This window comes from Lepidochelys olivacea (assembly GCF_965140295.1).
Source record: "Lepidochelys olivacea isolate rLepOli2 genome assembly, chromosome: 11".
Lineage (NCBI taxonomy): Eukaryota > Metazoa > Chordata > Testudines > Cheloniidae > Lepidochelys > Lepidochelys olivacea.
In genome coordinates, this window is record NC_140421.1 from 2,368,362 (window position 1) to 2,473,915 (window position 105,554).

A 105,554-nucleotide genomic window follows, 5' to 3' on the forward strand; every position below is an offset into this window, starting at 1 on the left:
GCCTAGCGCCAGCCAAGCAAGCATGGGGAGAGTGTACGGAGCTGTGTGGGTGCAGCTCCATACCCTACCCCAGTTTTGAGCACCATGGGGAATCTGTACAAATGGGACCTGGGGGCTTCCCCAGCTGCTGGATGCTGGTGCAATTCCCTGCCGGCCAGGCCCTGCCCCACTGCTTCCCAAGAGAGGTTGTGCAAAACAGGTGCGTTCAGTGCGCCTCTCTCCCACCCCCTCTGAAAAAGGAGAGAGACCAGCTCTTCCTGGAGCACCTGCCAAAGGGCCTTGCAGCTGGGCTGAGAGCCCCAGCAAGGGCTGAGCCAGACACCAGCTTCTCCCAGTGCAGCTTCCGGGGCCTGTGAGAACCGGAGTCTCCTGGCTCCGGCTGGCGGGCGGTGCTCATTGGTTACGGTGTCCAGGGGGCACCTCTGTGCTTTCTCTGGGGCTGCCCATGATGCTGGGGAGGAGCTTCCTGTAGACAGCCCCCACCCCCCTCCTTCAGCCCCCCACCCCACACAGCACTGGAAAGGCCAGGTTGTTTCCACATGGCTCTTGTCATTTATTCCCCTTGGAAGCTCTTTGGGGCAGAGGCGTAGTTGTGGGTCCAGGCAGTGCCCAGGGGCCCAGCTCCCTGAGGGTGCTACTGCAAGCCAAAGAACAAGGCGAGGCCTCCCGCGGCAGGAGGCGCCGCTGTCTAACCCAGCGAGGGGAAGCAGAGCTGGCCCGATTCTAGCCCCGCAGCTGGGGCTCAGCCCCCTCGCGTGCAGTGAATAAACCTGGGTGCTGCTGGCCGGGACATGCAAACCGCCACCCCCCTCCCGAAGCACCCCGCCTGGCACCCCGGCCTCGATCACGCCTGCAGCCCCAGTGCAGAGTGGGCGGGAGATGCCGGGTTGGAGCCACATGACGAGGGGCAGTCACCTGCCTCCCAGCCCAGCTGAGTTTTGGGCAAACCAGCGGGAACAAAATAGCAGCAACCCAAACGGCTACAGGCAGATTAAAAATAAACAAGGGTCGTGCAAAGCCGCCTCGGGCAGGGGAGGCCCGGGCGGCGTCTCTCCAGCAGCTGTCGGGACAGGGCTGTTAACGGCTGGTACAGGGGGCTGGTGTGACCCACTCGGCTGCTACTCGGGGTAGGGAAGCTCCGTGATTTGGATGTGAACGAAAAGCGAGGAGGGTGGGATGGCCGTGCCGTCCTTGGACAGGAGGTGGACGTGACGATAACCTGCAGGGAGACACCAGCGAGCTGGGTTGGACCTGGCAGGCCACAGTGGAGAAGAGTTGTGGGCTCCCGGTCCCGGGTGGGAGATCCTCCCCTGGGGTCTATTCCAGGTGGCTGCCTCCAGTCTGATTTCAACTGCCCCCAGTGCTGGGTCTCCTGCCCCCTCCAGCATCTGTACCTGCCCTTCTCCAGCACGGTGCCCAACGTCCTTCTTGGTTCCTAGTTAGCCCCTAACAAGTCCCACGCTTCCTTGGGCAGGGACCTTGCCTCCCCACATCCCAAACTAACTGGAGGTCACCCTGTCCTCTGCTCCCTCAATCCCTCCGAGCCCGCCCACTCCGTGCTGTTCTCCGAACGCCCCCCTCTCTCCGTGGGGCACTGTCAGAGACACAGAGCCCCGGCCGAGCCCCCAGGGGAGGGTGGAGCAAGCCGTGGACCATGCAGAAGCAGCGGGGCCTGGCGCTCACCTGATTTGATGCTAGCGAAGGGCAGGGTGAACTGGCCCACGAAGTCGTTCCTGGACGTCTTGTCATAATCCTCCACCACGAAGCGCACGAGGGCCAGTTCAGGGACGTGCACCTTGAACTGCAGCGTCTCGCCCCAGCTGGGGTTAAAGCCTGGAGGGGGGAGGCGGAGATGGGGTCAGGGCCTGGGGACCTCAGCCCCCCGAGCACGCTTGGAGCTGCAGGCTGCTAGCGGGGCTGCCCCTAGCGGGAGCCAGGCTCACCTGCCCGGGGCCGGACTCACCGTTGTTATCGACGTACTGGGTCTCCTGCCTGCCCTGGTCGGCGGGGACACCGTGGATCTCCACGCGCACAAGGGGGTCGACGATGGCGCTCGCCTTGCTGCTGGCCACCTTGGGGAGCTGCTGCCCGCTGATGACCTGTGGCGACACCGTGCAGTGGTGCGAGGGCCCATGAGCTCGGGGAACTGGCAGCCGCACAGGCCCCGGGAGCTCTGCCCGCGCCAGCAGCTGGGTCCTCTGCAGGTACGGGGCAGGCTGCATCCAGGACCGGCCTCGGCCCCAGCTCTGGATCTCGGGGCCTGTCTCTAGCATACCTTGGCACACGATGAAACCTCCCCGTCCCCCTGCTCCCCACACCCAGCTGAGCCCTATAGCACCAGGCACCCCCTGCCCCCTCTCCTCTCCTGCCAGTGGAGAGAGGCCCCCGGGCAGTGCCCCTGCGGGACGCTGGCGTACCTGAATCGCCAGGCTCCACGGGCCGCCCCCAGCCCTGCTCCGGGGATTGTCGGGGTCGAAGGCAGTTTCCGCGTCCCTCAGGAAAGCCGGCTTCAGCACGTAGCCGCAGCGGGCGTTCTGCTGGAAGAGCCCGTCGCACAGATCCATCTCCGCCCCGGCCGTCTGCACGTTCAGGGCCACTGTGGGGAGGGAGGCGGATGGGCCTTGTGGGGCTGCAGCAGCGGGACCCGGACGCCCCTTCCCGCCGGGGCTCCCCACGGGCTCTCGGAACATGTGCTCGTGAACCGCCCCCCGAATTAGCACACCGCAGTTTAGGACAGGAAGTGAAGGGCGCTGCTGTATCCAGGGCAGGGCCTGTTTAAGAAACAGGGGACACTGAGCCAGGACCCTGACACCACTAGCCCAGCCCATGGGGCTGGTTACACTCCTGGGTCGGGGGGCTCAGCGTTACCTCTCAGCTAGGGGGCCCCTGGCAGCACGGCGCCCCCCACTGCCGCTGCCTCGCACCCAGCTGAGCCAGGCCCTGGTCGGCTCTCCCTCGGGATGCCCAGAGCCCCGTGGCCCCAGCCATGGTCCCTGGGATGCTCACTTGGGATTCGCGTCCCCCCTCGGACCCCAGCCGGGCCCTACCGAGTTGGCAGCCCACGTTCCACATCTCCTGCGGGTCGTAGTTGGAGGAGTCAGTCCTCAGCCCACTGGGGTAGATCCGCGTCAGCTGCCAGGCGTTGTGACGGACAAACTCGTTCCCTGGGGGCAGAAGGAGACGGTGACCCCCCCAGCCTCACCGGCCCCTCCCCCACAGGGCCCCTGATCTGCCTGCAGGCACCAATCAGCCTGCGGCCACCCCCAGACACCCACCCACAGCCTGACTGACCCCCTCCCCCTCAGAGACCCCCTCACCTACCCACAGCCTCACCAACCCCCCACAGGGCCCCCATCTCCCCACAGGCACCCCTCACCCACCCTCCACCCACAGACCCCCCCGCCTGTGCAGAAAACTGATGGACCAGGGCTGCCCCAGCACGAGAGCCCAGCAGATGAGGGGCTTTAAGCTGGGTGTGGGGCTGGGACTGGGGCTCCCGCTGGCTGCAGCTGCCCCATGGCACCAGGACCTGCCGGGCGCTAGGAAGCCAGAGCCGCCCCAGAGCAGTGCAGGCTATGCAGGGCCAGGGCTGCTGCACCCTGGGCTCAGTGAGCCCCAGAGGGGCTGGGGGCTCCGGCTGCCAAGGCTGCCAGGCTCTGGCCAACGGCACTGCCCTGCCCTGGCTGGGGGGTGCGGCAGAGCGTGGTCTCTGCGACCCAGACCTCTGGGGCCTCACTACTGAGGCTGCCCATCCATGGACCCAGAAACTGACGGCCATCTGGGCTGAGCCCGTCTGACGCAGGCCTGGGGCCCTCCCTCCGGGATGGGATGTGGCTAAAGCAGCTTCCCGCGAAGCCCTGCGGAGGGTCTGGGCATCACTGACACTCAAGCATGTTCCCCCGCCTGGAGCGCAAAGCAGGGTCAGTGTCATCGGCCCCATTGGGTGGCAGAGGAAACTGAGCCATGGGGGTGGGGGAAGCTCCAAGAAGGAGGCAGTGGCAGAGCCAGGGTTAGAACCCAGGAGTCCTGGCTCCCAGATCCCCCAGCCCTAACCCCAGAACTGCGCTCCCAGAACTGGGGAGAGAACCCAGGAGTCCTGGCTCCCAGCCCCCAGCTCTCACCCACTATCTTCCTAGAGCTGGGATAGAACCCAGGAGTCCTGCCCCCAGCCCGATGCCGTATCCACTGGATCTCAGTGACCTGGCTGGTCGGGAACAGGACCCAATGGCACATTACTCGGTTTGGATGGCTGGGGGGTCCTGCCAGCCGGGAGGCCGAGCTGGGTGTTTAAATGCTATGTCTGTCCCATGCCCCCTGCCAGAGCTCTGGGGGTCCCAGCTTAGGAGCGCTTGGATGCTCCTCTCAGCAGCTGGGATTTCACCCCTTCGCTGCCCCCCTCCGGCCCCCTGCAGCTGGGGCACCCCCCTCTTACCCGCCTCTTTGATCAGCTTCCTGGCCTTGGCCTCGGGCAGGGAGGCCATTTCGTAGGGCCGGCGGTGGGCGAGCGCCTGCTGGAAGCTGCGGAAGGGGACGCTATGGCAGTAGATGATGCAGTCAGACAGCTCCTTGGCCTGGGACTTCTGCGAAGGGCCGAGCGGGTCAGAGCCTGCGGGGCAGGGCCGATGGCCGGAGGCACCAGCACCTGGAGCACCAGCTGCCGGGCAGGCTGGACGGGCCCTGGGCACCGAGTTTCTCCTGCCCCCGGAGGTGGGCCAGCGTCCAGGGGAAGCCGCGCCTGCCGCGGGCGTGCACACCGGCCGTTGGGCTCCGGGGCTGGCACCGGCAAGGAGATGCCCATCGCTGCTGGACGGCTGGGCCATGCAGTCGTGGGCAGAGCCAGGAGGCCTGGATAACTCCTGGCAGAAGCTCAAACCAATAGAGTATGCCAAGGCCCGGGCGCCCTGGCTGAGTTATGGTGGCTCGGAGCCAGGGCAGATGTTTCCCCCAGCACCCAGGGGCGATCTGGGGTGGGGGTGGTGAGCCCTGGGAAGCCTCAGTGTGGGGTGCAGGAGGGTGTCGGCCCACTGCACGGAGTTGTCCCCAGGGTACCCTGCCGCCAGCTGGCCAGCACCCACCAGGAGCCATCCACAGACCCCCCGCCCTGGTGCAGTGCTCCCGGCTGGGGGAGGTCGTCTCTGTACCTTGGCCTTCCCCTTGGCCTCCTGGCTCAGGCTGTCTTCCTCCGCCTCTGGCTCATCATCATCTTCGGATGCCTCCCCCTCCGGGGCCTTGTCCGGCTGCCCACTCGGTGAGTGCGCCAGGCTCTCTGCCCGCTTCCCCTTCAGAATGATCCTTCCTCTCAGCTCCTGCGAGACACCCGGGAGAGGGGATGGGTGGAGGTGAGGGATGCAGAGGGAGGGGATGGAGGGATGGAGGGGGAGGGGATGGAGGGATGCGGAGGGAAGGAGGGATGGAGGGGGAGTGGATGGAGAGATGCAGGGGGAGGGGATGGAGGGAGGGCTGGAGGGCTGGGGGGGAAGGGATCAGTGGAGGGAGGGATGCAGGGGGAGGGGATGGAGGGAGGGATGGAGGGCTGGGAGGAAGGGATCAGTGGAGGGAGGGATGCAGGGGGAGGGGATGGAGGGAGGGATGGAGGGCTGGGGGGAAGGGATCAGTGGAGGGAGGGATGCAGGGGGAGGGGATGGAGGGGAGGGATGGAGGGCTGGGGGGAAGGAATCAGTGGAGGGAGGGATGCAGGGGGAGGGGATCGAGGGAGGGCTGTAGGGCTGGGGTGAAGGGATCAGTGGAGGGAGGGATGCAGGGGGAGGGGATGGAGGGAGGGATGGAGGGCTGGGGGAAGGGATCAGTGGAGGGAGGGATGCAGGGGGAGGGGATGGAGGGAGGGATGGAGGGCTGGGGGAAGGATCAGTGGAGGGAGGGATGCAGGGGGAGGGGATGGAGGGAGGGATGGAGGGCTGGGGGGGAAGGGATCAGTGGAGGGAGGGATGCAGGGGGAGGGGATGGAGGGAGGGATGGAGGGCTGGGGGGAAGGGATCAGTGGAGGGAGGGATGCAGGGGGAGGGGATGGAGGGGAGGGATGGAGGGCTGGGGGGAAGGGATCAGTGGAGGGAGGGATGCAGGGGGAGGGGATCGAGGGAGGGCTGTAGGGCTGGGGTGAAGGGATCAGTGGAGGGAGGGATGCAGGGGGAGGGGATGGAGGGAGGGATGGAGGGCTGGGGGAAGGGATCAGTGGAGGGAGGGATGCAGGGGGAGGGGATGGAGGGAGGGATGGAGGGCTGGGGGGAAGGGATCAGTGGAGGGAGGGATGCAGGGGGAGGGGATGGAGGGAGGGATGGAGGGCTGGGGGGAAGGGATCAGTGGAGGGAGGGATGCAGGGGGAGGGGATGGAGGGAGGGATGGAGGGCTGGGGGGAAGGGATCAGTGGAGGGAGGGATGCAGGGGGAGGGGATGGAGGGAGGGATGGAGGGCTGGGGGAAGGATCAGTGGAGGGAGGGATGCAGGGGGAGGGGAGGGATGGAGGGCTGGGGGGGAAGGGATCAGTGGAGGGAGGGATGCAGGGGGAGGGGAGGGATGGAGGGCTGGGGGGGAAGGGATCAGTGGAGGGAGGGACAGGGGGCGTGGCAGGCTGGACGGACACATTGTGGGTGGGGGTGGCGGTGCAGAGGGATGCAGGGGAGCGCCCCCACCGGAGGCAGGGGAAAGTGCAAGGCCCCCGCCCCCCAGGGCAGCCCCAGCCTGAGCGGGTGCCCCACCCCAGGGCCCTGCGGGAACGGCTCTTGCTGTGCCCCGGGCAGTTTGCTAAGGGGGCAGGCACCACCGGAGGGGCGGGATGGCCGAGACGGGAGCGCAGAGCCATCGGGCGGCCCCCCAGCGACAGCCCCCCAGCCCGTCCCCTACCTGCGGCGAAGGCAGCTGCGTCGGGCCGTGGCCATCGAGGGGGGCCATGAGCAGCCGCTCTCCCAGGATGCCCTTCAGGTGCTGGGCCAGGAGGTCCTGCTGCTCCGGGCCGCAGTGATTCTCCAGCGACAGGATGACGGGGTAGTCGGACGCCTGCCAAGCAAAGAGCCCGCGGCTGCTGGTCCCTGGGGCAGGCCCCGAGACCAGGCCAGAGCCTCCGGGTCCCCTCGGCCACCAGGGCCTCCCGCGGGGACCGAGTGGGGCTGGGGCCGGCCGGGCAAGAACCCACCCGTCTCCAGAGGGAAGGCCAGGCCGAAAAGTGCCAGCAGGACCCAGCACTGAGTGCCCCCAGCCGAGCCCCCCACCCCCTCTCCCTGCCGAGCCCCTTGCCCCCTGCAAAGCCCCCGGTCCCCCTCCCGTAGCCCCGTGGCCCCCGGCTGAGACCCCTCCCCCTCCTTGCAGCCCTGCACCCCCTGCCGAGCCCCCCGCCCCCTCCCCCTGCAAGCCCCTTGTCCCCCCCCTATAGCCCCATGCCTCCTGCCGAGCCCCCCACCCCCTCCCTGCAGCCCAGCACCCCCTGCCAAGCCCCCCACCCCCTGTCAAGCCCCCTGCCCCCCCCGCAGCCCAACGCCCCCTGCCAAGCCCTCCACCCCTGCCGAGCCCCCCGCCCCCTCCCTGCTGCCCTGCACCTCCTGCCAAGCCCTCCACCCCCTGTCAAGCCCCCTGCCTCCCCGAAGCCCCGCACCCCCTGCCAAGCCCCCCGCCCCCTCCCTGCTGCCCGGCGCCCCCTAGTTACACCCACCCCGCTCCCTGCAGCATGACACCACCTAGCGCTGCAGCAGAACCTGGGACACGAGGCTGCAGCGGTGACCACCCCCCGCCCCGTCCCAAAGGGGGGAAGCTGAAGGAACCTGGGGCCTGGATCATGCTTGCAGCACTTCAGCCAGCGCCGGGGTTTTGGCAAGTGACCCAACCTGGTGTCTCCTACCTGTCCCCAAAGCCAACGGTGTGAATGCCCATATAGTGCCTTTCCTCCGGCAGGACGGCCTCGCCTGCCACAGTGATGCAGCCACCTCTGAGCAGAACAGGGCAGCTGCTCAACAGTCAACTCCCCTGGGGCGAGTGGCTCCCAGTGCCGAGCCCGTGGAGGGGACTGTCACCACAAGGGGGCGCTGCAAACATGCCACAGGGCAGGGCCAGCCTTGGCCTTTCCCAAAGTGGGATCCCCTGACCCTCTTAGCCAGTGGAGAAGGGTAGGGTGCTCACGACTCCCTGACCCCCGTCGTGACCCACTTAGGGGTTGGGACACCCCACTGAGAGCCTGCCCCATGTAGCCACCTAACACGCCCTACTGGCGGGGGGCTGCCCTACCTGGAAGGCGTACTGCCCCAGGGTGGTGACCACGTCCTTGAAGGGGATCTTGGAGGTGAACGTGTGGCCGTGGTAGACGACGGGCTCCCCGCTGGGTCCGTCCCAGCAGTCCGCCTCCAGGCAGCGGCAGCCCCGCTTCAGAGCCCTGCCAAGGAGACGCCCCGCAGGCTGCTCAGCGCCCTCCACCGGTACCACCGCCCTGCTCCTTGGGGAGCGCGAGGCCGGCTCGCCACGGCCTAACCCGGTCACCAACCCACCCTGGGCTGACGGTTACGCCCCAGGGCTGCCAGGCTGGCAGGACTGGCCTGGCCTGGGGAAAGCTGGGGCAGCTCCCAGCTCTGCCACAGCCAGCGGGCCAGTGGCTGCGTTTCCCTGGGCCTCGGTTCTCCATCTGGAATACCGACTTTCCGGTCTGTTGCGCCCAGGCTGGCTGCCAGCTCTTAGTACAGGGACCGTCCCCTCTGTGTGCATGCAGCGGCTGGGGATACACGGAGTGAGCGGGGCCAGGTGTAATGCCGCCAGCGATGGGCTCCCTCTGTCCCCTACTCACGGGGTCTAATGATTCGACCGCAGTGTTCCCTGCTTTGGCAGGTGACCCAGCCCGGCGCCTCCTACTTGGCCCCAAAGCAAACAATGCTAATCCCTCTGCAGGGACGGCCTTGCCTACCACAGGGATGCAGCCACCTCTGAGTGGAACATGGTAGCTGCTCAACAGCAATGCTCCACGAGACAGGCAGCGACAGGGAATATCCCATCCAGGCAGGGGCTTAGGGTGGGAGAATGACGTTTCCCATATTGAACTTGGCCAGGGACAGTGGGGCTAATCCTACAGCTCTGCTGAAACGGGGCAGGGGGACCTAATGACCCTACGTGGTCAGGCATTGGGTTTACATCTCGTTGGAAAGGCAGCACCTCCAGCAAATCCACAGCTCCCCTCCCGCTGCGCCAGGACACTGAGGCAGGATGAACCCAGAGGCCCCCCGCAGCCCTTTGTACCCAACACTGCCCCCCCCGGCAGCCCCTTCATACCCGACACTGCCCCCCATGGAGACCAGGTGATACCCTTTGGGAGCAGCTGCCTTCTCCTCACGTACCTGATGTAGCCCTCGACGCTGCTCTGGCCCCGGAGCTGGTCCTCCAGCAGGTAGGTGTTGTGCGAGGAGGAGATGAAATAGTGGCAGAGGGGTTGGGTCATGTCCTGACAAAGCGTCCCATGAGCGGGGTTGAAGATGGCCCCTTCCGGCGAGAGCAGGTACAGGAGGAAGCCGTTGACACTCAGCATGTGCCGTGCCCTGGCTGGAGAGGAAGGAGCCAAGACAGTGCAGCGTCAAGAGACCAGGGAGCTCGGTCCAGCTGTCCCACCCAGTGAGGGACCCGTCTCCTGTGGGGCCCTGAGCCCAGGGCAAGAGGAGAGAGCTCCTAGCTATTTGGAGGAAAGCAAGCATGGTGCCAATCTTCCCAAAAGGGGAGAAGGGAGATCCTGGCAATGACCAGAGCTAATAAAATGCCAGAGGCCATAGTAAGAGGGAGGGGAAAATCACTAAATATCTAGAGGGTGAGAGAAATGCGGGCAACAGGCAGCATTGGGCGGAGACTAGAATAAATCCTGCTGGGCAAATTGTGCTCCGTTGCGGCTGCCGGGGTCACAGCCCCAAACACAGCAGGCCAGGCTCGATAATGCCGCGTGCAGTCGTAGTCTTATCGCGCATTCAAATTGCCCCGAATCTGACTCTCCCCTGGGGCCCGAGGCCGGCTGCCATCAGAGGCGCAGTGCGGAGTTGGGAGCGGGGTCCTGCCAGCTCCCAGCGGGGTGCGCGCTAGGGTCCATCTGGTTCTTGAGCGGCGTTTCGCAGTCAGTGGGACGTGAAAGGCAATTGGGGAACCTGAGACACTGAACATTTTATTACAATTTAATACCAAGACAATCCCCCGCCCCACATAGTGCCCTGACCCTGCAGGGGTCCCGGTCGCACCCCGGAGACACACCCATGTGGCAGACACACTGGCACGGCACGTTGGCATCCATGCACTTTTCACTCTTACTGTGACAGCGGCTGTAAGGAGATCACACAAACTGAGCTTCGAATAAGGGGGCACCATCCTGGGAAGGGTGAGCCCCATTGCTCCCAGTCTGGGAGAGGAATTTGGCTGGGAACCTCCCCCAAGGAAAGGCTGAGAGCCCCGTCACTATGCATGTGTAACAGACCAAGCAAAGAGCTAGCTGGCCCTGTAGGGAAGGGGCTGCCTTGGCCCCCGGGGCTGGTCCCTTCCCTTGCCCTGTTCCATGAACCTCACCGGTCTCAGACGGCTCGTATCTGGCAATCAGCTCCATGGCGAACTCCTGCGTGTTTTCCCCCTCCAGCTGCTCCTGCTGCAGGAAATCCACAAACTCCAGCAGGGTCAGTTTCTTCCCGTCCTGGGAGAACACCTGGAAGACGTCCAGCACGTCGTCTCGCTGCGTCAGCGCCTTGTAGAACAGCACAAACTCCTCGCCCTCCAGCGTCCCCGACTCCGACCTGTCAGCCATCTGCAGCGAGAGCAGGGCCTGAGGGAGGCCGCAGGACTGACCATGCCAGTGCATGTCCCCCCTCCCCGCCCACCCCGGCACTGACTGCCCCGTAGCACTGACCACCCCATGCGTCAGGAGTGGGGCTGCTGCCAAAATCACCTCCACCTGCCACAGTGAGATCTGGCCTTTATTCACCTTCCTTAGATATGCCATAGTGGGCACTATAAACAGCTCTGTGGGTTATGGATGGTAAGAGATGGCAGGATGGATGATGAGTACAGGTGGACGGGTGGATGGATGGATGATGAGTACAGGTGGACGGGTGGATGGATGGATGATGGGTACAGAAGAATGGGTGGATGGATGGATGATAGGTACAGGGGGATGGATGGATGGATGATGGGTGGACGATTGGGTGGATGGATGGATGGATGATGGGTACAGGTGGATGGATGGATGATGGGTACAGAAGGATGGATGGATGATGGGTGGACGATTGGGTGGATGGATGGATGATGGGTACAGGGGAATGGATGGATGATGGGTGGACGATTGGGTGGATGGATGGATGATGGGTACAGGGGGATGGATGGATGATGGGTGGACGATTGGGTGGATGGATGGATGATGGGTACAGGTGGATGGATGGATGATGGGTGGACGATTGGGTGGATGGATGGATGATGGGTACAGGTGGATGGATGGATGATGGGTACAGAAGGATGGATGGACAATGGGTACAGATGGACGGGTGGATGGATGGATGGATGGATGATGGGTACAGAAGAATGGACGGGTGGATGGATGGATGGAGGATGGGTACAGAAGGATGGATGGATGGATGATGTGGATGGATGGATGATAGGTACAGGTGGATGGATGGATGGATGATGGGTGGAAGATTGGGTGGATGGATGGATGATGGGTACAGATGGACAGGTGGATGATGGGTACAGGTGGATGGATGGATGGATGATGGGTACAGGTGGATGGATGATGGGTACAGGTGGATGGATGGATGGATGGATGGATGGATGGATGATTGGGTGATTGGGTGGATGGATGGATGATGGGTACAGAAGGACAGGTGGATGATGGGACGGTGGATGGATGATGGGTACAGGTGGATGGATGGATGGATGGATGGATGGATGGATGTGAATCGGTGGATGGGTGGGTGATTGGGTGGATGGATGGATGATGGGTACAGGTGGATGGACGGATGGATGGGGGGTACAGGTGGACAGGTGGAGGGATAGGGAATAGCCAGGCTTGGTAAAATCTCTTTCCCTCTATTTTTCTAAAGCTAAACTTCGGGTCCCAGGGGACTCTGGGGTGTGTCCTCTGCAGCTGGCTGCCAGGCGGGGGCGATGCCGGGCCATGGGGGAGGGAGGGAGAAGAGCAAGGCCATCGCTGGTTGGACCCATGTGGCTCCAGCAGAGACACAAGGACCCCCCCACCCCACCCCACAGGGATAGCCCTACTGGCAGCCCTTCCATCAGCCCCTTGTGACCTGCTCCGTTCGAGGGCTTCCTTCTGAAAACAGCCTTTGGGTGGGGGTGACACCAGCCTGCTCCAGCTTGGCCCTCCCCCAGGCCAAGTTCCCCTCACCTGGAAGAGCCGGAGCGCATGGTCCTCGTTCATGTCCATGTTCATCATCTTGAGGAGCTGCCGCACCTCCTTGAAGCTCATGCGTCCGTCCTTGTTCTTATCGGCCTTCTGGAACCAGTCGCAGATCCACCTGCCGGGGGGGCTAAGGAAAGTGAAAGGGGGGGCGCTGAGAGTACCCTGAGCTCAGTGTGCGCTGCAGGGGCCCGGGCCTGAGGTGGGGCAGGGGAACAGGTGGGTGCTGTCCATAGTCTGTGGGCACCGGTGGTATCCCCCCACACTGACCCAGCTAAATGCCCACCAGTTCCCAATGCCCCCCAGACATGAGCACATGGCACATCCCTGCCCCAGGGGCCCTTCCCCATCCACTGAGGAGGAGACACCCAGGGGACATCAAGGCAGCCAGGCCTGTCCCCCAGGCTGACGGGGGTGTCTCCCAGCCATGACCCCTGGCTTTGCTCCTCTGCGTGGGTGAAAGGGCACCGAGGAGGCAGGGGAGGCCGGGGCTTGGGGCCAGGCTGGCGGAAGGATATTGATCCATCTTCTCCTGCTGGTCCATCTTGGTGACGATCTCCACCAGGCGACGCAGGCCCCGGACCCAGCACTGTGCCTCCTCGGGGGAGCCGGCGATCAGGTCCAGGTTCCCGCGCCGCCCATGGAAGACGACAGTGAAGCAGTGCTCGGGTGGGAACTCCTCGGCCAGGCTCTGCAGCACCTCGGACTGGTGCCCCTCCCGCACCGTCTCCACGTCGCTGATGGAGACTGGATGGATGGGAGGGGTGGGTCAGGCTCCAGAGTGGGGCAGGGCCTGCACCAGATGTCACCGCCCCCAGATCTATCCGTCCGTCTCTGGGGTCTGTCCCTTGGTATCTAAACACTGGGAGACCCTATGAAATAGGGCCCTGTGCTGGAGACCCTGGGAGAATCAGTTGGCGATCGCTTCCCCAACCCATACAGTGCCCATGGTCTCCCACAGGATGGCAGGAAGGGGGCTGTGATGGGGGATGGAGAAGGGAAGGTCTGACAATCAGGCTCAGACACCCCAGGGTGAAAATATAAGAACGGCCAGACTGGGTCAGACCAAAGGTCCATCTAGCCCAGTTTCCTGTCTTCCAACAGTGTCCAGGGCCAGGTGCCCCAGAGGGAATGAACGGGACAGGGAATGATCACGTGATCCATCCCCTGTTGCCCATTCCCAGCATCTGGTCATCAGAGATTTAAAGATCATGGGGTTGCATCCCTGCCCATCTTGGCTAATAGCCACTGATGGACCTGTCCTCCAGGAACTTCTCTCGTTCTTTTTTGAGCCTCTTTTGGCCTTCACAGGGGATCTGAACCCCAAAAAACAAGAAACTGAATCAACTGTCTACAATGTCAATGCACACTGGAAGTTCATCAACACAGGGCTGTTATGCCAGCGGATGTGTGTCCGGAGCTGTGACTGTGTGCTGGGAACATGTTCCTGAAATACTGTTTGGAGCACACTTGACACACAAGTCTGTCCTAGAAAGCAGAATGATTTCTGCCTGTTTGCCGGGGTCTCCAAGGTAAACTCAGCCGGGTGATGCCAGAGACAATGGATGTTACATTCACTTCCAATTCGACAGGGGAGGGGAAGTCACAAGGGAGAGACAAACAGCAGGGGGGAAACTTGCTCTGGGGAGATGCTTCTGAAGAATACATTGCAAAGGTTGACTGGACTAGAAAAGGAAGGGGAGAAAACCCCTTAGGTATCCACCACCCACAGGGGAAAGAGCCAGCGCTCGTGGGATCTGTGAAAGGTGGATCCTTCAGGCCTGTGGGCTGGAGATGCTGAGAACTGACCGTAAACGAGCCATTGCCAGAGACCTGGCTTGTAACCCGATAAGTGCTAGGCACGAGAAAGCCTGTTTTCACGTTTGTTTGATTCATAACCAGACTCGCTCTTTCTCTTGCAGGACGTCCCTTCAATCTCTGCTCTGTCTTCACAGCTGTTCTCCGTTTGCCTGTAAACCCTGTGAGCGCTGAGAAGCTGGCGAAGTGTGCACTGGCTTGGAGGCAGAGGCTTTACTCATTTCGGTGAGTGTTCTGTGAGAGGGACCAGATGCTGCAGAGAGACGCCGCTGGGGAGCTCAGAAACTGGGGGTCGCTGCATGGCACCTCCGTGGCCAGGTTAAGACTGGCAGAGTCTCGGGACTTTGCTGGTGTGGTGGACAGGCTGGTGTAGCAGGCAGCTGCTCCAGCAGACCCCGAGCAGAGCATCACAACAAAGCAGGGGCCATCTGAAAGGAATCTCAGGGCTCCAACCAGGAGGGACATGGGGGATCCCTTCCTGCATGGACACGCATGCACACACATACACAATCACACACACACACACACACGTGCATCTAACCACCCATATATACAACCACACGCCTACCATGCACATAGAATCATAGACTCATAGACTTTAAGGTCAGAAGGGACCATCATGATCGTCTAGTCTGACCTCCTGCACAATGCAGGCCACGGAATCTCACCCACCAACTCCTGTAACAAACCCCTACCTTATATCTGAGCTATTGAAGTCCTCAAATCATGGTTTAAAGACTTCAAGGTGCAGAGAATCCTCCACATACCCATGTCTGTACACCCACCATACACACACCTTGGTTTGCACACACACATCGATGTGGGTTTGCATGCACAGCCACACACCGTTCACTCTGAACCCTACTGAGCACCCAGTGAGCTGGCACACAGCAGTAGCTGTACTCACACGTATACTTGGTGTAGCCAGTCTTCTTGGACTTGTACCAGACGGTCATGCAGTCGTCCTGCAGCCTGAAGTATCTCTGCTTCTTCCAGCTCTTGGACTTCACCTTCCGCATCAGAGTCCCCTGCTGCATCTGCTCCAGGGTCTCATCCAGCTGGAGGCCTGCGGGTGCGGGGGGAGGGGGGAGAGAGCAGGCGCTCAGCGAGGGAAGACCGCTGGGAGTGGCCTGCCATGGGAGTGGATGCCTGCCGCCGGCCTTGGCCAGCACCCACACAAGGTGCACAGTGCTGGTCGGCTGACACCTGCCCCCGAGACCCAGGCAGCTTCCCAGTGATCTGAGGTCTTCTTAGGGGACAATTGGGGCTCATTGGCCTCCCCTGAAAGGGGCATGAGAAATGGTGCCCGAGTAAGGCACTTGCCCCATCATGCAACCAGCATCACTGGAACAAACCTACTACACCATTAACCCTTTGGTGACTGTGATAGACCTACATGCTCTTGTACCCACGGGACAATGGCCGCATCACCCCGAAAGGTGGGGTGGGGGGGTTCGGACCATAGTTACAATGGAGTGACTCTGGAGTGGAGTCACTCCAGATTTACACTAGGGTGCCTGAGATCAGAGTCCGCACTCTCCCGTTACACCTCACATGGGGCCAACTCCTCAGCTGGTGCAAACAGGCAGAATCAGCAGTTTTACACCAGAGGATCTGGCCCCAGAGACTTCTCCTCTTCTGCATTGTGGACAACCCCGCTGCTGAGCAGCCCTGTGTGAATCCGACTCGCCCCAAAGATGTCAGCCCTTGAGCTTCCCTGGGGTTCTGGGGGGCATTTGGGGCACCTTCTTGGAACAGACTGACCCGGACTGGAATTCCAGTCCCTTGCTGCCAGGGTGCCTCCTGGGAGTTGTAGTCCCATGTCCGGGGTGCCTCTGTTCTCCCGTATGGGCCCTGCTCCCCGGCTGGCCTCTGTCTCCCATCGGGACGTGATCAGCTCACCCGTGGAGAGCTAGTGGCTATGGGGGAAGTGCTCTAGCTTGCCCAGCTTCCATGGCATTGCACCAGGAGTGACTGCAGAGAGCCCCAGATGCTGGCTGGCCCAGCCCTGCCCCACCTGTCTGAGCTCTCCCAGCTCCCCCCAGCGTGCGCTGCTCTAGCCCCTGGTTCAGGTTTGCTGTTCGCTCGAGCTCCACAGACTTTGGGGCAGACCCAGGGATCAGGACGAGGCAGGGGCCCAGACACCACAGGGGGCAGGCCCCCCTCCACCCCCTGGCCAGTGCTGGCAGGATTGTGAATGGGTCTGACCCTGCCCCGTGATTCGCCCAAACCCATGTCATTCTCTCCTGCCCCGCTCACACATCATTCGGCCTGGGGGAAGCTCCAGAGACACTCACGGGGGCCGTACAGGTGCAACGCCATCACGCTGTTGTCAGGGGCTTGGCCCGACAGGCGTCTAGCAAGAGAAAACACCAGAGTCATTAAATACAGTCACATCTGCCTGTCTTATCCAGACAGCTCCTGTCCCATGGCATCAGGGCACTCTGCCGCAAGGCGGGGGGTGTCGGCACAGCTGGGAGGCTGTGGGGGCAGCTCAGGGCTGGAATAGCTGGTGTTGCATACACCAGGCTCGGCATGATAACATGGGAGGACTCCAGACGTGTGAAACAAAATTAGCTCTTTATTAAGGGCACCAGGGACAGCGGTGCTGCGACCGCAGTCGGCATTCCAGCCATGTGCACACAGACTGACTGCCCGGCGCCCCCTCCAAACGCTTCTGTGACGATGTGACACAGCAGGGAGGGGGGAGTGTTGACCTGGGAATGTGCCCTGGGGATGGGAGACCTGAGAGCCTGTCACCTGAGCCGGGAGGGGGAGGGGGAGGTGACACCTCTGCCCACGAATGTGAAGACAGGCTGCAGGAGAGAGCCTGTGGGGGGGGCTTTAGTTTCAGTTTGGGGCTGGGTGGAGGAACGCAGGGAACCCCAGGGCTGGGGTCTAAGCTCCCTGCTCCCCCAGAAGGACTTGACTGAGGGGTCCTGGTTGTACCCACAAGCTCTGTTTTTGGACTGTGTTCCTGTTGTCCAATAAACCTTCCGTTTTACTGGCTGGCTGAGAGTCTCAGTGGATCCCAGGAAGAGGGGTGCAGGGCCTGGATTCCCCCACACTCCGTGACAACTGGTGTGAGCAGTGGGATGTACTGCACCCCGTGAACGGCGCTTCCTGCAGTAAGTGACTGGGGAGCAGTAAAACGAAGGGGGATTGACAGGGACGAGGCGTGCTGAAGATTCAGAGAGAGACGGTTTCAGGGGGTGGTTAACCCCTGGGAGTGTGTGACCAGAGAGAAGGACTTTTGCAGTAACAGGGTCCCCCGGGGGATTGCAGCGAGCGGTCCCAGGGGCGGAGGAGTCTGCAGCTCGACCCTGGCAAAGAGTCAGTGACCTCAAGAAGGACTGGCACACTAGGGGTTTTTCCTGGAAACCGTGGGAAGCTGCCCGGCCTGCGAGTGGCCAGCAGGGAGATGTACGCTAAACGCCTTAAGAGCGACCTGGTGGAGCTGTGCAGGCAGAGGGGGCTGCACATCGGGAGGTCCACCAAGGAACAGCTGATTGCCCAGCTGGAGGAGAGGGATCGCTTGGATGACCCGATCCCTGTCCCTGAGGGAAGCCGCCCGGTGGACGCAGCGTGGGCCCTGGGGCCTGACCAGGCCGGGAGGGGTCAGACTGCTGCTGAGGACATCCCGAGACCCTTCCTACCTATGTCTGGGGGAGGGGTTGGGGGAAGCCCAGCGAATACCGAGGGCACCCTGACCCCGGCACCCAGCAGGGGATCCTCCCGGCGGAGCTCCCCATCCCTGGAGCGGAGGCGGCTGGAATGGGAGAGGGAGATGAAAATGAGGGAGCTGGAGGATCATGAAAAACAACGTCAACATGAGGAGAAACAACGTCAACGTCAACATGAGCAGGAGGAGAAGGAGAGGGAGCGTCAGGAGAAGGAGAGGGAGCGTCAGGAGAAGGAGAAACAAAGACAGCATGAACTGGAGCTGGCCAGGCTGAGGAGCAGTGGGGCCCTGGCTGCGGTGAGTGCGGGGGGACCCAAGACTGCAAGGAGCTTTGATAAGTGCTTCCTGGCCCAGCGGAAGGAGCGGGAGGACATAGATAGCTTCCTGACGGCCTTTGAGAATGCCTGCGAGCTGCACAGGGTTGACCCTGCAGACAGGCTCCAGTTCCTCACCCCCTTACTGGACCCCAAAGCCCTGGAGGGGTACAGCCGAATGACAGGGGCGGAGGCAGGGGACTATGAACTGTTCAAACAGGCCCTGCTCCGTGAGTTTGGGCTGACCCCCGAGATGTACCGGAGAAGGTTCCGGAGTCAGCGTAAAACGCCTGAGGTCACCTACCTACAACTGGCCAACCGGATGCAGGGGTATGCCCGCAAGTGGGCAGCTGGGGCCCGAGCTAAAGAGGACCTGCTTGACCTAATCGAACTGGAGCAGCTGTATGATCAGTGCCCGTCCGACCTGAGGCTGTGGTTGGTGGACCAAAAGCTCGAGAACCCCCAGCACGCAGGGCAGCTGGCCAACGAGTTTGTGAACAGTCAGTCAGGGGGTAGCCGGGAGGAGCCCCAAAAGAACAGGCCCGAGAGTCACCATGGGGCCTCCCAGCGGGGAAATAGGGAGAACTCCCTCCGAAGGGGAACACCTGGCGTCAGGCCCGTCCGACCCGCTCGAGGGGACCAACGTGACCTGAGCTGCTATCACTGTGGCCAGAGAGGCCACGTACGGTCCCAGTGCCCCGGGCTCAGGGACAGACTGAGCAGACCCAACCTACCCAGGGTTAACTGGGTAGGGACTCAGCTGGACGAGGGGCAGACGACCCAGTCAAGGGGGGCTACCAGTTTATCACCTGCCCCGGAGGGAAGAGTACCCCAGGCCAGCTCCGCCAGAGGGCTGGAGGCTCTGGACTCAGGGTGCTCAGTTTACAGGGTGGGCGCGGGGCTGTCCCTCCGGAGAGAGTGCCTTGTTCCCCTGGAGGTGGATGGGAGGAAGGTCAATGGATACTGGGATACGGGCGCGGAGGTGACGCTGGCCCGGCCCGAGGTGGTGGCCCCAGATCGGGTGGTGCCCAACACCTACCTGACCCTGACAGGGGTGGGCGGGACCCCATTTAAGGTGCCCGTGGCAAGGGTACACCTGAAATGGGGGGCCAAGGAGGGCCCCAAGGATGTGGGGGTACACCACCATTTGCCCACTGAGGTTTTGATGGGGGGAGACCTAGAGGACAGGCCAAGCAAGCCCCAGACCGCCCTGGTTGTGACCCGTAGCCAGAACCGGCGAGGGGCACTGCGCCCTGACCTTGGGGAGGGTATCACACCGGAGGCGCAGGACCCTACCCTGGTGGGGAGGGAGCGCCGAGGGGCACGGCTCAGAGAGGTGGAGGCCTCAGACCTGGCCACTGTGGGGGAACCGGTCCCCATCCCTTCCCCAGCCGCTGAGTTCCAGGCCGAGTTGAGGAAAGATCCCTCCTTGCGCAAGCTCAGGGACCTGGCCGACCTCAGTGTGGTACGGACCATGAGGAGAGGCTGCCAGGAGAGGTTCCTGTGGGAGAAGGGGTTCCTGTACTGAGAATGGGCTCCCACAAGGGAAGTGGAGTCCTGTGGGATCAGGAGGCAGCTGGTGGTCCCCCAGAAGTATCGCCGCAGGCTCCTGTCCCTGGCCCATGACATCCCCCTCGCAGGGCACCAGGGAATCCGGCGCACCCAGCAGAGGTTGCTACAGAACTTTTACTGGCCCGGGGTCTTTACCACGGTCCGGCAGTATTGCCGATCCTGTGACCCCTGTCAGAGGGTGGGGAAGGCCCGGGACAAGGGGAAAGCGGCTTTGAGACCTTTGCCCATCATAGAGGAGCCTTTCCAGAAGGCGGCCATGGACATCGTGGGGCCTCTCAGCAAGACGACCCGGTCGGGGAAGAAATACATTCTGGTGGTGGTAGATTTTGCCACCCGCTACCCCGAGGCAGTGCCCTTAGCTTCCATTGAAGCAGACACCGTGGCCGATGCGCTCCTGACCATTTTCAGCCGAGTGGGGTTCCCCAAGGAAGTCTTGACAGACCAAGGCTCCAACTTCATGTCGGCCCCGCTCCGGTGCTTGTGGGAGAAATGTGGGGTCCGGCACGACTGGGCCTCAGCTTATCACCCCCAGTCCAACGGGCTGGTGGAGAGGTTTAACGGGACGCTAAAGATGATGCTGAAAACCTTTATGAACCAGCACCCGCAGGATTGGGACAAGTACTTACCTCACCTGCTGTTCGCGTACAGGGAGGTGCCCCAGGAGTCTACCGGATTTTTGCCTTTCGAACTGTTATATGGCAGGAGGGTGAGGGGCCCCCTGGACCTGATGAGAGACGAGTGGGAGTGGAAGGCCACTCCCGATGGAGAGTCAGTGGTGGAGTATGTCCTGATCTTCCGAGAGAGACTGGCTGAACTCATGGGCCTGGCCAGGGAGAATCTGGCCATGGCCCAGGGGAGGGGGAAGGTCTGGTATGACCGCACGGCGCGGACCCGTGCCTACGCCACCGGGGATCCGGTGATGGTTCTCATCCCTGTGAGAAAGAACAAACTACAGGCCGCCTGGGAGGGCCCTTTCAAGGTTGTCAAGCAGCTCAATGAGGTAAACTATGTGGTGGAGCTGTCGAACCAGGCACACCACCGCCAGGGGTACCATGTGAATATGATGAAGCCATATTATGCCGGGGGAATGTGGTGTTGGCCGTGTGTGGACAGTGGGAGGAGCAGGGAGATGACCCTTTAGTAGATCTATTCCCTGGGACCAGAGCTGGTTCCCCGCTGGAAACAATTCCCCTCTCGGATCAGCTAACCCCTGCCCACCAAGCTGAGGTCAGGGGGGTGCTGCATCCGTACCGACAGCTGTTTTCCAACCAGCCTGGACGCCCTAATCTGACTGTCCACCAGGTGCAGACAGGGTCGCACCTGCCGATAAGATGCTCCCCCTTCCGAGTCACAGGGAAAACTGCTCAGGACCTGGAAAGAGAGGTCCAGGACATGCTGGCTTTGGGGGTGATCCAGCCATCGGCCAGCCCTTGGGCCTCGCCGGTGGTGCTGGTCCCCAAAAGGGACCGGTCGGTCCGGTTCTGTGTGGACTATCGGAAGCTCAGTGCCATCACTGTATCTGATGCCTACCCCATGCCCAGGCTGGACGAGCTCCTAGACAAGCTGGGAGGAGCTCGGTACCTCACCACCATGGACCTTACAAAGGGCTACTGGCAAGTGCCGCTGGATGCAGATGCCCGGCTGAAATCGGCCTTTATCACCCCTCTGGGGCTCTATGAGTTCCTGACCCTGCCTTTCGGCCTCAAGGGAGCGCCGGCCACCTTCCAGCGCCTGGTGGACCAGCTCCTGAGGGGGATGGAGAGTTTTGCTGTGGCGTATATTGATGACATCTGTGTCTTTAGCCAGACCTGGGAGGACCACGTGTCCCAGGTTAGACAAGTGCTGGACCGACTCCAGGGGGCTGGGCTGACTGTAAAAGCGGAGAAGTGCAAGGTGGGGATGGCGGAAGTATCTTACCTGGGTCATTGGGTGGGGAGCGGCCGCCTAAAGCCGGAACCAGCCAAGGTGGAGGTGATCAGAGACTGGCCCGCTCCCCACACCAAAAAGCAGGTCCAAGCCTTTATTGGGATGGCAGGAAACTACCGAAGATTTGTGCCCCACTTTAGCGCCATCGCCACCCCCATCACGGAGCTGTGCAAGAAGGGGAAGCCAGACAAGGTGGTCTGGACCGAGCAGTGCCAGGAGGCTTTCCGGGCGCTGAAGGAGGCTCTGGTCAGTGGCCCAGTCCTGGCAAACCCAGACTTTGACAAGCCCTTTGTGGTGTTCACCGACGCCTCAGACACGAGACTGGGGGCGGTGTTAATGCAGGAGGATGAAAAGGGGGAGAGACACCCCATCGTGTACCTGAGCAAGAAGTTGCTACCCCGGGAGCAACACTACGCGGCCATCGAGAAGGAGTGCCTGGCCATGGTGTGGGCCCTCCAGAAACTAGAGCCCTATCTCTTCGGGCGACACTTCACCGTCTACACCGACCACTCTCCCCTGACCTAGCTGCACCAGATGAAAGGAGCCAACGCCAAGCTCCTGAGATGGAGCCTGCTCCTGCAGGATTACGACATGGACGTGGTCCACGTGAAGGGAAGTGCCAACCTGATAGCGGATGCGCTGTCCCGGAGAGGGGGCCCCGAACTTCCCCAGGTCACTGGTCAGCGTGACCCCGCTCAGTTCAGTCTCGAAGGGGGGAGAGATGTGAGGATGTGAGGCAGCAGGGAGGGGGGAGTGTTGACCTGGGAATGTGCCCTGGGGATGGGAGACCTGAGAGCCTGTCACCTGAGCCAGGAGGGGGAGAGGGAGGTAACACCTCTGCCCAGGCATGTGAAGACAGGCTGCAGCAGGGAACCTGCTGGGTGGGTTTAGTTTCAGTTTGGGGCTGGGTGGTGGAACACAGGGAACCCCAGGGCTGGGGTCTAAGCTCCCTGCTCCCCCAGAAGGACGTGATTGAGGGGTCCTGGGGGTACCCACAAGCTCCGTTGTGGACTGTGTTCCTGTTGTCCGATAAACCCTCTGTTTTACTGGCTGGCTGAGAGTCTCAGTGAATCCCAGGAAGAGGGGTGCAGGGCCTGGACTCCCGCACACTCTGTGACAACTACGCTTCCCTCCTGCAACCAGGCCACCCCTGCTCCAAGTCCCACGCCGGCTGCTCCATCTTTCCTTCAACAGGCTTTGCCGTTGTTGTAGCTTCTGGGCCAGCGGCTGCAGCCTTGCTGGGCCAGGTGACTTGTACAGAGCCCACCCGCGGGAGGTGGCTTCACCGTCAGGCCACTGCAGCCTGCTCGATCTCACAGGCCCTGCAAACCTGTCTACACTGCTCCTTTGTGTCGCTGCTGGTGGGGGACTGGCACTCGCCCAGCTGCGGTCGTCAGTCTGTTAACGGGGTCCTGTTTGTTCGCTGGGTAGCTCACACACCTTGTTTCTTCTGACTCTCCTCGGTCGGGCCAGTTGATACCGTGGCCTTGGCCCCGCCTGCCCGGGGGCGCTGAATGACTGCCGCTACTCAGCGTTTCTCTTCGGTTTCATCTCAGCCACTGTCCTGAGGCTGTAGCTACCTCAAGGTTGCTACGGCCATGGGGGAGCTGCACATTGGGATGGGGGGCACTGGTAGAGCTGGGGGGCGGGGAGCCCAGGGCTGGGCTAGCAGGGGTTGTGGGTCAGGATTGAGGGGCACCGGCAGAGCTGGGGGAGCCCCAGGGCCAGGATAGCAGGGCGGGGGAGTTTAAAAACAGGACTGGGTGCCCCCGCAGAGCAGCATGGGGGGATTGTCAGGGCCTGCCTGCACTCAGCCGTCTCCAGTCACCTCTTTCAGCCCTTCAGTTGCGAATCTGGCCCTGGCGCATGGTCCGGATTCGGGAAAGGCCTGAGGGTGATTCACCAGGCCCAAGTGACAAGTCCCCGTGAAGACAGCCTCTCTCCTGGCTCGGTCCCCAAGTGGCAGAGAGGGGAGGGCCCGCAGAGACAGAGACGTACATGGGAGAGATGGGGGCGAGGGGCTCAAGCTCCATAGCCGTGTCCCCCTGGACAATGGGGGTTGGGGGGGGGGTTAGCTCCAAGGGGAACGAGCAAAGGTGCATGGGCAGCCTGCCCTCCATTCACAGGGACCGGGCTGCACCCGTGTGCAGCTGGGCAGGGCCTGCTGAGCCCCCTGCCGCTGCCCGCACTGGATGGACTGTCAGGCCCAGCGTGTCCGGGAACCCTGGCACTGCCCCGGGCCGGGGCCAAGCAGGGAGTTGGAGGTGGGGGGCAGGGGGCTGGGGTCTATCCCCGCTGCCCCTGCAGATCCCAGAGTGACAATCCCCAGAGCTTCCCTTGGGGCTGAGACCCAGCCCGCAAGGGAAATTATGCAGATAATTGCAAATGCCTGAGAGGCGGGCTGGGCGGGAAATTCCCCGGGGGGGGTAACAGCACCCCCCGGAATGAAATCAGGGTCCGACAGCCACACTCCCACGCCAGGGGAGGGGAGCTGCAAGGAGAGGGCGCGGGGAGGCGCTGTCTCACCCGCCCGCACTGAGGCCCTGAGATGGGCAGGGATGGGGCAGGCAAGCAGCCCAGCTCAGACCTTCCGGAGCCACTAAACGGAGCCCAGGCTGGCAGCTGGTGGCCAGGGAGAACCCCAGGGCCGGGCTGCGTCCAGCGGCCCCAGCACAGAACCTGGCTCCAGCCAAGTCCGGTCTGCCCTGCAGCTGCATCCGGCCGGAGAAAAGCCCCCAGGGAAGCACAGGAGGCCGGGGCCGCGCTGGGTCTCTGGAGCGGGCTGCAGCAGCCTGGCAGGGGTGCTGAGGAAGCAGCCAAAGGGCTGGTGGTTTCTCAGCGTCTGTCTCACATCCTGGAGGCTGGGCCAGATCCCCGCGCAGGCTGCGGCCGCTAAGGATCCTGCCGGCACAGATGCTGGCGGAGCCCAGGGCGGGGGTTGGGCTGGGCGAGAGGGGTAGGAGCAGCCTGGGTCTCCTTTGCGCCTTCTAGTCTGGAGGGGCCCCTGGCCAGCCGATACCTGGCTGCCCTCCAGCCCAGGGGAGTGGCCCAGCCGTCAGAGTAGCCAGAGCCCCGTGTGCCAAGCTCCTGGCCCGCCCAGCCCTCTGGGGAGAGGAGCGGCCCCAGGCCGGCGGAACTGCGCTCGCTGGATCGCCCAGCCCCACAAGCAGAGGGGAGCGGGCACTCCCAGGACAGGGCAGTGCCAGCCAGGGACAATGCCGACCCCTGCGGATACCGACCCGCTGGGCCAGGCGCTGCCCCCACACAGGGGAAGGGCAGCCCCTGCCTGGACGGCTCACCGGCTTTAAACCATGCCAGGCTGGGGGGGGGCTGGGGCGACAGGAACACCAGCCAGCTTCTTCCGAGTGTGCCCCGTCTGGCGGCACAGAGAGCCAGGGGCAGCAGCCTCTGCTTGCCCACTGCCCAACGGGTATTCGCTGGGGCCGCTCCGTGGCCGTCGGGCTGCAAGGGGGTCTCGCGGAGACCCAGGGCATGGGCCAGTTTGTCTCACCGAGCTGGGAAACGCCCCCCCCGCCCCGAATTGAACCCCCGTCCTGCCCAGAGGGTGAGGCTGTTTCACAAGCGGGAGAGGGCGTCCATCCCCAGCGGGTGCAACTCACCCTGATCTACCCCGGTGTCCTGATCTACAGCAGCCGAGCAGCTGCCCCTTCCCCGCCCGGCTCCCTGGCCCGCTCGGTCTCCTCCTGGCGGAGACGCCCCGCTTGGACACGCCCTTCGGAGCTGCTCCTTCCAGCCCACCGTACTGGAGTGCAGGCACTGCTGAATTTGTGCCAGGGCTGAGCCCCGGGACCTCAGGGCCTGGCACCTCACAGCCCCCGGCGCCCTGGGCCTGGCACCTCACAGCCCCCGGCGCCTCTGGGCCCGGCACCTCACAGTCCCCGGCGCCTCTGGCCTGGCACCTAATAGCCCCCGGCGCCCTGGGCCTGGCACCTCACAGCCCCCGGCACCTCTGGGCCTGGCACCTCACAGCCCCCGGCACCTCTGGGCCTGGCACCTCACAGCCCCTGGCGCCCTGGGCCTGGCACCTCACAGCCCCCGGCACCTCTGGGCCTGGCACCTCACAGCCCCCGGCGCCCTGGGCCTGGCACCTCACAGCCCCCGGCCCTCTGGGCCTGGCACCTCACAGCCCCCGGCACCTCTGGGCCTGGCACCTCACAGCCCCCGGCCCTCTGGGCCTGGCACCTCACAGCCCTCGGCGCCTCTGGGCCTGGCACCTCACAGCCCCCGGCCCTCTGGGCCTGGCACCTCACAGCCCCCGGCACCTCTGGGCCTGGCACCTCACAGCCCCCGGCCCTCTGGGCCTGGCACCTCACAGCCCTCGGCGCCTCTGGCCTTGCTGCATCAGTTATGAAAGTAGAACGGTTGCTTGAGCCCTGGCACCTCGGTCGTTGCAAATTAAGCCCTGAGTGCGGGTGAAACGAGGCCTGGCGACCAACGGCCCGGGAGCCGCAGTCGGGCTTTTTGCAGACAGGCCAAGCCGCGTGTGGCAGACGCTGCGTTCGAACCAGGGCTGCGGATTCCCGGAATCGGCCTGGCGCCCTGCCCGCGTCTTCGAGAAGCACCCTCAGCCCCTCCGCAGGGAGCTGCCCCGGCAGCAGGCTTGACCCCTCACTCACGAGCCCAGAGCGTTCCCGCCGGTGTGCGCCAAGGGGCGATTTGAGCCGGCCCAGAACCGGAAAGGGCGGCTCTGAAGCAGCCGTCTGGCCCCAGGCTCCCAGCGGGCACGGGCAGGCTGGAGAGAAGCTGACCCCAGCGGCGCAGCTTTGATCGGACCCACACACTGAGTTTCTGGGAAGGGGAGGGGGCCCTGGGACAGCACCGGCTGCTGGGCGGACCAGGACCAGCTCTTTGCCACTCGGAGCTCGGGTCCTTCCCAGCCACTGGCAAAGGGGCTGCAAAAGAAAGGTGCCCTAGCAGTGTTCACTGCAACCCCCCCTGCCCATGTCCATGCCACCCTCTCTGGGACCGGGCCTCCCCCCGTCCTCTTCCCCACAACCCCCCAGAGCCCACCCAGCCTGGTATCCTGCCTGCACCCTGGCTTCATGCTCCCCCCACCACAGGACGTCAGAGCGGCCAGACTGGGTCAGACCGAAGGTCCCTCTAGCCAAGGATCCTGTCTTGTGACAATGGCCAGGGCCAGGTGCCCCGGAGGGAATGACCAGAACAGGCCATCGGGGAGTGATCCGTCCTGTCGAGAAGTCCTTGCTCATTCACCAAGTCCAGCTGGTCTGGGTGGCGGCTGGGCTGGAGAGCCCCCGGGGGCTGGCTGGCGCCATGGTGAGATGGGGCAAGTGACCCAGGACTTCCCATTTGTCACTGGCTTGGTGCAATCTCATTGCTGATCACACCCCCTCCGTGGGCGTCTGCCCGGAGGTCAGCACTCACAGGTGGGAGCTGCTCCAGCCAGCCTGAGAGGGGATTGAACCAGGGAAGGGGGGGGGGGCAGTCGCCAGCTATCGCTGTCTCCCAGCCCAGCCTGGCTGCCTCTGGGGAAGATGCTTTAGCTAAACACAAGGGCTCAGCCCAGGGGGAACTGGACGAATGTCTCGGATCTGTGCTCTGCTCCTGGGCCTTTCTGGCGTTCACCTCTTTGCAGGCCCTCCTCTGGGGCTGGGGACACATGGCCCCTCTCCTTGCTTGACTCTATGGGGTGGGGGGACCCTGGGGCGAAGCTAGCAGGAGGAGAGACACATCCTGCTTCCCCCACCTGGCTGCACTCTGGCCCCCTCAGCGGAGCTCCCAAAGCTGGGGTGCTCCCAAGGCCCCCAGCCTCCCCCCCCCGCGCCCGACGGGGCACGCTAAGTTCGAGTCCACATGACCAGTCGCCCAGCCTTCACCCGCCCCACCCAAGGGGTCACAGCTCGGAGTGTCTCCCTCCAAGGGGTCCCAGGCAAGAACCGCTGGCCCATTCGCGCAGGGAATGGGCTTGGTTTGGGGGACCGTGGAGAACAGGGGAGGAGCGTGCCCTAGTGACTGGTGGGGGCAAGGCCCCTCAGCTGGTGGGAACCCACCCAGCCCCATGGACTTCACTTTGCTGCCCCAGCAGAGCCAGGGGGATTTCCAGCCCCTGCAGGGTCTGGAGGGGGGGAGGACGGGGCAGAGCGAAGGGTCCCAGTTTGATCACGGTCTGCTGGCCGTGGGATGGAGCTATGGGATGGAGCTATGGGATGGAGCTGCGGGGTGGGGGTGGGGGGGCGAGGACATGGCTGTGCTGGCAGGTCCGGCAGGGAGGGGGCTGGGTAAGTCTCTCCCACCAGGGTGCAGAGGAATGGGAGATGCTGCCAAGCAGCTGTCCCTGGGAGCAGGGGGTGCCTCTGGGTGGGGGGGGCGGGGGGATGCGTGATGCGGGACTGCTGAAGTGGGGACACCTGGGCCCTCTGCAGCTCGGGGCCCCCGGCTGCTGACTGCAAAACCCCACAGAGCACCAGGGAGAAGCCGCTGCCCCAGCCAGCACACAGCACCAGGTCCCCCGGGAAGGCTGGGGCCACGCTGCCCTAGGACACGGGAACGCTGCCAACTGCCTGGCCGACAGGAAGGAGCGAAAGGCCCTGGGGGGATTTGAACCCGCAGCTCCGGGGAGCGTGAGCGTCCCGCAGAGGCTGCTGTGAGCACCGCTTGAGGCACTGTGCCAGGAGTCAGGCTGCCTGGGTTCCATTCCAGGCTACCACAGACTCATGCTGGGACCTTGGCAAGTCTCTTCCTCGCCCCGTGCCTCAGTTTCCCCCGCTTGTGGCAGGCTGCAGGAAACAGAGCGCGTCAATGTACTTTGGGATCCCTAGGTGGAAGTGGCTGGAGGGGGGCAATCATCTGCCCCCAGGGATCTGGAATGACCCCTGCTGTCCCCCCCAGACGGTGGCACCATCCCTGCCACCCTGTGGAGCATGCCAGCTATCTGTAAAAGGCCCGTCACCATGGCGTTTAGGCAGCAGCTGAACACAGGGAAATCAAGGCTCCCAGGGGCAGCAGCTCCTGCCTGAGAAGCTGGGAAGGGTGGCAGGAGACCCAGGGCCCGATCCCCCACGGTGCTGAGCGCCTGCTGCGCCATGGGTGGTGGGTGCTGAGCCCCTCTGAGAGAGATCAGTCCTGGAGCCGAAAGGGGGCGGGAAGTGGGAGAGCCCTGGGAGCTGCCAGTGCCCAGACGGCCATGGGGGGGCTGCAGCTCAGAGTGCCTGTGTGACGAAGTGGGACTGTTCTTAATGTTTCCTCTGAATAGTGTGGGGGTGCCTCAGTTTCCCCTATGCAGTTCTTAAGTATCTAGGGGGTGGGGTTAGGGTGTATGATCATTGCAGAGCCCTAGAGGGCAGGTGTGTGCAGGAGTCTGGACACAGAGAATGGCCGACACCCTGTTTCCTGGCCACTGATGGCCTGGACCCTTCCCCCCTGCAAGGTGAGAGCTAAAGGGTTGGAGAACAAAGGAATCCGGTGACCTCCTGGCCCGGGAAAGGGACAAAGCCCAGAGGAGGAGGGGCTGGAGGGAGTTTCAGTTGGGGGCTGGCTGGGACATGGAGTGAAGGGCAGACGTGGTTGTCTGGCTCACTGCCCCCCAAAATGGACCCAGCTGAGGGGTCTTGTTCTCTGCACCTACAAGCTCTGTGTTAGACCATGTTCCTGTCGTCTAATAAACCTCTTTTTTACTGGTTGGCTGAGAGTCACGTCTGACTGTGAAGTTGGGGGGCAGGACCCTCTGGCTTCCCCAGGACCCCGCCTGGGTGGACTCGCAGGGGGAAGCGCACGGAGGGGCAGAGGATGCTGAATGCTCCGAGGTCTGACCCAGGAAGGGGGAAGCCGGGTGAGCTGTGTGTCCTGCAGACAGGCTGCTCCCAGAGAGGAGATGTCCCCAGAGTCCTGACTGGCTTCATGGGGAGCAGGTCCAGAGCATCGCCCGGGGACTCCGTGACAGCCTGGCACTGCCCGGCCTGGGTGCGTTACAGAGCCCGAGAGGTTAACTCAGGCCACAGGAGACCAGCTGGGAAACTGTCCCAATCCGCTCAGCACCGACCTTGTGAGAGCAATAAACCCAGCAGGAGCCAGCCCCGTCCAGCCAGGCATGTCCCCCACATACACCCCAGCTCCCTGCAGGCGCCTCTCGGCTCTGCCTGGACGGTGCCCAGCGCTGCGTCTGCAGCAGCAGGGCAGCTGCCCAGCAAGGCCCCAATGCCCCCAAATCCACGGGAAGTGGAGTTGCTACCGAAGCGGCTCCCTTACCAGTGGCCGGTGCCTCCCGCAGCAGCTGGCTCCCCTCCTCCGGTCCCCCTCTCTTCCCGGGGCTCCGTCCCAGGCTGCGGGCGCTCAGGGCAGCTCCTGACCCAGCAGCTGAGCTTGCCAGGAGCAATGATCTCCCAGTGGCTCAGCCCTGCCCAGCTCCCGCTCTCTCCTTAAAGGCACAGAGCCAGGAGCTCCCTGGTCACCCTGCCACTTGGCAGGCTGCTCAGCTGCCTGGAGGGATGGCGCAGGGAGCTGCTCCCTGGATGCCCGGCTGTGCATGGAGAGGAGACCCCCCCTCTCCACAGGCCTCGCCCCCAGCCAGGGACTCGCCTTCCCTACAACAGATGAACTCACCTGGGCCTGGATCCCTTGTAAGAATCCCCTGGCCTTGTTTTCACTTAATGCTCTGCCAGCCAGGACACCGGGGTTCCGTCCTCCATCCTGGTCTCTTGTACCGGTGCAGGCGGCAGCCGCCGGGGACGGAGACCACAGCTGGCGGGATACACCGCAGTCTTGGGGCCACCAGCAGACCAACCCGAGGGACGAGCCTTTGTGGCTAGTACCCCTTTGTCCCCCAACAGCATGGATGGAAGGGGAAGTCTGAGCGTGCCCTGGGCCAATGGCAGAGCCGGGTCGGGGACTGGGCCGCTGTCTGCTCTGGGGTCTACCAGGGTAGCTGTGGTCTGGGGGTCGCTCCCCCGCCCACCCCACGCTGCGGAGCGGCCAGGGCTTCCAGCCAGGTACAAGCTGGGTCCCGTTTAACCGAGCCGTAACGCTGCCGTTCGAGCTGGGCCAGGAACAGGCCGGGATTGAGGTTCCAGCCCTTTAGCAGGGGCGAGCGTCAGCTCAGAGGGCACCCGGAGGCTGGAGCCAGCTCTGAGCTTAGGTTTCATTAGCAAATGTAATCGCCGGCCTTGTACCAGCACCTTCACTGCAGGGTTTGATCATCCCCTGGGCTGGCTGCAGTTTAGACAGAAGGGGGTGTTGTGGGTTATGGAAATGAGCAGAAATAAATAAAGGAATGAAGAGGGGGGGAATAGATCCAGTGAAACGAATGAGAACGGAGCGATTGGAAATGTACGAAGAACTTCCTTTCACAAGGAACTGACCATGGCTGGGTGGCCGGCATGTTTGGTGTGCCCTCCTGCAATTCACCGCCGGCGCTGCAAAGCGGGGACCCACAATCACTGCAAACCCCGGCGGGTTCGACCTCCCTGCCAGGAGCTGGCACCTGGCTACCCCCACGTAGGGCAGGACGCAGGACTGGCAGCGGGACGCTGAAGTCTCATTCACAGTCCAGGGTTGTTTTTCTCCCAGGGAAAACAACAGGCCCAAGGGAGTTCTACGCAGAGCAGGCTGGGGGGGGGCTCACGGCTTTAGTGCTGGAGTAGCGAAGGATGCTGCTCCGCGTAGGAATGTGCTACCGGGCGCACTTATCGATCAACATAGATTGTAAGAAACTGCTATTCTATTGAAGTGTTACCCGCCCTAGCAGATGGCTCTAGAGAGCCGTTTCTTGCACTGTCGCGTATGTGAAATGGCTACGGGGAAATGGGCTCTCTGCAGCCCTCAGCGATACGTACAGAGTGTAAGAAGCAGCTTTTCTAAAAAGATGCTACGTTAATTGTACATGCTTGAAAACTCTTATCGCATTTCAATCTTCCCTCATAGGTCATGTTTTCTCGACCTGACATTTTCACAAACTTTACAGGTGTTCTCTCCAGGGCGTTCTCTAGGTCGTGTTTTCTAGACCTGACATTTATCAGTGTTCTCTCTATGCCATTATCTCAATCATTAAGATTTTGAATAGAAACGTGTCCAGAACTGATCCCTGGAGAACCCCGCTCGTTATGCCCGTCGTATCTATCGTTATGTCCATCTCGCTTTCATTTCCGTCGTTTGTTTATGAGAAGGTCGCGGGAGACAGTATCGAAAGCCCCACTAAAGGCAAGCTAGACCACGTCTCCCGCTTGCAGGCTTGTCACGCTGGTAAGGAAAGCGATCCGGCTGGTTTGACACGGAGACTGCTTGAAACACCCTTTTCGAGCAAAGTTGGACCCGTCGCCGCTGCAGACTGTCGGGACGTGCTGCTGTCCGTGACACGGCGAGGGGAGAAGCTAATTCCTGCAGGCAGCATTTTCTCACACCGTGGGTGGGTCAGACGGCTACCTGCAGGAATCGGCGACATCCGCTGGCCTCAGCGAATTCTCACCACTCGCAGTTCCCGAGAGCTGCGAAGGGCCGTACCTGTTAGCCCGGTGCTGTTCTGAACAACATCAGCTCTTATGCTAACGGAAAGCGAGGGGGGTTGGGGCCGCGCTAAAGAGATGACAGTCTTCACTCCTCTGCTGACAAAACGTGACCACAACCTTTTCCTGCGCACGTTTCTGGATGGTACACAGCTGTGGCCAGCTCAGTTAGGGCCCAGCTGGCCCGGCTACGGGGGCTGTGGGCCAGAAGCTGGAGAAGTCTCACTCTAGCCCTGGAGCGAGTGGGAAGGGGAGTAAGGTCCCTGACGAGGAGCAGTGCTGGGGAAGGGCAAGGGGAGCTGGGGCGCTCCAGCCTGGTAAACCCCCAGGCTGCAGGCCTTGATGAAGGCCTTTGAAAAGGTACAGGGGGGCTGCAGAGGGGCAGCCCGGGGATAGGCAAAGGCAGCAGGTCCTAACCCCTTGCCAATGGTGAGTGGCCATTACACTGCAGTCTGCCCCAGTGAGCGGGGGCGAGATGATGACTGGCAGTAGCCACTGAGGCAAGGTGGGTTTAGAGGGTTGGGGGTTCCCCTGGGAGGGGAAACCCAGAATAAGGGGTTACTGCGGGGGCAGCACCCCAAGGTAAAGGGTACCGGGGTCCGGCAGGGACACGGGTGCCAGCGGCAGGTGAGACACTGGCCAGTAGGAGGCGCTCTGTACACTGGAGAGCTAATTCCCTAAACGACCATCAGGAGGCGCTGCGCTGGTGAGTCTCGACCTCGCTCCAGTGCCATTGGATTAGAGGAGCTTTTGTGGCAAGAACCACCAGCAGAGCAAGGTGTGTGTAATATCACTATGTTACAGACTCCCACCTTAACCTGCGACTTCCCAGCTCATGAGGATAAACGAACTAACACCCTGGGTACCAGTAATATTCTAAACTTGACCTTGTCTTTGTGGGTCAATTGGACAAGTCTGTACAAGCTAATGAAGAAAAACAACCAAATTATCCAGCTGACGGAAATTTTTGGCTATTTTACATCAGGGACCTGAAATATAAAGAGTATCTGCACAAGCAGAGCAAATTATAACACACCATTGGTATGATATTCTTACAGGATGGGCCCCCTCTTGGCCTTCAACTTTAAAAATTGTTACACCCAATTATTCTGTTCTTTATTCCGATAAGTTTAATGTTAATTGTAATGTGTGGTAAGTTCTGCTGGATGCTGAAACCGCCAGCTCAGATTGTTTCAAAAACATGATACAGCCTTGAGACAATTACATCAAGTGTGACCCATTCAATCCCTGTGGACTGAAAGGCCATCTGCGGGTCAGCGTGGGGCTGAAGTTAGGAAATTGTTTCTTTTCTTTAATTACTATTATTAATATGACTTTATTTAGTGTCCAATGAACAAACCAAACTTCACCATTCTAACACTGTAACTCCCAACCTTCGAAATCGTTCGTCACACGTGTTTTAATAAGATTCCATATTGTAAGTAAAGCCCCATTTTAAAATGCTGGCTCCATTTTGCAAACCCGGCTGTGACCTCTTCAAGGGGGTTCAGGTGTGTGAATGGGGGACGCGTGGATAATGGGGGCCGCCTCCAGCCGCGGCCTGGCCTGACAAAGTCGAGTGCAAACGCCAGGGGCTGAAGAGCAGACCACAGCCCTGAGTAAGGGAGAAGAGTCCACCCCAAAAGAAAAGAATGAAGGGACAAAGGATGCACGATCAAAGCCAGGCCCAGTTGGCGGGCGATCCGTCACACCGAACCCAGGGGCTGCGTGACACAGCGAGACCTACAGACTCCTGTGCCGCCCCTGGGCTGGGTTTGGCCCTCTGCCACCCTCTGCCAGTGCCTCCCTCCAGGGCTTAACTCCACCTCCCCCCCATTCCTGATTTCCCTTTCGCCCCTCTCCTGCCGCTGGCTCCAGCTGCTTGATTCCCCGACCAGTCAATTTCCACCCCCTGCTCAGACCCTGGCCAAGCCCCATCCTCCGATTCGCCCCCTTTGCCACGTTTTGACCCCTGTCTAAAGCAGTCCGCAGAATCCTACGGGCATGTAACGAGGCTGGTTCTGGCGGGACCCAACGGAGAGTGCCAAGTCAGGACAAACTGCTTCAAGCAGGGCAGTCACAGCCCAGGGCTGGGGTTTCTGTGCCCACCAAGGCAAACCAAACCAGCCAGACACAGAAGACTTTGCTTTTACCCCCCTGGCTAACCACAAGTCACACAAGCAATTCCCTTAGACACCCCAGTTTCCCAGTATCCCCACCAGTGCCACTGGTAGGGGGACAGATGGTTATGAAAACCAATACCCCAGTAAAAGAACAAAGCTTCTCTCGATCCCAAAGGACCAAGCCCCAGACCCAGGTCAATGTACAAGTCAGATCTTACCCACAAATCACGCTGTTGCCAATCCTTTAGCATCTAAAATCTAAAGGCTTATTCATAAAAGGAAAAGATACAGACGAGAGCTAGAATTGGTGAAATGGAATCAGTGACATCCAGTGATGGCCAAGTTCTTGGTTCAGGCTTGCAGCAGTGGTGGAATAAACGGCAGGTTCAAATCAAGTCCCTGGAGAACATCCCCAGCTGGGATGGGTCCTTCACTCCTTGGTTCAAAGCGTCAGGGTAGCCAAGTCCCTCCAGAGGTCAGAAGCAGGACTGAAGACAAGATGGAGGATCTGCAGCAGCTTTGTATAGTCTCTTGCCGTGTGGTCTCTTTCTGTGTCCCAAGGACAAGCTGCCCATCCCATGGCCTGGAAACACCTCAGAGTCCTGTCCCTAGGCAGGTCCCTGCAGACCTGGCTGAGTCCCCAGGCGTGTCTGCCTTCTCTCAATGGGTCAGTTGTGTCGCTGATGGTCCCTAATGGGCCATCCAGCCGGCTAGGCAGAGCTGACCCCAGCTTGTCTGGGGTGTCCCCCAGAAGCAGAGCATAAGTTTGAACTACAGACAGTACAGAGCCAATATTCCTAACTTCAACTACAAAAATGATACACACAGATAGACAGCATCACCCTAACCAGCAAACCATAACCTCCTCTTAGACACCTCATTTGACTCCCTTTATACAAGATTTGGTGCCACTACAGGACCTTGGTTGCAACAATGTTCTATACGGTCCCAGTTCAAGTCAATAATGTCACAGGGTAGAAGGGCGGGGGGAAGGGCAGTGGCTTCAGCAGATGCTCAGTGCACCGTCAGTGGCCCGTTCCTACGCAGAGCGGTATCCTACATGACACGTGGAACAGCTCAGGGCGTCCTGCGTCGGCAGCCCCTGGGTACCCTGCGACACCGTGCGGGGCTGGAGCGGAGCTTCCCCCAAAGCTCTGGGGGGTGTCGATCCAGGGCGCTGCCCCCTGAAGCGGGGCTGGGGGCACAGTGGGAAGGGGCAGGCGTTTGAATGGCTTCAGAGGCTGCCAGAGACTCACGCGGCCAATGCCAGAGCCAGCCCAGGGTGGGGGATCCCCGGAAAACCCAGGTGCTGCAGAAAGGGGAGGGGGCTCTCTCACCTCTGAACCGGTGTCAATCCCAGAACCCCTCAGTGCTCCTACAGCTCTGCTGGTGCCCCCACAGGTCTGCGATGCCAACCCTGGCTCCCCCCAATAGCCCTGCCGGTGCCCCTCACTCCCGACCCGCAGCCCCCCGTTACCCCAGCCCTGCCGGTGCCCCTCACTCCTGACCCGCAGCCCCCCGTTACCCCAGCCCTGCCGGTGCCCCTCACTCTGACCCGCAGCCCCCCGTTACCCCAGCCCTGCCGGTGCCCCTCACTCCCGACCCGCAGCCCCCCGTTACCCCAGCCCTGCCGGTGCCCCTCACTCCTGACCCGCAGCCCCCTGCCAGCCCAGCCCTGCCCTCCTGCCCCAGCCCTGTCGGTGCCCCTCACTCCTGACCCACAGCCCCCTGCCAGCCCAGCCCTGGGCTCTTCCCCCTGCCCATACGGTGCCCCCTGCTCCTCCCCGGAGCTGTCGCTCTGACTCGGTGGGGAGGGAGCCAGGGCCACTTCCTGCTTTCACTTTGCAGGTGGCGAGTGGCAGCCTGGGGAGGAGGTCCGGGGAGCCCCCCCGCCCCGTCCCATGCCCTCTCCCCCCCGGGCAGGGTCCCCCCCAGAGGCTGGCACAGGTAGGAGGCATTTGGCTGCCCCAGGGCCGGCGGGGGGGTGGGGGTCAGAGACAGGAACCCGGCTGCAGTCGCTCGGCTGGTGCCTGGCCCCGGGCATGGGGCACGATCATGTCTCCAAACCTGGGGAAGGCGGGTCACACTGGCACCTGACTCAGGCTGAACCAGCACCTGCAGCCGGCACTGTCAGTCCCAGGGATTTGGGGAGCCCTGCCCATCCCCCGCCCAGCACCCCCACGCCCTGGGGCCGGGTGCGGCGGGGGCTGAGAGTAGGGTGACCAGGTGTCCGGTTTTAGACCAGAACACCAGGTCGAAAAGGGATCCTGGCAGCTCTGGTCAGCACCACTGACTGGGCCGTTGACTGTCCGGTTGGCGGCGCCGTGCAGCGGGGTTGGCAGGCTCCCTGTTCGCCTCCATGCCACGCAGTTCCCAGGAAGCAGCGGCATGTCCCCCCTCCGGCTCCTCCGCGTGGGGCAGCCAGGTGGGGCTCCGCACGCTGCCCCTGCCCCAAGCGCCAGCTCTGCAGCTCCCCTGGGCCAGGGACCGCGGCCAAGGGGAGCTGCGGGGGGGTGGCGCCTGCGGACGGGGCAGCACGCGGAGCTGCCTGGCTGCGCCTCCGCGTAGGAGCCGGAGGGGGGACATGGAGTGAGCGGGGGACAGGGCCTTGGAGAAGGGGCGGGGGTGGGGCAAGGGTGTTCAGTTGTGTGCAAGTAGAAAGTTGGCAACCTTACAGCTGAGAATTGCCCTGGGCAGCTGGGCAGGGCTGCGGCCTGCAAATAGAGCTGCTTGCCCAGGTTCTGGGAATCCCCTGGTCCAGCCCTGTGGGTGGCTGTGAGTGACGGGTGGGGCTGGACGCCCACTGGGGGGCTGCTGGCTCCTGCTGGGAGCTATTGCTGCAGTGCCAAGCTTGGGGCATCCGCTTACCCACCTGGCAGCGCCCCCTCCCCTCAGCCAACAGCTGGGAGCTTTGGCGAGGGCCCTGCCAGGCCAGACTTGGGGCTCAGGGGCTCTCCTGAGGCTGCCCCCGCGGGCAGTAGAATTAGGGCCCGCTGCGATGGGAGGTTTAAACCTGCCCTGCCAGGAGCATGGCAGCCCCTGTGTGCCAAGGGACCATCCCAGGCAGGGGACACCCCATGCAGACACCAGTGCTTAACCCCCGAGCCTGGAACAGGGCAGGGCTCTGCAGGCTCCGTGCACCCACGTCTGCCTCGCTGGGAGGACTAGGCTGGTGGCTGGCCATAGCCCCAGCGGTGACACCACTAGGGTGCAGGGAGAAGGACCATCCACCCACAGGCTTCAGGGCTGCGCGCCAGCTGGGGTCAGGAAGGACTCAACCCCAGGGCACGGGGCTGGCTGGCCTTGTTGAAGTATCCAGCACTGGTCTCACTTGGTGATGGGAAACCGGAGCAGCCAGGCTTTTGGGTCCTGGATCACAGAGCTTCTTGGGGCTCTCGCTGGCCAGCCCCTGCCACAGCAGCCTGGGGGGCGGTGGAGCAAAGAGGGTTCTCTGAGAGCTCCCCTGGGCGAGGCCTCGCATCCCGCGGTGCCATCTGGCCCGAGCTGCCTCAGGCAGGGCTGGGCGTGGGCTATGGCTAAGAGGGGCCCATACGGACATACCCGGCTCCCCCCCAGATCTGGTGCCCCCTGGACATCGGTCAAGCTGGGCTCGGGCCATGCAGTGTCCTTGTGAGCCAGCATCAATGACCCCCACTAGCTCCCCCTTTCTCCAGCCCCCTGGTCCGGAGCTCACCCAGATCCAGTGCTTTCTCACCTCCCCCCAGCTCCCGCTTTGTGTCTGTTTCGTTTCCCCCAGGGCAGATATTTCAGACACGGCCGCTCGGCTCCTCCTGGAATGGGGGTGCTGGGGTTCCTGTTTGCCGCACAGAGCTCACGCCCTGCACTTCCTCCTTGGGAAGCAGCGACTCCCACGTGAAAGGAGAAGCAGCCTGCGAGCAGCGGGGAGAGCCACGCCAGGCCCAGCTGCCAGGAGAGGGACGCTAGCAGATGTGCTCAGCCTCGAGCCACCCGGCCTTCCCCCGAGAGATCCCCACGCAGGTGAGCCTCACCCCCGCGTTTGACAGAGCCGGAGACGTAGACGGGACTGGCCCAGGGCCACCCAGTGGCAGAACCAGGAATGGAACCCAGGAGTCCTGCGTCCCTGTCCCCTGCTTTAACCACTAGCCATGCTGCCCTCCCCATAGAAACCCCTGAGCCTGGCGGGCAGCCCTCCGTGGGTCTGCTTTGGAAGCAGAAACCGACCCAATGTTCCTCTGCCATGGGAGAGGGCTGAGCTCAGAGTGGGATTCTTGGCAGGGCTTGGGGGGGCAGTATTTAATGTCCCACTTGGATGATTATTAAGATTCTCCTTGTGGGACAGCCTGGAAGCCTCCCCTCTCCCCGGGTACAGAGAACTGCGCCCCCGACTAGCTCCAGCAAGCGCCGGGGGGAGCGGGGACATCACTAGCTTCGGGTCGTATCCGCCTGGGTCCCCAGGGTCACACCAGCCCCCGCTGGGGATCACTAGGGACTGCAAGATGTGCGGGTGAGAAATAGCGGAGGACGAACATTTCTACCCACCTGGGGGACGTGCCCCTCTCTGGAAAGACCCCGGCTGGCCTTTGTCCTGCTCTCCTGCGCTCTCCCAGCCATGCCCACGGCGCTCCATGCCCGTTGGTTCTGGGCTTTGCCAGTAAGTCCTGCCATTCCTCCCGGCACCGTGGGGACGGGCAGACAAGCTGCTGGGGTGGGCCCCAGCCTGGCAACACGTGGGGGCTGCGGCCACGTTCACTGACACCCCGTGGCCTCCAGCGATTGCGAGCCACAGCTGCGAGGTGCCGCCCCTGGCAGCGTGGCCCAGGGCGTGGGGCACTTTGCCCGACCCATGCGTTACACACAGCTCCTGCCAGAGAGGGGGAGCTTCCTCTGTGGGCCTGATCCGGCACCCAGGAGAGCCTTTACCTGGATGTCGGTGGGCTCGGGCACAGGCCCTGGGTGCCGGCAGGACGCCAGGAGTCACGCCAGGCTTCCCGAGAGCAGAATCTGCCCCTGGGCTGGTTCAAATCCCCTCGGGGGCCTTGCAGCCCTTCACCTCCGCACCCCCCCTTCTCCAGGCTAGCTCAGCTCCAAAGCACTTCCCTGCGTGCGGGTCGCTATTAGTCAGCTTTGCTGGGTGTGTGCGGAGCCGGGGAACTTGGGGCTTTCCAGGCAGGTGGGAGGCAGGGAGAGGAGTCGGATGGGGCTGCAGCTGGCAGCATCGCAGTGACTTGGGGTGCAGCCTGGTCTGTTGGGGGGGTCCGGGGGGGTCCAGGCCTCTCGGGTGCAGGGTCTGCTGGAGCTCGGGAATGTGCTGGTGGCCACAGCATCGGGCCTGGGCTTCTGTAACCTCCCCCGCCCCCCCGAACGGTGTGACAACCCCCAACCAGTGGCTGGTTCAGGATAAGGACCTACTACTGCTCCCAGCTAATGGAACTGCTCTCTCAGCTCTGTCCCTCGGCCCAGCCCAGCTGCTGAGCTACGGGGCGGGGTTGGTGCTCTTTGCATGGCACGGCCTGCTGAGGTGCTGGGTGGGTGGGGGTGGTGGGTCACGCCAGCTCCTAGGGCCCCTCTCAGTCCACAGCGTGGCTGGGAGATGCCAGGTTCTTGGTGCCCTCTGGGGCAGGCCTGGGAGGGAATCTCCCACGCCCAGGTGCATCGTGGGTGTTGGCCACGGCTGGGCGGCGTGGGCCAGGGGGCCAATGGGGTGATTGCGTCTCACCCCCTTCTATCACCCAGGGAGTGCAGCGTGGGCCCCTCTGCACCCAGGACCTCAGAGGGCTGGACGGCCACTCAGAGCCCGCCTGGCTGGAGCAAGGGGTGGGAAGAGGGGGAGTCCGGGGGGAGGGGAGGGAGGCAAGGAGGGGGATGGGAGGGGCTCCTGCCTCTTTTCCTGCCGCCCAAACCACCCCCGGGCTTGAGGCAGGACCCTGCCCAGCCACGTGACACCGTCGCGGCCCTGCAGCGTGGCATGATGCCATTGCAGCAGGGTGGGAGATGCCAGCGTAACAGCCCAGGGCGGTTATCACCCCACCCCATGCCACGCCACTCGGGCCCCCCAGTGCTCCCGGACGATGGTCACGTTTCACAGAGGTGTCAGCTGCCAGGGCAGCATCTCCCCCTGGGGCAGAGAGAGACCCACAGCGCTGGGTGCTCAGCACCGCCTCGCCCCCCCTCTAACCCCACCCTGTCCCGTTGCAGGCACCATGGCAGGAGCCGGAGAACTCCTCCGCATGATTCAGGACTTAAGGAGTAAGTGCGACAGCGACCCCCCGCCCTGCCTGTGTGGGGGGGGGGACACCCCGCCGGGCGCAGCCCTGGTACCAGTGCCGGGAGGGGAGGCGGCTGCCAGCTCCCCACGTCAGGGGCACAGGCTGGCTCAGCCGGAGAGCTGCCCTGCAGTGCAGAATCGCTGGGGTGTGGAATCACCTGGCCCCAGAGCGGCCCCCCGCCGGGGTGGGGAGCTAGGAGGGGGCCTCTGGGAACAAGCAACTGGGAGGTGGGTCAGGCCAGCGTGCCTGGGGGGTGGAGTGGGGTGGGAAGTGTACAGATTGGAACTAGCAGGGGTTGGGGTGCCCGGGGTAGGGTCACTGGCCAGGTAGGGAGCTATTTTTGGGGGGGGGTGGCTGGGTCGGTTGCAAGGGGGGTGCCTGGCAGACAGACGATCAGTGTAGCTTCGTACAGGCCACGGCTTAAAGCATTAACACCCACGGGGGGGGGGTGCTTTCCTACCGAGGAGTGACTCAGACGGGAAAGGAGTTACTCAGCGTGGCCTGGCCCGAGGGGATCCCCCAGTCTGGGCCGGAGCCGGTCCCTGAGCTCGTCCCCGTCATGCAGAGCAGGCCAGGGGAACAGCCAGGCCTGAGTTCAGAATTTCCACCGCTGGCGAGGCCAGCCCCACCCTGGGCACCTTGTGCCCCTGGCTAATGCCTCTCCCCTAACAGCCTCGCCCTGTCTCCACTCCGGGGGGCGGGGGGGGGCGCTTCGTCTTCCAGCCACTGGGCTGTGTGAGACCTTTCTCTGCCGGACGGAGGAGCCCGTTCTCAAGCCGTGGCTCCCCGTGTTGGCACTTAGCCTGGGATCTGGTCGCCTTCCTTAAGCCACATCAACGGAGCTCCGTGACTCTCTCTAACCCTTTCATCCTTCTCCTGGCTCTTCTCCGACCCCTCTCCAAGCCATCCCCATCCTTCCTGAACTGGCGACCCAGGATTGCACGAGCGGTTCTTATGCTCTGAAGTCCAGCTGCCCTAGCCCAGGGGCTCTCAACTTTCCAGATGAGTGGCCCCCTTGCTGGAGGCTGATTTGTCTTGCATTTCACCTCACTAAAAAAACACTTTTGCTTACAAAATTAGCCATAAAAAGACAAAAGTGTCACCACACAGGAGTACTGACCAAGGGCGGCCTTGCTCATTTTACCCTATCACGATCCGGTAAATCCATTGGAATCGAAATCTTGTACGTACAGTTCCGTGTGTAGTATACAGAGCAGCGTAAACCCCTCAGTGTCTGGAGGAAAGTTTAGTTTCTCCTGGCTTCGCTCGTGCTTTTTATGCAGCCTGTTGTAAACTAGGCAAATCTCTGGATGAGCTGATGCACCCCTGGAAGACCCCTGCGTACCCCCAAGGGTACGTGTGCCCCGCGATGAGAACCACTGCCCTTGATTACTTCTGATTTCCTTTTGTGTCCCAATCCCTTTTCTACACGCTCCAGCTTCTAATTTACTTTCGTTGCTATCAACTTTCCCTCCCCCTTTGTTCAGATGGCTGCTTTCCCTTTCTCTCCAAGCCAGGCTGCCGGCTTGGTACCTGTCTCTTTTCACCTGGGCTTCCTCCACGGCACCTGGACCCAGAGGGTCTCAGCGGCTGGGGGGTGCTCCCGCAGAGCGGCAGGCCCGGGGTTCAGTCCCCCCAGCTCCGTGGTGTCTGTCACGTCGCCCAGGTGGGTGGGCTGGGAATCGCCGGCTCACGGCTCCCCTTGTCCCTTCCAGATACCATCGGGGAGCTCAAGCAGAACTACAAGGAGCGGAGGCTGCCGGTCACCGACGGCAGCCAGGAGCTGCACGGGCTCTGTGCCCAGCTGGAGTTCCTGCTCCAGGTAGGGAGCCGGGGAACCTGCCGCTCCTGCCGCCCCAGTCAGGGAAACTGGTCCCCCCCGACTGCTCGTGGGCCCAGCCCCTCCCCACCTGCGTGGCCTCGGCTCCCCCATGAGCAGGCTCCCAGAGGTGACAGGCAAGTGAGGTCCGTGGCTATTGATGCCGGGGCGGCCGAGAACTGGCTGAATGCAGTCCCCCACACACCCCCTTCCCCGCTAGGGCTGGGATTTTCCATGCAGGAGGGAGGCTACCAGCTGTGTTTCAGAACTGGCCCCCAGCACTGCTGGGTTTTGGGAAGAACCTCCCCTCACCTCCCCATAATGGCACACAGCACTTGGCTTTGATTGCCAGACATAGGCAGGCCAGTTTCATGATTCCCATGACAGACAGGGAAACTGAGGCACAGAGAGGGCAAGGGACTTACCAGGGATCACTCAATAATTTCCCTGTTCTGTTCACTCCCTGTGGGGCACCTGGCCCTGGCTACTGTCGGCAGACAGGACACTGGGCTAGATGGACCTTTAGTCTGACCCAGTCTGGCCGCTCTTATGTTCCCATGATGGCCTCCGTGGGGGGTAGGAACATGGCCAGCCAGGGGCATGGGCAGCAGTGGCCCTGTACTGGTAGGGGGAGCCTTGGGTGAACCCCAGTTCCCCACCCCCCTTGTCCCAGCAGCCAGGAACCACAGGCCTAAGCAACAGCCCCCTTCCTGCTACTAACCCCTCCGGCCGGCGGGCAGCCGCTGCAGCGGGCAGGCTGGGGGATCCCGCGCTCTGCTGGGCTCACAGCTGCCGTCTGTGTTTGCCCGGCTCAGTTTGACCTGAAAGAGAAGAGGAGTTTCTTCGGGCAGCGGCGGGACTACTGGGACTTCCTGTGCCAAGGCCTAGCGAGGCAGCGCCAGGGGCACGAGGGCGTGCGATTTGTCAGCTCCCTGGAGAAGGTGTGTGCAGGGCGGGGAATCTCCACGGGCTGCTGGTGGGGACGTCGCTGGGTCCTGGGGCTCTGGCTTGCTTTGTAGGACGTTTTGTTGCTGCCAACACGCCCAGCCTCTCTGCCGCCCCGGCCAGGGGGATCAGCCGGTGCCCCTCGAACCATTTTGTAGGGTATTTTCCCATCCCGCTTCTAGTTCTCTGCCGGCGCCCCTCACTCCAGACCCGCAGCCCCCTGCCAGCCCAGCTCTGGGTCCTCCCCCCGTCCCCCCCACAGCTCTGCTGGTGCCCCTCACTCCCGACCCTGGGATTTCTCCACCACCGCACCCCCAGCTCCGTCAGGGCGCCCTGCAAGGCTGCCCTAGAAGAACATCGACTCTGGCAGGGCTGGGTGCAGGAGGCCGGGCTAGACCTTCGAGGAACCGTCTCGCCCTGTTTCCGTGAGCAGATGTCACCGCCCAGGCTGGGGAAAGCAGGCGGCTCCAGCCGCTGAGGACTGGGCTGGACAGACAGGCGGGAGGTGGGTGGCAGAGCAGGGGGCCGGCAGGATCTTCCTCTAACGCCTCTGATCCTCCCCCCTCCGTGTGCCCACAGCTCAGGACCCCTGTGGGGAAAGGACGAGCCTTCATTCGCTACTGCCTGGTGCACCGGCAGCTGGCAGAGTCGCTGCAGCTCTGCTTCCTGGACCCCCAGATGACCAGGTGAGGAGCCCGGCAGTGGGGCAGGAGCGGGGGGAATAGACAAACCCTGAGATGCCGCAGGGGGAAGCCCCAGGCTCGGGAGCAAGAGGGGCATCAGATCAAAGGGGAGAGGGGAGCCGAGGGAGATGGGCAGGGAGGGAGGGGGAAAAATGACCCCCGGGCAGTGAGAGACGCTGCAGCAGGGACCGGCCCTAGGGACAAATGCTGCAGGAGGCAAATCCAAGCAGGCTGCTCCCTGGGACCTCCTTCCACCCCGAGGCGCCTTAGCAGAGGTCTGCACTGCGCCTTGGAGCGAGCCTCCTGGCCCGGCCCCGGCTGCAGGATCAGGGCTGGCGGGAGCACGGGGAACATCCCTGTCGCTGCAGCTCTGAAGCCGGGGACGGGGGGAGCTGGAAAGCCAGAGCCGCGCTGTCAAAGCGACGTCGAGGCAGCTCGTTTGCGTGCGCTGGCCCGGGCCCGGCTCCCGCAGCTCCCTGTGGACGCAGGTGGCGTATTCGTGGCTTGGCCTGCCAGCGAGGAGCACTGTTTCCTCGGAGGGCGAAGCGCAAATCCTGGGGTGGCAGGAGCCAGGTGGGTCACCGTGCGAGCACACAAGCGTGCCATCGTGCGGCTCCCGTGGACACCACGTGCGCTCAGGCACTTGGCTGGAGATCTCCCCGCCTGAGCCACGTAACGTTAAGCCCCCAGGACAAAATGATGCCCTCCCCCCGCGCCCTTTGCGGCTTTGACCTTGGGCTCGCGGATGGGTTTGTTGTGAAAGCTCAGGCCAAGGGGGGTCAGGACTCGTGGCTCTGCTACGGACACCCCGTGTGAATGGTCGCCCTCCTCTGTGCCTCAGTTTCCCCGTGGGAAGTGATCTGGGAGGAAATAATGGGAAGGGAAGGAGACCGAGGGGGAAGAGTCGGAGGCAGCATGTAAAGGGGGTGGGATTTGTCAGTAGACCAGAACTACCCTCCCCCGGTGCGTTTCCTGTAAGACGGCAGATTGTGAGCCCCCTGTCCCCCCGGACCAGGGGGTGCCATGAAGCGCAGAGGGCACCGCACTCTCTCTCCGCCCAGGCGTCACCGCCTCCCAGCAGCTGGCTAGTGAGCCAGGAGCCCAGGGCACCCCCGGTCAGCCTGCCCGGAGCCGGCTGGGGCAGGGGCTGGCTGGGATCTCAGGGGCCCCTCTGGCTTGTTGGCTGCAGTGACTGGTACTACGCCCGGAGCCCCTTCCTGCACCCGCAGCTGCGAGCCGACGTCATGGGCTGCCTCTACGAGCTGGACGGCGTCACCTTCCACCTGGCCCTCAAGAGAGCCGACCTGGACACGGCCTGGCCCATGTTCTCCGAGTGAGTGTCGGGGCGCCAGGGGGCGGGGGCACCAACAAACGCAGCTGGCTGCAGCATGGACGGGTGCTAGAGAAACTTCCCACACGCAGCTGTACGCATGCCCCTCACTCCCGACCCGCAGCCCCCTGCTAGCCCGGCCCTGGGCTCCCCCCAGCCTTGCTAGCGCCCCTCACTCCCGACCCGCAGCCCCCTGCTAGCCCGGCCCTGGGCTCCCCCCAGCTCTGCCGGTGCCCCTCACTCCCGACCCGTAGCCCCCTGCTAGCCCAGCCCTGGGCTCCCCCCAGCCTTGCTAGCGCCCCTCACTCCCGACCCGCAGCCCCCTGCTAGCCCGGCCCTGGGCTCCCCCCAGCCTTGCTAGCGCCCCTCACTCCCGACCCGCAGCCCCCTGCTAGCCCGGCCCTGGGCTCCCCCCAGCTCTGCCGGTGCCCCTCACTCCCAACCCGCAGCCCCCTGCTAGCCCGGCCCTGGGCTCCCCCCAGCCTTGCTAGCGCCCCTCACTCCCGACCCGCAGCCCCCTGCTAGCCCAGCCCTGCTGCAGTCCCCCGAGTCTCTCCTGAGTGCTCATGGCCTGCGGGCTGGGAGCGAGGCACGTGGCACATGCAGCCTTCAGGCCTCGTGCATCAGGTGCGGCTCATATTCTAACCCCCCACCCCCCCGCCCCGCCCAGCGTGCGCCAGCCACCAAGCACATCCCTCCCCACTTAGCCCGGGGCTGCAAACACCTGCATTCCCGAGAGGGGAGGCCGCCAGCTCCATTTTTTGCCTCTGTCTTCACGAACAAGGTCAGCTCCCAGACTGCTGCGCTGGGCATCACAAAATGGGGAAGAGATGGCCAGCCCTCTGTGGAGATAGAGGCGGTTAGGGACTATTTAGAAAAGCTGGACGTGCACAAGTCCATGGGGCCGGACGAGTTGCATCCGAGAGTGCTGAAGGAATTGGCGGCTGTGATTGCAGAGCCACTGGCCATTATCTTTGAAAACTCGTGGCGAACGGGGGAAGTCCCGGATGACTGGAAAAAGGCTAATGTAGTGCCCATCTTTAAAAAAGGGAAGGAGGAGGATCCTGGGAACTACAGGCCAGTCAGCCTCACCTCAGTCCCTGGAAAAATCATGGAGCAGGTCCTCAAAGAATCAATCCTGATGCACTTGCATGAGAGGAAAGTGATCAGGAACAGTCAGCATGGATTCACCAAGGGAAGGTCATCCCTGACTAATCTAATCGCCTTCTATGATGAGATTACTGGTTCTGTGGATGAAGGGAAAGCAGTGGATGTATTGTTTCTTGACTTTAGCAAAGCTTTTGACATGGTCTCCCACAGTATTCTTGTCAGCAAGTTAAGGAAGTATGGGCTGGATGAATGCACTATAAGGTGGGTAGAAAGTTGGCTAGATTGTTGGGCTCAACGGGTAGTGATCAATGGCTCCATGTCTAGTTGGCAGCCGGTATCAAGTGGAGTGCCCCAAGGGTCGGTCCTGGGGCCGGTTTTGTTCAATATCTTCATAAATGATCTGGAGGATGGTGTGGATTGCACTCTCAGCAAATTTGCGGATGATACTAAACTGGGAGGAGTGGTAGATACGCTGGAGGGCAGGGATAGGATACAGAGGGACCTAGACAAATTGGAGGATTGGGCCAAAAGAAATCTAATGAGGTTCAATAAGGATAAGTGCAGGGTCCTGCACTTAGGACGGAAGAACCCAATGCACCGCTACAGACTAGGGACCGAATGGCTAGGCAGCAGTTCTGCGGAAAAGGACCTAGGGGTGACAGTGGACGAGAAGTTGGATATGAGCCAGCAGTGTGCCCTTGTTGCCAAGAAGGCCAATGGCGTTTTGGGCTGTATAAGTAGGGGCATAGCGAGCAGATCGAGGGACGTGATCATTCCCCTCTATTCGACATTGGTGAGGCCTCATCTGGAGTACTGTGTCCAGTTTTGGGCCCCACACTACAAGAAGGATGTGGATAAATTGGAGAGAGTCCAGCGAAGGGCAGCAAAAATGATTAGGGGTCTGGAACACATGACTTATGAGGAGAGGCTGAGGGAACTGGGATTGTTTAGTCTGCAGAAGAGAAGAATGAGGGGGGATTTGATAGCTGCTTTCAACTACCTGAGAGGTGGTTCCAGAGAGGATGGTTCTAGACTATTCTCAGTGGTGGAAGAGAACAGGACAAGGAGTAATGGTCTCAAGTTGCAGTGGGGGAGGTTTAGGTTGGATATTAGGAAAAACTTTTTCACTAGGAGGGTGGTGAAACACTGGAATGCGTTGCCTAGGGAGGTGGTGGAATCTCCTTCCTTAGAAGTTTTTAAGGTCAGGCTTGACAAAGCCCTGGCTGGGATGATTTAATTGGGGATTGGTCCTGCTTTCAAGCAGGGGGTTGGACTAGACACCTCCTGAGGTCCCTTCCAACCCTGAGATTCTCTGATTCTATGATTCTGGCACCGCGTGCTGGCACCCAGCTGGCATGGCTCAGGCTCAGGGCGACGGCCCATCTCAGCTAGAGCCCACATGCCCATACGGCTCCAACCCTAGCCAAGCAAGTAGATCCAGTGCTCACGGGCCCTGCCTGGTCCCTGCTTCCCCAGCTCAGCGTCAAACCCCATCCGCACACGTCAGCCTCCGAGTGCGGGAGCCTGCATTGTAAAGGCCACGGACCCGCCCTTTGAGGGGAGGGGTGGGGCAGCCAGGATCCGCCTTTTCCCCGGCCCTCACCTCTCTCTGGGTCCGGCCCAGCCTGTTCTGCCCCCTCCTCTCCGAGCGCCAGCCAGGGCCTTCCAGGCACAGACGGGGGAACACGCCCAGCTGGGTGTTAAGCACTGGCCTCCCGGATGTTGCGGTCAGAAGGGACCATCGTGATCATCCACTCTGACTGCCGGCACCCCGCAGGCTGCAGAACCCCACCCACCCACTCCTGTAACAGGCCCCTGTGCTCTGGCTGAGGTCCCAGACTGCTAGGCAAGGTCACACCTGGTCTTCTGCAACCACAAACCATCTCCCATTCCCTCATTACACACACGCTGCACACAGGGAAACTGAGGCACACATAGTGTTCATGCAGAACACTAAGAAAATTCCCTGCTTCGTCACATACCCCATCACAGATGACAAGGAAGTTGGGAGAAGGATGAGGTTTAGGTCATACACAGGGGCTAACCACAATGGGGCCAGACCCCTGACGGCTAGGAGCTGGAACCAACAACTGGGCCACCTGCCACGGCGCCGTAGCAATAGGGTAACCTTGATCAGGGCCTGTCACCTAGCCAGTCTTCAGTGTTGCAGCCAGGGAAGGCTGGACAGGGCCCAAATTCAGCAGAAAAGCACGATCAAGTCCCTAAATGCAAGATCCCAGCCTGTGCCCCCTGCCCCAAACTTCTGGTTTACCTGGATGCGTGACGGGGAGAGCTCTGAGTTACTGCCAAGAATTCGTTCCTGCATGTCGGGCTGCTGGGTCTCGCCCCCATGCTCAGGGTCTGACTGATCGCCACATTTGGGGTCAGGAAGGAATTTCCCCCAGATAAGATTGGGAGAGACCCGGGGTCGGGGGGGAAGTGGGAGGTTCGTCTTCCTCTCCAGTGTCTCCTCTGGCCTTCAAGTCTATGAGCAGATTTGCTGGTTTAGGAGAAACTTCTCCAAGAACAGGGGCTTTGGTCCGGGCTTGGTTCTGATCACACCCTGCCAGAGCGGTTTCTGACCCCCTGTCTCCCAAGAGCAGTGTCATGGAAACAGCATGGCCCAGCCCATCCATATAGGACCCCGGGGAGACTGGGCAGCTTTATCCGGGGGGCTGGGGAAATGTTTCCAGCCGGAGTGTTACTTTCCCAGGGGTTCTCTCCAATGTAAATGTCACTATGCGGGGCAGTGGGGCCAGACTGCCCGCGGGTGGGCGTCTGCAGCTCCCTTTGGCAGGATTCAGTCTTTGGTCACTGAAGGCTGATAGGTCAGAGGAGGTAGAAACGGCTGGAGTGGCCAAGATGAGTCAGGCACCTTCCAAATGATGGGAGACTTTGCCAGGCCGTTACCCTGAGCGTGTTTGTTTCCTTTAGGACTCTGTCCAGATCCTCCAGCCAAAGCCCCGTGAACAGCCAGAAGGAGGAGCCAGCCGGGCCGGTAGGTGATCCCGCCCCAGGGTGGGGGGAGAGACGCTTGTCCTGGGCGAACGGACCGTAGCATTCATTGGTTTCACCCGGGCCAGGAGCCCAGGCTGCTGCTTGACTGTCACCAGGCTGTCTGCCGGTTATTTGGCTAGGCAGACCAGATCCGCCCCACTCTGCTGGCTGACGCCCCCGTCCTCCCAGCTCTCTGTGCCGTGGTGCATCCCAGCATGCGTTGCTGCAAAGCTGGCCGGTGCTGGTCCGCGGGCATGGGGAGCGCTACCCGCCCGGCTTTCCCAGCGTGCATTGGAGGCGGGCATGCAGCCCCAGTCATGCTGTGGACGGATCCGCAGCTTGGCCAGGTCAGTTGTAACCAGCTCTGAGCCCGGCACCGCCACCGGGTTACAAGAGCTCGGCGTAGACAGTGCCTCAGCTGGCGTTAACTGAATCCCGGGCGGGTCTGATGCAGCTGATCAGCCAAGAGCTCCTGGGCTGGGCTGCCGGGGGACTAAACCCAGGACCTCGAGCTCCAAAGCCCGGGTCTTTACCACCTGAGCTAAGAGCCCAAGCCCGCTAGCTGGGCGTAGGAGCAGGTGGGTATCCTCCCAGCCATAAACAGGGGCCCAGACCCCCTTGTCCCCAGGTATCTCCCACGAAGCCGTCCCTCGTTCTGTCTCTGCTCTCTTATTCATCCGCTGTAGGTTGGGAACCCAGCTGGAGACAGCGAGAAACACCGCGGAGCCGGGAGAGGACCCCAGGAGGAGCCCCAGCTCCCAGGACAGGTCAGCCGATCTCCGGGGCTCAGCCCTGATGACCAGTTCCAGACCGGACTGGAAGAGTCCAGGGACCATACGTCAACGGCGGCCTCTTTGGAGAGGAGCCAGGAGAGCGGGCGGCAGGCGGGGTCCCAGCAACGGGGCTGGGAGGCGGCCGGAGGCGGAAAGCCAGAGGCTGAGCTCCAGAGGGCTAACGCCCAGCTGCGGCTGCAGGTCGAGGCGCTGGGCAGGGAGCTGCAATGCAGCCTGGCCGCAGCCCGGGAGCTGGAGTCCGCGGTGGCTCAGCCAGCGCAAGGCCACAGCGAGGAGCCCGACAGGCCGCGGCAGGAGGCAGCCCAGCGCTGCAGCCGCCGGGCGGAGGAGCAGGCCGGGCAGATCCGGGCGCTGCAGGCCTCCCAGGCCTTCCGGAGCGACACGCTGGAGGAGAGGGACGCGCTGGTGAGCGCCCTGAGGCAGCAGCTGTCCCAGAGGGAGGAGGAGACGGCGTCCCTGCGGGCAGCCCACGCCCAGGAGCTGGCGGAGCTGGAGGCGTGGCACGGAGCCAGGCTGGCGGAGGGGGAGGAGTGGCGGCAGGAGCTCGCCGAGCGGCTGTCCCGGGCCACGCGCGAGGCCGAGCAAGAGGCGGCCGCGGCGGCCAGCCGGCGCCAGGAGGCTCGGGCCGCTGCCCAGGCCCTGGAGGAGGCCGAGGGGCGGCTGCGAGTGCAGGAGGCCGAGAGGAGGGCGTGCCTGGCGGGAGCAGAAGCCCGGGAGCTGAGGCACCAGCAGCTGCTGTCGCGGTGCCGGGGGCTCCAGGAGAAGCTGAGTGCGAGCGAAGGGCGGCTGGAGGAGGCGGAGGCCCAGGTGGCGGCTCTGCAGAGCCAGCTCAGCCAGGGGCAGCGGGAAGGGCCCAGCGGCAGCCCCCCGCTCGGCCCGGAGGAGGAGACGGCCCGGAGGGCCGCGCTGGAAGGCAGGCTCCGGCAGGCCGAGCTGCAGGCCGAGGGGCTGAGAGAGAAGCTGGAGCGGGGCCTGGCGGAGGGCAGGCGGCTGGAGCGGGAGCGCGAGGCCCAGCTGGAGTCAGCGGTGTCTCAGGGGCAGAGCCTGGCGGCCGCCCGGCTGGAGGCTCAGGATCTCCAGAAAGAGCTGGCCGCAGGGCAGGCGCGACAGGCCTCCCTCCAGGCGGCTTTGGAGCAGGCGGAGAGGGCCCTGAGGGACAAGGAGGAAGGCGCACGGGGCCGGCAGGAGGAGCTGGAGGGGCAGTCGGCCAAGCTGCGGGATGCCCTGGCCGCAAACGCCGCTCTGGCGGAAGCAGCCGCGGGCTTCGCGAGCGAGAAGGCCCAGCTGGAGGCGCGAGCGACCGAGGCGCGAGCCGGGCACGAGAGGGCTGTGGCCGAGCTGCGGAGGCAGCTGGCGGAGTGCGAGGAGCAAAGGCGCGCGGGGAGAGAGGAGAAACGGCAGCTCCAGGCCCTGCTGCAGGGAGCCGCCGAAGAGAGAGGCGTCCTGGCCACGCAAGTGCAAACCACCGCGGCCGCCCTGGAGAGCCGTGCCCAGGAGGCAGCGCGGCTCCGGGGCGAGCTGGAGGAACTGAGGGCCCGCAGCCAGCGGGAGGACCCCCGGCTGCAGGACGCCCTGGCCGGGCAGAAGGAGGCGAGCGACGGGCAGATCGTGGCGCTCCGGCACCAGGTGCAGGCGTTGGACCTGGAGAAGCAGAGAGCCGCCGACACGCTGGAGCAGGCCAGGGGGCAGCTCGCTGCCGTGCTGGCAGAGAAGGACGCCTTGGAGGAGACGTGGGCCCGAGCTGCTGCGGAGCTGGAACGGGCGGTGGGAGGCGGCCGGCTGGAAGCTGGGGATGAGGAACCCCTGGGGCTGGCCAGAGGACGGGGCGCAGCGGAGGAGAAAGCGGCTGGAGGGGGTGGACCACCGACGGGCAAGCAGGTGCTGCCAGGGGAGCCGCTGGAGGACCTGGGGGCAGGGGCCATGCGGGAGCAGGCCAGTCCAGAGCAGAAAGCAAGGAAGGGTGTCGAAGAGATGGTGAAGGTAGGAGCTGGCCATTTGAAGGGAGGTACATGGAGCTGGAGGGCAATGGGGGAGGGACGTGGGGGTGAAGCTGGGAGGGAAGTGGGGGTGAGGGGTTCTCCTTGGGAAATTTTGAGTTTTTGGCACAAAAAAAAAAATCGAACTGCGAAATATTTCGATTCAGACAAGCTGCTGCAGTGCATCGTGGGCGTTGTAGTTCGGGTGCCCCATTCAGCCATTCACCTCTATGACCTGGGCTCCCTGGTCACACTACATCTTCCATGGTGCACCATGGTCCCCCCCCTTGGTGACGGGACACAATGGCATCATGACCGTCATAGGGCTGCTGTGCATCATGGACACTACTATGTCCTGGGCTCCCTGGTCTGACTACATCTCCCATGATGCATCAGGGTCTCCCCTCTTGGGGAGGGCTGTCACATGGCTGGGATGCATCATGGGAGATGTAGTCCAGCTGGGGAGCCCACGCCTGGCCTCACCTTAGTGCTTTGCCTTGCTAGCACCTGACCACCCACCTGGAGAAGGCAATGCGGGAAGCCCAGCAGAAAGGGCAGCTGCTAAAGGCCAAGGAGGAGGAAGCAAAGCACCTGGTGGAGCAGCTGGGCAGGTAGGAGACTCAGTGAGCCCGGCCGGTGCCCTGTGCTGCACGGGGTGGAAGCGCCCGTGCCCGCCAGATCCCTCGCAATGCACAGCGGCTGCCCGAGCCTGCGGGCCTGATTCTGACCTCGCTCACCCAGCTGGGAAAGTCAGGCCACTAAGGCCAGCAGCACTGGGGGGGAAGTGATCAGAATCGGGTCTAACGAGAGGCTCACAGAAAGCGAGGACAGTAAACCAGCTGGGCTCCGGCCAGCCCAGATACTGTGGTGATGGGCACCTTAGAAATGCTGACAGCCAGAGTCAAATGTACCCCTTGCTGCAAGCTCACCGACACATCAGCCAATCGGATGAGAGCCCAATAGCTGACTAACTGACGCACCAGCCAATCAGATGATGCACAGTCGCCAACGGTCCAAGCTACAAAGGGTGCTTCAGCCAATAGGACTGTACGCAGTGCTTAGGGGTGAATTGCAGAGAGGGAAGAAGGTGCCTTGTGCCCTTGGGGTCTTTACAAATTGGGGTTCTTAGGGGGTCTGGTTGTTCTTCCATAGGAGCGGGAGCCAGGGCGAGTTTGCTCCTCCCCTTTTTAGACACAGAACTTCTAGGAAGACTCAGAGATGCTGGTCAGCTCCTCAACAGAGGAGCCCTTGGGTTTCTACCAGCTGCGAATCTGGCCCACAGATCTGGGGCCTTCGCAGAAGGCATGGCCATGCTGAGCCTGTAGCACTGAGAGTTTCCCCCTAGGTGCCTGTGTTAACTGAAATCCAGGGAGCTCCATATGCTCCGAATAAACATCCTTCCCCTCTGCTGCTTGGCTCGCCGACCGCTCAGGGGTGGTGATCCTGCTAGATCTGCAGGTGGCCAGAGAGTCTCCTGGGTTGGAGATGACCCAGTGTTAAAAACCAAGCCGGATGTAAAACCCCAACGCTCAGGCCCCGAGTGTCAATAAAGGGCATAAACCCCATGTCTTTCCCCTGTGGTTCCACCCCGGCCTCCATTCCAGGGGAAATCACCCTTCCCCAGCCGGCCTCAGATACAGACCTATGCAAACCTGCCCCCCGGCAGGATCGTCTCTGGGTTTCCTGCCCGCCCCGGCGAGACGTGAGCCCTGCTTTGCGGCGTTCATTTGTCCCCAGGAATATCAGTGGCGTTTTCTACAGGGGAGCTTCAGCTGGCCACCAGGCTCTGGCGGGGGTGGCTCAGGCCTGTCCGCAGGCAGCATGGGGCTGAGCCCCTTCCGGACATCACTGCTGCAGCGGGGTGCTCTTGCAGGCCAGAGTGGCGCCCGTCTGGCCTTTCCCTGTCCTAGCGACAGACCCCAGCGGTGGATCCCGCGTCTCCTCTCTGGCAGCCCGCAGCTAACGCTTGCCAGGGCTCAGCCATTTCAGGGCTTGTCCTTCCGCCCAGGGCCCGGCAGGACGGGGAGCAGTTCAGGCTGGCGCTGGAGAAAGCGCAGAGAGAAGCCAAAGAGCGAGAGAAGAAACACCAAGGGCAGCTGGCTGAGCAGCAGGAGCTCGTCCGGGAGGTGAAGGGCCGGCTGCTGGAACTGCTCCGGTGAGCGGGCTGGGGGCGAGGAGCGAGGCGGGAGTCCTGTGGGACATAGGTGTAGTTTGGCCTCTATATCTGGGGCCTCACGTCACGCGGGGGGCACACTCCAGGCAGGCCAGAGGTTTGCAGATTGGGGGGGGTTGGCGGGCAGCCCTCCAAAACTATGCCCAGGCTGTGGGAGCCAGGGTCGGGGGGAGGAGATGCAGCCTCCATGCTCCATCACTTGGAAACTTGAGCCTGCAGCCCCCTGCAATCCCAGCTTGAGCCCCCCAACCACACAGCTCTGCCGGTGCCCCTCAATCCCGACCCGCAGCCCCCTGCGATCCCAGCCCTGAGCCCCCCAACCACACAGCTCTGCTGGTGCCCCTCAATCCCGCCCCACAGATCCCTGCGATCCCAGCCCTGAGCCCCCCAACCACACAGCTCTGCCAGTGTCCCTCAATCCCGCCCCACAGATCCCTGCGATCCCAGCCCTGAGCCCCCCAACCACACAGCTCTGCCGGTGCCCCTCAATCCCGACCTGCAGCCCCCTGCGATCCCAGTCCTGAGCCCCCCAACCACACAGCTCTGCCGGTGCCCCTCAGTCCCGACCCGCAGCCCCCTGCGATCCCAGCCCTGAGACCCCCAACCACACAGCTCTGCTGGTGCCCCTCAGTCCCGACCCGCAGCCCCCTGCGGTCCCAGCCCTGAGCCCCCCAAACACACAGCTCTGCCGGTGCCCCTCAGTCCTGACCCGCAGCCCCCTGCGGTCCCCAGCCCCTGGGTTTCTCTTAAGTAGCAGCTACGTTTGCACAACTGGGAAGCTCGGCTCCGAAACACCGAGCTCCTTCTCACTGGGCAGCAGGTGGCGCCAGCACCCAGCAGGACCACGCCTCGGCCCCCCCCCCGCGGTCCCTGGCCCCCCCGGCTCGTCTTCCAGCCCAGGCCTCGGAGCTGCCTTTTCAAACAGCCTCAACCCTCCAGCCGCAGCGAATGGTGCTGAGCCGTGCGGCTACGCCAGACCCAGAGCTCTGCAAATGCACAGACCGTTGGCTCAGCACCTTGGCTCCCCGGTGATGTTGGTGCGACCCTAGTGCACACAAGAACAGCCACAGGGGGTCAGGAACAGACCAGGGCAATTATCGAGGGATCCATCCCCGTTAGAATCATAGAATCTCAGGGTTGGAAGGGACCTCAGGAAGTCATCTAGTCCAACCCCCTGCTCAAAGCAGGACCAATCCCCAATTTTTGCCCCGTATCCCTAAATGGCCCCCTCAAGGATTGAACTCACAACCCTGGGTTTAGCAGGCCAAAGCTCAAACCACTGAGCTACCCTCCCCCTTGTTGTCCATTCCCAGCTTCTGGCTGTCAGAGGTTTAGGGACACCCAGAGCAGGGGGTTGCCTCCCTGCCCATCCTGGTTAATAACCATTGAAGGACCTAGCTCCAGGAAGTTATCTCATTCTTTTTTGAACCCGGGTATACTTTTGGCCTTCACAACATCTCCTGGCAGTGAGTTCCACCGGTTGACTGTGCGTTGTGTGAAGAAATCCTTCCCTTTGTTTGTTTTAAACCTGCTGCCTGTTAATGTCACTGGGTGACCCCTGGTTTAGGTCTTCTGTGAAGGGGTAAATAACCCTGCCCTAGTCACCTTCTCCACACCTGTCATGGTTTTATAGACCTCTATCACATCCCCCCTTAGTCGTCTCTTTTCAAAGATGAACAGTCCCAGCGTTTTTAATCTCTCCTCCATCCCCCGCATCATTTTCGTTGCCCTTCTCTGCACCTTTTCCAATTCCAGTGTATCTTTTTGGAGATGGGGTGACCAGAACTGCACACAGTATTCAAGGTGTGCATACCAGGGATTTATATAGAGGCACTGTGATATGTCTTTGTGACAAAGTGGGACTGTTCCTAATGTCTCCTCTGAATACTGTAGGGGTGCCTCAGCTTCCCCTAGGCATTTCTTAAGTCTCTAGGTGTAGGGATGAGAGGTGTAATTGTTGCAGAGCAAAGGGCCAGGGTACATAAATGGCCGACACTCTGTCTCCTGGCAACTGATGGCCTGGGCCCTTCCCCCCTGCAAGGTGAGAGCTAAAGGGTTGGAGAACAAAGGAATCAGAAGCCCTAAGGGAAAGGGACAAAGCCCAGAGGAGGAGGGGCTGGAGGGCGAGTCAGTTGGGGCTGGCTGGGGACGTGGAGTGAAGGGCAGACGTGGTTGTCTGGCTTGCTGCCCCCCCAAATGGACCCGGCTGAGGGGTCCTGTTCTCTGCACTGACAAGCTCTGGTTTAGACCGTGTTCCTGTTGTCTAATAAACCTCCTTGGTAAAGGCCTAAGGGAGATGTGATGAAGTGGGACTGTCTGATCCAACTGTTGATTTCGTTGGATATGAAATCAACAGTTGGATCAGACAGTCCCACTTCGTCACAGTCTTATTATCTACCCCTTTCCTAGTGGCTCCTAACATTGTTCGCTTTTTTGATGGCTGCTGCACACTGAGTGGATGTTGTCGGAGAACCATCCACCCTGACTCCGAGATCTCTTTCTTGAGCGGTGCCCGCTAGTTTAAACCCCATCATTTTGTACGGATAGCTGGGGTTATTTTTGCCAACGTGCACAACTTTGTAGTGTTGTCAGGTCGCAAAGTGTAGCCCCGATTGCCAGACCGGGGGGCGAGAATCGTGTGAGACACTGCGTAGGGTCATTGCACACACAAACCAGCCGCTGGCCACCGAATCGGCCGTTTGTGTGCGGTCGCTGTGGCTCTGCGTGCAGCTGTGGCCATTGTGTAACACGCCTCCAAAGTGTGTGTGGGTGTAACGGCTGCCCCATGGAGAGGCCACCGAATGCCTGGATTCCTGTGGGTCAAGCGGTGGGGGTTTGCGGGGAGGGAGGCAGAGGGAGTCTGCTGCTGGGGGTGATCACGAGGGAGCTGGCTCTGGCAGGGGATGGGCAGGTCACACGCACACTCCTGTGATGGGGAGGGAGCTGCAAAGGCTGCCCTGCTCACACCTGGCAGCTGGGGGGGTGACGCGTCACTATGAGGCCTCTGGAGTTGGTCCTGGGGCTCTGCAAGGCTGGGGCTTTAGACTGAAGGGTTGGGGGCTGGCAGGGGAAGCCCAGGGGGTAGCAGGCAGGGCTGGGCTGGAGTTGAATGGTAGCGTCACGGGAAGGGAATGATGGGCCCTCTCCCCTGCCCCCTAGGGAGAAGGACGCCTTGTGGCAGAAGACGGAGGGCATCGACCCCCGGGCCCCCAGCGTGGTGCCCCAGGACCTCAGCCTGTGTGCCCGCTGCAGCCAGGACTTCGGGTTTCTCTCCCGCAGGTACCAGTGCAGGTGAGGGGCCATGGCCACGAGCGGGGGAGCAGCCGGGCGGGGGGAGAGGCTGCTGGGAACGGAGGGCGTGTCAAGTCATCTGGTCATGGGAGCGTGTTGGTATTACCCTGCTCCCCTGCCCAGCCCTGCCCCACGGCATTATGGGGCTCCCTCGCCCAGCCCTGCCCAGCACCATTTTGGGGTTCTGTGCTCCCCCCTGCCCTGCAGCATTATGGGGGCCCCCCCGCTCCCCCCTCCCGGGCTCGGGAAATTGGTGAAAGCGACGGTGTGGGACCCGTTCTCTGGGTGTGTGGGGGGGTCTCCCAGGGGCGAGGGTTAGCGTGGGCGGGTGGGCGCCTGGGGTGAGGTGGGCCACGTGTGCAGCGTCACCTGCCTGGCTCTCTCCGCAGGCTGTGCCAGGGCACCGTCTGCCAGGCCTGCTCGGTGGAGAGCGGCAGGAGGGAGCGCTGCTGTCTGCTTTGCTGGCAGAAGAGGAATTTCAAGGGCACTTGAGCAGGGCCCCGTCCCCCTGCATCCCGTGCGCCCTGCCTCCAGCCGGGGAGACTGTTCCTGGCGCCGACCTGCCTCTCCGTGTGGGAACGGGGCGTCTGTAACCCTTCCCGTGCCCCCGTGCTGGCGACGGGGCCGCGGCTAGAGCTGTTGGGCTGGGCCCGCAGTCGGCCCTGCTGACATTTCCCCGCGTTGCAGTCCAGCACCCGCTCAGCACAGCAGCCAGCTGGGCAATTCTGCCTCCTGAGGCTCTGTGCCGGTCCTTCAGCCCTGGGGGCGCCTTAACATGAATGGCAGTCGTGCGTGTTTTAGCCCCCTTGAGTGGCTGGCCCACATAGAGGATAACGGCCTACTACTGCTAACGGGGTTGTTCAAGCGGCCCAGGGCCATGCTGTGGTGCTGAAGGCCCCAGGTTCAGAGCCTGCTGACGGCCCACGAAGCGGGTCAGTCCACAAACTCTTGGCTTGAGCAGGGCTGTCAGCGAAGGTCTCTGATCTGTGCCCAAAGGAGCCCGGGCCCCACAGGAGCTCTGACGTGCAATTACATTCAGCAAAGCTGGCCTCTGCGTGTTGTCTCGCGACGCTTCCAGTCCAGGTTCACTCCACTTCCCCGGAAAGCTGCCGTTGGCTGAACCGGCACTCCTGGAACCCCAGGCCGGCTGCGCGCGTTAGGCAGCCCGGAGACTGGGTCTGCCCCAGGCCCTGTGTCCTGATGGGAAGGGTCTTCGGCTCCCCCAGTGCCAGGGCTGCTGCAGCTGGAACGCACAAGAGGGGGCAGGGAAGACACCTCTTTGCCAACAGCCCCAGTGAGGTTTCCTGGCCCGATTGCAGTGAATTGCGACGGGGTCCGTTGGGCAAGAGGGTTCCCAGCCAAGGTTACAGACCAGCCCTCTCCCCCACCCACGGGGGCTGCGCCAGGCTCCGGTCCCAGAGGGGGTTGGGAAGGCCCAGCCAACCTCTTAACCTCTATGAAGAGGCTGTTCCCCACGTCCCATCCCAGAAAGCCCAGCAGCAGGGCACCCTCTGAGCAAACCCTACGCCCCAGCACCTGATCGCACCAGCGGGCATCCAGAGCTGGGCTTCCTGAGCACAATGTACCGGGATCCTGCCCAGGGGAGCATCATCGGATGGGACCCTTCCATCACCGCGCCGCTATGCCAGCGGGGCCCTGCCATCCGCCTGCCAGGACGCCCGTGAGGTTCTGGGATTTTCTCAGGAGCCCAAGGGAGTTGGGTGCCAGACTCCCTGGAATCCCATGGGAGTCGGGCATCTGATCCTCAAGGCTCCTTTTGGCAAACCCAGGCTGCATGTTCACCCCTGGAGGCCAGCCTGTTGGACATGGCTGTGGCTTCCTGCTGGCCTAGAAGTGCCAGACAAAGTCACCGTCTACAAAGCCGGGACTGGGGTGGGGGGTCTCCCGTGTGGGTGCCAGCCAGGGCCAGCTCCAACCCTGCAGCCTTAGAGGCCCCCACCCCCACGCACCAGGAACAGGGTGGCATGAAGCTGCCCTGGCTCCATCTCCATGAGGGGTGTAGGACGATCCCCGCGGGAGTAATAACCTGAACCCCCAGAGGGTACCCCTCTCCCATCAGTCCCCTAACTCCACCAACACCCTATGCCCAGCTATGCCCCCGGTGGGAGAGGGGAGATGCTGCCCCCTGAACCTTGGACATTGCAGCTTGGGGGTTGAGGGCGGGGCTTTGCAAAGGGTCCCCAACTTCCCCTGCGCGGGTCGCCCTGGTGCCAGCTGCCCTGCTCCTTCGCCAGTCTAGCAGCAGCAGCTGGGCAAGGTGGAGTTGGAGAAGAGCCGTTAGATCCAGGGGTCCCACTGCAGGGCTGGGGCCTAGCCTGGTCTTGCGTCGGGGGAGCCCGTCTTCCCCGGATGGTTCGGGGCCCGCCCCAGGAGGGCCCGCAGGCAGCTCCTGATTTCACAGCGATGCAGAGGGAGCACCCTATACAGGACATGCTGGGCTCGAGGCTGCCTGCTTGGCCCATGGCCGTACCCTGGTCATCCCGTGAGCACGTCCATCCCTCGCTCTCTGCCCCGTCTCCTTCCTCACCTGCTGCGCCCCGGCCTGCTCCCCCCTCCCCGAACTGCTCCGGTTCAGCTCCCCCTGGTCCTGAATCAGCAAGCCAGTCACTGTGGGGTCCCTGAGCCCGAGTGCTCCCCCCCAGCCCCCCGGCTCCTCACCGCTCCTGGGCCGGGAGTTACTCAAGACTCCGACAGGAAGAGCCATGGCTGTAGTTCGTGCTTCGCGGCATTGTGTAAGGGGGCCCTTCTCCTGGCCCATTGCTCAAGACCTCGGCCCGAACGTTTCTCCTGCAGCCCAGGGCAGACACCTGGCCCCTCGCCATGCCAGCCAGGTGGCTGCCCACAGCCCAGCTGCCAAGTGTGTGTGTGGTGGACAGCCCGGGGACGGCTGTGGCCATTCACAAACCACCATTCTCCACCTGGGGCGCCGAGCTGAAACGGGGCTGGGCTCCTGCTTGCACAGAGCTGGGACTGGGGGAAGGGGGCTGGACCCCCTCTTTCCTCGGGGTGCGAGTGCAAGGCTAGGGCTCAGCCCTGATTGCCACGGGCTTGTCCTCCGAGCCCCGGACAGCTTGGTGAGCCCAGGAGGTGCCCAGGTCCGTGCCCCGTCAATGGACATCCCCTAGGGGTGGCTATTTCGTCTTTCCTCAGCCCCTCTGTGGCAGCCCCCGGGAATCCAGTGCAGAGGCAGACGGAAAGGACAGAGGCTGTCTGGGAGGTTGCCTGGAGCTTGCCTATACTAGCCATCCCATGGTTGCCACCATCTGGGTTAGCCAAGGCAGGGCATCGCTCTGTGAGAGGCTTGTGCAGAGACAGCCGGGGGGCTTGATTCCCTTCCCCACTGGTGCGAATAGGTAGCAGCCCCCATCCCGTCTCTGCTGTCGACCAGAAGGGAGAGGAGAAGCAAGATATTAATTTCCTCCGGGTCATCTCTGCTGCCCGCCGCCATTCCTGGCTTGTTCTGCACAGAGCCCAAATGAATCCACAGCCTCTTGGGACACCCACAATCTGCTGCCTTGAGCTCCCCAGGGCACTGCCATCCTGGGATTGCCCCATGGCCAGTGTAACCTGTTATCCTGTCCCCCACCGCACTGGGTCAGAGCAATGGTCCAACTACACCAGTATCCACTGCCTGCCACAGGGGAACAGACACATGGTCCAAGGAAGGGCCAAATCCTGCTCTCCAGGGGACTGACTCGAGCTTTTCACAGGACCCAACTAACTGGCACTGAAGTCAGCAGGGGTTACCCTTGGTAAGAATTAAGGCCTGACATTAAGGGTCTCAAAAAGACCTCTCTCCTCCTACCCTGGAATGCTGTGCGTGCCGGATGTCGCCCCCAGAAGCCGAGGCGGGTTGTCCTCTCTTGTAGAGGGAAGAGTAATGGTGCTGGCTTGTTCTTAGTCTCATCTGTTGCCTGACAGTCAGGGTGAGCACCGGCCAGCCGTTCCTGCCCCCTCCCATGTGCACCGTCCGCTTACAGCCCCCATGACATTCCAGCTTGTCGCCAGCCCGGCACTCTGTTCCCTCTCCAAGCTAGCGTCTAATCCACCTGAGGGATAGCGTGGGGGCACAAAAGCATCCTGGGATGAATAAATTATGGAAATCAAATATGGTCGCAGGGGGCGTGGTGGGGTGAAGGGGTCTTTCCTGGCCCTGCTCTGCTCTCTGAGTGTGTAGCCAGGCTATCGAGAGCCGCCGGCTCGGCTGCGTTGGGAGGATGACGCCAGCAGCTTACGGTATGTGAGCAGAGCCGTCTCTCTCAGAGGCACAGGATGTGTTGCCTTTACAAGGGACTCTTGGGTAATGACTGCTTCACCACCCTGGAAATGACACGCTCCGGCTTTTTGCTTGCGCGCTTTACACAACTGCCCTGAAATGCAGTCACCTCTGGGGCGGAGGGCAGCAGCCATGCACAACGCAGCGGCGAGGAGGGGGAACCTGGGAAACACGATGTCTTGTACAGAACGTGCCCTGGGAACTTCAGTGTCCACACAGAGCAAATAGGGAAGTACCCAGGGCCAGGTCCTCAGTGAGGGCAAATCAGCGCAGCTCCATGGGCGTGAGCAACCTGATCCCAGCAGAATATCTGACCCCTTGGGCCTCGGCTGGTGCTGGCCTCTCTGCAAAGAGGGAATCTCCCCCATTTGGTAGACACCCTGCGTGGCACATTCCCTTCATCAGAGTTCAGGGCAAAGCTTTCACGGTGCCCCTGAACCTCACAAGGGCTCGCCCCAGGGTGTGGGGCATCAGCGGGGCTGTCTCGGTCCAGTCCAGCTTTGCTTCTGCATCTGCCAGGAACTAATGGAACAAAGCTGGACAACTGAAGGCTTGGCTAAGCCAGAGAATTTCCAAATCAGCGGGGAGGAGAGAGGGGCAAGCACACAACCCTGTCTCAGAAGACAGGGCATTCTTTGGGGGCTGACCAAGGTTGATCGCGCTTAACCCCGGGCCTATGGGGAGTCCTAGCATCCCAGGGGCACTGCAGCGTATATCCACTTCAGCTGCCTTTTTTAACACCACAGCCCTGCCCTGGAGCTCTCTGCATCTTCCAGCCTGATCCTGAGCTAATCAACCCTGGTCTGTGAGCCCAGGCTCTTGCTGGCTCCCCAACCTCTGCATGTGGCCCAGCCGCCACTAATGAGGGACAGGGAGCTGCTGAGCGGGGTTGGGCCCTGAGAGACCCCATAGTGAAGGTTGCCACCACTGGTCCAGCAGAAGCTCATTCATCACCCATTTGCACATCCCAGTGGCTTTAGCCGAAGGCATACTGCTGTGATCTTCTCCCCAGGGATCAGTGCAGGTGTGCAGTCAAAGAGCCTTGCCAGAAACTGACAAACAGATTTGTTTCTAGGGCAAGGATTCAATAAATGTGGATGGTTTTCAAATTGAAAACAAAAACCCTCTTGATTTTTCACCCATGTGTATTTGAATCCGGATCAGTGCCGGGAAGAGAGGGTTGTGAAAGTTTTAATTCTCCAGTTTCTTGGCTTTCCCAAACTGGCAAGATGTCCATTTTTCTGAGTGAGTCGTGGTTGTACAGTGGAGATGCACCATTCTGTAGCAGATACTACATTAATGTGAAGTCAAATGAATCATATCATAGAATCATAGGACTGGAAGGGACCTCGAGAGGCCATCTAGTCCAGTCCCCTGCTCTCAAGGCAGGACTAAGTATTATCTAGCCCATCCCTGACAGGTGTTTGTCCAACCTGCGCTTAAAAATTCCCAATGATGGAGATCCCACAACCTCCCTGGGCAATTTATTCCAGTGCTTCACCATCCTGACAGTTAGGAAGTTTTTCCTAATGTCCGACCTAAACCTCCCTGGCTGCAGTTTAAGCCCATTGCTTCTTGTCCTGTCCTCAGAGGTTAACGAGAACAAGTTTTCTCCCTCCTCCTTGTAACAACCGTTTATGTGCTTGAAAACTGTTCTCATGTCCCCCACAGCTTATCTTCTCCAGTCTGCTGGTGAGTCTATTTGTCATCTCATGTTTTAAGTTTTGGCCTCTGTTTGAAACTCTGGATGACAACATATTTGCCATCTAAAGCGGAAAGGGTCGGGGATCTGAAACTGTAGAAGTCAAGAGTTTATTATCTATATTTTTAGAAGTGAAAAACACTGATGCCAGCCCCAGATGTTCACCACTAAAACTGAAAGTAAACCTTATTGAATCCGCATGGAACTTTGTCACAACTTTCCTGCCTTGCTCTAATTTATCCAAAGGTCATAACTGTACACAAATGTAAAGACACTTTAACAATTCAAATATCATGCATTCATCCAAACATCTTATCATCTAGCTAGCTACGGTTTCACTACAGTGCCTATTATGGTAACACGTCAGCATAGCTATCTAAGCCCATCCAACTAGCAATCCTTGGCGACTCAGCAAAACGATTCCATGCTCATGATACAATCAACGGATGTAAAGCTAATGTTCGAACACCCCCTAACCCTTCCTGTTCCATGAGGTCACGAATCGCTCTCCTTCACATTGAAACCGCACCTCTTAGCATCTGACCGAACGATCACAAATCCAGTGACCACAGTTTGCAGGCACAGTTTGGCAAATTACATTTTTCAATTCTGCACTTAAAAAAATATGGAACCATACTCAGCTCTCCATGTGAAATATGCAAAAGGCACGTAAAAGGCTGATGGAGCTGCAGGGGCAGAGTTAAGGACAATATTCCTGCTCGCACAATATATCTCCAGGCTTAGTTTATACCACTACTGTTGACGGCTACCTCCACCCCACACTCTGACTCTCCGTTCCTCACGCCTTTGGGGGAAGGGAAATTTTTCTAATGTCGTTCCTAAACCCCACTGTGCGAGGGGACTGGGAGCTCGGGATGCCGCGTACAGAAATGCAGCCTTGGATTGTCTGGAGTTGTTATTTATTTTTTAATGGGCATGACCCAGATGAGACGGGCAGCGAACAATCGGATTATCCTGCGGGGAGGGGTTGAAGGAACATCATAGCATTATCCAGAGAAGAGATGCCTGCTTTTTGCTGCTGTGTTCTGCGTAATTGTAATCTGCATAATGATCTGTGCTGGGTAAAAGAGTCTGGACGGTGTTGGTTGGCTTGGTAAACTGAGGCTATAGTGCTAAAAGAATCTGCACGGTCCCGATCACCCTGAGAAGCTGAGGCCAGCCATTGGCACTAACTGTGGTGGGACGCTATCCCCGGTGAGTGGAGGAGTCGTGTGGCCATCACAGGGTGGTGGAGGTGTTGCCGGAGGTGGAAGCAAAGGAGGACCCCCGTCCATAGCGGGAGACAAACTCTTTGCTGATGAGGCCGTGGTAGACCAGGATCTTAAGGAAGCTGTTTCGGAACTTCTGCCCGATGAAGGCATAGATGAGCGGGTTGATGCAGCTGTGCGTGAAGCCCAGAATCTGGGTGACAGACAGGGCCGCATCGATCTGGTTCCGCCGGTGGCAGGTCTCAGCGATGGCACGGGTCCTCATCATGGTGTCTACCACCAGCGTGATGTTGTAGGGCAGCCAGCAGACCAAGAAGACCAGCACCACGGCCAAGATGACCTTCATGGCCTTCTGCTTCTGGCTGTTCTTGGTCTGGAAGAGGGTCTTCACTGTGATGCCATAGCAGAAAAGCATGATCAGCAAGGGAAGGATGAAACCAAAGGTCTGGGGTAAGATCCGCAACACCACCCGCCACTTGGCTGTGTTCTCCTCCCCAATCCGCTCATAGCAGACCATGCCGTTGTGCGGCGGCCAGAAGGCCTCGCGGAAGAGGAGGATGGGCAGGGAGAGCATGATGGAGAAAACCCATATGCCCAAACAGACAAATTTAACCCAGTGCCTCTTCTCGGTGGCTGCCCGGGTGGCGTAGACAATGGCGAGGAACCGGTCGACGCTAATGCAGGCCAGCAAGAGGATCCCACTGTAGAAGTTGACCTCCTGCAGGACCGAGATGGCTTTGCACATGAAGGTGCCGAAGATCCACTCGTGGGCTCGGTAGACGGCCCAGAGAGGCAAGGTGAAGGCGAAGAGGAGGTCTGCGATGGCCAGGTTCAGGAGATACACGTCGGTCACCGAGCGGTTCTGCCGGTTGTAGCTGATGACCAGCACCACCAGGGAGTTACCCACCAGGCTGAGCAGGAACACCAGGCAGTAGACCACCGCCACCACGTACTTGTTGATGTTCAGGTTGTCGGGCTTGCACGGGGCAGCTGCGGCGCTGGGGTTGACGGTGTTGTAGTCGGTGTAATTGTAGCCTTTGAAGAGGTCAGAGAAATCGCCATCGAATATCAAGTCACCCATGCTGGAAGAATCGCTCTGGGCCTGTTCGGGTGATAAGGAAGGGGGGGGAGAGAGAACACAATTCAGCAAGTCGTCAAAAGCAGGATGTTCACCGTGTCCTGAACGTGCAGCGAGGGGGCTGCACGGCCAGGCCGGCTGCTCTCGTGGTTAGATGTTCACTTACAGCTCCAGAGAGCCGCGTTCAGCTCCTGGGTCTGCCATGGACCCTTGTGCAAATTGTCTGGCTGGTAACTGGAGGTCGTGGGTCAGGACCGGGGAAGGTCCCTAAAGGTGGGAGGGGCCACTCATGCCTGAACTGTGGCCCCGCCCCCCATGCTGCCACTTCCCCTGAGGCCCCACCCCTGTGCTGCCCCTTCGCCCAAGGCCCCGCCCTTGCGCCACCTCTCCCCCCAAGACCCCATCCTCCCGCCACTTGCTCCTCTGTCCCCCTCCCATCGCTCACCTTTACGGCCAGTAAAAAATGGGAGAACATAGCGCTCCCACTTTTTTAAAATGGGGGGGCCCTGGCCCCCTGCCCCCTCTTCCCCCTGTTCCGGCACCCCTGTCATGGATTCACTTCCCTGTCCCATAGATGTGTTTGTGAGGATCAGCCCGTAAGCATCTGGAAGGCTCCCAATGGGACTTACACACCTGACTATCTCTGAGGAGCTGGGCCTCCGAAACAACAGCGAGTGAGGCGGTATAAGCAGTTTCCAGGTGTAGTCAAGGTGTGCGCACCCGGAATGCGTTACACCGTGAACGCTGGATCGCACCCTGAATACTGCGCACAGGTCTGGTTGTCCCAGTCCAAAAAGGCTAGATTAGAATTGGAAAAGATACCGAGAAGGGCAACAAAAATGATGAGGGGGATGGAACGGCTTCCGTACGAGGAGAGATTAATAAGACTCGGACTTTCCAGCTTGGAAAAGAGATGGCTACGAGGAGATATGGTAGAGATCTATGAAACCATTACTGGTGTGGAGAAAAAGAATAGGGAGCTGTTATTTATGGCTTCACATAACACAAGACCCAGGGGACACCCAAAGAAATGAATAGGCCGCAGGTTTAAAGATAAACAAAAGGAACCATTTCTTCACACAACGCCCAGTCAACCTGTGGAACTCCTTGCCAAGGGATGTTGTGAACGCCAAAATGATAACAGGGTTCAAAAAAGAAAATGAGTTCATGGAGGATAGGTCCACCAATGGCTCATAGCCCAGATGGTCGGGGTGCAATCCCATATTGTAGGTGTCCCAAAGCCTCTGACTGTCAGAAGCTGGGAGTGGGCAACGGGATGGATCACTCGATGATTGCCTGGTCTGTTCATTCTCCCTGAAGCACCTGGCATTGGCCACTGTCAGAAGACAGGATCCTGGACCATTGGTCCCACCAAGTATGGCCGTTCTTACGTTCTAGATGAACGGATGGATGGATGCAAGTTTCTGGTCTTTCCAACCCTTATGGAAAAAGCTCTGTATAGAATTTAATCAGGAACAGCTCAATGGGGTTCTAAAGAAATGACTTTAAAACCTATACAATTTAAGAGAGAATAAGATCCTTTTCTATAATTTATTTTTTAAATCATCAGGCTGTAGAATTCTGGAGCAGCTGTATCGTTTTCACTATCAAATGCGATAGGGTGGTTAAAAGAGACCCTGCGGTTACGTTGATTTATATCAGCTGAGGATCTGGCTCACCGTTTGAATTCCCCATAGACTTTTGTGTTAAAACTTCCGAATAGATGCCACAGACTTTGGCTGTAAAATGGGGATAACCACACTTTCCGACCTCCCGGGGGAGCTGTGAGAAGAAAGCCATTAAAGCTCATGAAGTGCTCAGACTCTGTGGTGATGGGGGGGGGGGGCAGATAGGTAGCTAAGACAGAGACAAAATAACAAGGATCTTACCTGCTAGAAAAGGGAATCTTTAAAGAAAGCTCCTCAAAGCAAGCCACGTTCTCGTTGCAGTTGTTCTTACACATACACTGATGTAAAAATAAAAAACCCCAGAGTCCTTTCTTCCAGGCAGTGGGGCCAGTAAAAGAAGTCCCCTAAACACATATAACCTCTTTTCCTCTTTAAGGAAAAATTAGAACTGTTACAAAGGCTCTTTGGGGTGTACCATGTAACATTTAATTTACACAATGGGTGTAAATTGCAGCCAGGGAGGGTTCGGTTGGACATTAGGGAAAACTTCCTAACTGTCAGGGTGGTTAAGCACAGGACTAATTGTCCAAGGAGGTGGTGGAATAGCTGTCACTGGAGATTGTTAAGAGCAGGTTAGACACATACCTGTCAGGGACGGTCTAGATAATACTTAGTCCTTCCACGAGTGCAGGGGACTGGACTAGACGACCTCTCATGGTCTCTTCCACTCCTGCGATTCTATGTGGATAGAAAGGGGAGGGGCCACAGAGTTCCAGCACTAGGCTGTGGGACACTCAGACGGGTGGGCCCTGGTATTAGTGGTTTGGTTCTTCTTAGATAAAAGGGGCTGCTACTGTGATGATTTAAAAAAATTATCTCATATGGACAGATATTGTTAAACTAGCAGGAGTGCCAAAGGGCCTGGGGGGAATGCCAAGTTGTGCTTTTTTAAGTAAATGTTTTGAGCACCTCTATGCAGCCTTTTAACAAAGAAGTCCTTTCTCCTGAGTGTGCATTGGACATTGGAGTTAAAGAGACCTTAACAAAAAGAAATCTGTAAACAAGCTGAGTAGAAATCCCTGCCCCTCTTGGTGGCTGCAGCTTTCAATGTCTTATACCCTGTGAAGTCATCACATCACTAGCTCGCCCGACATCCATAAAACTTGACATCCGTAAAGACTCCCAGGGTAGAAAAAACCTGAGTTTCTAACTTTCAAAAGCCAGCAAACCACCACCTTCTACAACAATCTTTTCCGCCTTCTTGATAGACAATAAAAAAAAAAAAAAAAGAGCACAAGTCCCGTTTTCCCCTCTTTCCAGGATCTCTTTTAAGATTCTGGGGTACATAACACTACCCCCACCGCCCACCCCCATATCAGCTCCATGCAGAAAAACATGATTTGGCCATTTTCCCTCCCGACCCTTCCTCCTGCCACGTGAAAACCCCTCCCTACCTATAAAAGTCAATGAAATCCATTGCAAACCCTTTCTCTCTCTTCGGTAAGTGCTAATATCACCTCACGCCCATCTGCGTGCCCCACATCCTGCAAGGAGTCCCACTGTTCACTGCAGGAGGGGGAGAGGAATTGGATTCATTTGTTTTTTTTTCCTCAGGCAAATAAGTACATACTGATATTGGACCCGATCTTCAGCTGGTGCGAACTGGGGTCGCTCCCGGGGAGGGGGGGATAATGGAGATATGTTGATTTAGTCAAGCTGAGGATCTGGCCTGTTAAATTCACGATGTGTCTTGGGCAGCGTCAGCAGCCTTCCCCATTGCTTGCTGCGCGTCCCTATCGTTCTCAGTAGGGACCCACTGCTCTGCTTTTCCTCTCTGACACTGCAGCCCTTCACTAACGAACGGGGGCGGCGGGTATCAGGCCAGGGCAGGCTAAGCCTCCCCAGACCCAGGCTGTTGCCCTGCCCATGCTGTGCCACGAGGCCCTGCCCTCCTTCTCCACCTGAAGCCGATGGGGCAGCCCAGGGCGGCTCTGGGGCCTGCTGGGTGCGGGGGTCAGGCCAGCGGCTTGGTCCGGCATTGGGGATGTCCCGGTGTTGGGAGGCGGGCGTCGAGCCAGCAGCTCGGCCCGGCACTGGGGCCAGCCCGGCGCTCGGGGGAGCTGGCTAGGGCATGCGGGCTGGGTCTCCTCCGGCCACAGCGGGGGTGGGAGGGCATTTGGGGCTCTGGCAGGCGGGGGTGCTGGGTCTTGGGGGTGTGGGGGGATCCACCTCCTGCCCGCTCTAGTGAACCTATCAAAGTAACTCACTCTGCCTGGACTTTAGCCAACACCACTTTGGAAAAAACATGCATAAAATGATCCAGCCTGTCCTCAAGATAGTTTCTCAAAGTGGCCACCTGCTGCAGGTGGATTTCCTGATCCAGAACCACGTCCGGATTGACCCCTGAAAAGGAGGTTGGTGAGCCTGGCCTTCTGCTGAAATACGACATTCTCCTGGGGCAGAAAAGGGCCCAGCTCCGTGTAACACAGCCTTGTGCTTGGTCCATGGCCACTGCACTCCGGGCGTGGCTGTCTGTTCAAAGCAGTTGTGGACGTCTGACTGGCTGAACGAGCGGGAAACGGCTGTTGAGATGGTCTAGGGGGTACTTAATCCAGCGTGGGAGCGGGGGCCAGACAACCTCTTGAGGTCCCTACTCCCTACACAGCTATGATTCGGTGATCTAAGTGGGAACACATATATAACTTATTTGTCCTCTCCTGCAGGCATGAGATCAAAAAAAGCCACCAATGGGCATCCACGGAGCAGATGCAGCTTGGGAGCATGCCTTTCTGCAAATGCAGCCCCTGCTCGGAGGCGAAACTGCCCATTGTAAAGTACTCGGGTCCCTCCTCATGGATCGCACCGTCCATCCTGGGCGGCATGTTCTCAGAGTCACCGAATATGAGTCATACCCTTCACTGTGGGGCTGCTCCGGTAAATATTGTCTGTGGAAACATTGCAGCAATACGGGGAAATCGAAGACAACAACTCAGGCGTGTTACCTCCGGTGAGCAATTTTGTGTAACAGGAAACGGGAGCCTTTCTCAACCTGCCCTCAGACACAGGCCCCGTTCTCGGCACAGTCCACGCTCGCCCCAGGATGGAATTTGGCTTTATTAGCACAGAAAACAAGACGGAGAGAAAATAAACACCAGCTCAAATGAGGGCTGCTTCTTCCGGTTCCTCCCTCAGGGCCGCTCAGCCCACACCCTAGATTCTCTCTGCTCTATCTCCCGTTGTGTTACCTGTCTCACTGACTCGGCAGAACCCATTTAGCCTTTCCCCCCAGCCGGATCAACACTTGCCCACGGAGTGTGATGTTCCAGGCAAACACGCTGGCTTGCTACAAGCTACCCTGCCATCTGTGTGGGCTAGATCCTCAGCGTCTGTAAACCAGCATAGCTCCAAGGAGGCCAATTCACCGCATCACAGGATCCAGCCCTACTTTTTAACCCTTTGTGGGAATCATTCCTATAAGCCACGTGCAAGTGCAAAAGCCAGAGATGGGCTGAGACGGCATGTTCCAAACTGGACCCAGAGCCAAACTTTTTTAAAGTTTGGGGGTGTTTGGATCAGGGCAAAGGGCTGGTTTGCCCAACTGCCAAGCTGGTTATGTTTATTCTGTGGATGATGGAAACCCCCAGAGACCCTAGCTGAGACTCTAGCCGGTTGTGCCACGGGCTACACAGACCCCCCGCTTAAGTGCCCCTCCCCCAGGCTGAGCACCGCACAGAGACTCAGCCAGGAAAGCTGCTCCACCTCTTCCCCTTTAGACCGTTCTCAATGGAAAATGGCCTTTTCCTGAAAATGGGTGTGTGTGTGTGAAACTTTTCATTTTCCCCCACAAAACCCAGAACTGGACCCTCCCCCCACTTCTTTTCCTTTTTCCATTTTGCCCCTTAATAAAGGGAAGAAAGCCAAAAAGGCAGAGAAGGGGGTTGGGGAATATAAACCAAACCCCACCCCTTCGGCCTGCCGTCGCTTTGGGGTGGGAGCTTTGGTAACAGCTACGGTTCCTGTCCGTTTACAGCCCTAGACAAATATTAACGATACAGGGCAATTGCCCCGGCATGTTCTCATGTGACAGCCACCATCTGGGTTGATACACCAGGGATTGAACCGGGAGCTTCTAAAGCCACCCTCTGTGCCCAGGAGGCTGTTACAGACTCCGATCACCCGCAGACTGACCCAGCCTGGGCTACGTAACACCCGCTCCCCAGTGGCTTATGCATCACACCATCCTGGCTCACGCCCCTCTAGCCGAATATTGATGGACCCACCAGATTCCACAGGGCTGAACCGATGGTTAGGCTTTGCCATGGAACGGTGCCCAGGATCTGAGCTCCCCTTCCAAAAACTGACCTTTCAAGCCCTTTGGTGGTGAAGACCCACCCCCCCCGACCCTCATCCCTCTGCTCACAGGTCTTTTCAAACCCTTCCAATGTAAGGGCCAAATTTGCAAAAGCTAGGCGCCCCAGTCAGATCCCATGGCTAGATGGAGTTACCACAACGTAGGAGCAAAACTGGTTGGAAAACCGCTCCCAGAGAGGAGTTATCAGTGGTTCACAGTCAGGCTGGAAGGACAAAATGAGTGGGGTCCCGCAGGGATAGGTTCTGGGTCCGGTTCTGTTCAATATCTTCATCTATGATTTAGATAATGGCATAGCGGGTACACTTGTGTAGTTTGCAGATGATACCAAGCAGGGAGGGGTTGCAAGTGCTTTGGAGGATAGGATTAAAATTCAAACTGACCTGGACAAAAACTGGAGAAATGGGCTGAAGTCAATAGGATAAAATTCAATAAGGACAAATGCAAAGTCCTCCACTTAGGAAGGAACAATCAGGTGCACCCATACAAACGGGGCAATGACTGCCTAGGAAGGAGCGCCGCGGAAAGGGATCTGGGGGTCAGAGTGGATCACAAGCTAAAAATGAGTCAACAGTGACTGTTGCAAAAAAAGCAAACATCATTCTGGGATATATTAGCAGGAATGTTCTAAGAAAGAAAGGAGAAGTAATTCTTCTACTTTATTCCGTGCTGATTAGGCCTCAACTGGAGTATTGTGTCCAGTTCTGGGTGCCACATTTTAGGAAAGATGTGGACAAATTGGAGAAAGTCCAAACGAGAGCAACAAACAGGGCCGGCTCTAGGTTTTTTGCTGCCCCAAGCAAAAAAAATTTTGCCCCCCTCCCTTTTTAGCTTTTACACATGTGGATGCCCCACCAGCCCAACTCCACCCCTTCCCCGCCCAATTCCAACCCCTTCCCCAAATCCCCGGCCCCACCTCCTCCCTCGGGCACCCCGCATTTCCCCTCCTACCCCTCCCTCCCAGGCTTGCTGTGCAAAACAGCTGTTTCACGGCAAGCCCGGGGGGTGGGGGGAGAAGCGGAGCGGCGGGAGCGTGCTCAGGGGAGCAGGCGGAGGCGGAGCAGAGGCGAGCTGGGGTGGGCGGGGGCGCGGGGAGCTGCCGGTGGGTCACCCACCAATTTTTCCCTGTGGGTGCTCCAGCCCCGGAGCACCCAGGGAGTCGGCGCCTATGATGGCCGGCGCCAGAATGCCGCCCCTGGAAACGTGCCGCCCCACGCACGTGCTTGCTTTGCTGGTGCCGAGAGCCGGCCCTGGCAACAAAAATGATTAAAGGTCTAGAACGATGGTTTTCAGCCTGCGGTCTGCAAACCCCTGGGGGTCCGTGGACTAGATGTAAGATTTCCAAAGCGGTCCACTCCTCCATTCGAAATTTTTTAGGGGTCCGCAAATGAAAAAAGGTTGAAAACCACCGACCTAGAAAAGATGGCCTGTGAGGGAAGATTGAAAACACGGGGTTTGTTTAGCCTGGAGAAGAGAAGACTGAGGGGAAACATGAGAACAGTTTTCAAGTGCATAAAAGGCTGTTACAAGGAGGAGGGAGGTAAATTGTTCTCCTTAACCTCTGAGAATAGGACAAGCAGCAATGGGCTTCAATTGCAGCCAGGGAGGTTTCGGCTGGACATTAGGAAAAACGTCCTGTCAGGGTGGTTAGGCCCTGGAATAAATTGCCCAGGGAGGTTGTGGAATCTCCATCCTTGGAGATTGTTAAGAGCAGGTTGGACAAACACCTGTCAGGGATGGTCTAGATAACACTTAGTCCTGCCTTGAGTGCAGGAACGGGACTAGACGGCTCTCGAGGTCCCTTGCAGTCCTACACCGCTCTGATTCTCTCAGTCAACGCCCCCAGATGCATCAAGAGTCGATTGCACCTGCACAACAGGTGGGCTTCTGGGTCCACTTGCAGACACAGTTGTTCATTTCCCTTGTGCACAACTGGTAGTGTGCACAGGCAGGGCTGTAAGGCAGGTCCCCCTTGGTACCGTTTTGCCAGCTTGGACCTACGGGCCTAGCGGTCTATGCTGCATCCTGGATCTTAGAAAGCGGAGGGGGAATGGGTGACAATGCATTAGCTATCACCCTGGAAATGGCTCAGCAGCAGCACTGAGCCACAGATAATCTGGTTTCTCCAGTTCTTCTGCCACCTGATGTGGCACGGTCCTGCCCTGGGGTCCCACTGGGATGGGAGTTTGAAGCCCAGAAGGGACCACTCTGACTAGTACCCTGAGTTCCAGCATAGCCCAAACGACAGACCCTCCCCCAGGGTTTCCTGAATCCAGCCCAGACCTTCTCTCTGAGCTTGAGCGGATCTTTTTGCAAGACATCTACGCTTGATGTAAAGACTCCAAAATCTACCCCATCCCGAGGTGGGTTGGTCCCATGGCTAATTACTGTGAAGGAGGGAGTTATAGGTATTATTTTTGTAAGTGTCCTGCATGCCTCAGTTTACCTATGACCCTGCCTGACTGCAGCAAGATAAACCCAAGGAGGCGCTTAGGGGAGAGTAGGGAATGAACCAATGACAGAGATAAGGCTCCTTCAGGGAGCCATGCGGAGGAGCTGGTCTGAGCCCAAGTCCCACTGTGACGCAAGTCCAAGACCAGGGTTTTTGCAGTGCGGATGCAGCTCAAGCCTCAGTTGCCCGACTCATGTCCAGAGAGGCCACCAATGCTATCCCACAATCCCCTGGACCTGTGTTTCCTGGCCCTTCCACCCCAAAACTACCCCCTCAATTCCCGGGCACCTGTTCAAACACAGCCGCGTGGCGTTTAATCCTCTCCCACTTGAGACCCGGACCCAGCCATTCCCACACCAGGAGCACTGCCTAGTGGCTGATGGTGTGGGAGCCGGCTCTACCCAGCCCTTCTGCGGGAAGCGTTGCCCCAGACAACCTGATCATTGCTAAGAGAATGAAAAGCCCCCAGGCCTCTGCCCCACTGTGCGGAGAACACAGCGACCCCGAGAACGAAGGGGAGGGAGGTCTCCCTCTTGGCCAGGCTTCAGGTGGGGCTACCTGCACCCAGGGGACTCCCCTCCGCCCCCCGCCATGTCCAAAGGGCCGGGGAAGGGAAGATGCATCTCGCCCACAATAAAAACAAGAACTTGTTTCTGCTGATGCTAGTGATTGTAGAGACTTGGTCTTTTTTCAGCCCTCCCTGCACCTTCCTGTTTCCTTGTGTGGATGGCAACGGGCATTGCTAGGCAGCGAGTCCCCTGCAGTGTGCCCGGGGGCATGCAAGGGGTGCCAGCCCCACCCCCACCAGGGCAGGGACAGGAGCCAGGATCACAGCGAGTGGGTGCACGTGGAGTAGTAGGATTTTATGTTTGTATTTTGTATAATTTAAAGTAAAAAACAAAGAATGACATAATTCTGTAGCCTGTAGTCAATGGACTGGTGTATGATTTGATCATATCCTGCCAGGCCCCCTTTTTGAACAGCAGCAAGGAACGGCCTAATGGGCCATTTGGTAAAGGTGCATCAGGCGGAATCTGCGTCTAGGCTGATTTCAAGGCAGTGACAGACGTTTTCAGGTCACTACTTTGTTGTGGGTTTAGCATTTTAAAAGAAGTGAAAGAATGCCGGGATTGTTTTCCTGTGCATTGCAACTTGATGTTCCTGTTTAAAAGGTTCTGTGTAAATTAATTCTGTTTTGTGTGTGAATGAGGAATGTAAAGAGCTAAGTGTAAAAGGCCATTGCCGAACTAAGCGTATGAGGAAGGAACCAGAGACAGACACAAGGGTGCCAGGAGGCTGCAACACGCCCCTATGGAAATGTTAAAGGAGGGCAAATGAACAACTTTAAAAATAAGGCAGGCACTTACTGATGGGGACAAACTAGCTGATGTTTGAATTCTTTGCAGAAAAGAACATCCTGAAACCTGGGCACGAGGCACTGCTTCACCACCAAAATTTTAACCCGCAAAACAGAAGACTCCAGTGTCAGGTCTGGCTTTACCTGCTTCTGGGAGCTTTCAGCGCCCAGGTGATTAAAGCAATCATGAAAACAAACGCAGCCCTCCTTATAATGCCTGGGAAGGGGAGGTGGGACCTAAGGTTCACCTTATAAACACCACAGGAATACCAAACCACTGGGAAATAGGGGTTAAAATAAAGGGTCCCACTGGGAATACCACCACTGGGAGTTCCACCTATCCACAATTACCATATCCGTAAAATAACCCTGTTAAAGACAGAAACAACCCTCCCAGTCAGTGTGGGGTACTGTCCAATACCCCGTAGTGAATTGAACCTATGGTTCCCGGGCACATGCCCCAGAACCTGGACCAAAGAATATGCATTCGAAAGAGGTACCCCAATTAAAATAAAGACAACAAAATTGTTTGTGACTCAAAGTAATCCAGTAAAAGTCTTGTTAAATCCACAATTAGCAAAAATAAAAATGGCTATAAATTGGACTCACCAACAATCCGTAAAGACAAAGAGATAAAAGGGGAGCCCGCTCCCCAAATTGACCCTGGGATCCTTTTGGTTACCCCAGGTTACGGGTCAATAAGCTAAAATAAAAAAGGGGTATTAAATACCCAGGAGTGCACGACATAAAGCCCTCAGAAACGGGTGTGCGTGTCCCTACCTGTCACCACAGAACCCTGCAGAAAGGCCACACCGTCGGGAACACGTGAACAGAACAAACTAAAGAAAGTGACTCCGTTTTTACACCAAACGCAGAGGGAGGTAGGGAAGCTCGTCATTCAAATATCACAGGCCAATAAAAACATGCTAAAAACTGCTAAGTCTAAAGAAGACCTGCCAGCCTGTCATTGGGACGGCGTTTTTACAGGCTGGTCCCTGACCTCTAAGGGCACGTTGTCTATCACGGTTCCCATTACTAGTTGTATTAATATTGTCCTGTGTTTGCTGGCTCGGAATATGTTGTATGCGCTGTTAAATTGAAAACGTTTGTTAAATTACAACCACACGCTCAAACGCTCGCGCAGTCGATTGCTATGAAATAGTTGTATAAAGTGTGACCCTCGCAAGAATTGTTCTTAAGGGGCCAAAGGAGGGACATGCAGTAGTAGGATTTTATGTTTGTATTTTGTATAATTTAAAATAAAAAAGGAAGAATAGTGGAATAATTCTGTAGCCTGTAGTCAATGGACTGGTGTATGATTTGATCATATCCTGCCAGGCCCCTTTTTTGAACAGCAGCAAGGAACGGCCTAATGGGCCATTTGGTAAAGGTGCATCAGGCGGAATCTGCGTCTAGGCTCATTTCAAGGCAGTGACGGACTTTTTAAGGTCGCTACTTTGTTGCAGGTTAGTCTGTATTCCCAGAAAGAACAGGAGGACTTGTGGCACCTTGGAGACTAACCAATTTATTTGAGCATGAGCTTTCCTGAGCTACAGCTCACGTCATCGGATGTTTAGCATTTTAAAAGAAGTAAAAGAATGCCGTGATTGTTTTCTTGTGCACTGCAACTTGTTCCTGTTTAAAATGTTCTGTGTAGATTAATTCTGTTTTGTGTGTGAATGAGGAATGTATGCGTAAAGAGATAAGTGTCAAGGCTGTGGCTGAGCCAGATCTATGAGAAAGGAACTGGGGACAGACGCAAAGGCGCCAGGAGGCTGCAACACGTTGCCCCTCAGCGGTCCTGGATCTCAGGAGCCATTGCCAGGAAGCCTGCTCCAGCCTAAGCACAGACCATGGCGAAAATACCCCAGAGATTTAATCACTGTCAGTAACATCGCTCAACACAACTGAACACACCTGCTCTTGAGTTCTCTGTGGCCTCCAGTCAGTGCTGCCCCCAGGCTGTTAACTCTCGCATCTGTGTCTAGTACAGGGGTCCCCAAACTGTGGGGCATCGGGGGGGGAGGGGGTAGCAGGCCCCGGGCCAGCCCCGACAGGGGGTATGAAGGGAGCCACTCAGCCCCACCCCAGCCCCCGGCTGCAACTGCGGCCCTGGCTCCGCTCCCAGGCCCAGCTCTCGGCCCCCAGACCCCGTTCCTGGCCGCGGCTCGGCCCCCGGTCCCCACTCTTAGCCACTGGTCCCTCTCCCAGCCCCTGCTCCACTCCTGGCCCCCAGCGGCAGCCCCTGGCCTCCTGCTGCGACTCTGCTCCTGGCCAGGGCGGGGAGGCCGCGGACACAATCCATTATGGGGGGCGGGGGAGAGGAAAAGTTTGGGCACCGCTGGTCGCTGTGAAGCAGGGCTAAGCGGAGGTGGGGCAGATTCACAGGACTTATGGCACGGGGGGAATTTCACCTGACCTCAAGCTGTTCAGCGGGGGCAAACCAGACTTCAGTCTAAGCCCGACTCGCCAGCAGACACAGGGTGAGATGGTGGCCAGGGGACCTGGGTTAAACTCCAGGCTCTCTCACAGACACTGTAGCTACGTCCCCACGGCAATAAAAAAACCCACCGCATCGACTCTCAGAGCCTGGCTCAGCTGACTTGGGCTGGTGGGGCTCAGGACACCGGGCGAAAAGCGGCCGTGTAGCTATTCGGGCTCGGGCTGGAGCCGCCCTCTGAGACCCCACGGCCGGTGGGAGGGTCTCAGAGCCTAAGCTCCGGCCCGAGTCCACACGTCTACACTGGAATTTTACAGCCCTGCCAGCCCGGGCCAGCCACAGCCATGGTGCGGGTCTTTCACCTCGGCGTAGAGGTACCTGCGTGAAGTCACTTCCACCCAGCTCCTCGCAGGTGCCGAGATTTCAGGACAGGCTCCCCCTGAAATCAGTGGAAGTTCGGCGCCTAGGTACCTCTGCAGCTCTAGGCCTCAGTTTCTCTTCGGGGCTGAGAGCGGATGGTCCTGCCGTATTCTTGTGAAACGCAGCAGGAACCCCTCTGCTCCCCAGCCGCTCTGGCTCAGCTCCCTGTGTGTCCACATGAGATCACGACACCGCCGCCCACACAGGGGAAGAGGAAGAGAAATGCACTGAAGTGGGAGGTGGGCAATAGTGCGGTGATAGGACAGTGTCCTACAGCAGGAGGAAATTGCAGCCTGATGTAAGATCTCAGCTCTAGTTAACCCATTAGGGCGAATACGCCCCACCGCATCTGCGTGAAATAAGCCCTTTGCCGAGGCACTGGCCGGTTCCGGAGCCAGGCTAGGGAGCTGGGGCTGGCAGGACACCTGCCGCGTGAGCTCCGGTTTAATCCCCAGCGTTGGCCAGTCGTACAGGAAGCCCTGACCATCTGTACTGGGGCAGGCAGCCGTGGGAGCCCCTGTACAGGGAGGGGCCACCTGTAAGCGTGGCGGGGGTGGGGACTGAGCGCCCAGGGGATTGGAGAGACTTGGGCGGGTTCCTAGCTTCACAAGAGACCTTGGTGCTATGTGATGGGATGGGGGGCATCCATCAGAGGCAGGGGAGCTGCCCGGGGTGGTTTGTGGCCTGGGGAGGCACCGTGGGGATGAGGTGCAGGGAGTGGAAGGTGCCAGAGGGGAGGGAAAACACTGTGCACCTAGAATAACCCCGGGGGCTGTTACTGAGTTCACACCAGGGACTGATCCTGGACCGCAGCCTGAGGGGGCCCAGCTCCGGGCCAGGGCTCGCATGGGGAAGCCTCACCCAAGGCCGCAGAGCAGAGGATTTGCTCTTTCGTATTCCTGCCGCGTTGGCACCCTGCAGGCCCCATTGCGACCCACGGCGCTGGGCACTCTGTGAAGATGCAGGGCCTTGCCTGAGGGGCTCCTAGCCAACAGCGTGTTCACGCCCACTTCCCTGAGCACCGGGCATGAGGAGCCCTCCCAGGACAGGTATGGGGCAGGCAGGAAGGGGTCTCCCGTGCCTGGGCTCCCTACATCCAGCTTCCCCATTTCCCAGCCCAGAACCACACGGTTTCACTGGGTCGGGGCGGCAGAGAAGGCTGGGCCCAGATTTCACTTTATGCACGAAATTGACGTGTAACTGTTTGAAGGCCAGTGTTAATCCTGCAACACTCCCCCCGGCCCCACATATGCAGGGCTCCCCCCACACCAGTGAAGGGTCTCTGTGCAGGATGGGGTACTCAGCCCCATCGGGCACACAACTGACTCCTGTAAACACCTCATCTGGCGCTGTCCATTTCCCATCCCCCTAGACGGACGGACACTGGGTCATGTTCTTAAACACAGGCCATTTTGGGGGGGAGATCCCCAAGGGAATAACCACAGCCGCTGGGAACAGAATCCCTGTGGGAAAAGAACAGCGGCTCATCCTGAAAAGGCTGAAGCCAGGTGGTCTGATATTCCACCCCGGGGGGCGGGGGAGGTCTCCTGGGGGGACACTGAGAGCCATGGGGCAGCAAGCATGGCTGGGGTTGAAATCCTCCCTGTGCAGGGGGCCAGCATGAGGTTATGCATCAATGACATCCCACATAGGTACTGGGGTGAAGGCAGAAGCTGAGAGGGGAAGACAGGGGTGGACGTCTCCAAAATTGCCCTGGTCTGTACGCTTTCCCTGTAGCTCTGCTAGTGGCCCCTGTCGGAGGCAGTCCTGGGCTAGATGGACCGTTGGCCTGACCCAGTCTGCCAGCTCGGATGTTCTTATGTTAATTGCACCCTGAGTGTGACTGGCCTGTGGGACACGTTTGCTGCAGGAGACGAATCCAGCAGCCACAAAACAGAACCTGACAAGTCCTCTTCCTAAAACGCTGGGGCACAATCAGCAAAATCCTGGCTATAAATGTTTTGGGTCCAGTGCCCCGTGCAAGGGGGCCCCACCTGGAATCATTATAATAACCCCCCACCTCCCCCCCTGCCCCGACTGTAAGGAAAGACAAGAGCATCGCCTTACCTTCTGTCAGCGGCCACCTTCCCCACGTCCTGCCCAGAAGTTCTCCACAGCAGCAGCTTTATACCAAGTTAGGAGGAACCGGCATTGCAAAACCCAGCCCCAAACGAGAAGGGAAGACAGAGGCTCCGATTTATACCTCCAGGGCTGCAGGGCAGAGAGGCCGGGGAGAGAGCAGTCACCACAAAAGCAGAAGTTGTGACTGCTGCTCTAATGCTGTCACACCTGGGCTGTCCCTCAAGGGGCCGCTCTCGCTGACCCCGGGGGAGCCGGCGGGGCGCTGGTCCCACCAGGAGCGGGGGTCCACCAGCGCGGGACAGGCCAGGGAAGAACAGGGATGGACCAACCTCTCCAGCTCCGCACGCTGCCAGACGGAAGCAGAGCGAGATCCCAGGGCTGGAGGCTGGAGCCCGACAAATCCAGACGGGGAAGGAGGCGCACGTTGTTAACCCAGAGGGTAATTCACCACTGGGACAGCTCACCTGGAGCATGGGGAATCTCCGCCACCTGGAGCCTTTCCAGCCAGCCTGGCTGCCTTTCTAAGAGAGCCGCTCCAGCTCCCCCAGAGTGGAATCCCTGGGCAAGGCTCTCTGGGCCCTGCTGGCCTTTGACCTATCAATCTGGGAGGCAAGGCGCAGTTAGACGATGGGCCCCGAACCAAAAACCCAGAGTGGCGGGTCCCCAGCCCCACCCACCATACTTAGCTCTTAGGTGGTGCCTTTCATCAGCAGGTCTCAAAGTGCTTTGCACTGGAGATCAGTATCACCATCCTCACGTTACAGCTGGGGAAACTGAGGCACAGGATGGCAAAGTGACTTGGCTAAGGTCACCCAGCAAATGAGTGGCAGAGCCAAGAACAGAACCCAGGTTGCTCACATCCTAATCCAGGGCGCTGTCCACTGGGCCACACTGCCCCCTAGCTATTGGATAGGGAGGAAATAGAAGATGCTGGTGCAGCCCCTGGGCAAAGGGTCTGTGCTGTGTCGTACCCAGTGGCCAGCAGCCAGCTGGGGCCAGCCAGCACAGAGATTGAGGTGGAGGGGTGGTGGGGTCAGAACTACAGCTGGTCTCTGCTTCCTCAGGCCCAGCGAGGGGCCTTCAAAGCAGAGCATCAATCAGAGTAGCTCTGAGGCTGCTCTAGTTTACACTGCAGGCCAGACAGGACTCTGGATTGCTCCAGAATCTGGGGCACACCCAGGTGGCTGAAAGCCAAGCGCAGGACTGGGAGAAGTGAGAATCAAACGTGTTTCTAGGTGGTCGATTACAGGGCACGAGGAAACAAGCCACCCCAGGGATGCAGCAATCGGGCTGGAGGATGGGATCTGACCAGAGCCCAGGCACTTCCAGGAAACGGTAGCCATGAAATCAGCGACAGCCTCCCTGGGACAGCCCGTCCCGTTGGGCGCCCTGATGCTCTTTCACAACACGACCCTGTGCAGCCGCGGAGGGGTGGCACTGTGGGTGGGCGTGTGCTGGGGTTGTTTGAAGGGGCGAGTCTAGGGCAGGCGAACGGAGGCAGTGGGTAGCGTTGCATGGCGCATGCCCACCTGCGTAATTGTCCCATGGGCTGCCTCTGCCTCCGGACCCCTGCAGTGTAACCAACTGAGGTTCTTGTAGAGCGGTCCCTGGGGATTGAACCCAGGCCTGCTAAAGCATGAGCCACCGGACTAATCCCCTGCAGGAACTGCTTGCAGAAGATGCCTCTCCTCTGTGGGCCGGTCTCTGAGAGGGACATTTAACCCTAATGAATGCACGTGGCCGCTCCTGCTTTCAACTGGGGGGCTGGGCAACTTTCCCAAGGACCCTGCAATTATTTTTCTTCTCTTTTTCCCGGAGCTCCCTCTCTGGTGCTGCAGGACCCGGCACGGATGACCGTACCCGAGGTGAGCGCTCGGCAGAGCCGAGCCTCTCCTGTGTGTGATGCATCCACCCCTGCCCCCCGCGGGGGGAGCTGCCCAAGGCCCATCCATGCCGAGTGAGTCACACAGTCTGTGGCCAGCTGGGACCGCCATGATCCTCTACTTCAGTGATGCCCAAATTCTTCCTCCTTCTTACCAGTCTGAATTTGTCTAGCTTCAACCTCCGGCCTGTGGCTTATGTCAGACCTTGTCTGCTAGACTGAGGAGCCCTCTGTTGTCAAATTTCAGTTCCTGTGGATCCACTTATAGACTGAAAAAGAGAAGTGACGTTCTCTTGGTTAAGCTAAATAGATAGAGCTCCTTCAGTCTGTCGCTACGAGGCAGGTTTGCTAATCCTTTGATCGTTCTCGGGGCTCTTCTCTGACCTCTCTCCAATTCACCAACATCCTTCTTGCACTGTGGGCCCCAGAACGGGACCCAGGATTCCAGCAGCGGTCGCACCAGGGTCGAATCCGGTGGTAATACAACCTCCCTCCTCCTGCTCAATATTGCCACCGTGCAGGGGCGGCAGGTATCGAAGGCCAGGGGAGGCTAAGCCTCCCGGAACCCAGGCTGTGGCCCCGCCCACTCTCTGCCCGAGGCCCCGCCCTCGCTCCCCTCCTCCCCTGAAGCCGGCAGACTCAGGCTGTTCGGGCCAGCGCAGCTGGGGTGGCTTGGACCAGCCGGCGCAGCTAGGGCGGGCCAGCCGGGGCTCCTCCGGCTACAGGGGGGAAGGGAAAGGGGGCTCGGGGCTCTGGCCGTGGGGGGCGCTCGGGGTTCCGGTGGGTGGGGGCAGGGTCTTGAGTGGAAGGGGGGTGACCAGGGGGCTAGCCTTCCCAAGGGGTTCCCTCCCCAAGGGGTTCCCTCTACTGGAATGAGATCAGCCCACTGCAGGCTGGAGGAGCAGAGGGCAGTGTTTCAATAGGCCTGAAGAAGCAGCGATGGACCTAGGCCCCTGCGACTCAGACACTTGCCTTTAGTCCCGCGAGGAGCCCCCTGAGTCCCGATGGCAAAACCAGCCTCGGGGCTAATTCAAGAGGCGGCGTTCCTGGGCTCACGCCCAGCTGGTAACTCTGGCTCAGGGCAGGATCCCCAGCATCCCCCTCCCTCGGTTCCTACCGTCTCCTCTGCTGGCTCACGCCCACGGCAGGTGCTCCGTGTTTAGATGTGGAACCGGATTGGTACAGCGGTAGCAGGGATCACACCCGCAGCTGCTAGCTCTGAGGGCACAAGCCTCTGGCTAGCTCCACACCCCGCCCGGGGGCTCGGGGGGGTGGGGGCGGGGGGAATGAGACAGGCGGGGGGGATCTAGAGCCCAGCGTCTCCCAACCATCACAAGGTTTGTTTGAGCTGATGGGGGGCGGGCGAGCCCGGGGCAGGCCGGGGTTCAGCAGTGAGTGCATGGCACTGGAAACGACGCACTCAGACCGAGGGGAGTTGGGATCCTGCCGCTGCAGCCCAGAAAGGGAAACCAGGAGCCAGCACCGGTGCTGGTCCACCTCGGTGCGGCCTCGTCTGCACGGACTAAGGTCAATCCACCAGGGGAAGGATTTAACATCACTTCTCCCTGCCCTTGCAATCAATGGTCTAGTTATTCCATAGACCTGCCGCAAGTGCAGGGGACTGGACTAGATCGGGGTTTCTCAAGGACTGGGCTGTGGGCCAGCGCTGGTCCCCGAGATCTCCCTGGTGCAGTTTAGGAAGGGAGAAAGCCAGTCCCTGGTATCAAAGAGGCTGAGAGACACTGAGCTAGATGCCCTGGTGAGGTCCCTTCCAGCCCTACACGGCTCGGATGGCTGAGATTCCAGCAGAGGGAGCCATTGCCTGACTTTACAGTGAAATCGCTGCAGAAGTTCGTCCGTCCAAAAGCTCCACGGCCCACTCCAGTGTCCAGCCCCAGCCCACAACTCAGGGGGCAAATCTGCAAAGCCCAGGCTGGTTAGGTCCTGGCTATCTCAGTCGCTCCCTTTCCCACTCACTCTCTGTCTATCCCTAGGTTTTCTCATGAACCCGCCCTCTCCCACCCCGGGGAGGATCTATGCGCTTTCGGGACCCCTGAAGCGGTGCGGGAGGAGGGGCTGCAGAGGAGATGTGACCCCTGAGATGCGGTGGGCTGCTCTTGGGATGAGGCAGGACTCCGAGGATCTGGACTGAGCCCCTGATCCTCCACAGACTCCCCGTGTCCCCATCCTTGTTCCTTCTGCTTGGGCTGTGAGCTCTCTGGGACTGGGACTGGCTCTTCCTATCATGTATGTGCAGCGCCTGGCGCAATCTCAGGGACCCTGATCTCCACTGAGACCCCCAGGTCCTACTGAAATAAATAATAAACTCCAGATAAAGACAGAGGGGCTCGCACTGGAATGATGCTGGGGTTCCTGTACCAGGTGGAAAGGCCCTGCTGGGCTTTGGAGAGCTGGCTCTGCCTACCCCTTCAGAGCGTGAGAGCTTTCCCGAGTGCACAGATGCACAAATATACTCAGTGTGCCTGGCAAATGAGGGGCCCAGCAGCAGCTGGCATCTTGTCTGCATTCTTCGAAGCGAGGCCATTGGGGGTAAGGCACGGGCGATCGGGGAGCCACGGGGAATTGGGTCTGACAAACTGCTGATCGGGGAGCGGCAAGGAATGGGTCTGACCTGCTGCAGATCGGGGAGTCGCGGGGAATTGGGTCTGATGCCCTGCCAACAGAGAAGTCACAGGGAATTGGGGCACGTTGGAACTGGAGGTTCTTTTCCTCCAAACGACTTGTATTGTTTTTAAAAAGCACTAACAGGGAGTGGGAAGCAGAAGCATCACAAAGCAATCCCTGCTCCTGGTGCATGCCTGAGCAGCCCACATAAGGTACAGGTTCTCCCACTCTTGGCTCCCACCCAAGAGAGGGCCCTAGTGTGAACTGCTCAGGAATTTGTTGATGGAATTCCAATTCCCTGAAACCAAAAAAAAGGGTGGGCCAGACCAATGTCCCACTTCGAAAAGAAGTTTTGAAAATGACAAATGGTCCCGGTTTGACAGTTTTGCAATGAAAAGTTTGCATTTTTCAGGCCGATACGACATTTTGTTTTTCTATTTGCTTATTTATAGTAAAAAAATTAAACGGGTGAAATTCGAATTGAAACATTTCAAAATTAGCCAAGGGAAACGTTTCCATTGGCCCAACACGAAGATTTTTGAAATTTTGATTTTTCGCCCCGATTTGGGACAGGAAAAAAATTTTTAAATCCCCCAAATTCACACAGGCTGAGAAACCGCTTCCTGCCCAGCTCTCGTCCAGGGTCAGTGCAAAGCCCGGTGAATTTAGATGCATTTGGTGTTTTACCCTTTTCAAGGGCTCGTGGCTGTGAGAGCCAGCATCTCCCTGCCCAGACAGATCATAGAATCATAGAATATCAGGGTTAGAAGGGACCTCAGGAGGTCATCTAGTCCAACCCCCTGCTCAAAGCAGGACCGATCCCCAATTAAATCATCCCAGCTGGGACTTTGTCAAGCCTGACCTTAAAAACTTCTAAGGAAGGAGATTCCACCACCTCCCTAGGTAACGCATTCCAGTGTTTCCCCACCCTCCTAGTGAAAAAGTTTTTCCTAATATCCAACCTAAACCTCCCCCACTGCAACGTGAGACCATTATTCCTTGTACTGTCATCAGCTCCCACTGAGAACAGTCTAGATCCATCCTCTTTGGAACCCCCTTTCAGGTAGTTGAAAGCAGCTATCAAATCCCCCCCTCATTCTTCTCTTCCGTAGACTGAACATCCCCAGTTCCCTCAGCCTCTCCTCATAACTCATGTGTCCAGATCACAGGCTCTGTTGCCTTAAAACAGGAGCTTGCATGGGGCGGCCCAGTTGTGCGCCCACTGAAGTCAATGGCAAAATGCCCGTTGAATTCCACAGGAGCAGGCCTTTTCGGTAAAGGGCTAGGTACTGCACCAATGGTGGCCACCTCTGGGTATCATGCAGGAGATCAGACTAGCTGTTCGTAGTGGTCTCTTCTGGCTTTCAAATCCGCGAACCAAAGGAAAGGCTCTCGTTGAGTCCCATGGGCCCAGGAAGCTATCAGAGCGCGCCAGATTCCCACTGGTCACGAGTTTGAATTCTGCCTCTGCCATTGACTAGGCATCAGACACCGAGGCTGCCATGTTCAAACCTGGGAGCCCACAAGTCGGCGCCAACGGGTACAAGTTTCAAGGGCCAAGGTGACTTAGGGACCCAAATTCCCATTTTGCAGAAGCGCTCGGGAGCTTATGCGACACTGAAGGGCGCTTTTGAAACCGGGCCCTGGCATCTGCTTTTTAAGGCTATGTAAGGGAAAGCACCTAGGGCCAGCATCCTTCTACTGTTCCCCACCCATGGGCACCAATATGGAGGTGATGTGCGACACGACCCTGTGTGACATTATCACCTTCATACTGGTGCACATACCAAAATGAATGGGGTGGGGGTGGGGCCGAGGGGTTCGGAGTGCGGGAGGAGGCTCAGGGCTGGGGCAGAGGTTGGAGTGCGGGGGGTGGGTTGGGGAGTGAGGGCTCCGGGTGGGGATGGGGGCTCTGGGGTGGGGCCAGGGATGAGGGCCTCAGGGCTGGGGCAGAGGGTTGAGGGGTGCCGGGTGGGAGCAAGGGCTCTGGCTGGGGGTCCGGGATTTGGGGAGGGATTGGGGATGAGGAGTTTGGGGTACAGTGGGGCTCCCCGGGGCTATGGTGGGGAGAGAGGACTCTCCCTAGCTCTCTCTCCCCATGGCGGCAGCACCTGGGCTGGGGCGGGAGAGGTGCTTCTCCCCCAACCACAGCAGGTCCAGGCCAGGCTGGGGCGGGGGCACCTGTCCGCCGGCCGCGGCAGGGCCGGGGCTGGGCTTGGTCGGGGATGAGGGAAGGGGCGCTGCTAAGCCCTGCCGCTTAGAGGGAACTTAGCCTCAGACGTCATTCTTCAGTGCGGTCACGGTGGCTGCATATGGCCCCCGGGGGCTCCGTGTCTGGCCATCGTGATTTGGGGGGCATGTGGCCACAAGCACTCCAATCACTACAAAGAACTTGCGCGTGTGGCTACTGTGCTATTAATGGAGTTTCCAACAACCGTTGTAAGTGAGCGGGCACTTCCCTTTCTCGAGAGCAAATCCAGAACCAAGCTCAGGGGCCCAACCCGGGAGGCTGCCGGAAGAGAGAAGTGCTGAACGAATTCCCTTCCCAGAGCCTGGTGAAACAAACCGCAAGTTTGTTGATATTTACAACTACTTCGCTGCAAAAAAGCCATCGGAGAGGTTTTGTTTCAGCAGACTTGTTTGGAAATGGATCGGGGAGCCACGGGGAATTGGGTCTGACACGCTGCTGACCGAAATGGATCTCGTTAGTGACCAGCAGGTGGTTTCTGCAGTGCTGTAGATTTAGTCTTTTCTTGACATGACACTTTCCCTCCCACGAGTGCTCTATTTTAACTGTCAAAACAGCGGCCACTGTGAATTTACTGAGGTTGAACAATTCGTTTGAGAGCCACCGGCCCAGGCATTCTTCAAAAGCCCACGAGGTGCCTGTCTGCTTCTCTAGGCACCTGAATACTTTGAAAACCTGGCCTTTCGGCTCTTTTGAGACTGTTCCTCGGAGCCCAGCGCTCTGTGTGCGGGGGAGGGATCTCAGTGGGGACTGCGTGTGACTCAGCTCCCAGCCCCAGGCTGGTTCCTCATTCTTGAAAAGAAACAAACCCTAAATCATATTGACGCTGCCCCATCTGTTAGCTCTACGGGCGTCTCCTGGCCCCACACCCTGTCCCCTAGGGGTGCCGGGTCCCTGGTGGCCCAGAGACAGGTGTAACCTCGGTCAGGCTTTCCTATGGATCGGCAGTAGCCTTCCCTGGAAACAGTGATACAAAACCACTCTCCAGTCTCCTCTCTGAAGTGGTGGGCCAGCTGGGCTAGCTTCCCAGACGCCATCTCAGCCCTCTGAGTGCCCAGATTGAACACCGCTCATCAACAGCAATGCTGGTTAGTTATTACTGGTCACCCCTGTTGTGTTCAGAAACCTCCTTCCATCTCCAACGCTCTCCAAGTGTTCTTTGCATACTCAGCACGCCGCACATCTGGGGAACACCAGTCTGGCCATGGGCCCTACAGCTGGGCAGAGAAAGGTCCAACAAGAGCCAGTGGCTGGAAGCTGGAGTGAGACAACTGAGACTGGAAACAAGGGGCGGGTGTCCCAGGGCGACTGGCCCCTTTATGCCTTCTGAACGCCCAGCTGGGAGGAACAATGGGTGATCGGTAAAGGAGCACCTGGACCGAATCAGAATTACCCAGGCTCAGTCCTGGCTGCAGAGGAGGAACTGAGTGTGTGCTGAAGCCAGCGACAAGCCATCGCGCCGCCTGGCCCAGAGGCGGAGGGGGCGCCGGTGGAGCCGCGGGGTCTTGCTCTGGCTTTGTAGTGCCGATCCTTTCTGTTAATAACGGAGGGGGGGCACGTTAGTACCCGGAGGCCTGCTTAGCCTCGTTTATACTCTGGGGGAGGGGAAATCGAGGCAGGGCTCACCCCGGTGCTACACCTGACTGCAGCGGGGTATGCAGGGTAGTGATGCCAGCACAGATATTTCGGGGGGAGTGGGGGTCCGATTCCCACACATGAGCCGAGGCCGGCAGGAGTCGAGTTCTGGGCGGACTCCCCGGCTCTCCGCCGTACAGGAACAGACGCTCCGTGCACCAGGTCCCAGTGCCGCTTGGCCCAGCCGGCGGCCGCCCCCCGTCTGGACTGAGGGTGGCTGGGGCCAGTGTCAGAAGCATTGTGACCATGCAGCCAGAACGACGCTCTGGACCGCTCCGGACAGCAGCTGTGCTGACTTCGCACAGGGCCCCGGCTTACAGGTGGTCGGGCCACGGCCCCTGGCTGCGCGGCCTATGGGAATCTGAGCCAGGGTAAAAACCTTCACTCGTCACCCCCAGCCCTTCTGAGCCAGGGCCAGTGATGCCCTCCCGTGCAGGAGGGTAACTAACCAGAGGAACAATCTAGCGAGGGACAGGCTGGATTCTGGCAATTCGTACATCAAGAGCGGAGGTTTTTCTAAAAGCTCTGCACTAGTGCAAACAGGGGTTACGTCAGGGCAGTCCCATGGCCTGGGTTACCCAGGGGGGTCAGACTGGAGACCACAATGGGGCCAGACTTCCACCCATTCTGTCTGGTCTCACTGCTTCATTCCCCCTGCCTCCAGCCTTCCCCAACGCCCCCCTCTCCCCACCCCACCCGCACATGGCTTCCTGCTACAGATTTAAAGAAACAGGACCCATTTCCTCACTGTCCTTACATAAGAATGGCCAGACTGGGTCAGACCAAGGGTCCATCTAGTCCAGTGTCGTGTCTTCCGACAGTGGCCAATGCCAGGTGCCTCAGAGGGAATGAACAGAACAGTCAATCATCGAGTGATCCATCCCCTGTTGTCCACTCCCAGCTTCTGGCAGTCAGAGGCTAGGGACACTCAGAGCATGGGGTTGAATCCCTGACCATCTTGGCTACTAGCCATTCGTGGACCTATCCTCCATGAACTTACCGAGTTCCCTTATCCTAAACTGGTGTGAAATGCTGCTCTGCACGGTTACGCATCTGCCATGTTCCAGCCCAGAGGTGGCTGCATTTCAGTGGTGGGCGTGGTGGCTCCTCTTTAACAACATGTTACCTGCGTAAATATAAAGTTGTGACATTTAACGAGAGCCGATGGGTGGAAGCAGAAACGATCGAAAGTCAGGCTAGAAATAAGGTGCACGGGTTTACCAGTTTGGGGAGTTAGCCCCTGGAGCAGCTTACCGCTGAATCCGGTGGGTCTGTCCTTACTCAGAGTCTTCACAGCTCGTTCCAAAAATATGCTTCAGCTAAACCACCAGTTGGGGGTGACGTGCAGGAATCGCTGAGGGAGGTTCTCTGGCCAGTGCTACGCAGGAGGTCAGGCTAGAGCGGGGTGGGCAAACTACGGCCCGGGGGGGCCGCATCTGGCCCTTCAGATGTTTTAATCTGGCCCTCGAGCTCCTGCCAGGGAGCGGGGTCCAGGGCTTGCCTCACTCCGCACGGCCCCCCAGAAGCAGCAGCATGTCCTCCCTCCAGTTCCTACGCGTAGGGGCAGCCAGAGGGCTCTACACACTGCCCCGCCCCAAGTGCCGCCCCCACAGCTCCCATTGGCTGGGAACCGTGAGCATTCATGGCCCGCCATACAATTTCCATCCCCAGAGGTGGCCCTCAGGCCAAAAAGTTTGCCCGCCACTGGGCTAGATGTTCATAAAGTTCCTGACTGGCTTTAAAAACTACGAGTCTAGATGTTGTTTTGGGTGCTTTCAGAAGGATAGGTGCTGGGTCCACATATAATCTTTATTAATCGGTATTATTTATATATTTATTATCTTCCTGCTGAGACACAATCTGAGGATTTGGTATCTTCCGGGTGACTGCTGGTACCACCACAAAGCCCGCAGACCCAAGCCATTTCCGGCCACCCTTGCACTGCCTCGAGGGGAAAAGCCAGTGGAAGTGGACAGAGAGGGAGCCATGCTCCAGAGTTCTCGAGGCGGGTGGAGGATTCACCACTCGCCTCTACGGGGTGGAACTATAAAACAATAGGAAAACGATCATTTCCCACTGATTTGCACAGCACTTTCCCCTAAAGCCCAGCCATGGGGCTAGGCAGGTAAGTGAAGGAACTGCTGGAACCGAGACAGGAATGTGACTCGCAGGGAGGCTGATCGGAGACACTGGGACTGTAATTTCCTGGTGGCAGTACCTCACCGAAGTCAGGGTTACAACGGCCAGTACCTGGTCACATGACGGGGTTCAGCCAGGGCTGGATTACCCAATAGGCAGACTAAGCACGTGCTTAGGGCACCAGCAAAGCAGAGGGCACCACAAAAAAATGATATTTTTTTTGGAAAACATTTGATATTTGATATTTCAAAAAAAGCATCAAAGCAGTCATCATGGGAAAAATCAGAACTTCGTTAGACTCCCTCACACTCCGCTACGCACTCTTCCCCCGTTTTTCTGTTCTCTCTTTATTACTTATCCCCACCTACCATGTGCTGCATGCTCTCTCAACCTTGTTGGCCGCAGTGCTGTTGATCATTGTCCGGTGGCAGTAAGTTTTTTCTCACAAGTCCAGTTACTTTATACATTTTTCTCTGCCTCAACACACCGATCGGCTGTTCTTAAAACATATTTGGGCAATGATTGTGTGCTGAAATCTCTTTCTAATACACGTGCAGTGGCAACAAGTGCAATTCTGGAGTCCTACTCAAAGATTGTGGATGCATTAGAAAGTATAGCTGAAGACCAATCACAAAAGGGAGAAACTATACAAGAGGCAGCAAACATTGCAAAAAAGATGCAAGAACTAGAGTTTGTATTCATGTCGACCATGTGGAATGAAATTGTACAACACTTTGACCACACAAGTCAAGCTCTCCAAGAACAAGAATTGGATCTGAACACATGTGCAGACCTCTGCCAATCATTAGCAGACCACTTACACACTTTGAGGAATGATTTCGAATGATTTGAAGATCTATCAAAAGATATCTTGCCTGATACAAACTACAAAGAAGCCCAGTCCCACAAGCGAATCAGGAAAAAACAAGCAAATGATAGCAGTCAACAGAAACAGCATTGAATCCTAGAGACAGATTTTGCGTATCTACTTACTACGCTATAATCGATACACTTGAAGCTCATATGACGAGGAGAGGTGATGTGTACAAAGAAGTATCAAGTAGATTTTCTTTTCTAAACGATATGGACTTATCTGACGAACAATATTCACAAGGTTCCCAAAAGCTCGTTGACTCATAGAATCATAGAATCATAGAATCTCAGGGTTGGAAGGGACCCCAGAAGGTCATCTAGTCCAACCCCCTGCTCGAAGCAGGACCAATTCCCAGTTAAATCAGACCCTGTTGACTTGAACATGAGTCTCTGCGGAGAAGTCCGGCAGTTCCGCTGTTACATGCGCGCAAAGTTTAATGAAACAGGAAAAATGAAATCCAGTCACATTGATCTTCGTGACACAGTATCGAAAGACGGAATCCGACGGGTATTTCCAAATGTGGAGATCGCACGACGTGTTTTGCTAACACTGATGATTACTAACTGCTCCACAGAACTCTCTTTGTCTCAGCTGAAAAGAACAAAAAACCCTCAGAGAACAACAACGTGTCAGGACAGACTTGATTCACTTTCCCCATTGTGTATGGAAGCGGACGTGCTTCGTCGACTCAGCTTCGATGAACTTACCCAGAATTTTGCAATCAGAAAATCTAGAAAGCAGCTATTTTAATTTCAGCATACATGTAAGTTTTGTGTCATTTCGAAAAATAAAATTTTATTTTACGGTATAGTATTGTTTTTATTTTGAATTACACATTGGGGGGGGCACCATAATCTTTTTAGTGTTTAGGTCTTAATCCGGCCCTGGGCTCAGCATCCATTGACCTGCCCCAATCACTGTGGTTACATCTGCACTGTTGAGAAATAATCCAATGTAAATAAACCCTAATTCCAACCAGAAAGAGCTCTGGACTAATACAGCCGAGTCTCCATGGCTCTGTGATCACGTGGCCACTGTCCAAGCCTCCATGGCTCTGTGATCACGTGGCCACTGTCCAAGCCTCCGTGGCTCTGTGATCACGTGGTCACTGTCCAAGCCTCCGTGGCTCTGAGATCACGTGGTCACTGTCCAAGCCTCCGTGGCTCTGTGATCACGTGGTCACTGTCCAAGCCTCCGTGGCTCTGTGATCACGTGGTCACTTCTTGGTGTCAGACAGGTTCCTTCTGCATTGGCCTGGCCAACTCCGGCAATGGATCTGCCATCTAGAGCCATTGTTTGTTGTCTGGAAGGATGTGAGTTTGCTCGGCTGGGGAGCGAGACCTGTCACCAGCATGCTGGGTGTTGGCATGAACCAGAAACCCAGTGTCCCATTTGTAGAGCTGGTGGAAAAGGAAAAGAAGAAACCATTGACCTTTCAAAGCTGTTCTCGATGCGCGGGGTTTGCGATGGCCCCGTCTTCCAGTTTATCGACATGTTTCCAAAAGCGTTTGTTTTGGAAAACAAAAATTGACTTTAAAAAAAGAGAGAAGTTTTGAAAATGAATTGGGGGGCTGGGGAAGCAGGTGGTAAAAAGTAAAAGGACAGAGGGAAAGAGACGACTGAACAATGAAAAAACGGAAATGAACATTTTCAGGGATTAACTGGTACCAGGGTCAGAACCAAACTTTGACCTCCTCTTAAAGGGCCAGCTCTTCCAGTGACAGTACCCTGGGCATCTATCTTGACCCCAGATCTGGCACTCAGTTTAACCCTGGGCCTATGAGCGTAAATCCCTTGGCTCAGGATCTGATTGGAGATGGTTCTACTGCATTGCTGGGTTTTATGAGCATAGCTGCTATGAGTCACAGCTGCTTGGACGGGGGTTGAAATCAGAGCCACAGAAACAAAGGGGAAGGCTCTTGAATAAACAGGAGCTGATATCTGATGGGAGCAGGAAGAGGAGGGTGAAGCATCTGCCAAGTAGAAAAGAAAAACAACCCACAAAAGCAGCTGTGCACCCAGTCACTGTGAGTTCGGGGCCTGATCTGCCCTTTGCCGGCCCTGGGCTCTGAGTGGGTAGGAATATATGAACAAGGCAAAACCCAGGAAAAGGTCAATTTCATCCTTTATGGTGAACAGTGCTAGCCCCGCCCCCTGCAAAACCTCAGTCCCGCCCCCTGTATAAAGTCAGACCCTCCCTCATTCACCATTCAGCGCCAGAGAGGCCAATGACTGGATGGGACAGAGGGACTGGACTGCCCGCTCCACTCCAGAGCAGGGCAGGGCAATGTATAGGGGAAGCTGGAGCGCTCTGGGTATCCCCTGCCGAGGGATAATAGAGGGCTCCAGTCTCCAGGGCTGTTCACCAGGTTGCGAAAAGAAGGCTGGACTTGTCCATGATGCTGAACAGGGGAGGGAGATGGGGCCTTTAATACCGGACTGGAAGGATCTTCCTTATGATGGGTAAACACTCAGGTCCCCCAATTCTTCCTTCCGTCTCCCACACCCAGACTGATGTGCATGTTGATTTCAGTGCATCAGGAGCACTGGGGGCGGGGACCCCCCGTGATGGACTGTGCCCCAGGATTCACACCCTACACACTTTTGTAATAATCTTTGTACAAACCAGGCCTGGGGAGGTATCACTTGAAACCGAATACCTCGCTGGTCAATAAAACCATGAGAAAACGTGCGTAGCCACATTCCATGTAAAGTTATGAACATAAGCTGAAACCATGACGGAAGCATGTTTCCCGGGGAAGTCTGGGCAGTGGGTAAGTTGGTTTGTCCGAGACAAGGGACAATCTGACACCTCTAGCCAGGTGTTATCAAAGCTGGTGGCCCATCACTAAGGCTATGTTTTAGTCATGGGTATTTTTAATAAAAGTCATGGACAGGCCACGGGCTGAGACTGCCCCAGCAGCAGCTGGTGTGTCTGGCCTGAAGAAGTCACAGAGGTCATGGAAAGTCACGGAATCCGTGACCTCCATGACAAACTCGAAGCCTTAGCCATCACCTGCCAAGTGGCCATTCTCTGCCAAGCCATGGGGGTAGGAACCAACAGATCTGCATCTTAGCAGACAACAGCATGGAACCTCTCTCACCAGGAGACACCTTGTCTCCATCCTCACCACAGGAATGAACTTCATCTAGGGGTGACCCTCAGGAAAATGCATTTCAAAGGCGGACTGGACTATAGAAGTGAGGGGCAAAAACACCCCAAGCTCTCTCTCCCTCTCTCACTGTCTCTCTTTCACCTAAGAAGACAAAAGAAACAGACTTTGGACTTTGGGAGCAGATCCTGGCCTGAGAATTTGGTCTGCAATGTGACTGGGAACATGTGGTAAGGGGTTGCCCCTTGAACCAAGTCTACTTTGTTAAGTTTTAGTACTGGGAAGCATTTTATCTTTAGTTCACTTGTAACCATTTCTGACTTTAATGCCTTTATTTGTATCACTTCAAAGCTATCTCCTTGCAGTTAAATACACTTGTTTTATTCATTAATCAAAACTAATCCAGTGTTGTGAACTGTGAGGATAACTCCATTTGGGGTAGCAGACTGTTGTATACCGATCCCCTTAGAAGGGCACTGGACCTAATCATAGAAGATATCCGGACTGTCCAGGAGAGGGCAGGACAGTAGAACACACATTTTGTGGGGAAAGCCAGGACTGGGATTGTGTTGGGATCACCCTGCATGTGGTGACCAAGGCTGGTGGAAGCCAGAGTGTGACTGGAGTGTGCTGGCTGGCGGTAGCTACACACAGACACTCAGGGTGTGTGCTACATGCCAGCGAGCTATTTGTGAGTGGCCCACTGGGGAGCCACAGCAGCAAGGCATTGTGAGGCCCCCCCAGGTTGCAGGGAAGGAGTGACCCAGCCCCACACTGGTCTGGAATGAGGCTGGGAGACACAGGGGGACATTTCATGCTATATCTGCCCCCAGAGGGAAGGGGGGAGGAGAAAGAGGAGGAAAGCAGCTAGACCAGCCCCTCCTAAAACAGGCTAGACGGGTTCCAGCCTTCTTGGGAAGCTGGCACCTCTAGAGCAGATCATGTTTTCTCTTCCCTTGGCAAACAAGATTGTTCACAATCTTCTCATGACAATGTAAACATGGGCCCAGGCCCGGCACCCACAGTAACCTGGTTTGTGGGACGTTCCCTGGCTCCCTGCAAGGGGCTCTCCTCTGCTGGGACACCCTGGCTGGCCACTCCACGTTCCAGGCAGATGTGGCCAGCGGTCTCCTTGCTGACGAGCCACAGATGCTGTTAGAGCCCATGGCTGTGCTAGGGAGCTTTGCTGACACCTGGGCAGCCCGGGGCGCCGGGGGGAGAAAGATTCAGAGGCTGAGTGAGTTCAGGCCACACACACACACACACACACACACACACACACACACGCAGAGATCTGGTTACATTTGGGGGCAGCTGTATTCCATGCAGACCCAAGCCGGAGCAGAGCCGATTCTGCCCAGCAGGAGGCAGTATTGCATACCCACACACTTTTCCGAGCCAGTGGGAACAGGCAAGGTCCAGCAGGCATTGTGATAGCGGAAGGCTTTACGGGAGGATCTGGAGGCAAAGGGAAAGGCATGGAGGGAGGGCATCCCATGCATGAGGGGCAGTGTAGAAGAAAGCGGGGAGGTGGGATGAAGTGTCGACATAGTCAGCAAAGCCAAAGAAGCTGGGTGGGGAGGGGTTGGGGGGAAGGGAGCTAAGGGCTGCACAATCCTCAAGCCAGTGATAACTTGATTGGTCCTAAAATCTTCTGAAGATCGTGACATGCCAGTATCCGCACTCCGCCAGTGAGCCAGCTCCGTGCACGCTCTCTGTTTCTCTTATCTGTAACGGGCCTCTAGGAGAGGGGTGAAGCTGTCAAGGGCGAGGATGGTGAAGCCAAGAAGTCTGACCCTGAAGCCGCAGAGAGCAAGGAGCAAGGCTCACAGTGGCAGGCCAAGATGAGCTCAGCACAGGAGGAGGGCAAGGAAGGTACCAGGTGTATCCAGGAAGGCAAGGTTCCCATAGCGATGCCGTGGAGGTTGCTATGGTACGGCCGTGACATCAGACCCAATGACGAGCTCCAAGGGCACACCCAACATCGGTGAGGAGAGCTGGGGACGCCAATAGGACGAAGATTTGCTCTTGATTCAGCACAGGAAGGGCTGTGTTCTGGTTGGCTCAGCCATTCACATAGGAACCACATGCAGACTTCTTCCAGAGGCCACGCCATGCAGCTGATCAGACCTGTCTGTGTATTTCCAGTCCTCATGTCCTGTGCAGCTGACACATCGTATCCAGCTGCAGAGCGGCTTTGCAGAAGGAGATGGGCTAAAGGACAAATCATAGAATATCAGGGTTGGAAGGGACCTCAGGAGGTCATCTAGTCCAATCCCCTGCTCAAAGCAGGAACAATCCCCAACTAAATCATCCCAGCCAGGGTTTTGTCAAGCCTGACCTTAAAAACTTCTAAGGAAGGAGATTCCACCACCTTCCTAGGTAACACATTCCAGTGCTTCACCACCCTCCTAGTGAAAAAGTTTTTCCTAATATCCAACCTAAACCTCCCCCACTGCAACTGGAGACCATTACTCCTTGTTCTGTCATCAGCTACCACTGAGAACAGTCTAGATGCATCCTCTTTGGAACCCCCTTTCAGGTAGTTGAAAACAGCTATCAAATCCCCTCTCATTATTCCCTTCCACAGACTAAACAATCCCAGTTCCCCCAGCCTCTCCTCATAAGTCATGTGTTCCAGTCCCCTAATCATTTTTGTTGCCCTTCGCTGGACGTTTTCCAATTTTTCCACATCCTTCTTGTAGTGTGGGGCCCAAAAGTGAACACAGTACTCCAGATGAGGCCTCACCAATGCTGAATAGAGGGGAACGATCACGTCCCTCGATCTGCTGGCAATGCCCCTACTTATACATCCCAAAATGCCGTTAGCCTCCTTGGCAACAAGGGCACACTGTTGACTCATATCCAGCTTCTCGTCCACTGTAATCCCGAGGTCCTTTTCCGCAGAACTGCTGCCTAGCCACTCGGTCCCTAGTCTGTAGCGGTGCATGGGATTCTTCCGTCCTAAGTGCATGACTCTGCACTTGTCCTTGCTGAACCTCATCAGATTTCTTTTGGCCCAAGCCTCTAATTTGTCTAGGTCCCTCTGTATCCTATCCCTGCCCTCCAGCGTATCTACCTCTCCTCCCAGTTTAGTGTCATCTGCTCAATGATTTTTCCAGGGACTGAGGTGAGGCTGACTGGCCTGTAGTTCCCAGGATCCTCCTTCTTCCTTTTTTAAAGGTGGGCACTACATTAGCCTTTTTCCAGTCGTCCGGGACTTCCCCCAGTCGCCATGAGTTTTCCAGGATAATGGCCAATGGCTCTGCAATCACATCCGCCAACTCCTTTAGCACTCTCGGATGCAACGCATCCGGCCCCATGGACTTGGGCTCCTCCAGCTTTTCTAAATAGTCCCGAACCACTTCTTTCTCCACAGAGGGCTGGTGACCTCCTCCCCATTCTGTGCTGCCTAGTGCAGTAGTCTGGGAGCTGACCTTGTTCGTGAAGACAAAGGCAAAAAAAGCATTGTGTATTTCAGCTTTTTCCACATCCTCTGACACTAGGTTGCCTCCCTCATTCAGTAAGGGGCCCACACTTTCCTTGACTTTCTTCTTGTTGCTAACATACCTGAAGAAACCCTTCTTGTTACTCTTAACATCTCTTGCTAGCTGCAACTCCAGGTGTGATTTGGCCTTCCTGATTTCACTCCTGCATGCCCGAGCAATATTTTTATACTCTTCCCTGGTCATTTGTCCAATCTTCCACTTCTTGTAAGCTTCTTTTTTGTGTTTAAGATCAGCAAGGATTTCACTGTTAAGCCAAGCTGGTAGCCTGCCATATTTACTATTCTTTCTACACAGCGGGATGGTTTGTCCCTGTAACCTCAATAAGGATTCTTAAAAATACAGCCAGCTCTCCTGGACTTCTTTCCCCCTCATGTTATTCTCCCAGGGGATCCTGCCCATCAGTTCCCTGAGGGAATCAAAGTCTGCTTTTCTGAAGTCCAGGGTCCGTATTCTGCTGCTCTCCTTTCTTCCCTATGTCAGGATCTTGAACTCAACCATCTCATGGTCGCTGCCTCCCAGTTCCCATCCACTTTTGTTTCCCCCACTAATTCTTCCCGGTTTGTGAGCCGCAGGTCAAGAAGAGCTCTGCCCCAGTTGGTTCCTCCAGCACTTGCACCAGGAAATTGTCCCCTAAGCTTTCCAAAAACTTCCTGGATAGTCTGGGCACCGCTGTATTGCTCTCCCAGCAGATATCAGGGTGATTGAAGTCTCCCATGAGAACCAGGGCCTGCGATCTAGTAACTTCCGTGAGTTGCCGGAAGAAAGCCTCGTCCACCTCATCCCCCTGGTCCAGTGGTCTATAGCAGACTCCCACCACGACATCACCCTTGTTGCTCACACTTCTAAACTTAATCCAGAGACTCTCAGGTTTTTCTGCAGTTTCGTACCGGAGCTCTGAGCAGTCATACTGCTCTCTTACATACAATGTAACTCCCCCACCTTTTCTGCCCTGCCTGTCCTTCCGCAACAGTTTATACCCATCCATGACAGTACTCCAGTCATGTGAGTTATCCCACCAAGTCTCTGTTATTCCCATCACATCATAATTCCTTGACTGTGCCAGGACTTCCAGTTCTCCCTGCTTGTTTCCCAGGCTTCTTGCATTTGTGTATAGGCACTTGAGATAACTTGCTGATCGTCCCTCTTTCTCAGTATGAGGCAGGAGCCCTCCCCTCTCACGCGCTCCTGCTTGTGCTTCCTCCCGGTATCCCACGTCCCCACTTACCTCAGGGCTTTGGTCTCCTTCCCCCGGTGAACCTAGTTGAAAGCCCTCCTCACTAGGTTAGCCAGCCTGCTTGCGTGCCCAGCACTCCTCCTCCTTGGAACACCATCCCATGGTCAAAGAATTCAAAGCCTTCTCTCCAACACCACTTGCATAGCCATTCGTTGACTTCCACGAGTGCAGATCCAGGCAGCGTTGGGAGAGTTCACCCTTTAAAGCTCTTTCTCCATTTGCACCCATGTTAAAGGGAGTTGGGAACTGGCTAACAGCCCGTCCTTGTGGATCTGGGGGTCGGGAGCTGGGCTGCAGCTTCTCTCCTCCTTGAGGATCGGTGCAAAAGCAAAATGTTTCCCCCTGTCACATCCCACGATGTTGTGACAACACATCTGGCAGGTTTCACCACTTCTGCAGCCTGTGTATTTTCCTTGGCAAGTAGCAAAAGTGCTCTGTGAAAATGGGGATTTTCCGCTTAGGATGAATTCATGGAAGTTCAGGATTTTGGCCAAGGTGGGGAGCAGAGTTTCGCTTTGTATGCTGCAAAAAGTTGGGATGGCTGGAGAGACGTGATGAGGAGTTGTCCTTAACCAGTCAAACTGGTGGCTAATGAAAATGGCTGACATTTCAATACAGCCTGTCATCTTGAAGGATCCCAAATTGCTTAGCAAGAGGAAACGCGGCTTGTTATGCTTATTTTCTCCCCATTGATAGGTGCCTGTCTCATCTTTAGAGTCTTCAGTTTGCCCTTTTTGGCGTGTTGTAATTTTTTGGCGCCCTTGCGTTTGCCCTCGGTTCCTTCCTAGAACACCTGCGTAAATGTTTTGGTCCCATGAGGCGTTGCAAGCCAAACCCAACATTCCACTCGGCTCCATGCACTGTGGGATAGCTACCCACGGTCCAGCACTCTGTGAGTCGATGCAAGCCGTGCTAGTGAGGATGCACTCCACCGACACAATGTGCATAGTGGGGACATGCAGAATCAACTTGCTTAAATCAGAGGCTCAATGTCAACTTAAATAAAATCGACCTAATTTTGTAGTGTAGACATTCCTTAGAGAGTGATTAAAGCCTTGAAGCCAGAGTCTGAATAGCCCTTCAAAAATATAATTTACTAGGATAACGGGCTATACTTCATACCCATTTGAGGGTCCAATTTCTCATTGAATCGTCCTAAATTCATAGATTCGTAGCTTCCAAGGCCAGACGGGACCATTGTGATCATCCAGCCTGACCTCCTGCCTTGCACAGGCCAGAGAACTTCCCCAAAATAAGCTTCTCAGTCCTTATGACCTCCTGTGACAGTGAGTTCCACAGGCTAACGACACATTGTGTGGAAAAAGTCCTTCTGTCCGTTTTGAATTTCCCAACTTCCAATTCCATCCTTGTATTGTGAGGCAGGGAGAACAGACGCTCCCAATCTGCATTCAGACACCCGAGGGCCTGTCGCTTTTACACAGTTGGCAACAAGACTTGTAAGTGCTTGTCACACCTCTACAGTCCCGTCGAACTGACTCACGTCATGCTGTCGAGTGACCTACTGAAGTGGGTGGGCAGGCGGGTGGGGGGGCCTCAGTCCAGCTGCTTGTAGGCCGTTGCTGACTTCACTACGGGTACTAGATGGCAGGCCCTGTAGAAAAGACAAGCCTCGATGGACCACTGGAGAGTGAACCCGTCTAAGCCAGTGGTTCCTAAACTGGGGTTTGTGAATCCCTGGGGGTTCGCGAAATGTTACACAGGGTTCTTGGGAAAAATTTCCCTAATGGCGGACGGAGCTGTCCCTAGGGACCCCAGGCAGCACGGGGCCAACAGCCCGGAGCCCCTGGACTTCCAAGAGCTAAGCAGACCAAAGCAAGCATATCTATCACACTGAGGAGATTTAAACTTCAAGACTCCTTATAAGAAATGGAAAGGGAGGGGGACATTTTTTGCTGTTTTTAAAATTAAATAGGCAGCTCGTGTTGCTTTTAAAATGATGACAAAGAACAAGTTTAAGCTTTGTGGTAACGTGCGTTGTTTGCCTGGACTGCTCAAGACCTGACTGCTTGTGTAGGAGGAACTCTCTGAGTTGGCTTCTTAAATCCCTTCCTGCTGTTCCACATCTGATACCCCTTGACGAAACACAGGAGCCTTGTCTTAGAACAGGCTGATTCAAAGTGATACAAGCTACAAAAGATCTTGGAAGAGTCTTGCCGTTTTAATAATGTAATAAAAATACTGTAATGATAAATAATAATTAATAATGAATAGTGTGTAATAAGCATGTCATAAAAACAAATATATTATTGTTATATTTCCAAGATCACTGCTTTTATAATTTATACTCAGGTAAAGGAGAAAATCCCTGGAAATATTCATTTTTAGGTGGGGGTTTGCGAGACTTGACATTTTAGTGAAAGGGGTTTACAGGTTGTTAATGTTTGGGAACCACTGCTCTAAGCTCAGGAGCCTCAGGGCAGGGGCAAGGGACTCTGGTGGGATGGGTTGGGGAAGCTTGAGCCCTGCCGCTTGGCCATAGTGCCCCTGTCCTGTAGATTAACAAACTTGACTCTCCCAAGTTGATGATCCAGCCCATTGCCCTGCAACACAATTCACATCCTGCTCTCCTCGGCCCCTCCTAGCTTTGAAATTTTTCCCATAAAGAACTTGTGGTCTTTAAGTGCCAAATTCCAAACAAAGCTTTTAATACGTAAAGGTAACAAGATGCAGAGGAATGTTCTCGTCCATGTGCAATCACCACCCAGGTCTCTGCCAGCCCTTAACTGGCAGAGGAAGGACGACTCCACCTGTTTGCTTAATAGGGAGGGTTAGTTTACTGGGGTGGGGAAGTCTCTGCACCCAGATTTGTGCTTCCTGATGTGTGTCTTTTTGTTGCAATGTCCTGTCAGATGCAGATTTATACATGAAAATAAAATATAAAATAGATTCCAAAGTCCTCAGGAGTTGGCATCTCAGTGTTCAAATTGTGCATCGGAACTCCTAGGGGCAGCAGCGGGGGCAGGGTTCTAGATGAGATCTCAATTTTCCCAAGGCCACCCTTGTAGGATGACTTCCGTGGGAGTTACTTGAACCCTTGGGAGAATGACTTTGGAATAGGAAAGTATAAATGGGAGCTACTTATTGTTGGTCACAGGATTGCTTGAGCTGCATGTGAAGGCAACTGCTCCATGCAGAGCTCGCCAGAGACCCCCCTATCGGCACATTGCCACATTCTGTGCGCACAAAGGGCGTGTTGTGTGCTGCCCAGCCAGTGATGTGTATCTGGGAGCCATGCACCCTCGTGGGTTTGTGGGCGCTCACCTGGATTCTGTGCATTAGATGCACAAATGAGCAGTACAGATAACACACAAAGTGCAATCACTGTACTAAAGTGAACTGTACACTGGGGATACTAATGGACTCTGTATGGGACTCACTGGTTTGATGAGTCCCACCTACACGTTAATGGCTATTTCATATAAGAGGACAAATTTCTATGACTTGCCTGCTCAGAGTTACTCTTTTTGATCAAATGGTAGGTGCTGGCAGTCCTGGGTTCAACCCACACCATCTCCTGATTCAAATCTCTCTAGGAACATATTTATCATGATCCCCACAGTAAATGAGTCAACACTTAACATTCCTACCTTTTACTGACAATTATTTTCCATGTAGCTAAATGAAACAAAAGATCTATTACCTGGATCCCTGCAGTACTTGGCAATCAGGGCACCCAGGTGGTTTCTTTGCACACGAGCGACGCTTGTGTGCTTGTACCGATTCTGTGCACACCAGCAGGTGGCAAGCGTTAGTGAAGTTTGTGTTTTTTGTGTGTGCAGCAATGCAGACTGTACTCTCTGCACACAAACAGGTAATTTGCATTACTGTGGATCCCGCACAGTTTACTGGTGGATCCCATGGTCTGTACCCTCGGGTAGATTCTGTGCACAATCAGATTCTTGGTGCAGGACTCGTGTACTCATCCCATGCACTAATGCAAATGCACTCATCCCATGCACGAATGCAAGCCCATGCAGGACTTGTGCACAGATCCCATGCACTAATGCAGACCCTGCGTGCTTAATTGTGATGCTATACAAAAAAGAACTGGTGCACTATTTGGGATTCTGTGCACACAAGCAGATGTGTGCACTAATGTGGATCCTGTGTGCTATTTGGGATCCTATGCACACACAGAGATCCTATGTCCACAAGCAGATCCCACGCACTAATGTGGATCCTGTAGGCTAATTAGGATCATGCACACGCAAGCCCATCCCATGCACTAATGCAGATCCTGTAGGCTAACTGGGATATCATGCACACAAGCCAATCCCATGCATTAATGTGGATGATAAGAACAGCCATAGTGGGTCAGACAAATGGTCCATCTAGCCAGGGGTGAAAGTAAGTCTACGGACTTACGGGTACGGGGCTGGAAGGGGGCTGGCTCTGGCCCCCAGAAGGGGCGGGGCCTGGGGCAGAAGGGGCGGGGCTGGGGAGGTCAGAGCCAGCCCTGGCCCACCCTGTACTGGCAAGTGCCTCCTTCTGTCTCCCCGGGGTAACAGCAGCAGCCGGGGGCTCTGGCAGCGGTTTAAAGGGCCCTGGGCGGTAGCGGTGGCCAGAGACCTGGGCCCTTTAAATCGTCCCTGGAGCCCCGTCCCCGCTTCCCCAGCGCTCCGGCGGCAGGGCTCTGGGGACGGGGCTCCGGCCGCCACTACCGCCCCGGGCCCTTTAAATCGCCGCCCCAGACCCGCCGCTGCTACCCCAGGGCTCCGGCAGCAGGGCTGTGGCAACAATTTAAAGGGCCGGGGGCTCTAGCCCACTATCGTGTCTTCCAACAGTGGCCAGGGCCAGGTGCCCCAGAGGGAGTGAACAGAACAGGGAATCATCCGGTGATCCATCCCCTGTCACCATTCCCAGCTTCTGGCAGTCAGAAGCTAGGGACCCTCAGAGCAGGGGGTTGCCTCCCTGACCATCTTGGCTAATAACCATTGATGGACCTATCTGCCATGAATTTATCTAGTTCTTTCTGGAACCCTGTTATAATTTTGGACTTCACACCATCCCCTGGCAATGAGTTCCACAGGTTGACTGTGCATTGGGTGAAGAACTACTTCCTTAGGTTTCTTTTAAGTCTGCTGCCTATTAAATCATTAGGTGATGCCTGGCTCATGTGTTTTGAGAAGGAGTAAATAACACTTCCCTATACACTTTCTCCACACCAGTCATGATTTTATAGACCTCTATCATATCCCCCCTTAGTCATCTCTTTTCCAAGCTGAAAAGTCCCACTTTTTTAAATCTCTCCTCATATGGAGAATGTTCCACCCCCGTCATCACTTTTGTTGCCCTTCTTTGCACCTTTTCCCATTCTAATATATCTTTTTGAGATGGGGTGTCAAAAACTACACTCAGCATTCAAGATGTGGGTGTCGATTTATACAGAGGCAATGTGATATATTCTGTCTTATCTATCCCTTTCCTAATGATTCCTAACATTCTGTTCATTTTGACTGGTGCTGCACATTGAGTAGATGTTTTCAGAGAACTATCCACAACGACTCCAAGATCTCTTTCTTTATTAGTGATAACAGCTAATTTAGATTCCATCATTTTATATGTACAGTTAGGTTTACATTT

General features: G+C 58.4%; 3 protein-coding genes across 5 annotated transcripts; 1 reads left to right on the forward strand and 2 right to left on the reverse strand.

Moving 5' to 3' along the window:
* Positions 1-547: 547 nt before the first annotated feature.
* On the reverse strand, positions 548-29,930 carry PLCD4 (phospholipase C delta 4). The gene is made up of 16 exons (XM_084643527.1): positions 29,900-29,930; positions 16,477-16,535; positions 15,087-15,245; positions 12,880-13,108; positions 12,350-12,479; positions 10,525-10,756; positions 9,324-9,525; positions 8,230-8,374; positions 6,859-7,011; positions 5,142-5,306; positions 4,433-4,580; positions 3,048-3,164; positions 2,418-2,596; positions 1,964-2,099; positions 1,684-1,833; positions 548-1,219 (listed from the first exon to the last, which is right to left on the reverse strand). The coding sequence occupies exons 2-16, from the start codon at positions 16,499-16,501 to the stop codon at positions 1,119-1,121; spliced, it is 2,271 nt and encodes a 756-aa protein (XP_084499653.1). The 5' UTR covers positions 16,502-16,535; positions 29,900-29,930; the 3' UTR covers positions 548-1,118.
* Positions 29,931-36,152: 6,222 nt separating this feature from the next.
* On the forward strand, positions 36,153-58,658 carry RUFY4 (RUN and FYVE domain containing 4). Its single transcript, XM_084643514.1, has 13 exons — positions 36,153-36,218; positions 38,029-38,270; positions 40,449-40,499; positions 42,235-42,341; positions 43,154-43,279; positions 43,863-43,969; positions 45,156-45,299; positions 49,341-49,404; positions 50,090-52,177; positions 52,678-52,784; positions 54,182-54,328; positions 57,506-57,637; positions 58,027-58,658. Exons 3-13 carry the CDS (start codon positions 40,454-40,456, stop codon positions 58,127-58,129), a joined length of 3,171 nt encoding a protein of 1,056 aa, XP_084499640.1. The 5' UTR covers positions 36,153-36,218; positions 38,029-38,270; positions 40,449-40,453; the 3' UTR covers positions 58,130-58,658.
* Positions 58,659-64,539: 5,881 nt separating this feature from the next.
* LOC311528466 (C-X-C chemokine receptor type 2-like) lies at positions 64,540-80,759 on the reverse strand. Of its 3 annotated transcripts, none has more exons than XM_084643522.1 (2): positions 80,677-80,759; positions 64,540-65,967 (listed from the first exon to the last, which is right to left on the reverse strand). In XM_084643522.1, the coding sequence occupies exon 2, from the start codon at positions 65,944-65,946 to the stop codon at positions 64,876-64,878; it is 1,071 nt and encodes a 356-aa protein (XP_084499648.1). In that variant the 5' UTR covers positions 65,947-65,967; positions 80,677-80,759; the 3' UTR covers positions 64,540-64,875. The 3 variants fall into 3 exon arrangements, with proteins under 3 accessions (XP_084499648.1, XP_084499649.1, XP_084499650.1); XM_084643523.1 differs by lacking the exon at positions 80,677-80,759 and adding an exon at positions 78,661-78,774; XM_084643524.1 differs by lacking the exon at positions 80,677-80,759 and adding an exon at positions 78,568-78,653.
* Positions 80,760-105,554: the final 24,795 nt, after the last annotated feature.

Excerpts from the sequence above, each read along its gene's own strand:
- PLCD4 (XM_084643527.1), bottom strand. The coding sequence starts at position 16,501 with ATGGCGTTGCACCTGTACGGCCCCC. Across the intron at positions 8,375-9,323 it reads AGCGTCGAGGGCTACATCAG|GGCTCTGAAGCGGGGCTGCC; the intron begins GTACGTGAGGAG and ends TCTCCTTGGCAG. Across the intron at positions 1,220-1,683 it reads CTTCGCTAGCATCAAATCAG|GTTATCGTCACGTCCACCTC; the intron begins GTGAGCGCCAGG and ends GTCTCCCTGCAG.
- RUFY4 (XM_084643514.1), top strand. The coding sequence starts at position 40,454 with ATGGCAGGAGCCGGAGAACTCCTCCGCATGATTCAGGACTTAAGGA. Across the intron at positions 42,342-43,153 it reads AGCTGGAGTTCCTGCTCCAG|TTTGACCTGAAAGAGAAGAG; the intron begins GTAGGGAGCCGG and ends TGCCCGGCTCAG. Across the intron at positions 54,329-57,505 it reads CGGCTGCTGGAACTGCTCCG|GGAGAAGGACGCCTTGTGGC; the intron begins GTGAGCGGGCTG and ends CCTGCCCCCTAG.
- LOC311528466 (XM_084643522.1), bottom strand. The coding sequence starts at position 65,946 with ATGGGTGACTTGATATTCGATGGCGATTTCTCTGACCTCTTCAAAGGC.